Source organism: Bos javanicus, chromosome 4 (genome assembly GCF_032452875.1).
Source record: "Bos javanicus breed banteng chromosome 4, ARS-OSU_banteng_1.0, whole genome shotgun sequence".
NCBI lineage: Eukaryota > Metazoa > Chordata > Mammalia > Artiodactyla > Bovidae > Bos > Bos javanicus.
In genome coordinates, this window is record NC_083871.1 from 41,498,426 (window position 1) to 41,642,604 (window position 144,179).

The window sequence follows — 144,179 nt, forward strand, 5'->3', positions numbered from 1 at the left end:
TTTTCCCTCATGTCACACCTCAGTTTGGATCAGCTACATTTCTGGTCTCCTAGAGTAGTATATTGGTGGTGGCTGCTGTGTTAGCACAGCTCTAGGCTTGTAGAACAGCAGGTTAACAAACATGGGAGCTTCTTTATTGCAGGACTTTTCAAGGCCATTGACAGGCTGTGTACACCAGACACACTTCACATCTGCTTTGTTGTTGTTGATCAGTCACTCAGTCGTGTCAAATTGTTTGTGACCCCATGGGCTGCAGCACAGCAGGCTTCCCTGTCCTTCACTGTCTCCTGGATTTTGCTCATACTCATGTCCATTGAATTGGTGATGCCATCCAGGCATTTCATCCTCTGTCACCCCCTTCTCCTCCTGCCTTCAATCTTTCCCAGCATCAGGGTCTTTTCCAATGAGTTGGCTCTTCGCAACAGGTGCCATGGTACTGGAACTTCAGCTTCAGCATCAGTCCTTCCAATGAATATTCAGGATTGATCTCCTTTAGCATTGACTGGTTTGCTCTCCTTGCTGTCCAAGGGACCCTGAAGAGTCTTCTCCAACACCACAGTTGAAGAGGATCAATTCTTCCGTGCTCAGCCTTCATTATGGTCCAACTCTCACATCCATACGTGACCACTGGAAAAACCATAGCTTTGTCTATACAGACCATTGTTGGCAAAGTGATCTCTCTGCTTTTTAATACACTGCCTAGGTTTGTCATAACTTTTCTTCCAAGCAGCAAGTGTCTTTTAATTTTATGGCTGCAGTCACCATGTGCAGTGATTTTAGAGCCCCAGAAAATAAAGGCTGCCACTGTTTCCATTATTTCTCCGTCTATTTGCCATGAAGTGATGGGATTGGAAGCCATGATCTTAGTTTTCCTTACTCTGGAGTTTTAAGCCAGCTTTTTCACTCTCCTCTTTCACCTTCATAAAGAGGCTCTTTAGTTCTGCCATAAGGATGGTGTCATCTGCATATCTGAGGTTGTTAATATTTCTCCTGGGAATCCTGATTCCAGCTTGTGCTTCATCCAGCCCAGCATTTCACATGATATACTCTGCATGTAAGTTAAATAAGCAGAGTGACAATATACAGCCTTGACATACTTTCCCAATTTGGAACCAGTCCATTGTTTCATGTCCAGTTTTAACTGTTGCTTCTTGACCTGCATACAGGTTTCTCAGGAGGCAGGTAAAGTGGTCTGGTATTCCCATCTCTTTAAGAATTTTCCACAGTTTGTTGTGGAAACTTCCACAACAGTCAAAGGCTTTATCATAGTCAATAAGCAGAAGTAGATGTTTTTCTGGAATCCTCTTGCTTTTGATCTCTGGTCAAAAGATCTTGGCAATTTGATCTCTGGTTCCTCTGTCTTTTCTAATTCCAGTTTGTACTTCTGGAAGTTCTCTGTTCACATACTGTTGAAGCCTAGCTTGGATGATTTTGAGCATTACTTTGCTAGCATGTGGAATGAGTGCAATTGTGTGGTAGTTTGAACATGCTTTGGCTTTGCCCTTTTTTGGGATTGGAATGAAAACTGACTTTTTCCAAGCCTGTGGCCACTGCTGAGTTTTCCAAATTTGCTGGCGTATTGAGTGCAGCACTTTCACAGCATCATCTTTTAGGATTTGAAATAGTTCAGCTGGAATTCCATCACCTCCACTAGCTTTGTTCTTAGTGATGCTTCCTAAGACCCACTTGGCTTCACATTCCAAGTTGTCTGGCTCTAGGTGAGTTATCACACCATTGTGGTTATTTGGGTCATTAAGATCACATCTACTTCAGTACAGTTCAGTTCAGTTCAGTCGCTCAGTCATGTCCAACTCTTTGCAACCCCATGAATTGCAACATGCAAGGCCTCCCTGTCCATCACCAACTCCTGGAGTTCACCCAAACTCATGTGCATTGAGTTGGTGATGCTACCAAGCCATCTCATCCTCTGTTGTCCCCTTCTCCTCCGGCCCCCAATCCCTCCCAGCATCAGGGTCTTTTCCAATGCGTCAACTCTTTGCATGAGGTGGCCAAAGTATTGGAGCTTAAGCCTCAGCATCAGTTCTTTCAATGAACACCAGGACTGGTCTCCTTTAGGATGGACTGGTTGGATCTCCTTGCAGTCCAAGGGACTCTCAAGAGTCTTCTCCAACACCACAGTTCAAAAGTATCAATTCTTGGGCGCTCAGCCTACTTCACAGTCCAACTCTCACATCCATTCGTGACCACAGGAAAAACCATAGCCTTGACTAGACGAACCTTTGTTGGCAAAGTAATGTCTCTGCTTTTGAATATGCTATCTAGGTTGGTCATAACTTTCCTTCCAAGGAGCAAGCGTCTTTTAATTTCATGGCCGCAATCACCATCCACAGTGACTTTGGAGCCAAAAAAAATAGAATCTGACACTGTTTCCCCATTTATTTCCCAGGAAGTGATGGGACCAGATGCCATGATCTTTGTTTTCTGAACGTTGAGCTTTAAGCCAACCTTTTCACTCTCCTCTTTCACTTTCATCAAGAGGCTTTTTACTTCCTCTTCACTTTCTGCCATAAGGGTGGTGTCATCTGCATACCTGAGGTTATTGATATTTCTCCCAGCAATCTTGATTCCAGCTTGTGCTTCTTCAAGCCCAGCCTTTCTCATGATGGACTCTGCATAGAAGTTAAATAAGAAGGGTGACAATGTAAAGCCTTGACGACCTCCTTTTCCTATTTGGAACCAGTCTGTTGTTCCATGTCCAGTTCTAACTGTTGCTTCCTGACCTGCATACAGGTTTCTCAAGAGGCAGGTCAAGTAGTCTGGTATTCCCATCTCTTTCAGAATTTTCTACAGTTTATTGTGATCCACAAAGTCAAAGGCTTTGGCATAGTCAATAAAGCAGAAATAGATGTTTTTCTGGAACTCTCTTGCTTTTTCGATGATCCAGCGGATGTTGGCAATTTGATCTCTGGTTCCTCTGCGTTTTCTAAGACCAGCTTGAACATCTGGAAGTTCACGGTTCACGTATTGCTGAATACGTTCAGCAAATGTTCTTAGGCAACTCCATTTGGGACACACTGCCTGATATCGTGCAGCACTCTTAGGGAATAACCTTTTGATGTGACTGGATTCTGAAGACATGGCTAATAAATGACTCAGCCCTGGGTTGTACTCCCTCCCACTCTGCTGGTGACCAGGGTTCGGCATTATACCAGACACTGAAACTTTCTTAATTGGTCTCCATATCTGAAAAGTGAAACTGATCAGTGGCATTGAAGGGCTGCTTTGATGACTAATTGAGGGAATTAGTAAATCACTGAGAGAATTTCTGGCACATAGTAGACACCAAGGAAATGTAGTATGTATGCATTTTCTATGTATAGTTGTAATATTAGAAGGGACAGATTATCTGAAATATTTGAATATTATGCAGAGCTTATGGTGTTGAATGACTCCTGTTAGTAAAATTTTTCAAAGGACTCAATTTAGAACTCTGTTGATTTTCTTTATATGTAAATACATATACGCATATTTTTGAAGTATAATTGATTTACAATGTTGTGTTACTTTTAAGTGTACCACAAAGTGATTCAGTTATACACACACACATCTATCTACCCAGCTTGCTATATTCTTTTTCAGATTCTTTTCCATTCTAAGGTTATTACAAGATACCGAATATACTTCCCTGTCTGTTATAAATAAAATAGACAAAAGGCTATGTTATTTTAAATCTGCACTTAGAAGCTTTAGGGGCAAGAGATCAGAGGTGGAGTCTCAGGGAGAAGAAAGGGTGCCTTATACTGCTTCCATGCTTTCTTTCCTCTCTACCTTCAGCCAGAAGAACTCTTTAATCATTAGACATTAGGATGAGTTTCTTTCTGAAGAAACAGATACATAGTTAAAACTAGTTGTTAATCTAAGATAGGGTATTTAGGAATGGAGTAAAGTGTGTACCCAAGCCTGCAAGAGATCCTCTTATTCAAAGTTAATTGCCTTGAAGTGAAGTAGGTTGCTATGAGAAATGATCACTTATATTAACTAATTACTTATGTTTAGAAAGAGAAACATTATATTCTATTGGCATGCGGCACAATGTGCAGCACAAATTTGATAGAAGAATTTGCTCCTGGGATGGTCCACATTCCACAAGCTACAGAATTGACAATTCAGTATTTTTTTTCCTTGAGTACATTTTTATTCAAAGACAAATAGAATTTTAAGCTGGAAAGATGTCACATGTCTATTCCTTATTCTGTTTATTTTTATTGAGATATAATTGACATATTTCAGGAGCACAACTTAATGATTTGGCATTTATGTACATTATAAAATGATCACCACAGTAAGCCTAGTTAAGATCCATCACCACACATAGCTACAAATTCTTTTCTTGTGATGCTAACTTTTAAAATTTATTTTCTTAGCACCTTTCAAATACACAATACAGTATTATTGACTATAGTTACTATGCTGTACATTGAATTATCCTCATGACCTGTCTTGTGACTAGCAGTTTGTACCTTCTGACCACCTTCACATGTTTCCCCCACCTTCCCACTCCCCAGCCCCTGGCAAGCACCAATCTGTTGTCTGTACCGATGAGCTGGGTTTTTGTTGTTGTTTTTATGTTCCGTATATAGTGGGATCATATGGTAGTTGTTTTGTCTGACATTTTTCACTATTATAATATCCTTAAGGTCCATCCATGTTGTTGCAAATGGCAGAATTTCTTTTCTTTTATTTGGCTGAATAATTTTCCCACACACACACACACACACACTCCAGTACTCTTGCCTGGAGAATCCCATGGACGGAGGAACCTGGTAGGCTGCAGTCCATGGGGTCACAAACAGTCGGACACGACTGAGTGACTTCCCTTTCACTTTTCACTTTCATGCATTGGAGAAGGAAATGGCAACCCACTCCAGTGCTCTTGCCTGGAGAATCCCAGGGACGGCGGAGCCTGGTGGGCTGCCGTCTATGGGGTTGCACAGAGTCGGACACGACTGAAGTGACTTAGCAGCAGCAGCATATATATGTTAAAATGACATCTCATATTGATATACAAATTGATACATGATATGATACACATGCATATACATATATATATGATGCCACATTTTCCATATCCATTTACCCATCAGCAGACACTTAGGTTGTTTTCATGTCTTGGCTGTTGTAATAATGCTGCTGTGAATATGAAGACACAGATAACTCTTCCACACAGTGCTTTTGTTTCCTCAGGATATATTCCCGGAAGTGGAATTTCTAGGTCATTTGGTGTTTAATTCTTGAAAAACCTCCATACTATTTCCCATGGTGGCTGTGCTTATTTGCATTTCTGTCAATAGTGCACAAGGATTCCCTTTTCTCCATGTCCTTACCAATGCTCGTGATTTCTTGTCTTTTTTATAAAACCCATTCTAACAGGTATGAGATGATAGCTCATTCTGCTCTTTATTTTCATTTCCCTGATAGTGACCTTGATGGACCTGTTTTTCATCTATATGTCTTCTGAAAAATGTCCGTTCAGATCCTCTGTCCATCTTTAACTCAGACTGTATTTTTTGCTAATGTGTTGTAATGAATTCTTTATACATTTGGTCTTTATATATTTAGGTATTAACCCCTCCCCTTATCAGATATATGGCTTGAAAATTTTTTTCTCTGTTTCCATAGGTTGCCTTTTCAGGTTGTTGAAGGTTTCCTTTGCCTTACAGAATCTTTTTTTAGTTTAATGTAGTTCCATTTGTCTATTTTTGTTTTGTGTTTGGTATTGAATCTAAAAATCATCACCAAGACAGGTGTCAAGTAGCTTACTGCACGTTTTCCTCTTCTAAGAGTTTTATGGCTTCAGTACTAAATTCAAGTCTTGAATCAGTTTGTATTTGTCTTTTGTGTGGTGTAAGATAGCAGTCCAGTTTCATTCTTTTGCATGTGGCTGTCCAGTTTTCTCAAGACTGTATGTTCTGGGATCCTCTGCGGTAAATTAATTGACCATGCATATGTGGATTTATTTCTGGACTCTATTATTCCTCAGATATACATGTCTGTTTTTATGCCAATATCATAACTTTTTTGATTACTATGACTTTGTGATAAAGTTTGAAATCAGGGAGCATGCCTTTAGGTTTGTTCTTGCTCAATATAGCTTTAGCTTTCAGAGGTTTTTGTGGTTCCACATAATCCACACAAAATTTAGGATTATTTGTTCTATTTCTATGAAAAGTGTTATTGGAATTTTGATAGGGATTGTATTGAATCTTTAGATTGCTTTGACTTGTATGGATATTTTAACAATATTCTAAACTATGAGCACGGAATATCTTTCCATTTATTTGTGTCTTCTTAAATCTCTTTTATCAGTGTCTTATAGTTTTTAGTGTATACCTTTTTGGGTTAAATTGATTCCTAGGTGGTTTTATTCATTTTGATGCATTTGTAATAGATTGTTAATTTCTGATTGTTATTAGTGATAGAAAGGCACCAAATTTTTGTATATTGACAATTATATCCTGCAACTTTACTGAATTTGCCTATTAGTTCTAGTAGCCAACAGCTTTTAAAGTATAAAAATACATATAGTCCCATGGGATCACAAGCATAAGTCCTACTGGCCTCGGAGCCAGGTGATCTGGAGGCATCTTCTAGGCAGCGGTTGCGAACATTAGGGCATCAGATGAGCACCCGAGCCCTTTCCCAGGAGGTACTAGCAACCTGGAGCGAGGAGTGGGGAGCGCACAGATGGTGTCCGCCTGGCCACACTCCCCAGAAAACAGCTCAGTTGACCTCTAGACCTGTTTCATGTCAGAAGCCCACCCCTTAGGCTGTAGTTCCAGGACAAGCAAATAGGCCTCTTTCCCCATACAGATCAGGGTGTATGTACTTCAGTCTACCGTCTGCACTGTTACCTATGGGTGGTAACCAGCTCAGAACTGTCTCTCCATTTGCTACAGTCCCATGACACACATCAGTGAAAGCCCCATTGGCCACCAGGGACAGGAGATGAAGGGATGTCCTCTGGTTGACAGAGAAAAAATGAGCCACGAGACACAGGTACAAGGCTCCCCTCTGGCGGGTACTGTCACTCAAGAGCGCAGCAGAGGGAGTGTGGGAAGATAGTGTCAGCCTCTGACGTCCCTGGAGAGGATTGGGGTGGCCCTTCGATGTGTGTTTAATAAGCAGCCTGCCCCTCAGGCTGCAGCTGTGAAGATGAGCTGATGCATGGCTTTCACAGAAAGACTGGGCACCACAGTCTCCTGTCTCTCACTGAGCCCAGGGGCTGGAGTTCGTTAAGAACTCTTTCTGTTGGTGACAGTCCTGGGGGAACTGTTTCAGCCCCACTGGCACCAGAGCCAGGCCTTCTAGAGGTGTCCTTGGGCAGCAGCTGCAGAAGTTGGGGCACCAGATGAAAGTCCTTTCCAGGAGATACATATGACCTGGAGCAAGGTGGAGGGGCCTACTGTCCTCTGTCTCTGGAGAGTTTTCAGTGGGCCCTAGATGTGTTATATGAGATGCCCGCCTCTCGGGCCCACGCTATGGGATAAACAGGTAAGCCTCTTTCAGAGTTGGGTGCTTTTCAGTTGGCTGCCTCTTTGCTGGTCCCCGGCATGGCTGGCTTCATTCCTCTGAGAAGTGGTTCTGTTTGCTGTAATCTTGAGAGTCTCCTGGACATGAGCCTGCTAGCTTTCAAAGCCAAATGTTTGGGGTGCTCATCCCTTAGGTGCAGGCCTTAAGAGCTGGGGTGTCCAAGGTGGGGTTCAAACTCTTTCCTCCCCAAGGAGAAGTGGGCGTTTTGAGTTCTCGCGTGATTTTGAGTTGCTGTGCCGGTGGTGGGTTTTATGATGAGATTGTGTTCAGTCTCTTACCTGCTTCGATGTGGCTTTTCTCATTTGCCCAGTGCAGAGGAGTTGCTCAGCTAGTTTTTGGTCTTTCTTCAGAAGCAGTTGTTCCACCTATAGCTGTAAATGCAGTGTGTCTGGGAGGAGGTGAGTTTAGGGTCTTTTTCTATATCACCCTTTTGAACCACAACCCACTATGATTTCATTCGATGAAAATGAAAGACAGAATTGTTTAGAAGTAGCTTTGACTTTACTCATTTTTTTATTTTTAAAAGGAAAGGATCAAAGCTGAAATTATTTTCAAAGAAAATAATGAAAAGTCAAGAAGACATAACAGAAAATTCCAGGTAATATCCAATCTTCACTTGGCTTATTTGTAAGACCAGCTTTACAAAGAAATTGTACAAATATATCAATTAAGTTAAAAATGCAAAATTGTACATCTCTCTTGGAAAAGGAATTTGGGTCCTTAGGTTCTCAAGAGTCCCCATGTGTTTTTGGTGAGGCACTGTGCAATTCAGAAGGATACGGTACCTTCTTTTGCTAAAAGTGGCACTACTTTCTAAAGTAGTATTTAGTAATTAAAATCTGCTTTATCGTCTCTGCATGGTTTGCTAATACCAGTGTCTAGTTTTTAATCATTTGCAATGCATTCTTACTTTGAACAACTATCCTTTGGCAATGGCAATGTTTTCATTCAGTATGGAACCCCAGGAAGATGGCCAGTAAATCAAAGTTAGAGATATTTGAACTTGGATATGGTGCTCGAGAGTTATAATGTGGTAGGAAGGGATAGGATATCCACTCCAGTATTCTTGGGCTTCCCTAGTGACGTAGGTGGTAAAGAATTTGCGTGCAATGTGGGAGACCTGGTTTCGATCCCTGGTTTGGGAAGATTCCCTGGAGGGAGGGCATAGCAACTCACTCCAGTATTCTTGCCTGGAGAATCTCCATGGACAGAAGAGCCAGGCGGGATTCAGTCCGTGGGGTCACAGAGTCAGACACAACTGAACGACTGAGCACACACAGCAGAGGACTGTCCTAGGTCAGGCCTCCTCAGCCCTGGCCTGCATGATTACAACAGATTCCTGCCTGTGCATATTTGTCTGTTTCTGGACTTGATGAAATGTGTTTCATAACTTTTAAAGTAACTGAAAAATACAAGTAAATAATAGAACACATCACAACAGACACCAAAGCAAAGCAGTTACTGGTTGAGGGAAAAATGCCCAGGAAACAGGCCAATGGAGTGGTAAAATATAAAACTCATGATACAAAGACATTTTAATGATTAAGATGTAGGTTTCCAGAAGCAATTACAAGAGAAAATTTCCCAAAGTTTAAAATAACATAAATGTCCATATTTTTGGTTACATTAAATAATGTAATAATAAAGAATAAAAATAACAGAAGTGTCCTGAAAATGAGATGCATTTTCTTCTGACATTTCCCAATATCATCATCAATGTGAGACACTCAGAAGTTTCATCTATAAAGATGAACTATGATACTTGTTTTGTATCAACAACTATTATTTAAGCACTGAGTAGGGTTTTAAAGGCACCCGCAAATTAAAGTATTTATAGTCAAGTAGCAGTACAACTTATCAAGTGCTCACCACAGGCCAGATGCACTTCCAAGTGTGTAACATGCATTGTGAATTTAATGGCCTGATTATTTAATCTCTATTTTTTTTCCAGGTAAAAAGGAGACCGAGTAAAATTAAATAACTTGCCCCAGTTTACCCAATTAATAAGGGACAGTCAGGATCTGAACTCAGATAACATCAGTGCCTAGGCCACCCCCACCACTTTCAACTTTTCTCTAAAATCACACACTGAGCAATGACAATGCTAACATCTATAATACAGATTACATTATTAAATTCCTTTACACAAGGCACCATGGGTGAGTCTGTTAACAATAAATGATGTAAAAATGTCCATAACTGTTTGTGTCCTTAAGAATCTTCACATCTAATGGGTATTATCATAAATAGCTTTGATATATGTATTTTTAAGCTTTTATGCATTTTTGAGATATATTTGACATTTAACATTTTGTGTGTACACTAATGAGTTTATATATATAGTCAAAATAAGTCTAGTTAACATCCATCACCACACAGTTACATTTTTCTTGTAATGAGAACTTTAAAAACTTACGCTTTGTAACTCCCAAATATGCTACACTGTTATTAACTATACTCACCATGGTGTACATTATATCCCCATGACTTATTTCATAGCTGGAATATTTTATTATTGACTCTCTCCACCCATTTCACCCACACCCACACACCACCTCTGGCAACCACCAATCTGCTCTCTGCATCTATGAGCTGAATTTTCTTGATTGTACATATAGGTGATACCCCATATTTGGCAGTCTCAGACTTACTTCATCTAGCATAAAGTCCTCCTCAGGGTCCATCCATGCTGTTAAAAATGGCAAGATCTTATTTGTTTTATGGCTGATGTTCATGCGTGTGTGTCTGTTGCATTTTATCATCTGTGCATAGACACTTAGGGTGTTTCCCTGTCTTGGCTATCGCAAATAGTGCTGCCATGAAAATGAGGGTGCATGTCTTTTTGAGTCAGTGTTTTCACTCTCTTTTGGATAAATACCCTGCAAGTAGAATTTCTGAATCATATGGTCATTCCACTTTTATGTCTTGGGGAACCTTCATCCTTTTTGCCATAGTGACAGCCCCAGTGTACATCCTGACCAACGGGGCACAAGGGTACCTGGTTCAGCACATCCTTACAACGTTTGTTACTTCTTGTCTTTTAATAATAGTCATCCTAACAAGTGAAGTGATAGCTCACTGTGATTTTGATTTGTAATTCCCTGATAACTTAATAATGCTGGGCAACTTACTGTGAACCTATTGGCTATCCATGTCTTTTTTTGGAAAAAAAAAAAAGTATATTCTCAGGCCATTTTAAAATCAGTTTTTTTTTGTTTTGGTTTTTTTTGAGTTGTATATTTTGGATTTTAACTATTGGATTATATTTGGATTATAAGATATGATTTGCAGTTTTTTCTCCCATCCCACAGGGTTGCTGTTTCAGTTTGTTGATGGATTCCTTTGCTGTGCAGAAGCAGCTTCTTAGTTTGATATAGTCCCACTTTTTCTGTCAAATCTAAAAGATTATCACCAAGACCAGTGTAGAGGAGCTTATTACCGCCTCTATCTTCTGGGAGTTTCATGGTTCCAGGTCTTAATCCATTCAGGCCCTCAATCCATTTTGGGTTTATTTTTGTGTGTGGTATAAGATAATGATCCAGGTCCATTCTCTTGCATATTGTCCAGTTCTCCCAATATCATTTATTGAAGACACTCTTCTTTCCCTATTGTATATACTTGGCTCTGTCTCATAAGTTGACCCTATATGTCTGGGTTTATTTTTAGGCTCTCTATTCTTTTTCTCAGATCTATGTACACATTTTTATGCCAAGAGAACACTACTCTACTATAGTTTTCTAGTATGGTTCGTACAAAGCGGGACACATGCTCCATAATTTCTATCTTATGTATTTTTATTCTAAAAATATGATTCTGATAAACTCAGAAGGTGACAATGGGGGTGGTTAAAAGAATACTTAAGACATTTTCTGGAAATAAGGTAGCATTAAACAGATATGAAGTCAGAAGTCACATGTTTGAAATGTTGATCTTGGTTGTTGATTAACCTGAGACTTTTTTGATCTATCTCACAGTTGCTGCTGGCATTTAGTAAGAACTTGTGCATTTTAGTCAGCATTTTTTTTTTTTTTTGGTAGAAGTCTGAACCTGAATGAATGACATGAAGTGTTATTTTTTAAAAGGATACTGAAATAAATGAAAGGGACTTGAGCAGCCAGAAGAGCTTTAGGAAATTGAGAAATGAGAACTGGCACTATGACTGGCTTAGCTGAGCTGCTTCCCAGTGAGGGGGATGAGGGCTGATCAGACCTGAGCCTCTGGCCAGGGAGGTGAGAACTGTGATTGGCAGCCCTATGAGAACCATGCAGTTTCACGTAGGGCAGATGGAAGACAAGATGCCAGCTGATCTAAAAAAGAGACCACCAAAAAAAGCGCTAATAAATAAAAATAACATTAACAGACATAAAGGAACACTTCCCTTGTCCCAGGCATTGTTTTAAGCATTTGCAGGTAGTATAGTGCTTGAAGGAAAGCCCGGGCTATGCACAAAGCGCTGTTAGAATGTGTGGAAGGTGGCAGGGGGAGGGGACGTAGTGAAGTGGGCTCATATGATGAAGAGCATGAATGGAAGGCTAAGTAGATTTCCTTTTACTGACAAGTCAGAGCTAATGCACAGAAAGTAACACAGGCACAGTTCTAGATTAGGGTAAGTAAGCTGCATTGAAGAAAGGAGAAACTGGAAGTGGGGAATTTAATTACTAATCCATTTTAATTGGAAGTTAAACAAAGACCTGAATTCAGTAGATGGTAGTGGGAATGGGAAAGAGAAATAAAACAAAAACCACATGTAAGGCACTGGGAAGGAGACCTGTGTGCAAACAGTGGCTTATCAGAGATGGAGATGAGGGCTAAGAAGAGTTCCCAATGGCTGACAAATTCCCCACTGAGGGATTATGTGAATGGCAGTTCAGTGGCCAAGACAGGGTGAGAAGTGGTTGACGGGGAAGATGATGATGAATTTGGTTTGGGCGTGCGGAGTTGGAGCAGGAAATTCCAAATGTGGCACCACATCTTGTGAGAAAATTTAGGGCAGGGAAAACTCAAGCTTCAGGAATAGATGAAATTGCAAACACAAAAGTAAAGAAGAAATGAACTACAGACTGATAAATGCGAATACAAAAACGTGTATTAGCCAAGAGGTTTGTAAAATTTTAAAAATCCGAATTTATTAGATTTTATTAGTAACACAATTACACAGAGTAAAGTTCAGGAATTCATCAATGGTGGTCACCAATATGTGCTTCTTTGTGGCTTTTTAAGCTGTTATTTCTCATGATTCAAATCGATTCACAGGACAGTTGAATTTCATACATAGCTTCATAAGATGAATACAACAGGTCTTCTATCCATAAAATTAATGAAAACATTTCTTTCATGAAAGGCACATAAAGAATCTAAACACATTTATTTAAAGAATTCTGATAACTTTGAACTTCTTTACATTACAAAAAAGAAAAATCCCCCAAATGAAACAGATGTAAATGTAGTTTCTGGTTACATACACACACACAAACACACACACACTGCAACAAATAGACCTCAACAAAATGATAACACACAACTAAATTTAGAAACTACTTACCCACAAAGTTTATTGAAACACTACATAATGTTTTTAAGATGAGTAAAAAAAGAGAAGTAAGGTATGGAATGCTGTTCACTTTGCTGAAAACAAGGTCATAGAGAGATACTGTGAATAATTAAAACAAAAGTGACTATCAAAATTTTAATATCTAGCAAAAATGTAATACTTACTTGAGAATACATACAATTGCTGACTTAATTAAATACGATTACTCATTTTCCTAAGTGTAATTGCCCATTTCATTCTCAGAGATAATAGCACAGTTTAAAGAAATAATACAAACTCAAGCAAGTGGAGGAAATTTGAATAATCTCAGGGAAAAAAGTAATTTTAATATAGTGTGATAATTAAATTTGAAACTAGTTACTTACATATGTGAATTTAAAGGCTGCATTTTATCGGTAGCAGAATCTTCGAGGTCTTTCCTGTTACCTTCCGAACAAAGAGCTGTCATGTATGGTACGTACAAGGGATTTCCCAAAGGAAATACACAAATGAATGTCTCAAAATTCATTATGCTAACTTATTTTTTACCCACAAAAATGCTCTTGCACCCACCTAAACTTACTTATAAATAAAAATGTAGTTATTTGAAGTGTATAAAAATTAACTTGGCATCACCTTTAAGGCAATGCATGAATACCATCCAAATATTAAAATTCAAAGTGAAAACAAACCAACTGAATAAAAATTAAGTGTTTATAAGTCTATATGTATATCCTCAGAAACCTGCATTTTACAGTTTTTAAACCAAATCTAATGTAGAATCAGATTAGCATGCACCCTGAAAAGAAAAACTGAAATGCATACAGTGTTTAACTGATCCAAAGGCAGGTATAGTCATCTTCTTCAAGAACATTTCAATAAAACACATAAATTTAAAGAACAAATCATGTTATTAAAATAGTCTGTGCAATGTTTGTACAAATAACATTTATGATTACAAGTATACTACATATAATCAAGACAAGAGCTGCAATGTGTCCTAATATTAATCATCGTACTTAAAAATTTACAGGACAGGAACATAAATAAAGCTGTTTAGAACTGGCAAACATGACAATAGTCTGTCATTCAGTACAAAGTACTTAATATTTCTGTTATTTCCAAAGCCACCACGCTAAAATTATAAGTTGCCGCTTATTGAATGTCTAAAAGTAATGTGGAAAACTAAAGTCATAAATACATGTATACATACATTTGCATATTTACATGTATGTAGAAGTCATCCGTACACTAGAGCCCAGCTTTAACACTGCCCTTAGTTTCACACTGTAGGACCACCTCTCACACTTACGAAAGGTCCTTCCATTACTTTCAGTTAAAAAAAAACAAATAGAACAGCTTTGGTCAGGTCCCAGATGCACTCGCCATATACTACATTCTGTGTTGCTGCAAGACTCTAGTCTAGAGAGATCCACATGTAAGTACTCATTTGGTTTGAAAATGCATTTTACCATTTGCCGCCAACACTCAGAAGAGACCACAGTCTTTTAGGTTATTTTTTATGATGACGTCTGTTACGGCATCAAAGACGAACTGCACGTTCTTGGTGTCCGTGGCGCACGTGAAGTGGGTGTATATTTCCTTTGTGTCCTTTCTCTTATTGAGGTCTTCAAACTGACACTGAATGTACGCAGCTGCCTCTTCATATGTGTTTGAGCCTGAGAAGGGAAATAATGGAAAGAAATGTAAGGTGAAGTTAAAAGGGGTATACTGCTAAGCAACATGGACCTTAAAATACAGAAATCAGTTTCATATGTATAAATATGTAGATTCCATCATAATTGTCTTTATGCCATTTGAGAATAAGATAAACTTTAAGTGAAAAATACCCAATGTTAATCACCCTTTAATGACTGTAAGTTACCCTTAAAGAAAAAAAAAAAACATGGTATTCCATGTTCCCCATGATCTTTGTTCCTGCCTCAAACTCCAAGTGTCAGAGCCTCTTTTTGCTTTTACCCCTTACACTCTACATCCTAACATGGAAACAACTTACACAAATAACGGATGTGGCTTGCTATAACACTTCTAGCCTATAGTGGCTGATCGGGAAATGCTGACTGAGTACTGACTGGTATATTTTTATTCAAAGTGTTGTGTTAGTTCCTCAGTCTTGTCTGACTCCTTGCAACTCCATGGACTGTAGCCTGCCAGGCTCCTCTCTGTTCATGGAATTCTCCAGGCAAAAATACTGGAGTGGGTTGCCATTTCCTTCTCCAGGGGATTTTTCCCATCCCAGGGACTGAACCCAGGCCTCCCACATTGCAGGTGGATTCTTTACTGTCTGAGCCAAAAAGGAAGCCATTTTTATTCAACTTCCTATATATATTCAATACATTAACTAGCATTTATCTCTCAGTTTTTTATTCAAAAACTGTACAGTGCTCTACAATGTGGTATATGGCTATGAGGTTACAAAAAGTGAATGACAGAATGACTGCTACTTTCATCAGATGACTGAAGACTATCACCTCCACTGGCTTTGTTCATACTGATGCTTCCTAAGGCCCACGTGACTTCACATTCCAGGCTGTCTGGCTCTAGGTCAGTGATCACACCACTGTGATTATCTGGGTCGTGACGATCTTTTTTGTACAGTTCTTCTGTGTACTTTTGCCACCCCTTCTTAATATCTTCTGCTTCTGTTAGGTCTACACCACTTCTGTCCTTTATAGAAATGAGCGCACTGCGCTACAGAAACGGCTGTGTGGCGCTGGACTGGCGAGAGGCCATGAGGAGATACCCCACGTCCAAGGTCAGAGAAACCCCAGTAAGATGGTAGGCGCTGGAGCGGCTGTGAGGAGATACCCCATATCCAAGGGCAAAGTAGAAGACCCAGCACCAAGTAGGGGGAGCAAATTTGCGTTTAGAATTAAACCCCATTCCCACCAGAGATGCTAAGAGGGCTCAAACTTTGTGGACACCAGGACCCAGGGACCCCACAGACTGAGACAGAACTGTTTGAGCATCTCCTGTGGAGGTACGGGTCAGCAGTGGACTGCCACAGGGACAGGGGCTCTGGGAACAGCAGACTTGGGTATGGCATAAGCCCTCTTGGAGGAGGTCACCATTAACCCCACCATAGAGCTGCCAGAACTTACACAGGACTGGGAAACAGACTCTTGGAGGGCACAAACAGAACCTTGTGCACCAGGACCCAGGAGAAAGGAGCAGTGACTCCACAAGAGAGTGTGGGCAGACCCCGAATTGCCTGTGCGTGTCCAGGAGTCTCCAGAGGAAGCATGGGTTGGTGGTGGCCTGCTGCAGGGCTAGGGGCACTGAGTGCAGCAGTGCATGCACGGGACCTTTTGAAGGGGGTCACCGTTATCTTCATTATCTCCACCAAGTTCGGCCCCAGGTAAATAGCAGGGAGGGAACACAGCACCAGGCATCAATAGAAAATTGGATTAAAGATTTACTGAGCGTGGCCCCGCCCATCAGAACAAGACCCAGTTTCCCCCTCAGTCAGTCTCTCCCATTATGAAGTTTCCATAAGCCTCTTATCCTTCTCCATCAGAGGACAGACAGACTGAAAATCACAATCACAGAAAATTAACCACTCTAATCACATAGACCAGAGCCTTGTCTAACTCAGTGAAACTATGAGCCATGCCCTGTAGGGCCACCCAAGACGGACAAGTCATGGTGGAGAAATCTGACAGAATGTGGTCCACTGGAGAAGGGAATGGCAAACCACTTCAGTTTTCTTGCCTTGAGAACCTCATGAACAGTATGAAAAGGCAAAAAGATAGGACACTGAAAGATGAACTCCCCAGGTCAGTAGGTGCCCAGTATGCTACTGGAGATCAGGGGAGAAATAACTCCAGAAAGAATGAAGACAATGGAGCCAAAGCAAAAACCCAGTTGTGGGTTTGCCTGGTGATGCAAGCAAGATTAATGCTGTAAAGAGCAATACTGCATAGGAACGTGGAATGTCAGGTCCATGAATCAAGGCAAATTGGAAGCGGTCAAATAGGAGAGGGCAAGACTGAACGTCAACATTTTAGGAATAAGTGAACTAAAATGGACTGGAATGGGTGAATTTAACTCAGATGACCATTATATCTACTACTGTGGGCAAGAAACCCTTAGAAGAAATGGAGTAGCCATCATAGTTAACAGAAGAGTCCGAAATGCAGTACTTGGATGCAATCTCTAAAATGACAGAATGATCTCTGTTCGTTTCCAAGGCAAACCATTCAATATCACAGTAATCCAATATGCCCCAACCAATAATGCTGAAGAAGTTGAACAGTTTTATGAAGATCTACAAGACCTTTTAGAGCTAACACCCAAAAAAGATGTCCTTTTCATTACAGGGGACTGGAATGCAAAAGTAGGAAGTCAAGAAACACCTGGAGTAACAGACAATTTGGGCCTTGGAGTACGGAATGAAGCAGGGCAAAGGCTAATAGAGTTCTGCCAAGAGAATGCATTGGTCTAGCAAACACCCTCTTCCAACACAAAAGAAGACTCTACCATAGACATCACCAGATGGGCAACACCGAAATTCGACTGATTATATTCTTTGCAGCCAAAGATGGAGAAGCTCTATACAGTCAGCAAAAACAAGACCAGGAGCTAACTGTGGTTCAGATCATGAACTCCTTATTGCCAAATTCAGACTAAAATTGAAGAAAGTAGGGAAAACCACTAGACCATTCAAGTATGACCTAAATCAAATTCCTTACAATTATACAGTGAAAGTGAGAGATAGATTTAAAGGACTAGATCTGATAGAGTGCCTGATGAACTATGGACGGAGGTTCGTGACATTGTACAGGAGACAGAGATCAAAACCACCCCCAAGAAAAAGAAATGCAAAAGCAAAATGGCTGTCTGAGGAGGCCTTACAAACAGCTGTGAAAAGAAGAGAACTGAAAAGCAAAGGAGAAAAGGAAAAATATACTCATTTGAATGCAGAGTTCCAAAGAACAGCAAGGAGAGATAAGAAAGCCCTCCTCAGTGATCAGTGCAAAGAAATAGAGGAAAACAATAGAATGGGAAAGACTAGAGATCTCTTCAAGAAAATTAGAGATACCAATGGACTATTTCATGCAAAGATGGGCTCAATAAAGGACATTTTGAATGTTAACCCCTAAGCAGATAAATAGTTTGCAAATATTTTCTCCCATTCCTTTGGCTACAGTTTTATTTTGTTGATGATATCCTTGACCATGCAGAAGCTTTTTAGTTTGATGTAGTCCCATTTGTCTATTTTTGCTTTTAGTGTCAAACCTAAAAATTTACAGTCAAGACGGATTTCCAGCTTAGTGCCTATGTTTTCTTCTAGGAGTTCTCTCATTTCTTACACTCAAATCTTTATTTGGGTTTATTTTTGTGTATGGTGGAGACAGCAGTCCAGTTTCATTTTAGCATGTGGCTGTCCAGTTTTCCTAACATTTATTAACGAGACTGCTCTTTCCCCATTGTGTATCCTTGAGTCCTCTGTCATACATTACTTGATCGTGTGCGCATGGTTTACTTCTGGGCTCTCTATTCTGTTCCTCAGTTCTGTTTCTATGCCAACACCACACTCGTTTTGATTACTCTAGCTGTTGGAAACCAGGGAGCACGGTGCTTCCACCTTTGCTGTTCCTTTTAAAGACTGCTTTAGTTTTTGGACTCTCTTATGACTTAAAATTGTTAGGATTATTTATTCTTTCTGTGAAAACTGCAATTAGAATTTTGATATGGATTACACTGAGTCTTTTAGACAACTGTAGGTAGCATGGACCATTCTAACAGTATTCTTCTAATCGGGTATGGAATACCAGACCACCTGACCTGCCTCTTGAGAAATCTGTATGCAGGTCAGGAAGCAACACTTAAAACTGCACATGGAACAACAGACTGGTTCCAAATAGGAAAAGGAGTACGTCAAGGCTGTATATTGTCACTCTGCTTATTTAACTTATACGCAGAGTACATCATGAGAAACGCTGGGCTGGAAGAAGCACAAGCTGGAATCAAGATTGCTGGGAGAAATATCAATAACCTCATATATGCAGATGACACCATCCTTATGGCAGAAAGTGAAGAGGAACTAAAGAGCCTCTTGATGAAAGTGAAAGAGGAGAGTGAAAAACTGGGCTTAAAGCTCAACATTCAGAAAACTAAGATCATGGCATCTGGTCCCGTTACTTCATGGCAAAGAGATGGGAGAAACAGTGGAAACAGTGGCTGACTTTATTTTATTGGGCTCCAAAATCACTGCAGATAGTGACTGCAGCCATGAAATTAAAAGATGCTTACTCCTTGAAGGAAAATTATGACCAACCTAGACAGCATGTTAAAAAGCAGAGACATTACTTTGTCAACAAAGGTCCATCTAGTCAAGGCTATGGTTTTTCCAGTAGTCATGTATGGATGTGAGAGTTGGATTGTAAAGAAAGCTGAGCACTGAAGTACTGATGCTGTTGAACTATGGTGTTGGATAAGACTCTTGAGAGTCCCTTGGATTGCAAGGAGATCCAACCAGTCCATCCTAAAGGAGATCAGTCCTAAGTGTTCACTGGAAAGAACAATGTGAAGAGCTGACTCATTGGAAAAGACCCTGATGCTGGGAGAGATTGAAGGCAGGAGGAGAAGGGGACGACAGAGGATGAGATGGTTGGATGGCATCACTGACTCAATGGAGGTGAGTCTGAGCAGACTCCAGGAGTTGGTGATGGACAGGGAGGCCTTGTGTGCTGTGGTCCATGGGGTCACGAAGAGTCGGACATGACTGAGTGACTGAACTGAATTTTCTTGTGACATATTTGCCTGGTTTAGGTAACAGGTAATGCTGGCCTGGTAAAAAGAGTGATGGAAGAGTTAGAGAAGAATTACTGGCAGTGTTTCTCAGAGTGTTTTGCAGAATTCACCAGTAAGGCCATCTGGTTATGAACTTTTGTTGACTGGAAGGTTTTTGATTGAACTCTTTACTAATCAGTCTATTCAGATTTTCTATTTCTTAATGATTCAAACTTGGTTGATTGTTTCTAGGAAATTTTCTCCAGGTTGTCAAAATAAGTTTTACATTTTATCTCATCAATAGCAGAGAGCCATATACTCTACAAATTAAGTTTTAGTTTATTAAATCATAATAAGGTTGGTACACTGAAATATAAAGGAATAAATAATGTCCTGTTGACTCACAGAAGCTAATGCAACCTCTAAATTAAAAATATGTTTTGAGAAAACAGCTTGCCCTGTGTGCATTCCTCAATCTGCTATATATATATTCCAGGTAACTAGTTACATTACTTAATCCCCAGAACTACAAGATACATGAATGAACTAGTAAGTACTGCATTAAACCTGATTTTAAGTTTTGGCAAAGAATGACTGAGGGCAGGGGTGGTGGAAGATGACATTAGTTTCTAACATAATAGAACTGTCTTGACTAAAGGTTTATTACAGATGATATAGCCTGGCTCAAGACTGGAGAATGGGAGGCTGGTGATATAATTCAAAGGGAGATAAAGGTGATTTGAAAAGAAAAAAAATAGCGTGAGTTCAATTTGAGTCTCAGGTGCTAAAAAACACAGATATGCTCAGCAAGCAGTTGGAAATGCAAGCCTGAGTCTCCACAGAGAAATAAGAGTTGACAACAGAATGTATCATGCTGAGAATAAATATGCCTATGAAAGAATAGAATGCTGGAAGATTATAAGACTGCAGACAATTTGGTGAAATGTCACCATACAGATAAAAAGAAGAGAAGACAGGAGCAGAGAGAGGTAGGAGATAAACCAAGTGAGGAGTTTGCAGGCTACATGTCTTATTCTATAGCAAACAGTATAGAACAGGAATTAAGAATTGAAGGTGCATCAGAGAATCTGAATCAGGTGAATCAAGAATTCTATAATACTCTTTGCTAAAAGAATCTTAGATCAGTGATTATTACTAACTTTAAAAAATGTATACCTGGCCTGGCAAAAAAAAAAAAAAAAGAGAGCTAACAAGTATGCTCTTGGTGGCTCTAAAATCTCTGCAGGTATGTAATATTTGAGGAGTGATTTGGGTTCTCTGGGACTTTCCCTGGTGGCTAAGACAGTAAAGAATCTGCTTGTGATGCAGAAGACCTGGTTCAACCTCTGGGTCAGGAAGATCCCCTGGAGAACGGACTGGCTCTCCACTCCAGTATTCTTGTCTGGAGAATCCCATGGACAGAGAAGCCTGGTGGGCTATAGTCCATGGGATCACAAAAGAGACACAGCTGAGTGACTAACACTTACTTTTTTACTTGGGTCCTCTGACATTAACACAAAAGGGCTACTTTACAATGTTGTTGTTTAGTCCATAGACCTGTCTGACTCTCCCAACCCCACGGACTGTATTCTGCCAGGCTGCTCTGTCCATGGGATTTCCCAGGTGAGAATACTGGAGTGGCTTGCCACTTTCTTCTCCAGGTGATCTTCCCAACCCAGGGATCAAACCCACATCTCCTGGATTTGCAGGCAGATTCTTTACTGCTGAGCCAGCAGGGAAGCCTTTATTTCACTTTAGAAAATGAATAGACCTTAAAGATAAAGTAAAGGCAAAACTGAATTGCCTTGATTCTAGATATCTTCAATCTTGGAATCAGAACTATTAATAATTCTATCCCCAATAAAGCACTAAAAATATCTGAGTAAGGTGACTTAGGATACTAAGACTTTCAAAAATTAAACTAAAAACAAGTTAATTCTGTGAAATTAGTTTGAACTGAAGTATAACTCTGTGGGCTTCCCTTGTGGCTTAGCTGGTAAAGAATCCACCTGCAAGGCGGGAATCCTGGGGTGTGATCCCTGGGTTGGGAAGATTCCCTGGAGAAGGGAAAGGCTACCCTGCCTCTTGAGAAATCCGTATGCAGGTCAGGAAGCAACAGTTAGAACTGGACATGGAACAACAGACTGGTTCCAAATAGGAAAAGGAGTACGTCAAGTCTGTATACTGTCACCCTGCTTATTTAACCTGTATGCAGAGTACATCATGAGAAAGGCTGGGCTGGAAGAAGCACAAGCTGGAATCAAGATTGCCGGAAGAAATATCAATAACTTCAGATATGCAGATGACACCACCCTTATGGCAGAAAGTGAAGAGGAACTAAAGAGCCTCTTGATGAAAGTGAAAGAGGAGAGTGAAAAAGTTGGCTTTAAAGCTCAACATTCAGAAAACTAAGATCATAGCATCTGGTCCCATCACTTCATGGGAAATAGTGGCTGACTTTATTTTTGGGGCTTCAAAATCACTGCAGATAGTGACTGCAGCCATGAAATTAAAAGACGCTTACTCCTTGGAAGAAAAGTTATGACCAATCTAGACAGCATATTAAAAAGCAGGGACATTACTTTGGCAACAAAGGTCCATCTAGTCAAGGCTATGGTTTTTTCAGTGGTCATGTATGGATGTGAAAGTTGGACTCCAAAGAAAGCTGAGTGCTGAAGAATTGATGCTTTTGAACTGTGGTGTTGGAGAAGACTTTTGAGAGTCCCCTAAACTGCAAGAAGATCCAACCAGTCCATCCTAAAGGAAATCAGTCCTGAATATGCATTGGAAGGACTGTTGTTGAAGCTGAAGCTCCCATACTTTGGCCACCTGATGCAAAGAACTGACTCATTTGAAAAGACCCTAATGGTGGTTGGATGCCTTCACCGACTCAATGGACATGAGTTTAAGTAAAATCCGGGAGTTGGTGATGGATAGGGAGACTTGGTATGCTGCAGTCCATGGGTGCAAAGAGTCGGACACGACTGAGCAACTGAACTGAACTGAACTGATAACTCTGTGATTTACAAAAAGGGTTGTAGTAAAGAGCAGTAGGGTCACACTGATTGAAGAAGCCTCTGCTTTGCCTCCAGTGCGAATATAATGAAATGTATTCTGACTGCTGATGTTCTGGATGCAGCGGGTGCAGTGGACTTGGGTCTGGACTGGGACTCTTGCTTCATTCCTCCCAGTGCTCTCACCTGTGTTAGTGGGATATAAAAGCATCCATAGCACACGGTTGTTTTAACACTGCCCATGGAAAGGAAGTAAATATTTGTATAATTTACTCAATACAAAACTAAAATTTTGTTTATAAGAAAAAAATTCTTAAAATAATTAGGATGGAGCGAGGGTTATTTTTACGTCATGTTCGACTCTTTGCGGAGGGGACCTGGGGGGCAAGGGTGGGATATCTGTGTTCCTTGTGCCCACTTCCAGTAGGAGCCAGGGAAGTGTTCCAAAGAACTAAAGCAGTGTTTTTGCCTAACTTTTGATTTCACAGATGGAGTACTGAGACAGGGAAATTAACTGCCTCATTCAAGATCAAAGAGCAAATTATGGGAAAGCCAGGACTGCAACTCAGCTTTCCTTTTCTCAAAGCAGACCATTTCCCACAGCAGTAAAACTGAAGTAGCTTTAAGGTCTCATTACCAAAGCCTGGGTTTCTTGTGAACCCTTCCCCCATTCCCCTGAGCAGTTAGCTACCTAGGACTCCTTTCTAATCTTTCCCCCTTACAACTACTTACTGTTCGTTTTCCTCTGTGGTCACATGCTGCACTGGTGGTGTTTTATCTGCTTCCTTAGGAGTACCTCTGTCTTAGAGATTAGTCAGTGAACAGAGACATCTTATTTATTGTACATCACACAATAGCTAAGATCTGTTCACTGCATGAACAAATCAGGATCTTACGTTTACAAAGACTTGGGGTCACCACAGAAAATTATCTAACAGCTTTCCCATAAAATGAATGTTATTTTTAATCCTCCACACCTCAAGGAGCTAGCCCAAGCAAGCTGGGCTTGAATGCAGTTTGCTAAATAATTTTGCTTTTATAGGTTAAGAACTACTAAGCCAAGAGATTCAAATCAACAACTGAAATCTTGGCTTAGGGGAACTTTCACTTAAAAATGTATGAGTTGACAGAGAAAGTAAAATACCTGCATATTCTGGATAGCATATAGTGAGAGGGCTCTTCTTGATTTTTTCTTCAAAGAGATCCTTCTTGTTCAGAAAAAGTATAATAGATGTATCTGTAAACCATTTGTTGTTACATATGCTGTCGAATAACTTCATGCTTTCATGCATTCGGTTCTGTAATAGAAAACACAGCCAGTGTGTCATAAGGGCAAAGATTCTGAGAAATATTACTTTTAAAAAATAATGAGTGTCTGGGAAAAAAGTGTGGCAGTACAATAGAGCTTAGCCAGCTGAAAAATACATAACCTATCAGAAAAATACACCTGCCATTTAAGAACAAGCACACGTGATGATTTTAGGCGAGATGAATATCTGCATCACTGATCACCCTTCTGCGTCCATCCAGCAGTTGCTGAGTGCCCGTGGTGTGTCACTCTACTGCAGGAGCTTGTGATCTATAAATGCCAAGAGCAGACATCTCAGAGTAGACCTCATCATTACAGAGTGAACTGAAGTTTCCATTAAAAGGTAAGTAGAGGTTTTTAAAGATTAATAAACTGAAAAAGCTGAAATACAATTAGACCAATACCCTATATCATAGTGTATGAGGGAAGGAAACCTCCAATTCCTGTTTCCTGCCCTTCTGGTATTTGTGGTTTCAAAAAGGGCACTGATATATTATAGAGCGCCAGAAGGACAGAAATGAATGTTGTATGTTACACCTACTGAATGGTAACTGTATATACCCTATCCTAAAAAAAAAGAAACTGACATTTATAGCTCTATTTAAAAATATTTCCCCTAGATTAACGGTACAGTGAAACACATGTGACAATTATATGACAGCAGCGAAGTACAATATAGCTCAGGGATTACTAAGCTGGCAGAAGTAGGATATATAAGCCTTGGACTATAATGGAGCTAACTTTATTTTTATTCAGTATGCAGATACCAGATCTCAGAAATGCCTAGTTAAGCATCTACGGTTCAACTCTTTGTCTTCTCCTTTTTATGAGGATCCATCATAAAAAGTATGCTTCTTTGCATACTAAGAGGGAAATGTACTAAATAGAAAAGTTAGAGAAAGTGCCTGAACTTTCACATTATTCAGGCATTAGCAAGAATTTCTCAAGACTTTTTCTTAGAAAAATTCTTGGCAACAACTCCAACTCTTCCTATTCCATGTTCAATCTTTAAAAGAGGCTCTACTTGCCATTTCTTCATCTTCAGCTAGAACCAGGTCATAGTCACTCAGCGCCACACAGAAGATGATGGCGGTCACTCCTTCGAAGCAATGAATCCATTTCTTCCGCTCAGATCTCTGTCCTCCCACATCAAACATTCTGTAAGAGGAGAAATGAGTTTGACATCACCCTGAATGCTCAGACACACCAAGGAGTTCTATAAAAAAAATCAACAAAAAAGCTCCAAATCGCATGGAGAATGTGGGATGGAAGGTAAGGAGAAAAGGACTTTAAGGGAGAAAAAGTCTGCTAGAAGGGACGGTCTCTCACAATAAAACACAAAAAACCCAAAATACCTTAAAAAAAAATACCCAAATTCATTAACATATGAGACCACATTAGAACAAGAACATTAAAACACACAAATGAAGGGGCTGAACTATGTGTAAACCGAGAAGTCACAGGGAACATCTAGAGAATGCAGAGAGAATAGAATATATTCAATTCACCAGTCACAGAACGTTAGAGGCAGAGAACATGGTCCCCTCGTCCAACTACAAAATGTTTCTCTCTGAAGCAATATAGCAGGACTTAAATGTAAAGGAGAAAGCATTAGAGGTAAGAAAAGTGTCATATTTAAACAGGGGCAAACAGCTTGCCTAAGTCAAAAAATAAAACCAAGGTACAGAAAAAAAGAGAGATGAGATAAATGGGTGGCCTACTGAATAGTGTGAATACTAGAAGTGAAAAAACTACGTTTTTCCATGATATGCAATAGGAGACCATTCTAAGTTGCTGCACAAGGTGGTAACACAAACAATAGAAAGATGATGATGCTTTCTGCTTTCTCCTCTAAGAGCATAAGTTAAGCAAAAGTTGAAATTCACATAGATTGTTATGCAATCTAGAAATAGCCGCTTACATAATGGAAACACTATGCAAACTGGTACATTTTAAAAGACTCCATTTATCTAGATACTGCACTAATTAAAATAGTCCCTATTTAATTCTCAGGCAAAACGAATTTTCCCAGTAGAGTAGCACTGGCCTATAAACCAAATCCAAGTGCATCAGATTTGTACTCAATATAAAAGTAACAATAGTAGTTAGTTTTATCATCATTTAAGTGGTATTCTATTAGTCTACCTAGTAAATTGTTCATTAAGTTTAAGTATGCTATATAACAAAATGATTCTACTACACACTAAATTAAAATGGGTAAGATGCAAAAAGGACAGCTGGTAATGAAGATCAAACAAAATAAAAGAAATTAAAATGATTACCCATCTGCTAAACTGCCAACGAACACAATTTGAAGACTACGTTACCAAAAAAATAATATATTTTAGCTGACTTCTCTGATCATAGGTCATATATCACTCCATGTAAAATAACAATTGAACCCTCCTTCTCCCACATTTTCCCTCTGTTGATGGTTGGTTTATCTATCAATTTGGCTAGGCTATCATATGCAGTCACTTAATCAAGCACTAATTTGGGTGCTGCTGTGAAGGTATTTTATTGTTATCGTTAGTATCTATAATCAGTTGATTTTCACTAAAGGAGTTTATCCTTGATAATGTGGGCAGACCTCATCTATTGAGTTGAAAGGCCTTAAGGGCAAAAGCTGAAGTTTCTCAGAAGAAAAAAATTCTGCCTCAATACTGCAAAATGAATATCTACCTGAGCCTGCTGTCCTGCACTGCAAACCAACACCCCTGTCAGGTAAGCCAGGTCCTTGACAGCAAGGAGAGGTAAGAAAGCCTTCCTCAGCCATCAATGTAAAGAAACAGAGGAAAACAACAGAATAGGAAAGACTAGAGATGTCTTCAAGAAAATTAGAGATACCAAGGGAACATTTCATGCAAAGATGGGCTCAATAAAGGACAGAAATGGTAGGGACCTAACAGAAGCAGAAGATACTAAGAAGAGGTGGCAAGAATACACAGAAGAACTGTACAAAAAGATCTTCATGACCCAAATAATCACAATGGTGTGATCACTCACCTAGAGCCAGACATCCTGGAAGGTGAAGTCAAGTGGGCCTTAGGAAGCATCACTACAAACAAAGCTGGTGGAGGTGATGGAATTCCAGTTGAGCTATTTCTACCCTGAAAGATGACGCTGTGAAAGTGATGCACTCAATATGCCAGCAAATATGGAAAAGTCAGCAGTGGCCACAGGACTGGAGAAGGTCAGTTTTCATTCCAATCCCAAAGAAAGGCAATGCCAAAGAATGCTCAAACTACCGCACAATTGCACTCATCTCACATGCTAGTAAAGTAATGCTTAAATTGTCCAAGCCAGGCTTCAGCAATACATGAACCGTGAACTTCCAGATGTTCAAGCTGGTTTTAGAAAAGGCAGAGGAACCAGAGACCAAATTGCCAACGTCTGCGGGATCATTGAAAAAGCAAGAGAGTTCCAGAAAAACATCCTTTCCAGCTTTACTGACTATGCTAAAGCCTTTGACTGTGTGGATCACAATAAACTGAGGAAAATTCTGAAAGAGATAGGCATACCAGACCACCTGACCTGCCTCTTGAGAAACCTGTATGCAGGTCAGGAAACAACAGTTAGAACTGTACATGGAACAACAAACTGGTTCCAAATAGGAAAAGGAGTACATCAAGGCTGTATATTGTCACCCTGCTTATTTAACTTATATGCAGAGTACATCATGAGAAACGCTGGGCTGGAGGCAGCACAAGCTGGAATCAAGATTGCCAGGAGAAATATCAATAACTTCAGATATGCAGATGACACCACCCTTATGGCAGAAAGTGAAGAGGAACTAAAAAGCCTCTTGATGAAAGTGAAAAAGGAGAGTGAAAAAGTTGGCTTAAAGCTCAACATTCAGAAAACTAAGATCATGGCATTCAGTCCCATCACTTCATGGCAGATAGATGGGGAAACACTGGAAACAGTGGCTGACTTTATTTTTCTGGGCTCCAAAGTCACTGCAGATGGTGATTGCAGCCATGAAATTAAAAGACACTTACTCCTTGGAAGGAATGTTATGACTAACCTAGACAACATATTAAAAAGCAGTGACATCACTTTGTCAACAAAGGTCCATCTAGTCAAGGCTATGGTTTTTCCAGTAGTCATGTATGGATGTGAGAGTTGGACTATAAACAAAGCTGAGTGCCGCTAAGAATTGATGCTTTTGAACTGTGGTGTTGGAGAAGACTCTTGAGTCCCTTGGACTGCAAGGAGATCCAAACAGTCCATCCTAAAGGAGACCAGTCCTGGGTGTTCATTGGAAGGACTGATGTTGAAGCTAAAGCTCCAATCCTTTGGCCACCTGATGGGAAGAGCTGACTCACTGGAAGAGACCCTCATGCTGGGAAAGATTGAGGGTGAGAGGAGAAGGGAACGACAGACGATGAGATGGTTGGTTTGCATGATCGACTTGATGGACATGGTTTCAGGTGGACTCTGGGAGTTGGTGATGGACAGGGAGGCCTGGCATGCTGCGGTTCATGGGGTTGCAAATAGTCGAACAGTTGAGCAGAACTGAACTGAACAGGTTGTTTCCTCCAAGAACCCTAAGTGACACATGTTTAGTACCCAGATTTGGGTAATGCAGTAAATCAAATACTCCTGTGGATGTGGCTTTGGATGTGGGTAGTAGAGAAAGGTTGGAAGAATTTTGAATAATTTGATAGAAAAAGTCCAAAATACCTTGAAATACGGTTGGTTAGAAATACAGATATTAAAAATGATTTTGATGAAAATTAGATTTTTTTTTAGCCTTCAGGAAGAGGATAATCCTGCTAACAAACTAATTTCTAACTTCAAGTGCTATCAGAGAATATATTTCTGTTGTTTTATGCCCCAAATTTGTGGTAATTTGTTACAGAAGCTTTAGGGAGCTAGCTAGTATATGCCATCTTGCTTTTCTCATCATAGCAGTTACCACCCCCACAATACTAAATATGTATTTCATTTCCTCTCATACCCCAACCCTACAATGATGTAAACACAAAGACTTTGTTTTGGCCTCCACTGGACAAACAAATATACTGCATAAGTATTTCTTGAATGAAATAATGGACTGTGTCTACAGAGTATTTTAAAACACTTTTAAGCAGTAATAGACTAGTTTTTACCAATGCTATTTTTCACAGAACTAGAGCTAAAAAAACTAAAATTTATATGGAAACACAAAAGACCCCAAATAGCCAAAGTAATCTTGAGAAATAAAAATGAGGCTGGAGGAGTCAGACTCCCTGACTTCAGACGATACTACAAAGCTTCAGTAATCAAAATACCATGATAGCATGATACTGGGACAAGAACAGAAATACAGATCAAGGGACTAGGTCAGAAAGCCCAGCAATAAACACACACCTACAGTCAGTTAATCTAAGACAAGGGAGGCAAGAAAATACAATGGAGAAAGTGGTGCTGGGAAAACTGGACAGCTACATGTAAAAAGAGTGAAATTAGAGCATTCTCTAATATCATATACAAAATTAAACTCAAAATGGATCAATAATAGACTAATTTTACCATGTTAAAGATACAGACCTTCCAGTTATGTTCTGGGAATGTTAAATATAAAAGAGCTTTAAGTTGATAAGTAGTGTGAATACAGAAACAATCTCTTCAATTTAACTTATGAATGAATGAGGGTCATTCATTATTGATCATAAGTGACTCTATGGACTATAGCCTGTCAGGCTTCTCTGTCCATGGGATTCTCCAGGCAAGAATACTGAAGTGGGTAGACATTCCGTTCCTCGGAGGATCTTCCCAACCCAGGGATCAAACCTGGATTCCCTGCATTGCAGGTGGATTCTTTACCATCTGAGCCACCAGTGAAGCCTAGCATAAACAAAGAACCTTTAAGCCAGTGCTTCTCAAACGTTATGTGTGATGTTGATGGTGCTGATTTGCAGACTGGACTTTGAGAATCACTGGCCTAACTCGAGCAAAAATGACTAAGAACCAATACAACGAAGGATCAGACTGTACACAGAGCATTATTCATTGTTTCACATGTATATTAAAATTATCTTCAAATTCTGAATTTCTATTTAACCCCAAACAAAAAATGATTATAGTATGTTCTCCTTCATATGAAGAGACTGTTGACTAGTATTAAACAGGGAGTGAAATTGAGCTTTCTTAGATTTCTTTCTTTAGAGGAGCAGGGGGAGGGAGGGAAGAGGGAAGGGAATGTACTGAAGATCCTGAACTGTGCTGACTTACTCTCAAGACTGTTACCTGCTATCACTGTGACCAAGACTGGGGCAATGCTAATTGACTATACATGAATACTACCCCATAAATGACTTTCCACCCCAAAACCAACTGCACATTTACATTACTAAAGAAAAGGAACAGAAACATTACAATCATAAAGTATCCCTTCTATTGGAAAATTCGATTTTCAACAAAAATATAACAAAATACCAATAAGACTGTTGATTCTTTAAAGCAAAATAATCCTCATAGACACTGTCCATAAATGCCTGGTCACAGAGGTGATAGTATATATTCCTAAATTATAATGCTTTGTTGCCTCATTCTAAATTTGTTAATTCCCATACCACAAAACAAGTGAAACTAAAATTTTATATCAGCAGTTAAAAACCTGGACAATGAATTTATACCACACAACACACAAAATAATAAAACACACTCAGGAGTTTCCAGTAGAATTGTTCTAAGCACATTTTTGTCTTCATTTTTCTGAGACTCTCAAATATATAAAAAGCATACTTGGAACCATATGTTAGCAATGATAGTAATTTGACAATTCAAATCCAAAATAAGACAAAGTTTATTTGAGGTTCCTGACAGACCTATGTTTAAGTCAGCAAGTGAAAACAGTAACTGAAAACATCCTGTGAAACTTTACGTCACCCAAGAAGACTAAACAGAGCAAGGAAAGTGGACTTCCTGGAAGGATCATGATAACAGACAACCTACCTGATGCTGAAATGACAACTTCGGGAAATCTAGGCTGGCAGTGATGAGTATGGTCTGGAAGTAAATGTTTATAGTGCATCGACCCAAGAACGTGACTGAATTTGACACAGATTGCCTGAAGCACCAAACAACTGGCGTAATATTTACCTTTGCCATTTCCCATCATTTACAGAGCTGAGGCCTCTATGTTTTCCTTTCACAGATAATAACCCATTTTATGTATAAACCTCTGACACTGGGCAAGATTGGAACAATCTACTAAGAATCTTAAACACGTTTGCCTTTACCTAGCAAGGGCAAGTCCAGAATCCTTATTTGGTAACCTAAGCCCCATGTACTTTTTCCTCAAATTTCATGGTTAGAATAAAGTGATGATCTGAACATAATTTAAGATTGCTACCAAATATGATCGTAAAGCAAGGTTAAAAAAATTTTTTTTTAAAATCAGAATTTAAGGTGAACTAGGATTTAAAAAAAAAAAACGCAATAAACCTTACAAGTCAAGCACTGAATTTCCTTATATTTAAAATCATTTCATAATTTTTAAATAAATCCAGCAGTAGTAATCAAGTAAGGCAAATCAGATGATTTAAAATAATGCTATTTTAATATTCCTGAGTTTGGTTATGTAATATTCTACAGAATAGTAAGCAAACTAAAAGAAGGCAAATGATTTCAGTACATAAAAGATAATACCAGCAGGGAGAGGAGGAAAAAATTACAAGCAAATACAAAACAGTACCATATTATAGTACCAAAAGTTACATGCTCAGATAAACTCATTATGATCTGTATCTCTGTTTAAGAAAGCAAGGCAGTGTTTGTTTCTGAGAGGGAAGCTGCCATGGAAAACTGAAATTAAATTTTAATTTCTTGGAAAACTAAATTACATGAATCCCTGAATGTGGGATAATGTAGTGATGAATGCTAGTAACAGATGTATTATATTTAAAATACTTATGGAGAGACTCGGGTATAGGTGCATATCTAGCTGTGCTCCCCACAATGTGTAATACTGAGCTTCTTTGAGGTGAGCTGACAAATATTTGTTTTTAATCTCTGACTAGAAACCTCTTTTTAAGATAGTTTCAGAAATTCTGATTTGTTATCATACTGTTTCAGAGCACTGGAATTAACTGGAGCAAAATTCAGCAGTTTTTCTCACATTTTATTTTTCTTTTTCCAATAAGTAACAATTTTCAATGTTTAACTGAAGTTCCCTGAAATTGGTTCATTATAAAATGAGCAAACAAGACAAAATGAACTTCAGGATCCCTTTCATTCTATAGGCTACCAATCAATGCTTCTCTGTTCAGACCTCAATAAGTTATAGTACACTGTAAGTTAAATGAACATTTTTAATCATGAAATAGTAGAAATGTAAGTGTGCGTAAAAATCTTGGTGAAAAATTTTAAAAAGGTAGCTTTTAAAAACATTTCCATAAATCAGCATATATTCTATCAGTAAAACCTAGAAATAGATGGCAACACTTTTCCAAAATATACATTATTAGAGCAGTAGTTTCTATTTAAAAATAAAAACCAAAATCTATTTTTATTTAAGCCACTGTGAAAAATACAGGCAAAAGAAATCTGAATGGTTACTTTTTCTTAAATAAAAATATCCCCCTTTGGATCTGAAAAACATTTTTTGTGATTTCCAACTCTAAAAAATTTTAAACTTTTTTATACCTTTTCCCTTAAACATTTAATTCTGTATTATATATCTGAATTCATATATTATCTGCCTTGAAGCTACTCACTTAAAATGAAGATCTTTGAAAGTAAAATGGGTCTCAACAATTCCTGTGGTTTTCACTCGAGTTCTGAGAACATCTTGTTGAGTTGGAATATAATTTGGTTGTGCAATTCTGTCCAAATCATTCAAATAGCTGAAAAATAAACAATATGCTAATAGTTAACATTATCAATAAAGATCATCTAAATCAAAGAGCAAAACATTTTGATGCATGAAGTACTACAGATTACTGCAAGTTTTTACATTTCTGTGTAATGATGTAATTTGACCAATTTAAATCTGAATCTTACACAACTCTCTGAAATGAAAATGTTTATACTTCTCCAGCCACAAAATTCCATAAGCACCCAAACTCACTGCAAGCCACGAATTTGTCTCTAAAAACTCTTTATTACATTTTTTTGATGTACCACTGTGTTTATTTTCTAGACATTTCTTTTTTGTTGAGGAGTTATTGTAGAAAGCCTTCCTTTTGGCTGGCCAAAGGCTGAATTCAGTATTGTTCCTTTTCAACTCGCCTTAAGTTATACACAGAAAATCACTACACATGCTCCTGTACTCTACATTTTACTGGCTCTATGAATCAACATTCATATTTTATTTCTGGTTTCAGCCACTCATTCAACTCTCTCTGCCAATAATGCAAAATATGTTGTGTTATAAAAATGTAGTGGTATGATACTATGCAATTCTTTTGTGTCCAATTATGCAGTAGAATCAATACTGTTACATATAGTGCAGGTACAGAAGGATTAAGGTGAACCTGAGTGGTTAAGAGGAGGGCTTATTGGAGAGTGAGGTGAGGAGTGTAACAGAAATCTGAAAGGTGCATGGATGAAGCGAATGTTATTCACATCAGAAAAAGCATAGTAAGGAGGTAGGAACAGTCACATCTTGTATCTTAGAACGTAAGTCCACTAGTAGGCTATGCATAAATTCTAAGGTCACCTGAATGTGGGGAGCATGACTGCAGTGTTTTCTAATACTAGAGTGACACAGTTCAAGATAGTTTAGCAAATACATTGGGGTTCATTACAGAAGCACCAACTTTTGCAACTTTAATTGATGTGTCTTCTCAAAGTGTTCTTTAGCCATTTATAATGGGGTCTTACCCACAAAGGGAGCTCAATAAGTATATGATTTGTGGAGATGGAATTGGAAAGCCATTCGCTGAATTAGTAATCAAAATGTTATAGACAAGTATATGTATGTGATGTTGATACTAGAATACACAGAGATGATAGTTTATCTGTATTTTAAAATAATGTATTACTGTATTGTTGATAATCTCCTACTATTTTATGTTTTTAGTTCCACATATATTAAAGCTCAATTTACTATAATAAAATCTGACTTAAAACAGGCCATGATAAGAGTTTACTAACTGTCCCTTTGAAATAATGAGCTGTTCTTATTTAAGATGTGTTCTGATTACTCATATTAACATTTATAGCATAAAACTGCTATAGTTCTATTAGCCTGTAAAAATAATGCACATTTATATTTCGACAAGACAAAAAAGAAAAATGGGCACTGTGAAAAACTCCGGTTGTTTTAAAAGACCACAAATTTTTCATAGATTGATGGTTAGATGGTCTTACTGGGCAGCTTGGCAGCACCCTCTATCTCCAGTCAAGAATTCAGAAATCAAGATGCCTTGTAACTACCAAGGAGAATAATGAGTTTCATGACTTCCTTCATTCTTGAAAAGTGGCTCCATTTTTGCCATCTTAAGATCAGAACTACTAGTAATGAAATAACGGAGAGCCAAAGTGACTCCAAGTACTGTGCACAGGACAAGGGGTCTGGGCAAATATACTTGGTGGGAAGTGGGACGTCCATCCAGGAGGATACGGGGAAATGAACTTTAATCTACTGTCCCTGACAAGCACCCCTTAATTATTCAAATAGCTCCTCTTGCTGGGCTCAGCTCAGAGCAACTTACTCACCATAAGTAATTTCCGCTTTGATCTTTCTGCAGGTTCTGGTGGTGCCAAAGAAAGTATTGTGGACCAAGAGTTCTATTTTGCAATAAGAAAATTTTTTTCTAATTTTTTCCTCTAGCTTCTGGAGTTTGGTTTATTAATATAAGGGCATATTGTGTGATGACCATGTATCAGGTAATGGAGATAGAATACTGGGCAAAAACAGACCTTACTGAGTTTACAGTTTAGTGGCAGAGATTTAAAAAAGAAAATCAAATAGTCCTCAATGTTAAGTATAAATAATATTACCTCAAAATACATGTAAATCTGTAAGTGCTAGGGAAAAAAAAAACAACAAACTCTCAGATCATGAGTACACAACACGGAGACAAAGGCCTACCCACTGAGTCAAAGAATATTTCCTTGTAAAAAGTAAGGACACCAGATGGAAAGATGAAGCTACATGTCAATAAGATGTTATACCCTTGTAATAATACATATGGCTTATACACTTGTAAAACACTAAAAATACATGTTAAAAAATATAGCGTTATAAAAATTATGACAGGTTATACAATATCTTGTATTACTTCTTCATTCACACTAAATCATTAACGTAATGCCGAGTACACTGACATGCAACACATGACAATTCTATAATTAGGTTCTCAGCAGCCACACCCATTTGTTTTTCACTGTGGCAAAGTATACGTGTTTACCTAGACCTTCTAATACTTGGCAGTTTCTATTTAATCCTCACTTGTATCCCTGAGAGCCAAGAGCTCTGTCAAGAAAACTAACTTTGGAAAATAAAATAAGCGTAAGGCACTTGTTTCTACTCAGAGTATCATCTCTGACATTGCTGAGTATGTGTGCCAAATAATGGAAATAAATTCTTGATATTTTTTTCCCTATGCAGATTACCAAACAGAAAACTCCCTGACTAGGTTTTATCAAAACTTACTTTATAGACTTTCTGAGGCCACCACCTAGAAAACTGGGACAAATTATTCTTCTAAAAACTGCAGTTCGATATCTATTAATATAAACAATGTCTAATGCAACACAGCATATATACTTGACAACTGTCAAGTTTACAGATCCTTTATTTTCATCAGTAAGAATATCTTGATGTTATCATCGTACACCCCTTCAAACAGGGTGCCTGTGACTCAAGGTGCCTGTCACTGGACAAGTGACTTCTCAGGCACGTTAGTAAATGAGGAGCACTCACATTAGTTACCCTCCCCTTTGGCTGGTCCAAACTAGAGGTCCACCCAAGTTAACAGTAAGCTTTGGGAAATCCCAAATACTTTCTTGGAAGTATACTGGAAACAGTTCCATGCTGCGTGATTAGAGTTGCATAAGCATGAGTCCCCTGAGACAATTTTGGAACACAAAAGGAATATGAGCCTTGCTACCTGCAAACACACACACACACAGACAGAAAAAGTATTCAAATATTGTCATCCTGAATACCTTGAGTTGTACAAGAATGTGTCAGCCAATTCTGCATTAAAACTGACTTGGAGGTATATTTGACTTGCAAGTAACTATTCATGATCATGAAGTTATGATTACTTACTATGCTGCAGAATCATTAAGCTGGTACTCTCGGGATCTGTTGAAGCAGGCTTGTACACCACTGTCTTTCCACAGTCTCTTTATAACTCCAGCAAGTTCTGCAGTCATAAAACCTTCCTCTGCAGCGCCAGCAAGCACAAAGAGTTGGCGGGCATCATCCTGAACATTCAAAGGCCATTTTTATTTAAAAAGTAAAAAGACACTACAGATAAAATACATTGTTGATTACAAAAGGTACAATCGTGAGTTTCCTTTATGCTGTCTACTGGTGTCATAACTTGGATTTCCCTAAAATACCACTTTAAAAATTGGCTTAATCAAAAAAGCACAATCTTAAGTCATGTGTCCATGTTTGGTGATATTAGTAACAGCTATCAAGGCACCAGAAAGCTGAAACAATGACGAGACAGCTCATGAGGGAATATATTAACCAACTACCCACTGACAGTCAGCTGTGCATGGAAGATGATCACTTGTGACCAAACAGAAGATTGTATTCTTTGCCTCCCATCACCAAAATGTTTTCTAATCTAAAAAAAACACATTGACACCATTAGAAGTTATTTTCAGAATTGAATTGTCAGCTCTGTGATATACTTTGTAGAGGCATAATAAACTCAAATAAGGAAGAAGTCAATGTGGAATAAAGCAAGAATAGTTCCACAGAATAGTCTGAGGTTTCAGAATACCTTAAAGTGTGTATCCATTAACATCCGTGGGTCCAGAAGTGGGAATAGGTGTTTGCTAATCCAAGCATAGGAAACAAACACAACTCTGAAGTAGAAATAACTCAGGATGCATATAGAAGATAGCATGCAAAAGTTTTTAAAACGAGGAAAACGGCACATAAAATTAAACTCTGCTTAAGTGTTGAGCCTACAATGCATGTGTGCTAAGTCACTTCAGTCATGTCCAACTCTGCGACACCATGGACCGTAGCCCACAAGGCTCCTCTGTCCATGAGATTCTCCAGGCAAGAATACTGGAGTGGGTGGCCATGCCCTCCTCCAGGGGATCTGCCCAACCCAAGGATCAAACCCCCATCTCTTATCTGTTCTACATTGACAGGCGGGTTCTCTACCCCTAGTGCCACCTGGGAAGCCCAGCGTCTACAACAGTTACAGTTATTCTGATCTATAGGTAATAAAACCACTAAGTCAGTATTGTCCAAGAGATTTAAGCCACTGACGGAATTCTAAATTTTCTAACAGCACATTTTAAAAAGTGTAACCAAAAAAAAGTAAAATTCATTTCCATAATATTTTCTATCACCTGTATATAAAATATATTTCAACATTTAACCAATATAAACTTAGATATTTACTCATTGAAACTTGGTATTTCTTTTATACAGACAGCACATCCCAATTCGGATCAGGCACATTTCACATACTCAATAGCCACATACAGGTAGTAGCAACAGCGCTCTACCACACAACTCTAGTCTTCGGGTAATAACATGGTTAATACAAAATAAGGGAGATGTGAGGATACCATCGTCACACAGATTCTTGGGCTGGGATTTGCAGCTTATGTTAACTGGGTAGACGGTTCCTAACTTTTCTCTAGGGGCATCTTTCCAGCCTGGTGTAGTAGCTCTTTACAAAGTGATGGCACATCTCAGGATACGGTGTACAGAAGGGAAGCATTTGGTGACACAGGCTAGCAGCGGGTACCAGCTGACAATATAAATTCATTCTACTGCCAATTTGTGAAACATTTTCTTTTCAGATGGAACCCATCATGAGAAATAATTAAGTCACTCAGCATGGGAACATATTATTCAAGCATATGTTTCCCTTTTTAGTAAATCACAAGAGAAATGCATGCAAGCAAGTAACACGTGTACAAGATCCTTAATAAACTCCAACAAAACATGATTTCAAGTCATTCTTAGCACCATTTGCCTTATTCCAGTAAACAGTTACTCAGTTTTCCAAATAATGACTTACATATAAGAAATTCTAAACTTGGTCATTTTTACTTTTAACTAAGTATCATCAAACATACTTTTATTTTTAACTAAGTATCAAACATACTTTTCTCTATCCATTTTAGAAAAGTGCTTTTCACTTACAAGTGAGATTTCATTATGATGTATTTATTCAATTTCCATAAAATTTTTTTATAGAAAAGACTAATGCCCAATGGTATGGGTCATAAGATCACATTCTCTTCAAACTTAGCAGGCAAGAAGCCTGAAGAAAAGACTTGGGAAACTGTGGAAACTCTATTTATAAACTGTATTCTCTCTGTAGCATTCAAAAATGTCTCCTCTTCACAAAAGTGTTAAGTCTCTTTTCCTTAATAAATACATTGGAATACTCCCACGTCATTAGCAGGATATTCAGATGTCTATAAATGAGCTTTAAGGAATAAATATAAGCTGGAAGGTACTTTTAAAATTATTCTACCTAACTTTAGGTTTTATATAAGAAGAATCTGATGCACAGAAAGATTGTGAAATTCATTTGGAGTTCCACAGGTAATTAGTCACCTCACCCAATCACACATATTAGTCAACAGTTACTAAGTAGCCACTGCCTAAGACACATTTGAAAATTGCAGAATGATGACAAGAGTCCTATCTTATCATCAACTGTAGTCTTTTCAAGATTCATGTAAAATGTTATTTAAGAACATTTAGGGCTTCCCTGTAGCTCAGATGGTAAAGAATCTGTCTGCAATGCAGGAGACCAGGTTCGAGCCCCAGGTAGGGAAGATCCCCTGGAGAAAGCCTTGGCAACCCACTCCAGCATTCTTGCCTGGAGAATTCCATGGACAGAGGAGCCTGGAGGGCTACAGTCCACGGTGTTGCAAAGAGTCGGACACGACTAAGGTAGTGACACTACGATGACTAAGAACATTTAAGAAAGAAAAACTCAAGTGCACCAAAACAGTGTGATGCAGTGTAGAAAACTGACAGGTATTACTAAAGGGCTACAGGGAAGTGAAAACAGCTGATAAGGACTCTTGTTTGTGACGTTAAGAAGAAATGTACTTATCAGGCAATTACTTCCAAGTATCAAGAAAAAAATCTGTGAATGTAGCCAAGTTAGTATGTTTTTAAATGACTAAGAACTAAATGAAAATAAGATGGTTTGAAGAATGGAAGTTCTAGTTCATACAAACTGGGTGTTTGGGGAACTCAGAAAAGACATAAGAAATGCTATCTGCTATCATGTCAAGAGACACATAATAGCCTCTTTTCCCACACTGACGATGAGTGAGCACCTATTACTCAGTGACAATATATACAGCTGTCTTCTGATTTCTGATATATCAAGGTTCATTAAAGGGAAGAAGGAGTAGACTTTGTGCTCAGACACAGAGCAGAAAAAGAATTCTTAGGGTAAAAGAGAGCAGATTTCAATTCAATAAAAACACTTCTTAACAACCAAAGCTGCCTAAAAAACAAAAAATGGAGGGAGAGTGAGAGACTTCAATTTTAAGCAAAGGCTACATGATTATTTATCGTGATCTAGCAGACAGAATTTATGAATCAGATGAAGAGTTTAAACAGAAATCATCAGAAAGTCCTTTACATTAATAGAGGCTAAATAATACGCTCAAGGAGTGTTAAAAAATTGTGACACCTTCAAATTTTTGGCTGCAGGGAAAGTATCAATATATTGATGTCATGATGGATATACACATGGAAATCCTTTGTTTCAATGGTTTTGAATAATTATTTTCATTAATAGTATTAGTTGACAATACTGAATACCATATACAATGAGAAATGCTCCTATATTTAATCTACCACATTTCTATAGCATACAATCACTCCTATAAATTTAAACAACTATACAGCTTTTATCAAAGTTAGTGTACTCAACAGGAAATACTGAGAACATTAGTGAAGTCACCTCTCCACGGCTCCTGGTGCTAATCCGAGACATTAAAGAATTGCTTTGATTAAAAAATAAACATAAAACTTCTTTTTTCTCTAAAAACAGAACTATAACTAAAGTAAAAATGACTGAGACAAGGAAATGGGGGTGTGCTAAAAATAAAATAATCTAATTTTAAATTGCAGATGGCAAAACTTGACTAAATTGCAGTAAGCGTGAGCTTCATTATGTCAAAAAAAGAAATTACAATATATTACACAAATATAACATGTGTTTATTAATCTTATAAATGTATGTGTTTTAAAATATCAAATCAATAAAAAAATATTTAAGTGTTCTTTGTATGGACAATAGGACCTATTGTCAAAAGACAGTTAAATATGTAATGAATGATACATGAATTGAGTAAAGCAGAAACATACTGTGCTGGAGGGACATAATATATTTCAAATTAAGGTAAGTATCACTTTCCACATATATAAATCATTATTTCTCAGAATCAAAAACAATGTAACTTCATCTTAGTTCTCAAATATAAACCAGACTACTACTATAAATAATTCAAATACTGATCTGGGAAAATAACAAGTAGAAATAACTAGAAACATTTTGAAAAAGAATACTGGCGACAGAGGGCTGAAATTATCAGATATTAAAAGTCTACAATATGTAGAACATCTGGTATAAAGATCAATGGGGGTGGGGAGCCCCAAATCTGAACTTATATGGTAAAGGTGGAAAGATAAATCAGGAAAGAATGCAATTACTTAAAAAACACTTGTGAATACTTAGATAGCCATCTGAAGAGGAAAAAAAAATAGTGTAGATCCTTATTCCACGCATACAGCAAAGTTTCAGAGGGATTTGAGGATCTAGCATAGAAACAATGCTGAAATTCACTCCCTAAAAAAACTCTTAAAATATCATAAATATTCAGTAAATCTTTGGTTGAGAAGACTATCTAAATTTAAACATAATGGAATAAATAATAGGGGATTTTTTTTAATGAAAACCTAAGATGAAAGGCAGTAAGCCAAATGTGAGAGAAGTATGAATTAGTGCACAAAGAGTTACTATATATGTACATTTGTTGTTGTTTACTGGCTAAGTTGTGTCCATTCTTTTGTGACCCCATGGACTGTAGCCCACCAGGCCCCTCTGTTCATGGGATCTCCCAGGCAAGAATACTGGAGTAAGTTGCCATTTCCTTCTCCATGGAACCTTTCAGATCCAGGGTCTGAACCCACATCTCCTGCTTGGCAAGGGCAGAGTCTTTACCAATGAGCCACCTGGGAAGCCCATATACATACAAACAAGCAAAGAGATTAATTAAAACACCAAGACTCTAATCAATAAATGAATACAGGATAAAATAGGTGACAAATGTAGAGAAAAAGAGTCAATGAAGACATGGAAAAATGCATAGTTGTATTAAAAAATTGAAAATGTAAATTGGAGTAAGACTTAAATTAGCCAATATTTTTAAAATTTAAGACTGCAAGATTTTGGCTACTGAGACTGCTAAGAAACAGCACTACTGCTAGGAAAGTACATTGATACAGCCTTTCTCAGAAGCAATCTGGCAAATTTGGCAGACAGATATAATTTAACTAACTAATGAAATAAATTTAAAAATCAGAGGAAGAGGAAAGTGGCCATAGGGCAGGAGCCCACTCCAGTATTCTTGTTGCAAAACCCCAGGGACAGAGAAGCCTGGCGGGCTGCTGTCTACGGGGTTGCACAGAGTTGGACACGACTGAAGCGACTTAGCAGCAGCACCAGCAGCGCAGGAGCAAACTGAGGTTTGGGGGAGAAAGGGAGCTTAAGTCCATTCAAGGCAAGGTTTTCTGTTCCTTACAGCCCAGCTTACTCTAAGGAAGTACTTCTCAAGCTTTCTTGGATGAAAGATCAGCCCTGTGTTTTACCTTCTTTTGTTTCTAAACTTTTAATACTAATACTATTGGAAATTAATGAAATGACATAATACATTTTTATTAACTATGAGTTAACATATAAATTACTATGTCAATTGCTGCAAGTCTGTCTAATTACTTCCCCTACCTCTGTGCTCACCTGTGTACATGCTTGTGTGCAGTGCCTAAGACATGTTTACAGGCCCTGATTCAAGGCTTCCTTAACTGCACATTATTAAAAACAAAATAATCTAATTTATCAGTATTGTCACCCACAGATTAACTACACTTATTATGAGAGTTCTGAAAGTATATTAGGCACAAAATTTGATTGTTCTATGCCAGCCTTGAAAACAATTTTGCTTCCTCTCATTTTAAATAACTAATATGTAATCTGCTTTGCAAATTCACTAGCTGCCAAATATGAAGCAAACCACAGCAAATGAGTCACCATCTCTTAAAATTTAAAATACATTTTGTCATCAGTTCTCACTCACTCAGTTACCTGACATATTAAAATATAATTCCAGTTAAGATACTGATAGGCTTTTTCGTTTGTTTCGTTTCAATAGGGATGTGGGGAATTACAATGATTCCTGAGTCATATGGAAGAGAAATGGATAGTAGCCTTGATATATTGGTTAAAAAATAGTGGAATGGATGCACTCACCCTAGCAGATACCAATGTCCTATAAATCAAGGGAAACTAAATGTTACTCTGACAAAAATTATAATAGTAGTATAGTCATTATAAATGACAGTAGCAGCAATAAACACGTATTGAAATCTCTTACGAGCAAGGCATGTGGTAAAGTCTTGTCATTATTCCTTACAACCCTAAAAGGTAGATGTTATTATTATTTCCATCTTATGATGAAAATAAGTGACTGAGCTGGGGAAAAAAGAATACATCGGTAAGAAAAAGAACTGGAGTCTAAAAACACTCAGTATAAATGCTAAGGGTAGCATTTTCAAGTCACTCAGGAATGGAGTACTTAAACATGGTTTGTAAGGCAAGAGATGATCAAATTATAAAACATACTTAGATTCCACCTAGCAGGAGACACAAATAACGTTTCCAGGTAAACGGACATGTTATTCTAGAAAAAGATATGTTTTTAAAAATAATTTTAAGATGAAGAACATCTAAAGGTACAAAACTCAGAAGTCAGAATTGACTGAAGAAAACAAGGACTTCTAACGTAAGAAAAATACTGTTTTAAAACAATAAAAGAAATATCCTGGATAAAACTATTTGCAAAGCATAAAGAAGTAACATCCCTAATATTCTAAGAGACTCAATGTGAAAAAGGACAAGGTATTAAACAGAACTGAGTAAAGACTACTAAGATGCGTCCAAATACTAAGTTCAATACTAAGAAGAGATACAAAAAGAAAGATTCTCAACCTCAGTAAAAATCAAGAAAATAAAAGCTAGTAAAGAAAAAAAGAGTAATTTTTCACTAAGATATTAGCAAATTCGGGACAATCCCTGGTGGTCAGTCCAGTGGCTAAGATTCCTTGGCTCCTAAAGCAGGGGGCTTGCGTTTGATCCCTAGTCAGGGAGCTAGATCCCACATGCTACAACTAACAACCCAGTAAAGCCAAATAAACTTACCAAAAGAGGTATTAAATAATTCAATGTTGACGTATCTAAGTTAATGAGACTGAGTTCACACTGATGCACAGTTGCTACAAGAGATTATTCAGTTTTTTTTTCCCCAAAAACAGAAAAAACGATAGTACCTTCACACTTAAGTATCTGGTTATCCTTCAACTTAAGGCTGACTTCCAAGAATTGATACCTTAGAAAAAGAAATATATTCAGCCTTTCACTATACAGTTTCTTCTTTCTAGAATGCTTTTTTCCCTTCTTTAGGTCTAGAAAACTCTTAACACATGCTCCAATTATCAAGCTCAAAGTCCAAGCCGTCTTTAATTCGTCTGTGTATTCCTGAGTACAACTTCCAGAGCCTCATAGTATTTTAAAATTTGCATAGAGGCAAGGCTGCAAAGACACGGAGTAGACCAATCAAAACCAATGGGACAGCCTGAAGACATTTGTGTGCAAGAGTAACAATGGCTAACATTAGCAGAGGTAACAGTCAGAAGGAAGGAAGAAAATAAGTTACTAGGATACAGCTAGAGAGTCTAGAAAGAGTGGGTGAAACTAGCAACGATGAAACAAAACTGACCACTGCAGGCCTCCATGTAGATTCCAAAGCATCAGCTGCTAAGTTGCTAAGTCACCTCAGTCATGTCCGACTCTGTGCGACCCCATAGACGACAGCTCACCAGGCTCCCCTGTCTCTGAGATTCTTCAGGCAAGAACACTGGAGTGGGTTGCCATTTCCTTCTCCAATGCATGAAAGTGAAAAGTGAAAGGGAAGTCGCTCAGTAGTGTCCGACTCCTAGCGACCCCATGAACTACAGCCCACCAGGCTCCTCCGTCCATGGGATTTGCCAGGCAAGAGTACTGGAGTGGGGTGCAATTACCTTCTCCACCAAAGCATCAGAAAACCAGTTAAAAAAAAAAAAAACAAAAAAAAACCTTGTGTGAGGGAGCAGTTATTCCCAGTCAGTCCTGAAACAAAGTCTCTGAAAGTTGCTCAGTTCAGTTCAGTTGCTCAGTTGTGTCGGACTCTTCGAGACCCAATGAATTGCAGCACGCCAGGCCTCCCTGTCCATCACCAACTCCCGGAGTTCACTCAGACTCACGTCCGTCGAGTCAGTGATGCCATCCAGCCATCTCATCCTCTGTCGTCCCCTTCTCCTCCCACCCCCAATCCCTTCCAGGATCAGAGTCTTTTCCAATGAGTCAACTCTTCACATGAGGTGGCCAAAGGACTGGAGTTTCAGCTTTAGCATCATTCCCTCCAAAGAAATCCCAGGGCTGATCTCCTTTAGAATGGACTGGTTGGATGTCCTTGCAGTCCAAGGGACTCTCAAGAGTCTTCTCCAACACCACAGTTCAAAAGCATCAATTCTTCGGCGCTCAGCCTTCTTCACAGTCCAACGCTCACATCCATACATGACCACAGGAAAAACCACAGCCTTGACTAGACGGACCTTTGCCATCCCATGGACTATATATATAGTCCATTGAATCGTCCAGGCCAGAATACTGGAGTGGGTAGCCCTTCCCGGATCTTCCCAACCCAGGGATCGAACCCAGGTCTCCCGCACTACAGGCCGATTTTTTTTATCAGCTGAGTCACCAGGGAAGCCCAATCAGTCCTGAAATTAAGCCCAAATCTGCCCCCAAAGGACAGAAAATGAAAATATTTCTTGAGAAAAATATGAAAATAAAAAGACCTCATAAAAAAGCAGCTTGCATTGACCCTTCATTACCTCACACAATGGAGGCTACAAAACCTTTCTCTTTAATAATCGCATGTAAGATCTGAATGCATAATACTGTACACGTGAATTGGAATTAATGTAAAGTACAATTTATTCAATTCCTTATCTTAGGGTAGCTCTCTTGGTTATGACTAAGAGCTCAAAAACATTTCCTGAATGAATAACGATAAATGAATAAGTTACAGCCTGAATGGATAGGAGATAAGGCAAAAATTGTCTGGATATGATCAGATGCTGTTTCAGAAAAGATAAGTTAGAAGAATGCTATGAATTATTATTAAAAATGATCTTGAAGTCTTTGAAAATATTCTTTAAAAAGAAAAGTTTAGTAAATTAATATGCCTCACAGCTTATAAAGAAATTTTAGTGACTTATTATACAAAATAAACAAATTTTTACAGATTTCCCCAATATATGTTTTCTAATGCAGCTTTCATTCATTTTTTTTCCTATTAAGTACAAATTGAGCCTGTATATAAAATTAAAAACCTGGCAGACCTAAGAAGACTAAAAGTTATGGTCTCTAAACAGAAAAGTCTTTATAGTATTATTAGGGAGATAACACACATATTGAACACATAAAAATAAAAGGAACTATATAAAAGGGGGTAGTAGTAATAACAGTAGTAATAATATACATCTACTTTGTACCAAAATATTAAAAACTAATCTAGAGACTCACTTAAAGGTTTCTGGAAACATCAAGTTTTACCATGTTATTTTAAAAAAAGAATCAGTGAAGAATAAACCATACACACATAAAAAAAAACTTGAAACAGATTAAGCAAGCAACCCAGGACTGGGGAGAAAAGAGGAAAACATAATATATGGGCCAGGCTGGGGCTGTTTCCAATCAAACTGCAAACAAGTTCCATACCGGGTCACATAAGGAAGCACAGGCCCACTGCCTTGTCACCACCGTGTGGCAATCTTCCCTATCACGTGACGTCCTGGGTTCCAGTTCCTTTACTGCTAAAACAAAGGGGTGGAACTAGCCTGTCTCCTAAGGTCCTTGTCCTTCTAGCTCTGAAATTCTGAAAGATGTTTTCTAATAGCAAGTATTTTCTGATTCCAAAGATAAGCAAACTTTATACTTGTTTTCATCATCTGAGACCAGACTGCTTTGTAGTCTGGGCATGAACACAAATATTTAGATCATTTCAGCATTCCAAATCATATAAACAAATTCTGAAGAATGCCAGTGTAGGCAGTTTACTGAACTCGGTAGTAACTACTCAAAACCATGATGGAGATTCAGAGGTAGTCAGTATACTATGTTATATAGAAAACATGGTAATGGTTACTGAGCGGTCCAAACCATCTGATGGATAAGGAAAGCATTCTGGCTCTAATGGGAAGATTATGCAAATCTGTGTATTCTTACCCTACTCACTTCTAAAGCTTCTGACCCACTTCACTCACTACTATTCTTCTGGTGCTGAGACAGTTGATAAATACAGTATGGTGTTATCATGTAAGGTTTTTTTTTTTTAATTTTTTTTTTTTAAACTCTTCTGGTCTGCTCCAAGGACTTCAGTAACTTACCGCCCGGGCTGAGTCACCGAAGTCAATCTTCAATCTCCCCATGGCCCTAATGATAGCGATAATTGACTGGATGGTGTTACTGTAGACCACTGCTTTGTACTGCTTACATTCCTCTTCTGAATAACCAGCTTCATGGATAATTCTAAGGAGACAAAGGAAAAAAAGAATACTTACTTCCTTTGAGGGAATGGTACACTTAAACAACATCAAAAAAAAAAATTATGTTTTAAATCTACTTACTTCATTTGCTTCACAATTGTACTTTTCCCAGATTCACCAGCACCTAAAAAATGTGAAATAAAATAATTAAGGGATTTCTAATTTTATCACATGTATATCCAACTCCCAAACACACACATTCTTTCTCACAGTTGAATTTTTTTTTAACATTTTTTTTAAATTGGAGTATAGTGCAAACTGGGAGAAGGCAATGGCAACCCACTCCAGTACTCTTGCCTGGAAAATCCCATGGATGGAAAGGCCTGGTGGGCTGCAGTCCATGGGGTCACTAGGAGTCCGACACAACTGAGCGACTTCACTTTCACTTTTCACTTTCCTGCATTGGAGAAGGAAATGGCAACCCACTCCAGTGTTCTTGCCTGGAGAATCCCAAGGACGGGGGAGCCTGGTGGGCTGCCGTCTATGGGGTCGCACAGAGTTGGACACGACTGAAGCAACTTAGCAGCAGCAGCAGCATAGTGCAAACTACTGCACAATTGCACTCATCTCACACGCTAGTAAAGTAATGCTCAAAATCTCCAAGCCAGGCTTCAGCAATACGTGAACCATGAACTTCCAGATGTTCAAGCTGGTTTTAGAAAAGGCAGAGGAACCAGAGATCAAATTGCCAACATCCGCTGGATCATCAAAAAGGCAAGAAGTTCCAGAAAAACATCTATTTCTGCTTTATTGACTATGCCAAAGCCTTTGACTGTGTGGATCACAATAAACTGTGGAAAATTCTGAAAGAGATGGGAATACCAAACCACCTGACCTGCCTCTTGAGAAACCTGTATGCAGGTCAGGAAGCAACAGTTAGAACTTAACATGGAACAACAGACTGGTTTCAAATAGGAAAAGGAGTCCGTCAAGGCTGTATATTGTCACCCTGTTTATTTAACTTATATGCAGAGTACATCATGAGAAACGCTGGGCTGGAGGAAGCACAAGCTGGAATCAAGATTGCCGGGAGAAATATCAATAACCTCAAATATGCAGATGACACCACCCTTATGGCAGAAAGTGAAGAGGAACAAAAAAGCCTCTTGATGAAAGTGAAAGAGGAGAGTGAAAAAGTTGGCTTAAAGCTCAACATTCAGAAAACGAAGATCATGGCATCTGGTCCCATCACTTCATGGGAAATAGATGGGGAAACAGTGGAAAGTGTCAGACTTTGTTTTTTTGAGCTCCAAAATCACTGCAGATGGTGATTGCAGCCATGAAATTAAAAGATGCTTACTCCTTGGAAGGAAAGTTATGACCAACCTGCTGCTGCTGCTAAGTCACTTGAGTCGTGTTCGACTCTGTGCAACCCCATAGACGGCAGCCCCCCAGGCTCCCCCATCCCTGGGATTCTCCAGGCAAGAAAACTGGAGTGGGTTGCCATTTCCTTCTCCAATGCAGGAAAGTGAAAAGTGAAAGTGAAGTCACTCGGTCGTACCCAACCCTTAGCGACCCCATGGACTGCAGCTTTCCAGGCTCCTCTGTCCATGGGATTTTCCAGGCAAGAAATTGGGGTGCCATTGCCTTCTCTGATGACCAACCTAGATAGCATATTAAAAAGCAGAGAGATTGCTTTGCCAACAAAAGTCCATCTTCTCAAGGCTATGGTTTTTCCGGTGGTCATGTATGGATGTGAGAGTTTGACTGAAGAAAGCTAAGTGCCGAAGAACTGATGCTTTTGAACTGTGGTGCTGGAGAAGACTCTTTCGAGTCCCTTGGACTGCAAGGAGATCCAACCAATCCATCCTAAAGGAGATCAGTCCTGGGTGTTCTTTGAAAGGAATGATGCTAAACCTGAAACTCCAGTACTCTGGCCACCTCATGTGAAGAGCTGACTCACTGGAAAAGACCCTGATGCTGGGAGGGATTGAGGGCAGGAGGAGAAGGGGACGACAGAGGATGAGATGGCTGGATGGCATCACCGACTCGATGCACATGAGTCTGGGTGAACTCCGGGAGTTGGTGATGGACAGGGAGGCCTGGCGTGCTACGATTCACGGGGTCGCAAAGAGTTGGACACGACTGAACGACTGAAATGAACTGATCTGATAGTTCAATTTACCTTGCTGTATTACTTTCTGCTATACAGCAAAGTAAATCAGTTATACACACACATATATGAAAAATGTACTTTCCCATATAGGATCATTGCACAGTATTGAGTATAGTTTCCTGTGCTATATAGTAGGCCCTTATCAGTTATCAATTATATATATAGTAGTGTGTGTGTGTGTGTGTATATATATATATATATATCAATCCCAGTCTACCCCCTTTTACCCTGGTAACCATTTTTTTTTAACATCTGTGACTAAATTTTATATCAAAATGATCTTTACTGGTTTCCAAAATACCAAAAATTTCTTAAAAATAAGTCCAAATATTTATTACATCATAATACTTAAAACTCAACTGAAAAAAAATGCTTTCATCATTGTTTTTATGTATTCCCTAAAGCACTTAAAAAAACTTCTTCTTCTATGACTTATACTGAAGCAGTATAAATTAATTTTACTCAAGATTTTGCCCCTCATTGGAAGACATTTAACTGTTTGGCCAATTATCATAATTTTAACCTTTGCCTCTTGTGAAACAGATAGCCAGCAGTACCAAGAAACCATGAAAATTATTTTTAAATATTACGTTAAAATAACAATGTCTCATGCATTATATATAGTCGACCACCATTATTAAACAAGCAACATAGGGCCAACACACTTTGCCAGCAGTGAGGATGCAAAGGTATGCAGAAAGAACTATCTCCGCCCATGTTTTTCTATATTCCCTATCACCCGAGTCATAAACCCAGTCTCAAAACTATCCCTTTAAAAAAAAAAAACAACTCTCCCTGACCCTCTATACTCATGCACGATCTCACCATTTGAGTATCTAGAATTATGCCATTACAACATGAAAATATTAATCACAAAATGGCCCTTTACAAAACTAGAGCCCTCTACATACTGAGAACATGTGAGCATAGCACACAGAACAAGGAAGGTGTGAGAGCTTCATGCTGTCTTCAGCCAGAGCTACACGTCATGGAGCTGTCACTCCTGTTAGAGAGACGGGGCTCAGGATTTTCATTATCTGGGCCTCATATTCCCATTTTCCCAGGGCCATTTCTACAGTACTTTATGCTCCAGTATCACTGAACTTACAGTTCCCAGAACGCCTACTGCTGATGACGCCACAAGTCTTCAAACATACTGTTTCTCCTGCCGAGTGTAATTTGCTCTGTTTCTCGTGCCACACCAGTGATGCTGTATCAACCATCAAACCCACCTCCTTCATCAGCCTTTCCCAACCCACTCCCACTGTGATCCCTGCTGCCTGTCCCTTTGCACATTTTCCACTTGAAAGCTCAGCAGCTAACCTGTGCTAGACACACCATCAACCAGAAATGCACGTGAATTGATTTAAGCTATCTGTGATGGATCTGGTAGATGGCAAACTTCTGGGCCTCATTCCCTTGCCCTTCCCCCTCAGCCACATGCACACAACCAGATCATCAGAGCATCTGAGAATAAGTCACAGTTAAATGGCCTATTTGGAAATCTGGGGGAAAAAAACTGCTTACATTTTATTTGTGATTTGATATTCAAGAAATTTCTCCAAGATAGCTGCATATTAAATAGAAAAGCAGGCACTGAATAAACAATGAGGGCACTATTCGTTTACAGACAGCCTTTGAATCTTAGAGGGCATCTGCCAATACAAACAACTCCAAGATAAACAACCCATTATTTATTAATCAGCAACAGCATACTGGGCCTATGAAAAGCACAATTGTAGGCATCATGGCTCACACATTTCTCCAACTCAGGCGAGGTCTGCCCAAGTCACACACCATCAACAGTTTTCAGCAGAGCTATCTCCAAGGGACCTCTGAGCTTCCAGGGCCCTGCACGTTGACTCAGCAGCAGGCATGCTGTGGTGACACCCCCATTCTGTTAGTGAAACAACTCAGAGGCTCAGAGAAAGGCTTATATGACACAAGTCCATGAGGTCTGAGAACCACACAAGGTGAAAAAATCAGAAACAGTCAGAATAAGATGAAACAGTAAAGAACAGAAAAGTTACTAGCTAAACTATGTGTGTAGGGATGAAAATTTTAAAACCTTAATGAGAAAAAAGCAAGTTTTCCTAATGTTAGATATTATTTTTACACTCAAATTCACTTCCCACGTCATCAATTGTTGTATGAGCAATAGAGAATTTAGTCAATGGTTTGCGGTTCAAAAAAATCCTGAAACATGTTTAACATTTAAGAGTGAGCGGTGGCAGTGTTATTGGTTGAATGTTTAACTGATTGTTTTGCTAGATACAAGGTACCCTCTGTGGAATAGATATCCCAGAGGCAGAAACACGTGGGGGCGGGGGATCTTTCAAAATTTAAAGATTTGTGTAATTAGTTTTCAATTCTTAGTTCCACACAGACTCTTAATAGGAAACTTAGAAATGCTGCCTTGTTACGGTTCCAAAATTCTAAACACTGCTATTCTTTCCATACAGCATATAGGAGACTAGCTCTCTATAAATCTCAGCACAGGCTTGTTTGAGAGATGGACAAGAAGCAATTGTTTATATATTAAAAAAACAAACAAAACAAAAACAAACCTCAGAGCTCATGGAGGCAGGATAAAGGAGAAAAGGGTAAATTTTCCTAGCAGGACTCAGCTCGGCAGCTATCACTTTTCAATTCAATCCATAGGTGAGATTAAGAGTGAGAGAAGAAACAAGGAATATGTAGCACCAATCGTCAGGAGAGCGCCTAGTCACAGACCCCTGCAGTCACAAACTGACCCAGCCAAGGTGACTAGGTGGCCTCTGAAGTAACTCTCGACAAGCTGGTCGGTGTGAAATGAGAGACTTCAGGACAGTGGGCAAGAATGTGTGCAACGTGGCCACAGGAACCATAAGGCCACTGAAGGGGATCCCCCAGGCCCCTCTTTAAAGAGGAAGTGGCAGATGGAAAACTGCAAGTCTGCGAGCAAACACTGCGCCCAGCAGTTGCGTGAAGTGGAGCTCGGCATGTGATAACACACCACACAGATGATGGGAGAAAAAGGGCACGCCACCACAGTGACGCGGACAGGGACTCACCTGCGGGCTCGGCCACAAGTGCACGCCTGCTCATTAACAGCACATCAAGTGCTGACAAGGAGAGGCAGGAGGAGGGGAAAGGCTAAAATCATATAAAAGATTCTAAGTCCATGAATAGAATTATGTAAGTTACAGCTATAAAAATGATAAGCAAATAGTGCCTACTCCCGACGTTTGTTGAGGGGCTGTCTAGGGAAACTCGGAATCTTAACTGTAGTGAAGTGTAAAAGAAAAAAGACCTCCAACTTCAGAACACAAACTTGTCTTTTTCCCAATATTCTTTGTCCAGGACATCCCTGGTGCCTGAGTGGTAAAGAACTGCCTGTCCATGAAAAGATGCGGGTTCTGTCCCTGGGTTGGGAAGATCCCCTGGAGAAGGAAATGGCAAGCCACTCCATATTTTTACCCAGGAAATCCCATGGACAGAGGATCCTGACAGGCTACAGTCCCTGGGATCGCAAAAGAAGCGGACACACTTAGCAACTAACCAACAGTTCTTTGTCCGATTCTCTGCTTAGGTGCACATTTATACAAGTTACCAGTTTCAGGTACCCAACATCACAGGCTGTTCAGCATGAAAATAGTGATTTACCAAGGTCATCTTATGCTGAGCTCCTGACAAACTCAGTTCAGTTCAGTAGCTCAGTCATGTCCAACTCTTTGTGACCCCATGGACTGCAGCATGCCAGGCGTCCCTGTCCATCGCCAACTCCTGAAATTTACTCAAACTCATGTCCATTGAGTCGGTGATGCCATCCAACCATCTCATCCTCTGTCGTCACCTTCTCCTCCCGGCTTCAATCCTTCCCAGCACCAGGGTCTTTTCAAATGAGTCAGTTCTTGCATCACGTGGCCAAAGGACTGGAGTTTCAGCTTCAGAATCAGTCCTTCCAATGAATATTCAGGACTGATTTTCTTTAGGATGGACTGGTTGGTTCTCTTTGCAGTCCAAGGGACTCTCAAGAGTGTTCTTCAACACCATAGTTCAAAATCATCAATTCTTCGGCACTCAGCTTTCTTTATAGTCCAACTCTCACATCCATACATGACTATTGAAAAAACCATAGCTTTGACTAGACGGACCTATGTTGACAAAGTAATGTCTCTGCTTTTTAATATGCTATCTAGGTTGGTCATAACTTTTCTTCCAAGGAGCAAACATCTTTTAATTTCATGGCAGCAGTCACCATCTGCAGTGATATGGAGCCCAAAAAATAAAGTCTGTCACTGTTTCCATTGTTTCCCCATTTATTTGCCATGAAGTGATGGGACCAGATGCCATGACCTTAGTTTTCTGAATGTTGAGTTTTAAGCCAGCTTTTTCACTCTCCTTTTTCACTTTCATCAAGAGGCTCTTTAGTTCCTCTTCATTTTCTGCCACAAGGGTGGTGTCATTTGCATATCTTAGGTTATTGGTATTTCTCCCAGCAATCTTGATTCCAGGTTGTGCTTCATCCAGCCCAGTGTTTTTCATGATGTACTCTGCATATAAGTTAAATAAACAGGGTGACAATATACAGCCTTGACGTATTCCTTTTCCTATTTGGAACCAGTCTGTTGTTCCATGTCCAGTTCTAACTGCTGCTTCATGACCTGCGTACATATTTCTCAAGAGGCAGGTCGGGTGGTCTGGTATTCCCATCTCTTTCAGAATTTTCCACAATTTGGGGTCCACACAGTCAAAGGCTTTGGCATAGGCAAGAAAGCAGGAGTAGATGTTTTCCTGGAACTTTCTTGCCTTTTTGATGATCCAACGGATGTTGGCAATTTGATCTCTGGTTCCTCTACCTTTTCTAAATCCAGCTTGAACATCTGGAAGTTCACAGTTCATGTACTGTTGAAGCCTGGCTTGGAGAATTTTGAGCATTACTTTACTAGCGTGTGAGATGAGTGCAATTGGGCAGGTAGTTTGAGCATTCCTCAGCATTGCCTTTCTTTGGGATTGGAATGAAAACTGACCTTTTCCAGTCCTGTGGCCACTGCTGAGTTTTCCAAATTTGCTGGCATATTGAGCGCAACATTCTCACAGCATCATCTTTTATGATTTGAAATAGCTCAACTGGAATTCCATCACCTCCACTAGCTTTGTTCGTGGTGATGATGCTTCCTAAGGCCCACTTGACTTTGCATTCCAGAATGTCTAGCTGTAGGTCAGTGATCATACCATTGTGATTATCTGGGTAATGAAGATTTTTTTGGTATAGTTCTTTTGTGTATTTTTGCCACCTCTTAATATCTTCTGCTTCTGTTAGGTCCATACCATTTCTGTCCTTTATCGAGCCCATCTTTGCATGAAATGGTCCCTTGGTATCTATGATTTTCTTGAAGGGATCTCTAGTCTTTCCCTTTCTATTGTTTTGCTCTATTTCTTTGCACTGATCACTGAGGAAGGCTTTCTTATCTCCCCTTACTATTCTTATCTTTCCTTTTCTCCTTTGCCTTTTGCTTCTCTTCTATTTACAGCTATTTTTAAGGCCTCCTCAGACAACCATTTTGCCTTTCTGCTTTTCTTTTTCTTGGGGATGGTCTTAATTCCTGCCTCCTGTACAATGTTACAAACCTCCGTCCATAGTTCTTCAGGCACTCTGTCTATCAGATCTAATCCCCTGAATCTATTTGTCACTTCCACTGTATAATTGTAAGGCATTTGATTTAGGTCATACCTGAATGGGCTAGTGGTTTTCCCTACTTTCTTCAATTTCAGTCTGAATTTGGCAATAAGGAGTTCATGGCCTGTGCCACAGTCAGCTCCCAGTCTTGATTTGCTGACTGTATAGAGCTTCTCCATCTTTGGCTGCCAGGAATGTAATCAATCTGATTTCAGTATTGACCATCTGGTGACGTCCATGTGTAGTCTTGTCTTGTGTTGTTGGAAGACGGTGTTTGCTATGACCTGTGTGTCTCCTGGTAAAACTGTATTAGCCTCTGCCCTGCTTCATTCTGTATCCCAAGGCCAAATCTGCCTGTTACTCCAGGTATTTCTTGACTTCCTACTTTTGCATTCCACTCCCCTATAATGAAAAGGACATCTTTTTGGGGTATTAGTTGTAGAAGGTCTTGTAGGTTTTCATAAAACCGTTCAACTTCAGCTTCTTCAGTATTACTGGTCAAGGCATAGACTTGGATTACTGTGATACTGGTTTGCCTTGGAAATGAACAGAGATCATTCTGTTGTTTTTGAGATTGCATCCAAGTACTGCATTTTGGACTCTTTTGTTGACTATGATGACAATACTAATCCACTCAAAAAAAATCCCAATTAAACCATTTTATACTGAATAAGATGAAATAATAATTTAACCTGCAATAAAACCAAATTTACAAATGCATTTAAAGTCACTTCTGTTTAATCATAAAGCTACTGTAAGATGAATAAGATCAAGGTCCTTATTTTTAAGATAGAAGCAAATAAAGAGGATGCAAGGGCAAATATGCAAATCTAGACAATATATTAAAAAGCAGACATTACTTTGCCAACAAAGGTCCACACAGTTAAAGCTACGGTTTTTCCAGTAGTCATGTACGGATGTCAGAGGTGGACCATAAAGAAGACTGAGCGCTGAAGAACTGATGCTTTCAAACTGTCGTGTTGGAGAACACTCTTCACAGTCCCTTGGACTGCAAGGAGATCAAACCATTCAAACCTAAAGGAAATCAACCCAGTATATTCACTGGAAAGACTGATGCGGAAGTCAAACCAGTCAAACCTAAAGGAAATCAACCCAGTATATTCACTGGAAGGACTGATGCAGAAGCTAAAGCCCCAATACTTTGGCCACCTGATGCGAAGAACTGACTCACTGGAAAAGATCCTGATGCCTGGAAAGACTGAAGGAGAAGGGAGTGACAACGGATGAGATGGGTGGATGGCATCGTTGACTCAATGGACATGAGTTTGTGCAAACTCTGGGAGATCATGAAGGACAGGGAAGCCTGCCACACTTCAGTCCACAGGGTTGCAAAGAGGTGGACATGACTTAGCAACTGAACAACAGCAAAGGGTAAATATAAATTAAAGAGGCTTTAATTATCCCTGATGGGAGTAAAGAAAAATTTCTCTCCCTTCTTTTTAGGACATTTACTTAGAATAGTTTTACATGTAAGTAAAACTTTCCCCTCTCCTTGAAATGTATGTACAGTTGACCCTTGAACAACCTGGGTTTGAACTGAATGGGTTCACTTATACATGTTTTGTTTTGTTTTTTTCCAGTAAATTCACATAGTACTACACACAGACTGTCAGGTTGGTTGAATCTGTGGCAGGTCTTGGAACCAATCACCTGCAGATACCCAGGAACAACTGTATTCCCTTTGGAAAACTAAATAGACATTTTTGGTCAGCTTTTGAGGGAGAATGTCTTTCTCAAGGACCTGAGAATCATCTCTTTGAAAGGTAAACATCAGGGAGATAGCACCCCTAACTGCCCGTTTCTGCAGGTGGGCAGAAGTCTAACTTGGTTGAATATCTTGCTCCAAGTTGCAAAATTACCTCATCACAAGATAAGCTTGTTTCTCTTCTGGACAAGGCTAATTAGCTAAATGATGATTATTTCAATTACCCAGTAAAGTTATGATGAACTGTGTATTAAAAAAGGTGTTGTAAAGCCTGTCATTTAGGAACTAGTTGCTTATCTTGAAAACATATACGTAATAGGTTGTATCAGCTTGTCTACGTAAGTGGGTGAGATACCTTTCTGTCTCTGCAGTCTCTTAATGGAATGCCTGTGAAGCAATCCATTCAATTAAAAAAAGAAAAGTTTTCTTTCTCCACTACTGTTGTGAAGATGATTTCTGGGTTGAGAGAAGACTTTGTTTTTAATTATAAGTCCCCAACATAGGTAATAATCTAGAAACCTTTCTTATTTAGCTGTAAGCTGGACTTACATTTATATGAATACATACATTTTATGAGATTACCTGACATTCTGGGAAATAAAAATAGTGACTGTAAACATCAGAATCTATAGATTCCCCCCAAATGATCCTCTTCTCTAAATATTAATACCCCATAAAATCACTACCCAAGCCATTCATGACTGAAATAGGGATCACACTGTAACACTGAGCAAGAATGATTACACATGCAAGACTACCCTAGAAAGGGAGGACAAGAGAAAGGAGAATTGTGGGCAACACAGGAAACTTTTTCCTGGCAGCCTAGTCAGAGACACCACAAAGTAGCTAACTGAACTGAGGGATCAATGTTTCGGAGAGTCAAGTCTGCAGAGTCCAAGGTGAGGAAGGATAAAGGCCTGGTGCTGCAAGCAAACTCCTGAGAGTTTACAAGTTTTCTGCAAAAATTAATTCACCGTTTTGTTTTGTTTTTGTGTAACAAGAGTATTTTTAGAAATCCTGAGTCATTTGAATGCCTCTATATGGCTGAATTTCAGGATCTGTATTTGAGCTTGTGTTTATAGGTCCTAAGATACTCAAGCAAGTGCCAAACACTGTACCTTGCTTGAGAAGGTGTCTAAGCATGACTCTATCCGGTTTGGCTGTCAATCACTAGACCCCCTTATGCAAAGAAAGGACCACGTGTTTCCAGCAGGCTAATCACAGCTGTGTCTGAGGGTAAAACTCCCTATTCTTATAGATCTTTTACAAACCATCAAAAAAATCTTAGAAATATATGTAAATATATCCATATATGATATACATCAGATCAGATCAGTCACTCAGTCGTGTCTGACTCTTTGCGACCCCATGAATCGCAGCACGCCAGGCCCCCCTGTCATCACCAACTCCCGGAGTTCACCCAGACTCACATCCATCGAGTCAGTGATGCCATCCATCCATCTCATCCTCTGTCGTCCCCTTCTCCTCCTGCCCCCAATCCCTCCCAGCATCAGAGTCTTTTCCAATGAGTCAACTCTTCGCATGAGGTGGCCAAAGTACTGGAGTTTCAGCTTTAGCATCATTCCTTCCAAAGAAATCCCAGGGCTGATCTCCTTCAGAATGGACTGGTTGGATCTCCTTGCAGTCCAAGGGACTCTCAAGAGTCTTCTCCAACACCACAGTTCAAAACCATCAATTCTTTGGTGCTCAGCCTTCTTCACAGTCCAACTCTCACATCCATACATGACCACTGGAAAAACCATAGCCTTAACTAGACGAACCTTTGTTGGCAAAGTAATGTCTCTGCTTTTCAATATGCTCTCTAGGTTGGTCATAACTTTCCTTCCAAGGAGTAAGTGTCTTTTAATTTCATGGCTGAAATCACCAACTGCAGTGATTTTGGAGCCCAGAAAAATAAAGTCGGACACTGTTTCCACTGTTTCCCCATCTATTTCCCATGAAGTGATGGGACTGGATGCCATGATCTTCGTTTTCTGAATGTTGAGCTTTAAGCCAACTTTTTCACTCTCCTCTTTCACTTTCATCAAGAGGCTTTTTAGTTCCTCTTCACTTGCTGCCATAACGGTGGTGTCATCTGCATATCTGAGGTTATTGATACTTCTCCCAGCAATCTTGATTCCAGCTTGTGCTTCTTCCAGTCCAGGGTTTCTCATCATGTACTCTGCATATAAATTAAATAAGCAGGGTGACAATATACAGCTTTGACGTACTCCTTTTCCTATTTGGAACCAGTCTGTTGTTCCATGTCCAGTTCTAACTGTTGCTTCCTGACCTGACCTGACCACAATATATATTTACGATATACATAATATATACTAAAAGCTTAACAAAGAATCAGTTTGGATGCGGTGATTTTTTTTCCCCCTGCTCCAAGGAAGGAATGAGATCTAGGTGCCAGAGATCTTCCCTGGCCTTTTACGTTAAAGTTAAAGAAAGAAATCACAGGAAAGGAGAATTTGAAATCTGGTCCATAGAAGTCATTTCCGATGATCATATCATGGAAAACACTAGGAAAGAATGGGGTCAGAACAGAGGGAAGCAGCACTAAGAGAGAGCTAGGATGAGAAAAGCCTGAAGCATCCCTGAGCCTTTAGTCACATTTAGGGAATCACATTACAAATGACCATAGGAAGTGGGGCACTGCTGAGAGTTAAAGGGGGCAGAAGCACAAACCAGGATGACCTGGGAGAAGGAGAAAAGACACCACTCTAGTCAGAACTGAAGACAATTTCAACTCAATTTCCAAGCTATGAGTCAGTTATGAGTTTGTGTTCTGTCACAAGGACCTGAAAAGAGTTTTAGACTAACCCTGTGCCAAACAATATTACTTTAATTATCTTTAGCTAATGAGGGGAAAACAAAGGAGGTTAATGATGCATTTGCAGCAAGTAAAGGTCAAATGATAATTACTGGATCCTTTAAAAAAGAAAAGTTACAGAAGTTTAGAGAGAGCAAAGATGTGGGAAAATTAGTCATCATAGAGCCCATGTCGAAGAGGTATGCCTTAATCCAAGAGTCACACTGTAAGTGCAATTTACTGTGACTAATGTATCACTATTTGTCTGACTAAATTCATATTTACCTTTTAAATGTTCATATACACTTCATAAAACTGTTTGACTTTATAGTTCATAGAAGACCTGTAAAGCATGAGAACTTTGTTCCCAATGACAATTACACACATTTGTGAAAATGATTTGGTACCACACAGAAGGGGAAGGCTTCCTTTATTAGGGAGTCAGAGATCGCATTTTCTAAAACTCAAGTCTAAGTGCTCTCAGGTTTTTGCTTAGCTGTTTACTAGTAAGGACCATTGAGTAATATAATACACAAACTTGCAACTCTTCCTATGTTGCCATGCAACTCTCCATGGGTCTCCCTCACATTTCTGAACGCACATGAGCCTCTGTCCTCAAACATTTTTTCAAGGATGTTTATGTAGAGAACAGTCTTTGAAGTCAGAGATAAGGCTGTCCTCTGGAACCAAGAGCACGTCTCTTTGCTGTCCAGTATAATAAAGATAACATATCCTCTGGGATAAATTCCCAGGAACTGCACATTATGAAAAAAAATACTGAGGATCCCTAATTTCAAGGCTCCTCTATTGCAACATAACTCAGACTGTGTAGCCATGGCTCTCTTCCTGTTGCCTTAGGGAATCAGGGCTTGGTAAATTGCCATAATGGCAACTGCAATTGCTGCAATATAGTCATTTTTGTCTCTGAACCAAGACTCTTATGTCTTCTGCCAGTAACCATGAAGCTGAGGTGGGAATTTTCTGGTGGTCCAGTGGTTAGGGCTGCCATGAGCCTGTATTCTATCCTTGGTCAGGGAACTAAGATCCTACAAGCATCAAGGCTGGCCAAAAAACAAAGAAAAACAAAACTGGGGTAAGCTAATTAGTGTGTTAGTAGGGTAAAGTCTCAGGTACTGAATCATTCTGGACATGCTCTTTGCTTAATTTTTAGTTAATTCCCAAATTTCTGACAACTAAGGACACTTCTGACCATTATCTTTACACCTGTACTACTTATCTTTTTTTTCCTTTCCTCAAATGGCAGCTCAATCAGCTTTGTCCAATAAAGAGCTAGAACAGTGGTTCTAAAACTACAATCTAAAGACCAGCAGTATCAGCAACACTTAGGAAATATCCATTCTCTGCTTACAATAGCCGAGACATGGAAGCAACCTAAATGCCCACTGACAGGAACGTCCTGTGGTAGCCTGGGTGGGAGGGGAGTTTAGGAGAGAATGGATACTCCTGTTATGCACAGCTGAGTCCCTCTGCTGTCCACCTGAAACTATCACAACATTTTTAATCAGCTATGCTGCAATGTAAAATAAAAAGTTAAAAAAAAGAAAGAAGTATGCATTCTCAGGTCCCACCCAGAACTCAGTGATTCAAACTCTGGGAGTGGGGCCCAGGAATCTATGTTTTAACAACCTCTCCAAGTGATTCTAATACAAGCTAGGGACTGAGAACCAGTTAGGTAGAAAGGTCACCTCTTTTTTCTTGTGATCAGAGTCATTATAGTGATTAAGTTGCTGATCAGTTATAAAAAGCTTATTATTTTTATGAAATATTTCTATTTCCCTCCTCCTCCTATAAGTGAAACAAGTAATATTCTTTTACTTTTCTGCAAATTCTAGATTGTTATATCTATGTCTGCATTTAATGTGATACAATATATTACTTTGGTTAAGTGAAGAAAATCCATTTTCACATAATAATGAAGTTAGAAAATGAAAGAGCATTTTAATAACATTTGCAGATAACTGGATAGTTTTCATCGATTCTATAGCAAAATTTGAAAAGGGTAGCTTAAAGTTTGATTATAATGTATTTCTCTGGACTTTTTATACTTTGGTAGCTTAAAGTCCATTGGTCTATCTTGTACTTGGAATGGATCTTCTATGTCTGATGTGGAAATTAGTTCACTAACTTACAGAGAACTGAATGCTGACATATTTTCAATATTTTTTAAAAAAGCTTTTATGTTTATATTGCCTTTACTGTAATATTACACATAATTTCACCAGAAAAAGCTTTAGGTGAAATGGTATCAAGCTCCCAGTGGTAGGGACAAGGTTATAAAATTTCAATTTATTTATTTATTTATTTTTGTTTGAAAGCTCACATTTTATTATTGCCAACAAATACTGTTTGCTGTTTTCCTAGAAGTGAAAACTGACTAACTGCCAAATCCCAAGTCGGATTAACCATAATTTTTCTGTCTTTCAAGTGAAAATGGAATGGTATTCCAGGAAAACTGTATCTAGTTCAATTCACAATTCACCACACAACTGCTCTTTCTCAAGACACCACGTGCAACAGCAGTCTGGTCACACAGAATAGTAAAGAGGTATTTACTCAATGGTCAAGATTTAATAAAAATAATGTTTATGACTTCAACATTTTAAAATCACAAGTGCATAGTAGTGAAGAATACAATGACTGTTGGTACAACCCAGTGCTACTGACATGATTCAGCAGTTTGACCGATTATTACTTTGGTACCATCAGAGCAAATGACACAATAGAAAAGGCAAATAATATCTTAGTATTATGAAAATGGTCTCAGGGGCCTCCAGAGTCCACTGATCCCTCCTAAAACCACAGATTTAATGTCTTTCTCACCCGTTAGACTGTGAGCTATGAGGGAAGAGAGCACTTGGTTTTTGTCATCATGACATCCCTAATAACAGGAAAACATTTATTCACTGGCTGGATGACAGAAAGGGAGCGAGTAGAGAGAAGGGAAGAATACACAACATGAAGCAGCATAAGAGAATGTAACTGAATATTTATATGAACCATGGAAAGGGAGAACAGAATTCTGTTGGAAGACAAAATAAATGAATGGGAAGCCTGTGACTGACCATTAAAAACAGGTTCATAAAGGGAAAAAAAGCAGGTTCTCTTCTTCTATTACAATAAGAGTAGTGGCTGAGAGCACGGCAGCTAGAAACTATCTTGCTCATCCTTACTTGCTGCTGGGTGTAGCTATATCCCCACATTTCTCATCAAATCACTATGTATCTAAAAGGAAAATGCAGGCTTTGATTCTATCATTTAGGTTCCTACGTATAAGCCAGAAAATAGGCTTCCCTGTGGTCTTGTTCCAACTGGGTGAATTAAGACAATGTCCAAGGACAGTAGGGCAGTAAGAAGGCAGGAATGTGGGTGATGAATCGTCATGCGAGGCAGAGCACCCCAGCACTACTTAACCTTAAATCCCATTATATGAGAGAACTAAACACCTATCTTCTTTAGGCCATTTTCAGGTTAGGTTTCTCTGATTCTGAAACAGCCTTCTATACTAATTCTTAAAAGCTGTCTGCTGCTGCTGCTGCTGCTAAGTCACTTCAGTCGTGTCCAACTCTGTGCGACCCCATAGACAGCAGCCGACCAGGCTCCTCCATCCCTGGGACTCTCCAGGCAAGGACACAGGAGTGTGTTGCCATTTCCTTCCCCAATGTATGGAAGTGAAAATGAAGTGAAGTCACTCAGTTGTGTCCGACCTTTTGAGACCCCATGGACTGCAGCCTACCAGGCTGCTCCATCCATGGGATTTTCCAGGCAAGAATACTAGAGTGGGTTGCCACTGTCTTCTAAAAGCTGTCTAGGTGTAAATATATGAGCAAATAATGCCCACAAAAGTCCGTCTAGTCAAGGCTATGGTTTTTCCAGTGGTCATGTATGGATGTGAGAGTTGGACTGTGAAAAACTGATGCTTTTGAACTGTGGTGTTGAAGACTCTTGAGAGTCCCTTGGACTGCAAGGAGATCTAACCAGTCCATCCTGAAGGAGATCAGCCCTGGGGTTTCTTTGGAAGGAATGATGCTAAAGCTGAAACTCCAGTACTTTGGCCACCTCATGCGAAGAGTTGACTCACTGGAAAAGACTTGATGCTGGGAGGGATTGGGGGCAGGAGGAGAAGGGGACGACAGAGGATGAGATGGTTGGATGGCATCACTGACTCGATGGAGGTGAGTCTGAGTGAACTCCGGGAGTTGATGGACAGGGAGGCCTGGAGTGCTGCGATTCATGGGGTCACAAAGAACCGGACATGACTGAGCGGCTGAACTGACTGATATATATTAATATATAGATAAATAAAAAAAACTAAAAAGTCCCCAAATCTATAAATGTTTTAAAAAATTACCATCAGTTCAGTCAGTCAGTTGGTCAGTCATGTCTGACTCTTTGCAACTCCATGAATCACAGCATGACAGGCCTCCTGGTCCATCACCAACTCCCAGAGTTCACCCAAACTCATGTCCATCGAGTTGGTGATGCCATCCAGCCATCTCATCCTCTTTCGTCCCCTTCTCCTCCTGCCTCCAACCCCTCCCAGCATCAGAGTCTTTTCCAGTGAGTCAACTCTTCTCATGAGGTGGCCAAAGTACTGGAGTTTCAGCTTCAGCATCAGTCCCTCCAATGAACATCCAGGACTGGTCTCCTTTAGGATGGACTGGTTGGAGCTCCTTGCAGTCCAAGGGACTCTCAAGAGTCTTCTCTAGCACCACAGTTCAAAAGCATCAATTCTTCGGCGCTCAGTTTTCTTCACAGTCCAACTCTCACAGCCATACATGACCACAGGAAAAACCATAGCCTTGACTAGACGGACCTTTGTTGGCAAAGTAATGTCTCTGCTTTTGAATATGCTATCTAGGTTGGTCATAACTTTCCTTCCAAGGAGTAAGCGTCTTTTAATTTCATGGCTGCAGTCACCATCTGCAGTGATTTTGGAGCCCAGAAAAATAAAGTCTGACACTGTTTCCACTGTTGCCCCATCTATTTCCCATGAAGTGATGGGACCAGATGCCATGATCTTCGTTTTCTCAATGTTGAGCTTTAAGCCAACTTTTTCACTCTCCACTTTCACTTTCATCAAGAGGCTTTTTAGTTCCTCTTCACTTTCTGCCATAAGGGTGGTGTCATCTGCATATCTGAGGTTATGATACTTCTCCCAGCAATCTTGATTCCAGCTTGTGCTTCTTCCAGCCCAGCGTTTCTCATGATGGACTCTGTATATAACTTCAATAAGCAGGGTGACAATATACAGACTTGACGTACTCCTTTTCCTATCTGGAACCAGTCTGTTGTTCCATGTCCAGTTCTATCCGTTGCTTCCTGATCTGCATATAGTTTCTCAAGAAGCAGGGCAGGTGGTCTGGTATTTCCATCTCTTTCAGAATTTTCCACAGTTTTTGTGATCCACAAAGTCAAAGGCTTTGGCATAGTCAATAAAGCAGAAATACATGTTTTTCTGGAATTCTCTTGCTTTTTTGATGATCCAGCAGATGCTGGCAATTTGATCTCTTATTCTTCTGCCTTTTCTTAAACCAGCTTGAACATTTGGAAGTTCACAGTTCACATATTGCTGAAGCCTGGCTTGGAGAATTTTGAGCATTACTTTACTAGCGTGTGAGATGAGTGCAATTGTGCATTAGTTTGAGCAGTCTTTGGCATTGCTTTTCTTAAATTACCATAAATTAAGTCAAAAGGCAAACTATAGAATAGGGAAAACTATCAGTAGTTAATGAATATCAAATGTAGATTTATTTCTTTTCCCCCAGACACACAGCAACATGACTCAGTTACACAAACACACACACAAAATTTTTTTAATTGAACTTTTTTTGACCACATCATTTGGCATACTGGATCTTAGTCCCCAGTCAAGGATTGAACCCATATCCCCTGCATTGAGAGCTTAGAGTCTTAATCAATGGAACACAAGGGAAGTCCGAACACATATTCTTTTTCAGAGTCTTTTCCATTATAGGTTATTATGGATATTGAATATAGTTCCCTATGCTATACAATAAGTAGGTCCTTGCTGTTTATCTGTTATCTATACAGTAGTTTATATATGTTAACTCCAACTACTAATTTAGCTCCTTCTCTCCCTCTCCCCACACTATCCCCTCTTTGGTTAGTATTTGGTAACCATAAGTTTGTTTTCTATATCTGAGTCTATTACTACTTTGCTAATAGGTTCATATGTATTCTTTTAGATTTCACATATAAGTGATATCATATGATATCTGTATTCCTCTGACTTACTTTACTTAACATGATAATCTCTGGGCCCATCCATGTTGCTGCAAATGGCATCATTTCATTCTTTTTTATGACTGAGTTATAACACCATGTCTTTTATTCACCTATCAATGGACATTTATGCTGCTTTCATTTTTTGGCTATTACCCGTAGTGTTACTATGAACACTGGGGTACATGTATCCTTTTGAGTTCTGTTTTCCATGGCGGTTATACCAATTTACATTCCTACCAACAGTGTAGGACAGCTCCTTTTTCTCCCCACCTTCTCAAGCCTCTACTGTTTGTAGGCTGATGCCCATTATGACTAGCGTGTAGCTTGTCCAGCACAACTTACTGAGAAGACTCTCTTTCCTCCACTGTGTTGACAAATTCTTGCCTAATTTATCATAGATTAACTGATCATAAATGCATGGGTTTATTTCTGGGCTTTCTATCCTATTCCACTGATGTATATATCTGTTTTTGTGCCAGCACCACACTGCTTTAATTACTGTAACTTTGTAGTACAACCTGATACAGAAAAACAGGACCTGTATACCTGCTGCTTACAAGCAATCCACTTCAGATCTAGAGACACATGCAAACTGAAATCAGGTGTAGAAAAAGGTATTCCACACACATGAAAATCAAAAGTCAGAATAGCAGTATTTAATATCAGACAAAACAGACTTTAAAATAAAAGACTGTCAAAAGAAACAAAGAAAGTTATAGTACATATACACGATGGAATATTACTCAGCTATTAAAAAGAATGCATGTGAATCAGTTCTAATGAGGTGAATGAAACTGGAGCCTATTATACAGAGTGAAGCAAGTCAGAAAGAAAAAACACCAATACAGTATATTAACACATATATATGAAATTTAGAAAGATGGTAATGATGACCCTATATGCCAGACAACAAAAGAGACACAGATATAAAGAACAGACTTTTGGACCTATGGGAGAAGGCGAGGGTGGCATGATTTGAGAGAACAGCATTGAAATATGTATATTACTGTATGTGAAATAGCTTGCCAATCCAAGTTTGATGCATGAAATAGGGCACTCAAAGCTGGTGTGCTGTAAGAACCCAGAGGGATGGGATGGGGAGGGAGGTGGCAGGGTGGTTCAGGATGGGGGACACATGTACACCTGTGGCTGATTCATGTCAATGGATGGCAAAACTACCACAATATTGTAATTAGCCTCCATTAAAATAATTTTAAAAAAGAGACAAAGGACACTACTTAATAATCAAAGGATCAACCAAAAGGCAGATATAACAATTATGTGTTTGTGTGTGTATCTCCAATCCAACAAAGGAGAAACCTCAATATATAAGGTAAATGTTAATAGACATAAAATGAGAAATTAACAGTAATAAAATAATAGTAGGGGTCTTCAACACTCTCCACTTACATTAATGGACAGATACCCAGATAGAAAATCAATAAGGAAAAACACATACCTTAAATGACAAATTACATCAGATGGACTTAATTGATATTTATAGAGTATCTCATCCACATTCCTTTCACGTGCACATGGAACATTCTGCAGGACAGACCATATGCTGGGCCACAAAGCAAACCTTGGCAAATACTGGGTTGGCCAAAGAGTTCATCTGGGAAACATTTTACAAAAAAACCTGAACAAACTTTTTGGCCAACCCAATATAAGAATACTAGAATCATATGAAGTATCTTTTATGAGCCTAATACTATGAGGCTGAAAACCAAATACAAGAAAAAAAAAAACTGCACAAGTACAAACATATGGAGATTAAACAATATGTTACTAAACAAGCAATGAACCACTGAAAAACTCAAAGAGAAAATCAAAAAATACCTACAGACATATGAAAATGAAATCACAATCATCCAAAACCTATAGGATGTAGGAAAAGCAGTTCTAAGAAATTTACACCATACAAGCTTGCCCTCAGACAACAAGAAAAATCTCAAATAAGCAACCTAACCTTACACCTAAAACTGCCAAGGAAAGAACTACAAACAAAAATCCAAAGTTAATAGGAGAGAAATCATAAAGATCAGAACAAAAATAAACGAAACAAAGACCACAAAAACAGTAGAAAAGGTCAATGAAGCTAACAGTTGGTCCTTTAAAAAAATTAACAAAATCAATAAACCTTTAGCTAGAATCATCAAGAAAAAAGAGAGAGGGCCCAAATGAAATAAGAAACGAAAAAGGAAAAGTTACAAATGACACACAGAAGAGACGACTTCCCTTCAGCAAAAACAGTAAAGAATCTGCCTGCAATGAAGGAGACCTGGGTTCAATCCCTGGGTCAGGAACATCTTCTGGAGACGGGAATGGAAACCCACTTCAGTGTTCTTGCCTGGAGAATCCCATGGACAGAGGAGCCTGGTGGGCTACAATCTGTGGGGTCACAGAGAGTTGTACACAACTTAGTGACTAATACCACCATGTGGGCAACTATATGCTAATAAAATGGACAACAGAAGCGGAAAAATTCTTAGAAAGGTTCAATTTCTCTGAAATTGAAAACTGAACCAGGAAGAAACAGAAAATATGAACAAGACAATTACCATAACTGAAATGGAATCAGTAATTTTAAAACTCCCAATAAACAAAAATCCAGGACCTGATGGCTTAACAGGTGAATTCTACCAAATATTTAGTGAAGAGTTAACAGCTATCCTTCTGAAACTATTCCAAAAATTGCAGATGAAGGAGCATTTCCGAACTCATTCTATGAGGCCACTATCACCGTGATAGTAAAACCAGACAAAGACATCAGAGAAAAAGAAACTGTATATTTTTAAAATTCATAATAGATTAACATTAAATGACAAGAAAAATACCAATATTCTAAAAACAAAGGACACAAACACAACTTACAGAGAAAAAACAAACATATATAATAGTTTTAAACTCCAGATATATATACATTCATACCAAACAAAGAAGGAAAAGGCAACCTACTTCAGTATTCTTGCCTGGAAAATTTCACTGATAGAGAAGCCTGGCGGGCTACAGTCCATGGGGTTGCAAAAAGTCAGACACAACTGAGCATGCACATCAAAAAAAAAAGTACCTTGAAAGAAATATACTGAAAAGTGTTTGTATCTGAATAATGCAATTTTATCCCTCAAATATCTGTATAATTCCAAATTTTTTACACTGTAAGAATCAAAATGAATCAATTTATTTAGAAAAATTTGGTCATATCTCTATGATTAAAGCTGAATAACATCATCTTCTTTAATCTCCTTTGCTTCAACCCACGTTCCAATCTCATCACTCATGCACATAAATCTCACATTCTAATCACAGCAAATCACTTTTACTTCCAAAAGTTTCATGATCATGCCTGCTCCATTCCTCCCCCAGACTTTCTCCCAAGTGGAGCCCTTTATTAACATCGGCAATAAAAAGGACCACACCATATTTAGGCAGGGAGCAACTGGGGTTGAACTTTTCCAACCAAAACACAGCTGATTCCCAGGGAGTGTGAAACTGAGCAGAGATATGCTCCATGGCCCAATATGGCAGGCGAGAAAACGACCAAGACCACGGCTCTACAAAGACCCAGGAGAGAGACTCTGAGGGCTGCACGAAGAGGCGTCTAGAGCAGGCAGGGTCTAAGCAGGCCGAGTTATAGCACCAGAGACTTCAATTATGATGCCAGGAGCACCAAGGTGAAAACTATCACCTCCATGACCAGAGGAAGTAAAGCAGAGTATATTAAATCTAAGGGACCAGAACCCTGTCTGCACTTCAGTGAGTCCAAGGAAGTCACTCTTCCCTCCCAGCCCACTCACTGCCCCGCTACCAATTAGGGAGAACAGCAGGAAGGAAGGACGGCAAAGGATGAAACATTTTTATCTGAACACTACATAAATGATTGTTCAAATAACCATATTGGACTAAAGCTTAAGCAACATTGAACATTTTATCATTTTCTCTACTAATCAGCAGGAAGTAAGTTGATTTTAGATTAAAATAAACTACTGTGAATTTTGTTACTCAATTTATAGGCAATAATCTTTAAGCATATTTTTTAAAAGACATGGATATTATACTTTCCCCTATCAAACATCCCAAATTTTATACAGTATCTTCACAACCTTCAGAGGAATCATAAATCTGACTAGGATGACATGTCTCATACCTGATGTGGACTGACTCCATCCTTTCACCACTTCAAACACTTCCCTTCAGTACATAATCCAACGCACACACTACCTTTTCTACTTTTATTGATTCAGATTAAATCAATTCCGTGGGGCACCAAGCATTTGGCATGTACACATGTACCTTAAAGTTTTGATGAGGATTCTGGTTCAGGCAATGGAAGTGGTTTAAACAAGACAGAAAGAATTCCATCACTCTTTCACTCGGCAGTCCATATGTGAGTCATCCTGGCCCTGAACTGAGAGGCCCAAGCACCTTCTGCCTTACTGCTCTGCCACCTTCATGACAAGGCTTCCTACTCAGGTACAGGGATCTGTTCAGGAACTCACTGGTACACGAACTTGCAGTCACTGGCGGTCACAACAAGTAGAGGAAGTGGAGGGAATGTGCTTTCCCTCTAAGGGGACAACCCCAAAGCTGTAGCTTATTTTCCTTCATATCCCCACGAGCAGAATTTATCTTTCTAGTTTAATGCTAGTAAAGCTGGGAAATATAGTCACTATCTGTGTGGCAATGTGTCCTATCAAAGGATAGTGGCTAATGGAGAATAACCAGAAATCTTTGCTTATCCCATAGGCCTACTCTTTTCTTTCCCGTGCTGTTTATTTCATATTTGAATTAAAAAAAAATTTTTAATGAAACATTATGCCAGTCAATATATTAATATACAAAATAAAAGGGTTTGTGTTTTGTTTTTTATCTGCTTTGATTTCCTTTAAAAAATAAGTTGGGTGCCTTGGAAAAACGCAATAAAGCAAGCTGCTAAAAATGGCCGCTGAATTAGATCAATGTGAGAAACTCTTCAACAGAGAGGAGGAAAAAAAAAATATAAGAGGATTCTTCACTCAGATTCCTTTGCAAGTATCTTTAGTTGGAAAAAAAAAGAAACTGGAAATAAGGGGTTGATTTTAACTATGCAAAAAAGACAACTATAAACTATATAATCAGTGAATCATACTCCCCCCAAAAAGGGATCAAAACTGTATACCAAAAGATTGCTAAACAGAACTATACTTATGTTTTCAACTAAAATAGAATATTCCAGTTATATTTACAAAAGTAATATTTTTTTTTACCCTTAAGATCGGTAAATTTTGATCCTGTCAGTACAGAGAACTTCTACAAAGGAAAATTTCCCCTGCGTGTCAACAAATTCAGAACTTAATTACCTTTATCTTCTAATTTTTATAATCCTCCCACAACCATTTTTCTAAAATGTTTAAAAGTGTATCAGTTCTTTAACACAAACTTCTGAGCATGACATTCCAAGGATACTAGAATTTCAACCCACAAGTATTCCAGCCTCACTTCCTTCATATACCTCCAAGCATTCTCTAGCCATGGAAGTCTTCAAAATAATCTATCTAATCTATTCAGCCAGAATTCCAGCATCTGTGTGTCAAGGATCACATTACACAACCAAGTCAAAGTTGAATAAATCAGAGGTCCTGACTCTATAAAAGTTGTATCTAGAATCAGAGGAGACAGTCAAGAAAATGAACAATTTCAGCATACTTTCTTTCATTCAAAAGTATGAAGTACTTGCTGTCTGGCAGGTACAACTCTGGGTATTGAGAACAGAATGGTTGGGAATAACAGTTGTATGTCCTCATCTCATGAGGGGGAGGAACAGGCGGCAGGAAACACTTCAGATCGTGTGGGGAGGAAGGGCTACTTAGAGGCCTGATTAATAAATACATGCAGATGGTTTACTTAAAATATAACTGCTACTAATGGATCTTAACAAGCTAATGTACCTAGTACGTCAGTGGAAGAACTAAATTAATAAGAGGAAGAAAACGATAGTAGAAACTTACAGACAGTTACTATAAAACAAAACATGTACAAGTATATAATTCCTAAGAAGTACAACCCTAATCTACTTTTTACTGGTCCAATAATGTCTAAAATATCCTTTCTAGCCACAGTTCTAGGAAGAACACGGATAAAACACAATTATGTCCAGAGAGGAGGTCTAGAGGACTCTAAACTACTTCATTTGAGGAATGGCTGAGGGATGGAGGAATGTTTAGAAAAAAGACTAGGAGAAAGCAGGGTGTATGGTAAACGGCTTGAGGCCCTACATAGGAAGGAAGTTACACTGTGTGACACTCAGGAAGGCTGAATTAGGATCAATAACTGAAATTACACAGAAGCAAACCTCAGTAAAAGGAATAAGCTATTAACAAACTGATGCCAGAATCTGTCAATAAGATTGTTATTCTCCTCAGTTCTTAAGGCTATGGTTTAGTCACTAAGTTGTGTCTGACTCTTGCGACCCCATGGATTGTAGCCCTCCAGGCTCCTCTCTTCATGGGATTTTCCAGGCAAGAATACTAGAGTGGGTTGCCATTTCCTTCTCCAGGGGATCTTCCTGACCCAGAGATCCAACCTGCGTCTCCTGCATTGCAGGCAGATTCTTTATTGACTGAGCTATGACAGAGTTCATTTTAGCAGGAGTCATAGTTTTGTTAGACATCATTTTACATCATTAAGATACGTTAAAAAGAAATGAGGCAACCTTCTGATTTTCCATGGTTAACAATACTGTACACTTAACATTTTGTTAAGACAGCAGATCTCATTTTAGGTACTCTTACCACAGTAAAAGGGGTGGTGGCAGGAATGGGGCAGTACAGAACTCTAGACAACACTACTCAAAATCATCAAAACTACTTGTACTACCTTGGTTTATACAGTCATGTTAAACTGTAGGTTTCATACAAACAATAATAAAAAAAGACTCTGCTGAATTCATACATTCTGGCCATAGCCAGTTTCTGTACAGGGTCAAAATCCTATAGGGATCAATGAAACACAAGCCTTTGCTTTTTTTCATCAGCTCTCTTCACCAAACCAAAGTGAATCTAAAACTGACCAGTGATGAAACAGCTTTAACTAAATTCCTGTACTCCATGCAAACTGAAACACAGAGACTTAAATTTATAAGTAATAAACAAAAATTCTTCAGTAAATAGCCAATAATTTTATAGGGAAATAAGGGAAACAATCTATTAAAAATGAGGATAAATAATGCATCAAATCCCTCATGACTGGCAGGGACATGATAAAATAGGTTGGCAAGTATCAGTACACTAACCAGAAAAGAACTGTGGAGGCAAAGAGACCTCACATCCTGAGTTACTTAAAAATTTAGTCTGGTGATCTGTAAGAGAAGGAATTATTAGTACTAAGTCCTAATCTGAGAACCCTTTAATTTTTAGATGAATCGGTTGCTCTAGGACTATGGTACCAGAAACAGTAAACTTCTTAAATGCCAACTGGGCTTTCTTTTTCAAGTTGCCTTTACTATAAGCCATATTATATTTACTGTAAGATGTGCATGTGCTGATTTCAGTATGTTAAATGTGAAAAATGTGTGAAGTGAAAGTCGCTCAGTCATGTCCAACTCTTTGTGACCCCATGAACTATACAGTCCATGGAATTCTCCAGGCCAGAATACTGGAGTGGGTAGCCTTTCCCTTCTCCAGGGGATCTCCCCAACCCAGGGATCGAACCCAGGTCTCCCGCATTGCAGGCAGATTCTTTACCAGCTGAGCCACAAGGGAAGCCCAAGGATACTGGAGTGGGTCGCCTCTCCCTTCTCCAGCAATCTTCCAAAATATGTGTATTGGACAATTAATGAAATACATGTCTTGATTCATTCTCTCTAATGGAGTAAATGCCAGATTAGAGTTTCCATTAGGGGTTTAGTATATTTAAATTTTAAAAGTTAAATAGGAGTTAATAAACATGTAAAGATACTCAACGTCAGTTAGTCATCTGGGAAATGCAAATCAAAACCATAAGATGATACTACTTCACATATACCAGGAGGGCTAGAACCAAAAGGTCAGATAGTAACAAGTGTTGCTAAGTGTGTGAATAAATTGGAATCCTCAGAAGTTCAAAAAGTTAAATGGAAGTTACCATTTGATTCAATATTTCCACTCCTAAGTACTTAACCAAGAGAAATGAAACACGTCCATGCAAAAAGTTGTAATCAGTGGCCAAAGCTGCATTATTCATAATAGCCCCCAAATGGAAACAACCCAAGTATCCATCAACTACTGAAGAGATCAACAAAATGTGGCATACGAATACAATGGAATATTATTTGGCCATTTAAGCAATGAAGTACTGATAGATGCTACAAACATCATGTGAAGTGATAGAGGTCAACAAAAAGACCACACAGTGTTTGATTCTACTCATATTAAATGGCCAGAAATGTCAAATCTATAGAGACAGAAGTAGATTAGTGGTTGTTTAAGGCCAGGGATGGGGGCATGGGGTTTAGAGGAAATAGGAGGTAACTGGTCAAGGATACAGGGTTTTTTTGGAGGTTATGAAAATGTTCTAAAATTCATTACAGTAATGGCTGCACTACAATGTGAATATACTAAAAACACTGAATTGTACCCTTTAAGGGCAAATTGTATGGTTGGGGAATTATATCTCAACAAAGGTGTTTTAAAAGTTAGTGAAAATTTGATAGACTATAATTAAAAAGATAGTTTTAAGAATATTTTAGTAGCAACTTATGGCTACTCAGGGGAAAGCAAGGAAGGAGGTAAATTGGAAGACTGATTGACATACACACTACTATAAAATAGATAACTAATAAGGACCTACTGTATAGCACAGGGAACTCTACTCAATACTCTGTTATAGTCTATATGGGAAAGAATCTAAAAAACAGTGAATGTGTGTATATGTATGACTGACTGTGCTAGTTACTGCACAGCAGTAACTAACAATGCTGTAAATAAACTATAGTCCAATAAAGATTTTTTAAATAGATTATTTAAAAAGTAGATTACAAACATTCCATTTACCTCCTTCCTATGAAACTGTCTTGAACCTCGACTAATGCTTGCTTCTTTGCTCCCAGAACACCAAACTTTTTCTAAATGGCACCTCTGTTATACCTCCTCTTCTGTCATGTAGACTTTCCGACTACACAATTTGCTGAAAGACTAATGATTTTACCTAAAGGAGAAGTCCAAAGATTTCATACCTAGCAGACTAGTGGTGTTTGTTATGAGAGAATGACGTATTTCTACGACTTTAGTCTTAATGTAGAACTAGCAAAATATTCCGAGGAAGAAAATTTAACCTTTAGGTCTCCAGATTTGGAAAAGTTAAAAGCTTTTAGGCCACTCAAACAGTCATTTTAGAACTTCGTTAAGGAGAGCTCTTCAGAGAGCTCCTACAGGGGGAAGGGGATGGAAAAAGCCACTCCTAGTGCCAGATGTAGGGCAGGATGTGGAATCGTCCTAAAATTACCATTGTTAAGTCATGATTCTTGCTCCTCCTTTTAAATCCAGGAATACTTAAAAAGAGGAAAATCATAATTTTAAAAATTATGACAGACAACAAAATAGTCAAAACTATAAGAATCAGGAAAAGAACTACAGAAAAAGGGTAATGAGAAAACTACTATTTAAAATACTTAAACTAGATAAGATGAAACCAATAAACTAATACAAAGTAAGCAACAATAAACAAAAAATAAAGCACAAGAACTGGCAACAAAGGAAATATACAAGCCCTATAAACATAAAGAGACAGCCAACCTCACTGATCACTAAAAAGAAAAGTAATGAAATATTTTTAGCTAAATCAATATGGTATAAGAAATGGTGTGCAAGTGAATACACTCTTATACTACTCCTGAAAGTAGAACAGTTACCACCTTTCGGAGGGCAACAGATAACACATTTCAAAAACCTTAATAAATACCCTAGTCCAAACCAGACAATCCTTTTTAGAGATCTGTCTTAAGCATATTTGTACATTTTTAAACAATATGAAGAGTATAGTCAACCTAAGCGTCCAGTAATAGGAAGTTGATTTAACAAATCATGATAGACATACAAAAGTATTTTTATAAAAGCATTAAAATGTGATAGCTTTATGTGAGTCAACATAGAAAAATGTTCAGGATATGTTATGTGGGAAAAAACAGGCTATAAGAGTGTATAAATAGATTAAATATGTGTGTTGGAATATATACATATACAATCAGTATCTAGAAGAATATACATGGAATTGTTATTAACCCTTGAGGCTAAGATTATGAAATGAAATGCTTTTTCATTTTATAATTTATATATTTTTCTAAATTACTTTCTAATAATCAAATATCACTTTATAATAAAAATGGAAAAATAGCATTTAAACCATATAAGTAATGTATTAAGCAGGCAAGTGCAAAAAGAGACTAAGGCATATCAGGAGTAAAAATAATAAAGACTGAAAAGAGGACAAAGCTAAATAATTTCAATAACTGAAGAAACAAAACATGCTCATATTTAAGAATAAAAATAACTGTATAACATAAATTGGAAAATAAAGATTGTTTTAAAAAATGCAAAAAAGTTTTATGTGAAAGAAGATAAAGATTGTATAATGGTAAGACAGCTAAGACTATAAACAACAATTTTGAAAGTAAAAAGTTGAAAATCTAGTAAATTAGAAATCCGCACATAAAAGAATGAAGTTGGACCCTTACCTTGCACCATACCAAAAAAATTAACTCAAAATAGATAAAAGGTCTAAACATAAGTGATAAAACCATAAAGCTCTTAGAAGAAAACATAGGAGAAAACTTTATGATATTGAATTTGACAATGATTTCTTGGATATGACACCAAAAGTTCAAGTAACAAAAGAAGAAACAGCTAAATGGGACTTCATCAAACTTTAAAATTTGTGCATTAAAAGACACTAAAAAGAAAATGAAAAGGCAACTCACAGAATAGGAGAAAAAATATTTTCAAATTAAATATCCGATAAATGATGAACATCCAGAATACATACAGAAAACTCCTATGACTTAACAAGATATTTATCTTGTTATTAACCCAATTAAAAAATGGAAAAAGGAATTGAATAGACTTTTCTCCAAAGAAGATATACAAATGGCCAAAAAGCACATGAAAACACACTCAACCTCACTAATCTTTAGGAAAAGGCAAATCAAAACAGCTATAAGATACCACCCATTAGGAGACTACTTGTCATAAAACAAAAACAAAAACCTATAAATAACAAGTTTTGGGAAGGATGTGGGGAAATCAGAACCCTTGAACACAGTCGATGGTCATGTGAAATGGTGTACCCACTATGGAAAATCGTATGGTAGTTGAAACTTTAAAAACAGAATTTTTATTCTAAAAAATGAAAATTAAAAAAACCATAATTACCATATGATCCAGCAATTCCACTTCTGAGTATACACCCAAAAGAATTATAAGTAGCAACTCAAAGAGATATTTATACAGCCATGTTCACAGCAGTATTATTTATAACAGTTCAAAGGTATCAACAGTTGAAATGTGTATTAATGAATGAATAAACTGTAGTATATACAAACAATGGAATATTATTCAGTCTTAAAAAGGAAGGAAATTTTGTGCGTGCAACGAAGTAGGTGGACCTTGAAGACATTATGCTAAGCCAGAAATAAGCCAGAAAGAGAATACAACTATTCCATGATTCCATTATACAAGGTATACAGAATAGTCAAAACTCATAGAGATGGAAAGCAGAACAATTATTGCTAAGGGCTAAGAATGTGGAGCTATTGTTTAATAAGCACAGAGTGTCAGCTTGGGATGATGTAAAAAAAGAAAAGGCTAAGAGCTGAAGAATTGACGCTTTTGAAATCTGGTGTTGGAGAAGACTCTTGAGAGTCCCTTGGACAGCAAGGAGATCCAACCAGTCCATCCTAAAGGAAATCAGTCCTGAATATTCACTGGAAGGACTAATGTTGAAGCTGAAACTCCAATACTTTGGCCACCTGATGCGAAGAGCTGACTCATTTGAAAAGACCCTGGTGCTGGGAAAGATTGAGGGCAGGAGGAGAGGGGATGACAAAGGATGAGATGGTTGGATGGCATCACTGACTCAATGGACATGAGTTTGGGTGGACTCCGGGAGTTGGTGATGGACAGGGAGGCCTGGCGTGCTGCAGTCCATGCTGTCGCAACGATTTGGACATGACTGAGCAACTGAACTGAACTGATGATGTTCTAGGTATGGCTTTAGTATGCATAGGGTGCGGGGGCTTGTTTATAATAAATTTCACAGTAATTTAAAAATAAAATCTAGCAAGTTAGTGAAAAGGGGTTAAATATATGACTAAAGATTTCTATAAGACATTTCACATGCACAGGTTTATATAACTTTTTGACCTAAGGAAGTTCCCTGGGCTTCAAGGTGCTGGTAAAGTTCTACTGGAATCAGCATAGGGCAGTGATTCTCAAAAGGGATGGTACAGCATCATGGGCAGGGTAAAGGACATTTATGAGATCATTTTTGGTTGTTGGAGTGGTTGGGTGGTTTACTGCAATATACAAAACAATCTTATCAATGAGGCACTGGTCTTGTGTTCTGTAGAATTTTCAAATGATCCTTTGGACATCCCTATCATTCAAAAAAAAAAAATGTTCATGATCTGAGTCTAGAACCTAACCCCATTTCTCATATAAACACAAAGATCTTTTTGCACAGTTTTAGTATATGCTGGATTTTTCCAGGAATGCAACTGCTGCATAAATGGGGAAAATACGTTCTTATCATTTAGAAATTTTAGGAAAGCTGAGCTCCATTTCTGACAATCATATTCTCAGTAGCACACATACTGTAGTCTGCATGTGTAGCAAACTACACAGATTCCATACACAGAACAAGCATCTGAGTTTTATAATGACCTATAGTTATGGCCGGAGAAGGCACTGGCACCCCACTCCAGTACTCTTGCCTGGAAAATCCCGTGGACAGAAGAGCCTGGTAGGCTGTGGTCCATGGGGTTGCAAAGAGTCAGACATGACTGAGCGACTCAGCAGTAGCAGTAGCAGGAAGGAGCCTGGTAGGCTGCAGTCCATTGGGTCGCTAGGAATCGGACACGACTGAGCAACTTCACTTTGACTTTTCACTTTCATGCATTGGAGAAGGAAATGGCAACCCACTCCAGTGTTCTTGCCTGGAGAATCCCAGGGATGGGGGAGCCTGGTGGGCTGCTGTCTATGGGGTCGCACAGAGTCAGACACAACTGAAGCGACTTAGCAGTATAGTTGTGGCTGAGTCATAAATGGAAAAATATAAATTACTTTATTTCTTATAATACATTGTAGTTAAATTGTTATAGTGTGAAAGTCACTCAGTCATGTCTGAGTCTTCAAGGCATCAATGGACTATATAGTCCATGGAATTCTCCAGGCCAGAATACTGGAGTGGGTAGCCTTTCCCTTCTCCAGGGGATCTTCCCAACCAGGGATTGAACCCAGGTCTCCTGCACTGCAGGTGGATTCTTTACCAGCTGAATCACAAGGGAAGCCCAAAGTGTTATACTGATTGCTTTTTAATATGTCTATAATTATAGGTTATTTTTATCTACCAATCTTGTTTTGAAATATTACAGGGCACATTAAAAATTTTTCTTCTACAAAAGGGGGCAGTGGGCCTGATACGGATGAGAAGTGTTGATCTAGAACAAGTAAAATATGGACCACTTTTCCTTTCTTAGACACTTTCACTTCAGTTCAGAACACTAACCTCCACTCTGAAGTACAGAAAAGAAAAGCTAAGTCCACATGAGTCTTGCTGTCCATTATTGACATTGTAAATGTCTGTTTTCCACAGAACACCAAGCACTGCAAGAAAGACCTTCTTCTTTTGTTCCCTCCATCCAGGAGCAGTGCTCAAATGCGGGATGCCCATCAGTCAGGGATGTAGAATGATACAGGTCATTCTTACATTAGCTGAAGGCTGGACAAGAGTTAGCCCCAAGTTTCTTTCTAACTTCCAAAAGTCTATGATACTATCAATAGTTCTAAGGTGAGTTTAAATTACCAAACCCCAGGAAACAGCAAGTCATTAACCCACTCATTCTCATGGTTGTTGTTTATAATGATGTTAACCAACCACCTCATCAAGCTCTCAGGACTAGCAGACATCTGGTCCTGTCTAAAAGGTCCATGAGACATTTTACCCACACCAAAACGTCCTTGATATTTGGCTCTGTCCAAAACTACTTGGCATGGGCCAAATATGCTCATGGATGTTTTAAACAGGACCAAATGTCCTAGAAAGGCTTTCACAGGCAACACAATGCCCCAGGTGATAGACCTCAATGATGACAACTGTACCAAATCACTTTTAAAAACCACAGGTATATACTTTACAGAGCACTATGTGTAGAAGAAGATCCATTTATATCCCCAACCACTGACATTAAAAATAGGGGGAGGAAAAATGAGACTGAAAATAATTATATAAATATATATATATATCATCATTCAAAACTCCCATATAGTTTGAAAAGACTAAAACTAAATTATAATAGGTAAAGCAACAATATTAAAATGGGCACTCAATCAGAGTAATCGTAAAGACAACTCAGAGTACTAAATTAATATCAATATGCAAATATTCACAATAGAATTAACTGTGAGACTTCACTTCCTTCAACAGTGCTCTGCAAGCAATCACTTAGAGTCAAGCAAATGCCAAATGTATTACTACTACTAACTTTATGATTATTTATAAGAGCAATGTATTGATCTTATTTTGCACACAGGAAAATGATCTAAATAGCACCCTTTTAAAAAATATTTTCATTCTTACCTGTTCAGTACCCAGCATAATGCCTAATGAAAAGAAGTAAGCAAACTGCATTTGTTTCTGTTAATGTATGAAAATAGCTACCTTTATAATTGTTACTATGTGATAAGCACTATACTAAGCATTTCACATTAATTTTTCCTCAGTCCTAATAAGCACTGCCATTACTAAGTCATAACTATATTATATTATAAATGCTAAAACTGAAGCTTAACCTGGATTACACTAACTGCCCAAGGTTACACTCCTTGCAAGTAGAGATCCAAAAGTCAAAGGTTCTATGTTTATCTACCTTCTCTGATATGATAAACCAAGACAGAATATTAAAAAGCAGGGACATCACTCTGCCGACAAAGGTCTATATGGTCAAAGCTATGGTTTTTCCAGTAGTCATGTGGAGGTGAGAGTTGGACCATAAAGAAGGCTGAGCACTAAAGAACTGATGCTTTCAAACTGGTTGGAAGACTCTTGAGGGTCCCTTGGACAGCAAGATCAAACCAGTCCATCCTAAAGGAAATCAACTCTGAATATTCACTGGAAGGACTGATGCTGAAGTTGAAGCTGCAATACTTGGGTCACCTGATGCAAAGAACTGACTCATTGGAAAAGACCCTGAGGCTGGAAAAGACTGAAGGTGGGAGGAGAAGGGGACGACAGAGGATGAGATGGTTAGATGGCATCACCGACTCAATGGACACTGAGCCTGAGCAAGCTCCAGGAGATGGTGAAGGACAGGGAAGCCTGGCATGCTGCAGTTCATGGGGTCACAAAGGCTCTGACATGACTGAGTGAACAACAACCTTCTCTGCCTTTAATTCTCAATGAAGGACAAAGTAATGAAGGTCAAATAGGATGACACCTCCTGTAAAAAGGATGCAGTAACTGTTATGGAAATACCTTACAGATTGAACTTTGTTATTTTGATTATATCTATAATTAACTTTATTTCCAAAACAGAGAAAATTAAGAACTGATGTTCCCAAACAGCATTTGTTCTTCTGAGATAGATAACACGACCAGCTTAAGAGTAATCTAGTTTCTAAGAAGTACTACAGTGAAAAACACCCCCAGTTATAAAATAGTTTAGCTAAAAGAACTACCTAGTAATGAAATATCTGAAATATCAAGTAAAAATAAATGCTAGAATATTCAGTTTCACAACAGACAGAAAACATCTTCAGCCAAAACTCTTAGGGTGAACTGAAAAGTAAAGACCATCATTAAAAACAATTAAGCATATCACCTGCCATTTAAATTACCAAAACATTATAGGAAGCATTTATATTTCACATAAACATATTGACTTTTATTTTTATACAGAAGAGCACACTAAACTGCCCAGTCACTTTTCCATTAGCAGCTTCATGAAGGAATGTTCACAGCATTTTAAATGACAGAAAGAGAAAGAACTGGAGTGACTCTAAGGCATCAGATCTGTAGATGTGAGGTGAGATTTGTGAAAAGACAGAATCACTGGACCAGAAAGGATTTGTAAAGGTCACCTAGTATCTCTGTTAGCCTTGGGGAGCACTACAAGGCTACACCATTACTGAGAGTCGAAAATCTGTTATTTTTAGACATTAGAAGGGAGGGAAAATATCCTACTTCTTTAAAAAGTCACCCAGAGATGAACAATATTTAGAGTCAAACCTCTATTTATACTCAACATAAATCCTTGAATAATCCTGCTTAAGTCCATTTCCTTTCGTATGGTCTTCGTGGAATGTGCAAAACAGCTGGCCATCACACTACATGTAAAGTCTTTAGCTTTCTCTTTTGGGGCGGGGCCGGGGTGGGGACACAAATATGCCATCTTTAGCTTTTTCTCATTAGACTTTATTTTCTAATCTATTATAAATCCTTCTCTCTGATCTCTCTCCGTTCCTCTTAAAAGGCCAAGGGAGGAAGTAGGTGGTTTCTCATGCTCTAAAACGTCAACCCACTGTTATTAAGCCATCATTCTTGCTTCTCCAATTGCTAGTGTCTTTGTAAAGTCATCAAATGAAAGTTGAGACATCGTGAAGGCTAGAGAAGAGAAACAGACAAAGAGGAGTGGAGAAATTAGGTAAGCCTAGAACAAACTGCGGACAACTTTGAAGACAACTTACAAAAAGTAAATTCTAAGCATTTAGAACAGAAATCCCTGGCATGAGGAAGTAGCTACAGGTTCACTAAAAAAGGTCAGTACTATTTTGATGAGATTATTAGAGAAAAAGGCATGACTACACAAGCCCAAAAGTAGCTTAGTTTCAGAAAGGCTTTAACAGATATCCCAGAATATCCTTGTGCTCAATACAAGAAAACAATGCTAAGCTCTAGTTTAGGTGGGTGTGCATCTGGTACCTATTTAAATAATGGGATTAATGAATTACTATTTGTGAATAATTAGTTATAAAACTTATTCTTTAATCATGAAGTAGGAGGAAAAAAGTAGAAGGAATACCAGCATCTCTTAGTATCTCAAAATTCAGTAATAAAGGGCAAGGACAAATTGTCTTCACATATGTTAAAATGGATGTAGGAAACAGAACGCAGACTCAAAATTTCAATTTTTCAAATATATGTTACTGGTTTGAGCTAAGCAGTTACGTAATGAATTTCAGTGGGATATAATTAACATGCCAAGAGTAAAGAGCGGTTTGCTAAACACCGAACAGAGTGACGGAGAATCTACTCTCAACAGAGCATACTACTAGAGGACGTGCAGACATCAAGCAGTGTCTAAGTCCTTGCTATTGTATAAACATATGTGGAGTCTGCAAACAGGTGTGGGCCCACCTACAGCAGGGCTACTGATGCTAAGGTGTCTGAGAATAATGCTTACAGAATAATTACAGAACTTATACAAAAGAGTGGGAGGTTTCAGGGAAGGGGCCATTCTCTCCTTTAATCATCTAAAACCCTTTCAGATGCTACATAAAAGAGAAGTGACACATATACTGCCAGAGGGAAGTATATACAGGGACCTCAGACAAGCATGGAACTTAGATGTGTCAGCCTCCCTTGGGTCATCTCAGCAAGTCAGCTCTGAGTCTCCCCACGAAACTGCAGTTAGTACTTGGACTAAAAAACAAACCCAGGTCAACACATTATTTTTAACCCCTTTCAATAAAGATTCTGTGGGGAGACTAGGGATAAAATTTTTATCACACAATGCATTCCAGAACCTAACAATATTGCCCCCACACACCCATTCTTCCTTCCCCTGTTTCTCCTCACTGGAAGTCACCCCGACCTCTTCCATTCTCCTCTCACATGCTTTCTCAAAACCCAGCCATCATGCACAGCCACATGTAATGTCTGTGGCTGAACGAGGACCATTTATTATTTCTCCCAGGCATCTTAAACATCTCCCCCCTAAACTCAAGGAACTGTTCAAAGCACCCCTTCAACCCAAGAAGGGTTTCTTTTCAAGAGGAGAGATTTGCTGTTGCTACTGACATGGGAGATCCAAGAGCAAATCCTCCTGGAAAACATGAAACTAATGAGAATTCTGCTGATTCTGCTTGGGTATCAAAAAAGCCAATTTCAGAAGAGGTAGCAGAGTTCTTTTCCTGTCTTTGGTATTAACCTTGGTATTCAGGTGTGTAGTCTCAATTTGAGATGCATGAGAAGAGTATCTGTCTCATCTATAAAATGTATATAATAATACAAACTTTCACAGTCAGCTGCTGTAGGATTTAATAAAATAACTCAAAAAACCAAGCAAACTACCTGGGATATTATCAGACACTCGGTAACAATTAATGAAATAAGCTGATATTTACAGATCCCTTGGGACACTGTCTGGAAAATGCTAAGCAATATATAAGCATCTGCTAATAAATAAAACAACTAAGCATCTTTCCAGCGATTATCAATCGTGCTATACAATTCCATGATCCAGTAGGAATGTTGCAGGGATAATTTTAGCTTTTAGAAGAGAAGAATGGATTAAGGGACACAGAAAATCTTTCAACACAACTTCCTATCAGTCTATGATCCAATGGTTTCGATTGTGGGGTTCCCACTTTAGAAACAAACACAGGCTGCCTTAGCGAACAATAACATTACAGATGAACATGTACTTTAAATTTTAAGTTAATAAGAATCCAAGGAGTTTATATTACAGAGCCACTGCTGTTCTGTTGCTCAGTCATGTCTGATGCTTTGCGATCACATGGTCTGCAGCACACCAGGCTTTCCTGACCTTCGCCATCTCCCAGAATTTGCCCAAGTTCACACCCATTGAATTGGTTATGCCATCCAACCATCTCATCCTCTGCCATCCCCTTCTCTTCTTGCCTTTAATCTTTTCCAGCATCAGGGATAATGTACTTTTAAAAACATACAACACTCAAAGAAATTCTTTCTTATTGACACAAACATAATTAAGGAGTGGAAAATTTCACTCGCACGCCCAGTGGTAAATAGTTGACATTCCCAAACTCTCATTCCCTAAATCAATGTCTTCTAGTATATTTCCCTTTAATCACCAAAGCTGTACTGAATTAACTTCTCAAATACTTCTTAAAACAACACACCATTGCTGAGTTAAGATCAAATTTCCTTCTCAATATAAAATCTCCAGCTAAGTAAACATGTGCCTTTGTAACATAGCCATAGTTTCTTCAATACTCATACATCTGACTAGTAAAACAATACCTAACAGAGTCATGAAAATCAAAGGAGATAATAATGTAACAGTACTTCATAAACTGCTAAGAATTATATATGACTGAATTTCTCACAAACTATCCTTGGAACACTAATATGAAGATATGCCAATAGGTGTTCTGTGAATACCAAGCTGTACAGTATAATAAGGTGCTTACCATCCCTACTTTAAGGATATACACAGTGAACATAAGCATATTAAAGACTAAGAAGTGTCCTACTTTTAACTTTAACTCAGTACTTCTTAGAGGTAATGAGAACTAAGAAACCATTCTACTTGATTTATGGAAATTCAGAAAACTGTTACAAAATAAACCATACAATATCAACTATGATGTTAGCTATCAAAATTTTTTTCCTGAAAAACAGTATTACTAAACGGAAGGAGATATGAACTTGAGCGAACTCCAGGAGATGGTGAGGGGCAGGGAAGCCTGGTGTGCTACAGTCCATGGGTGGCAAAGAGCTGGACATGACTTGGCGACTAAACAACAACAAAACGGAAGGAATATAAACAATATTAATTACTGCCTTCTTTAGAAAACACTCAAGTTGTTTTATCAAAATATCCTCTTTAACAGATTTTCACTGTTAAAATTATATTTTTGCTCTCAAGAATATAATATGCTATAACAATTCAAGGTAATATTCTTCTTTAACTGGTAAAATCACTCCAAATAATATATTGGCAAATAACTTGAAATTAAGTCTCTGATTTGCAAATGGATATCATAAGCACTATTTTTAAAACTTAATGAAAATCATCAAAGGCCACAACCAAAAGGGCTGGAAGCTATTGGATCTATTTCCAAACTCTGACTTGTATTAGGTTTATCCTGGATATCTACTTATTCCAGGATAGGAACATCAGAATACATCTTACTTATGTGGAAACCTCTAGCCTAAAATACAAAGTTGAGCATAACAGATCTTGTCTTAGAGAGTAACAGATTTTTTTAACATGGAGAAGCTCTTCAAAGGTCACCTGGTTGCTTCCTCCCATCTGTAAAAATAACCAGACTGTGGTCCAGGGAACTGCAGAAATACCAGGCTCTGAGAGCTGTTGCGTTTTAATCTAGACTCTGCTGACTGTCACATGCTTACATCATGTGCAAACAATTCCAATATTTCCCCTCACATTTTAAAGGAAAACTGTCTGCAGTGAGCTACCAATAAACAACATATAAGTCACTTCTGGGGTGACTGGTGGGATCATTTTAAAAAGAAGCAGTCATTTTCCAGAGAAGCTGTACAGAACTGATTTGCAGTAGAGCTGCCTGTTAAGCACAGATCTATGAAGCAAAGTAACAGGAAAGATTCATTTATTTACTGATGGTTAATGAGTGATCCAACGAAGCCAGGAAGGTCAACATTACCTACCACATAATAAGCATTCAGCATGTGCACAGCCCCTGATATATATCTAAACTTCACAACAAACCCTGTAAGACAGATATTTTCTTATAAATTCACAGATGATGAGATGAAGGTTCCCAGAAATGTAGAAATGCATCATGGTCACCCCCACCAGTTAAAGTGTTGATGTTAAGATGGAAACTGAATTCTGCCTGCTTGAAAACTAGGATCTTTCAGCATAGAAAAGTGAAGTGGAAAAAATCGACCTGGAGACAACTATGGCTAAAGATTCTCTGCCACCCAAACGGGAAGCAAAGCGTAATTCAAAACGTGAAAACAGTTTGCTGAAAAAGAAGACAGTAAATAGAAACGTCTCAAGTGTCTGCTAAGAACCACCCACCTTGTGTATTTCTTGAACTTGAGCTGCGGTCACTTAGGATTTAAGGCTTTTCTAGACACTAGAAGACACTATATCGAAAGAAATTGGGGGCTGGGAGTGGTGAGGAGTCAGTCCACACACACTAGCTCAAGAACAAAGAGGGATGGAGCCTCAGAGCTATGGTTCTTAGCATGATGTCAGACGGCTATGCCTGGACAAGGGCACTGCAATCAACAAGCAAGTCCAACCTAAACAGAACTGTTTCACAAAACTCTCCATGGGACTGTGAGAACACAAGGCTCCGGAACCTGTGCCAGCAGCTGGGGCCAAGGACAGTGCTCAAAACCTGGCATGGGAACCACCACAAGAGACCTGGAGAGACCACGAGACAGACACAGCAAGCTCAAGCTGGGGCACCAAGAGTCCCAGTGTGTCTGCATGGGCAATGAGACACGGCGAAAGCTAGGATACCTCTGATCTCAACAGCCTTAGAAGACATCACCACTGTGAGCTGTAGCCAGAGCACTGGAAAACAAGAGAGTTCATGAGGAAGCCAAAAAAAAAGACACGAGGGATTTGAGTCTCCTTCACAAATCTCACAGAGAAAGCAGTGGCACCCCACTCCAGTACTCTTGCCTGGAAAATCCCATGGACGGAGGAGCCTGGTGGGCTGCAGTCCATGGGGTCACGAAGAGTTGGACATGACTGAGCGACTTCACTTTCACTTTTCACTTTCATGCATCGGAGCAGGAAATGCCAACCCACTCCAGTGTTCTTGCCTGGAGAATCCCAGGGATGGGGGAGCTGGTGGGCTGCCATCTATGGGGTCACACAGAGTCGGACACGACTGAAGCGACTTAGCAGCAGCAGCAGCAGCACAAATCTCAGGGTGGACTTGGAGAAATTTGAAAAGGATGGATATCCTGAGGCTGGCAAGAGTAGCTTGGAACCTCCTGAGAATACAGTGCTTTGCCCTTTGCACTGTGACTTTTTATCTGAAGGTCGCTTTTTAGGAAAGAAAAGTTCAATGAAATGTCTAGAAACACTGTTAAGTATTAGTATGCTTATTCAGCATGTGAACCTCATTAAAAGCTTTGCCATTTGAAAGAAATGATTTCATTTCTGTACTCAAAAGCCCTCCTTTTTAAAAAGTATACTTATACTTGGGGGCTTGTTTCACCTAAAAGGGTATCTTAAATCTCTCACCTCTAGATCCAGTCTTAAATCTCTTACCACTAAATCCAGGGAACAAGAGCCTTCTCTTGCCTTATTTTCTTTTACTTCTTCTAACATGCATCCAACAGGATGCATGGTAAGCCCAAAGTGCTTAGTAATTACAGCATATTTAAGACAGGGGGAAAGTGTTCGGAAGAATTATGCAAAGAAGCATGGTGCCCTCCACAACTCAGGCCTGCTCCAACAGCGCTGATCTTAACGTCATCTGGAAGACAGGCAAACTTGCCTGCTCATCTGTACATTCACTTTCTAATAGTCTGCTCAGTGACACACTGGATTTCATTCTCTTAAACATCTAGCTGAATAGCTCTGTTATCATTCTTTCTGGAATGCCATTGCTACTTAAAATTTCAAAACCTCAATTATAATCACTGATCTTTAATAATAAAGACACCAGCCTACTCACTGACTTTGACACCTTAATGACTAAGAGTGCAAAGTCTTGAACACTAGACTACATAAAATATATTTAAGGAAGGTAAGCACATATGAGTTTTTGTTTAACCTTGACAAAATCATTTTGTTTCAGAACAAAAAAAACACTCCAAAAAATACATTCTGAAATCAATGAAGTCTAACTATTATAGATCTGGTATATACCAAAAGAACATCATTCTTATGCTGTATACATGTATTATCTGTTAGAAATATAGACTTAGAAATTATCTGAAATTCATAATACTAGCAAAGAAAATTTTATTTCCTTTTTTATGCAGGAGAAAGCAATTCAATTATGATTTTAATATTAAAAACACAAAACAATCCATGTATTTGTTTAATATCAACTCTCAGAATCATTTGTCCTTATTCAAGTTAATGAGATTCTACTAAAAACATTAAACTTTTCCTTGTACTAAGAAAAGCTCAATAAAACCAAAGTTGTATAATCCCACTGACTGAGTCAGTAATTTTAAAAAATCTCTACACTTAGTTAGAAATACAATATTTATAGACAATGCACTTAAAAATGAATTGAAATGCAGGCTAAGACAAAATAAAGAATAACCAGCATATTATTTAATTTTCCCCATAATATATAAGAGGTATTTCTTCTGTAGCAGTATATCTAATTAAAGATGAAACAATACTTTATCAAAATAATCTATTTTAAAAATATTATATCTATAACCTAATAAACAAGTCCAAGTTGTTCACATTTAGACTCCATGTATAATTTTGGAACACGGCCTAGAAAGCTATTCCAAAAGCCAAAGTTCTAGTTACAATAACTGAAATCTTTCTAAGTTCTTCCAACTTGCAGAAAACACCATTTTCAAGAGATATTTTACAGTTTTATCTTAAATATAAAATGTACCAACGATTTGCTTTACTATAACAAAGAAAATAACCTTAAAAATTATATAACTGAAATGTGTTGTCAACCATGAAAGTGCTGCACTCAATATGCCAGCAAATTGGAAAACTCAGCAGTGGCCACAGGACTGGAAAAGGTCCGTTTTCATTCCAATCCCAAAGAAAGGCAATGCCAAAGAATGCTCAAACTACCACACAATTGCATTCATCTCACACACTAGTAAAGTAATGCTTAAAATTCTCCAAGCCAGGCTTCAGCAATACATGAACTGTGAATTTCCAGATGTTCAAGCTGGTTTTAGAAAAGGCAGAAGAACCAGAGATCAAATTGCCAACATCCACTGGATCATCGAAAAAGCAAGTGAGTTCCAGAAAAACATCTACTTCTGCTTTATTGACTATGCCAAAGCCTTTGACTAAGTGGATCACAATAAACTGTGGAGAATTCTGAAAGAGATGGGAATACCAGACCACCTGACCTGCCTCTTGAGAAACCTGTATGCAGGTCAGGAAGCAACAGTAAAAACTGGACATGGAACAACAGACTGGTTCCAAACAGGAAAAGGAGTACGTCAAGGCTATATATTGTCACCCTGCTTATTTAACTTATATGCAGAGTACATCATGAGAAATGCTGGGCTGCAAGAAGCACAAGCTGGAATCAAGATTGCTGGGAAAAACATCAATAACCTCAGATATGCAGGTAACACCACCCTTATGGCAGAAAGTGAAGAGGAACTAAAAAGTCCCTTGATGAAAGTGAAAGAGGAGAGTGAAAAAGTTGGCTTAAAGCTCAACATTCAGAAAATGAAGATGGCATCTGGTCCCATCACTTCTTGGGAAATAGATGGGGAAACAGTGGAAACAGTGTCAGACTTTATTTTGGGGGGCTCCAAACCACTGCAGATGGTGATTGCAGCCATGAAATTAAAAGACGCTTACTCCTTGGAAGGAAAGTTATATCCAATCTAGATAGCATATTAAAAAGCAGAAACATTACTTTGCCAACAAAGGCCCATCTAGTCAAGGCTATGGTTCTTCCTGTGGTCATGTACGGATGTGAGAATTGGACTATAAAGAAAGCTGAGTGCCAAAGAATTGATGCTTTTGAACTGTGGTGTTGGATAAGACTCTTGAGAGTCCCTTGGACTGCAAGGAGATCCAACCAGTCCATCCTAAAGGAGATCAGTCCTGGGTGTTCATTGGATAGACTGATTCTGAAGCTAAAACTCCAATCCTTTGGCCACCTGATGTGAAGAGCTGACTCATTGGAAAAGACCCTGATGCTGGGAAAGACTGAGGGCAGGAGAAGGGGATAACAGGGGATGAGATGGTTGGATGGCATCATCGACTCAATGGACATGAGTTTGGGTAAACTCCGGGAGTTGGTGATGAACAGGGAGGCCTGGTGTGCTGCGGTTCATGGGGTCATAAAGAGTCAGACACAACTGAGCGACTGAACTGAACTGAACTGAGTAAAGTATCTATAGCCATATTTCAGACAATTAAAATGACCCCTCAAAGCAGCTCATCAGAAACACTTCTTTATATATTTATAGTATTTTAGCATTCCTGAAGGAATAAGCACCCTATCTTATTAATAGGATGACTTTCTAATCTCTGACTTATTAATCTCACATTTTTCCTATGGCGAATCAGAGCAAAAACACCCCCAATATATTCCTTATTAACCTGTAGAAATGGAAATGTTTTAATTCCAATTTGATAATTAGACATACCAGTGTTCAAATATATTTACAAAGTTAGAAAAATATAAGCATTAATTATGTTTACCAATTTTAAGACATACATTTTATAACCAAACCCTTAAACCAAAAATGTAAAACTCTGTTATTATGCCTATGCCAAAGAAAAAAATAATTCAAAGTTAAAGAAAATATTTTGATTTTTCTTGAAGTGTATATTAGACCTGACAAGCTTGATTAATTTAATCTGTCCTCAGTTTCCATCATTATCAGTTTGTCATTGAGAGGGTTATTTTTACACTGTGGCATTATCTTTAAAATTTAGTATTTTAGTTACCTTGGCTAATGGGAAAGTCACTGATATAGAAAGCAGCTGTTCTAAAATCACATAGTCCATAATTTTTTCCTATGGTAAATATAGCGTAAAGTGAAGTCGCTCAATTGTGTCCGACTCTTTGTGACCCCATGGACTGTAGCCTACCAGGCTCCTCCATCCATGGGATTTTCCAGGCAAGAATACTGAAGGGGTTGCCATTTCCTTCTCCAGGGGATCTTCCCAACCCAGGAATCGAACCCAGGTGTCCCTCATTGTGGGTAGACGCTTTACCATCTGAGCCACACTGAGGGCCAAATATAGTGTAGTAAGTATAATTAACTCTTTCTTCAAAGATTCAGGATATTCAATTTTACTATTTTTTTAAACAATAAATTTCATGTCTCATTTGAAATACTTCAGCCCTAGATCTGGAGATGGAAGAGATGGTATTCAATTTATACTAACCTCAGATTTGATTCTGAGGTTGATTTCTCAAACCTAACATTGAACTATTTTAATGTACATGTATCATTCAGTATTCCCTTTAAAAAACATCTAGCTAAAACATCTCATTATGTATATCAGTTAATATTGGTATTTTAAATTATTGCTCTTTCAACAGAAGACACAACTGTTAATTTATTCAATCAATATTTAGGAAATGTCTATTCTTTACCAAACCCTTTCACCCTAATACACCCTTTAATTTCACAAATGCAAAAAAAAACCTACATGAAACAACAGAAAAGTAGATTACTTCAGATTTAAGCTTAAGAAAGTACTGATCAGGCAGTATACCAAGAGAGTTAAGAACCTGGAATTTAATCAAGAGATGCATATAAAAGACCCAGCCTGGCCACTCAGCAGTTGTATATCCTTGGGCAAATTACATACAAGTCTAAGCCTCCATTTCCTACTTTGTAACATGACATTATCATCATCTTCCTTAGTTCTAGAAAACTGAAGGGAATAAGTCTGTGAAAAAGAAGAGAGGCAATGGAAGTACCTTTCATGTAAAAAAAAAAAAAAAAAAGTTCCTGTGAAAGATTTAATATTTAAATTTTAGATACTCTTAAACCTTCCAATGGGAGAAGGAAATGGCAACCCACTCCAGTATTCTTGCCAGGAAAAACCTGTGGACAGAGGAGCCTGGAGGACTGCTGTCCATAGGGTCGCACAGAGTTGGACATGACTGAAGCAACTTAGCATGCATGCATGCACTGAAGAAGGAAATGGCAACCCACTCCAGTATTCTTGCTTGGAAAATCCCAGGGACAGAGGAGCCTGGTAGGCTGCCGTCTATGGGGTCGCACAGAGTCAGACACGACTGAAGCAACTTAGCAGCAGCAGCAATGGAAATAGAATGAAGAAAATAAATATGAAACTAGAGAAATCAATTCAAAATGAATCACATTGACCGAATTTTTTTGCTTGTATCCTTTAATAGCTTAAGGACTGAATAGTGAACAGCTCCGAATTTGAAATTCTGGTGCCTTCCTGTATATGTTCAAATACCACCTCCAGCATTTACTCCTCCTATAATGTTTCCTTTTGCTTTATGTTACCACTAAACTCCTTGAATTTTGATGCTTTTGAACTGTGGTGTTGGAGAAGACTATTGAGAGTCCCTTGGACTGCAAGGAGACCCAACCAGTCAATCCTAAAGCAAATCAGTCCTGAATATTCATTGGAAGGAATGATGCTCAAGCTCCAATACTTTAGCCATCTGATGTGAAGAACTGAGTCACTGGAAAAGACCCTGATGCTGGGAAAGATTGAAGGCAGGAAGAGAAGTGGACAACAGAGGATGAGATGGCCAGATGGCATCATCGACTCAACGGACATGAGTCTGGACAAGATCTGGGAGTTGGTGATGGACAGGGAAGTCTGGCATGCTGCAGTCCATGGGGCTGCAAAGAGTCAGACATGACTGAGCAACTGAATTGAAACTCCTTGAGAGTAACACCCATGTTTGATATGTGTTGGCATCTGCTATGGAAGTCAATTTAATATTTATTAGTGAATCTGCATTTACCTCCAAATATACCTTGTTTCCCCCATATACAAAATCAGGTTACTTGGTGGGTATAGTACTGAGCCTTATGATTCATGTTATCACAGATGATGCCTCAATGGGCATTTATTCCAATGATAGTGAGACCATAGGAGTGAGGGGTTTGAATAACTCAATTAGAGAAAGGGGGGAGAGAATTGGGGCATTTTGCCTAATAGTATAGGCAATGTATACCTGACTCATACCACAACCAGCACAGAATAAATGTTAGTGGGAATTGTATATGTAGTTTTGTTTGTAATTTTTTTGGCTTTGTAGCTGATTAGGAGTAAGAAATGTATGACTTTTTTAAACCTAATTACATGTTTGCACAACTGTATATAATTGTGATACTGCAATACATTTAAAACAGTATTAGAAATCTGTAAGAATTGTTTTCTCTTTATTAAGGATCCAGATATTATTCAATTTGGACGAAGGCTGTTTCAAACTCTCTGTACTCATGAACATATATGGGCAGGACTGGAAATCGGGAAGGATGGAAGGGTGTTCCTAGAAAGAGGAACAGCATGAGGAAGGGTATCCATGGGGGAAGCATGTGCAGTGTGCAGAGAGAGACAAGGGATCATCACGGGAAACACAGAAAGGCAGGGCAGACGCCAAACCACAGAGGTTGTTGATTACAAAAGTAATAAACATGGTAATTTTCTGTAAGTAATCACAACTACTACATACTTCTGAGTAGTTACTGCTAAGATCAAGGCTGTCACTCAGAAGCATTAAGTTAGAATGAAGGGCAGAAAGTGTGTAGGTAGGAAGTCCTGGTAGGAAGAAATTACTACAGTTCGACCTAAGATGAAAACAAAAAAAAAAGGATGATGAACAAGACAATGGAAATTATTAGCAAACAAGTCTTGGGAAGTAACAGATGTGAAACACACACACAAAAAGAGGGTGCCAAAACTGACAAGAATTAGCGAAGAGTAACAATACTTCAGTGTTCTTATGTAATATTTCAGTCAAACAGAAATATCTGGAAAATAAGAGAATCACACCTGTGTGGTGTATCCAGCACACTGCTTGAGACATAAAGCACTAGCACCCTGGATAGCCCTCCCTCATTCATCCCCTCTCTCTCCCCTCAGGAATCACCTGCACTTTGAATTTGATGTTTATCCTCTCCATGCATTTCTTTATACTTTTGCTATATACATTTGTACCTATAAACATATGGTATAGTTCTTAAGATTTTTTTTTAACTTTACTTGATTGTGCCATAGACTAGAAAGTTGCTCAGTCGTGTCCGACTCTTTGCGACTCCATGGACTATACAGTCCACAGAACCCTCCAGGCCAGGATACTAGAGTGGGTAGCCGTTCCATTCTCCAGGGGATCTTCCCAACCCAGGGATCGAACCCAGGTCTCCCGCATTGCAGGTGGATTCTTTACCAGTTGAGCCACCAGGGAAGCCCTGATGTGCCATAGAGCATTTACATTTACAAAATGCATATGTAACTTAATACTGTCAGTGAAATTTATCATATATGCACTTTCTCTTTGAGTATTTCATTCATAGAGTTGTTTATAGTACTCCATTTTTAATATAAACTCTTATTTATTCCTGCTCATTTACTCCTGAATATGAATAATTCTAGTATTTCCAAATTTTGCTTTTACTACTAACAATATTGCAGGAAATATTTTTCTTGGTATAAGTGTTAACACTTTCTCTGGAGTCCATACCTAGGAGTAGGATTCCTTGGTCTGAGGGATATACATCTTTACTAGATATGGACAAAACATTACCCCAAATGGTTCTGCCCTGATGCTCCCACCAACAGTGTACGAAAGTTGTCCAGATCAGTATTTGGTGTTGTCTGATTCTAATAAGTGTGAAATGGCGTCTCGTTTTAATTTGCACTTCCACGAAACATATGCTACGTTTCCCCCCCACTTTGTTTAGAGTGCATATGTCATCAATGTTAATACGAATGAATTAATCAATCTTGCCTACTACAATTTGCAATGTTTTTTCTTCTTGTATAAGAAAGTCTTCTCTACTTCTGTTAAAAGTTCTTAAGTTGTGCATCCTAAAGGCACATATAACTAAGTGAATACAAAAATATCAAGTCATAGTTACATGGTCTAACAATTTAAACGATTCTAAACCATAACGAAGGCTGAAAGCGAAAGTGGCTCAGTCGTGTCCAACTCTTTGAGAAACCATGGACTATACAGTCCATGGAATTCTCTAGGCGACAATACTGGAGTGGGTAGCCCTTCCCTTCCCCAGGGGATCTTCTCAACCCAGGGATCAAAGCCAGGTCTCCCAGACTGCAGGAGGATTCTTTACTAGCTGAGCCACAAGGTAAGAGCAAGTTCTGAGAGATGGTGCAGGAAAGGGAGGCCTGGCGTGCTGCAGTTCATGGGGGTCGCAAACAGTCGGACACGACTGAGCGACTGAACTGAACTGTATCAACCTCAAGACTGAACAGCTCAGAACATAGGAGACAATGAATAGGACTGATAGAAAAGCTTAACAGAAAGCAATTTTGTTGTCTGAAACACAACAAATAAATTATTTTCTTATACTGGATATATATAAAGGATTCAGAAGCAATGCCATATATTTTTTAAACAGTCTGACAGCCCTTCTCTTGGCTTTACTGAGAAGCAGGCTCAGTGACCCTGCACTCCTCTCACACCACAGCTGCCTGGACCAGAAAAGAGTGAGCACTGGATCAACAGGAGGCCCATTCTTCACCTTCCAAAGACCTGTGACTTCAGAGCTTGGGGTAAAAGCTGTGATAGGCAGATCAGATCTGTCTCATTTTAGAAAACTAATTAAGAGTTTGACAGAATGTGGTCCACTGGAGAAGGGAATGGCAAACCACTTCAGTATTCTTGCCCTGAGAACCACATGAACAGTATGAAAAGGCAAATGACAGGATACTGAAAGAGAAATTCCCCAGGTCGGTAGGTGCCCAGTATGCTACTGGAGATCAGTAGAGAAATAACTCCAGAAAGAATGAAGGGATGGAGCTAAAGCAAAAACAATACCCAGTTGTGGATGTGACTGGTAATAGAAGCAAGGTCCGATGCTGTAAAGAGCAATATTGCATAGGAACTTGGAATGTCAGGTCCATGAATCAAGGCAAATTGGAAGTGGTCAAACAGATGGCAAGAGTGAATGTTGACATTCTAGGAATCAGCGAACTAAAATGGACTGGAATGGGTTAATTTAAATCAGATGACCATTATATCTACTACTGTGGGCAAGAATCCCTTAGAAGAAATGGAGTAGCCATCATGGTTAACAAAAGTCTGAAATTCAGTACTTGGATGCAATCTCAAAAACAACAGAATGATCTCAGTTCGTTTCCAACACAAACCATTCAATATCATAGTAATCCAAGCCTATGCCCCAACCAGGAATGCTGAAGAACCTGATATGAACGGTTCTATGAAGACCTACAAGACCTTTTAGAACTAACACCCAAAAAAGATGTCCTTTTCATTATAGGGGACTGGAATGCAAAAGTAGGAAGTCAAGAAACACCTGGAGTAACAGGCAATTTGGGCCTTGGGGCACATAATGAAGCGGGGCAAAGGCTAATATAGAGTTTTGCCAAGAGAACACACTGGTCATAGCAAACACCCTCTTCTAACAACACAAGAGAGGACTCTACACATGGACATCACCAGATGGTCAACACCGAAATCAGATTGATTATATTCTTTGCAGCCAAAGATGAAGAAGCTCTATACAGTCAGCAAAAACATGACCGGGAGATGACTGTGGCTCAGATCATGAATTCCTTATTGCCAACTTCAGACTTAAATTGAAGAAAGTAGGGAAAACCACTAGATCATTCAGGTATGACCTAAATCAAATCCCTTATGATTATACAGTGGAAGTGAGAAATAGATTTAAGGGGCTAGATCTGACAGAGTGCCTGATGAGCTATGGACTGAGTTTCGAGATACTGTACAGGAGACAGGGATCAAGACCATCCCCATGGAAAAGAAATGCAAAAAAGCAAAATGGCTGTCTGGGGAGGCCTTACAAATAGCTGTGAAAAGAAGAGAAGCAAAAAGCAAAGGAGAAAGGAAAATATATAAGCATCTGAATGCAGAGTTCCAAAGAATAGCAAGGAGAGATAAGAAGGCCTTCCTCAGCGATCAATGCAAAGAAATAGAGGAAAAAACAGAAAGGAAGACTAGAAATCTCTTCAAGAAAATCAGAGATACCAAGGGAACATTTCATGCAAAGATGAGCTCGATAAAGGACAGAAATGGTATGGACCTAACAGAAGTAGAAGATACTAAGAAGAGGTGGCAAGAATACAAAGAAGAACTGTACAAAAAAGATCTTCATGACCCAGATAATCACAATGGTGTGATCACTCACCTAGAGCCAGACATCCTGGAAGGTGAAGTCAAGTGGGCCTTAGAAAGCATCACTATGAACAAAGTTAGTGGAGGTGATGGAATTCCAGGTGAGCTATTTCAAATCCTGAAAGATGATGTTGTGAAAGTGCTGCTGCACTCAATATGCCAGCAAATTTGGAAAACTCAGCAGTGGCCACAGGACTGGAAAAGGTCCATTTTCATTCCAATCCCAAAGAAAGGCAATGCTGAGGAATGCTCAAACTACCCCACAATTGCACTCATCTCACACGCTAGTAAAGTAATGCTCAAAATTCTCCAAGCCAGGCTTCAGCAATATGTGAACTGTGAACTTCCAGATGTTCAAGCTGGTTTTAGAAAAGGCAGAGGAACCAGAGATCAAATTGCCAACATCCGCTAGATCATCAAAAAAACAAGAGAATTCCAGAAAAACATCTATTTCTGCTTTATTGACTATGCCAAAGCCTTTGACTGTGTGGATCACAATAAACTGTGGAGAATTCTGAAAGAGATGGGAATACCAGACCACCTGATCTGCCTCTTGAGAAACCTGTATGCAGGTCATGAAGCAAAAGTTAGACCTGGACATGGAACAACAGACTGGTTCCAAATAGAAAAAGGAGTACATCAAAGCTATATATTGTCACCCTGCTTATTTAACTTATATGCAGAGTACATGATGAGAAACGCTGGACTGGAAGAAGCACAAGCTGGAATCAAGATTGCTGGAAAAAATATCAATAACCTCAGATATGCAGATGACACCACCCTTATGGCAGAAAGTGAAGAGGAACTAAAAAGCCTCTTGATGAAAGTGAAAGAGGAGAGTGAAAAAGTTGGCTTAAAGCTCAACATTCAGAAAACTAAGGTCATGGCATCTGGTCCCATCACTTCATGGCAAATAGATGAGGAAACAGTGGAAACAGTGGCAGACTTTATTTTTGGGGGCTCCAAAATCACTGCAGATGGTGACTGCAGCCATGAAATTAAAAGACGCTTACTCCTTGGAAGGAAAGTTATGACCAACCTAGATAGCATATTCAAAAGCAGAGACATTACTTTGCCAACAAAGGTTTGTCTAGTCAAGGCTATGGTTTTTCCAGTGGTCATGTATGGATGTGACAGCTGGACTGTGACGAACGCTAAGCCTGGAAAAATTGATGCTTTTGAACTGTGGTGTTGGAGAAGACTCTTGAGAGTCCCTTGGACTGCAAGGAGATCCAAACAGTCCATTCTAAAGATCAGGCCTGGGTGTTCTTTGGAAGGACTGATTCTGAAGCTGAAACTCCAATACTTTGGCCACCTCAAGCGAAGAGTTGACTCATTGGAAAAGATCCTGATGCTGGGAGGGATTGGGGGCGGGAGGAGATGGGGACGACAAAGGATGAGATGGCTGGATGGCATCACCGACTCGATGGACATGAGTCTGAGTGAACTCCGGGAGTTGGTGATGGACAGGGAGGCCTGGTTTGCTGCGATTCATGGGGTTGCAAAGAGTCAGACACGACTGAGCAACTGAACTGAACTGAAGTGAATTAAGGGTTTGAGGCTGTGAGTGGTGCAAGGTGAACTTTAAGTTCATGGAATGTGGAAACCAGCGGCTGGATGGAAATCATGGAGGCAGTGCTGTACACAAGCCAGAACCAAAGGTCCCAGCCCTGATTCCTCACCTGCCAATTTAAAGAGTTTCAGCCTTGGGCTTCCTCTGAGCCTCTTGTAATGACGCCCTCTGTGTCAGAGCCAGCTTGAGGAGCATCTCTTCCTAGCCAATAAAGAGCCCCACCTAACAACAGAAATGTTCTTCACACACTTACCCTGTCAGATATTTACTGTATCTATCAGCACAGATGCCAGTTTACATTTAAGAGAATGAGATCTATCATTAAATATAAAATTAAGAGAAGTAGAGAGCTAGAAAGGAAGAAAAAACTTTGTGAATATGTTATGTCCAAGAAAGTTGAACAATGTGTCTTTTATAAAGTCTCTTTACTGATGCTGTAACAGCAGACTGCATTAAAGTATGAAACTACCATGGATCTATATCATATAATCCATTATTAATAGAAGAAATGCATTCAAAAGACTAATAACACAAAGGCTCTGGCTAAATGCTTCCTTAAGGCCACACATCAAGTTTTAGAAAGTTAATTATAGTAAACTAAAGCTTGAAATGACAACAAATGTAAATGATACTTATACATAATTAAAAACCAACTTCTCTTCAATCATACTATCTATATGGGAAACACGTGACAAACAATTACTCCCCTATATATGCACTTGAAATGTTCTAGCAAATAAGCTGATTATATTGATTGCAACCTTACCCACATAATATTTAATAGTTAGAAATATCAAAAAATCTAAACACCTAATCTTAACTTAGATTTTCTTAATTTAAGATGTCTTCCGGGGTGGCTCAGCCGGTAAAGAGTCTGCCTGCAATGCGGGAGACCTGTGTTCAAATCCTGGGTCGGGAAGATTCCCCTAGAGAAGAAAATGGCAATCCACTCCAGTATTCTTGCCTGGAGAATTCCACAGACAGAGGAGCCTGGTGGGCTACAGTCAATGGGGTCACAAAGAGTTGGACACAACTGAGTCATCACACACACACACAATCTTAACTTTCAGAATCCAGACAAAATCATTATGACAAATTATGTTTTAAGAATATAATTCTTAAATTAATAAAGTTCAACTCTCAACTTATTCCCCCATGTATAGGAACTCATTCTAGAAATTCTTCATGGCTATGTTTATTCAGAAAAAATAAGTTGCGTACCTGACAGACTCATTCTGATGTTTGAATTTTCTAACATTTTTGTTTTTTAAAATAACATTTGCCCACTAATGAACAAAAACATCCACACACACCCAAACGTAATTCAAACTCTACACAAGTCTATAAATCACACAAAGCTTAAGTCCTGCTGACTGACTGTCAAAAGCTAGCCACTATGAAGAGTCTGTTGGAGAAGGCAATGGCACCCCACTCCAGTACTCTTGCCTGGAAAATCCCATGGGCGGAGGAGCCTTGAAGGCTGCAGTCCATGGGGTCGCTAAGAGTCAGACATGACTGAATGACCTCACTTTCACTTTTCACTTTCATGCATTGGAGAAGGAAATGGCAACCCACTCCAGTGTTCTTGCCAGGAGAATCCCAGGGACGGCGGAGCCTGATGGGCTGCCATCTATGGGGTCGCACAGAGTCGGACATGACTGAAGCAAGTTAGCAGCAGCAGCAGCAGCATGAAGAATCTGTTAAGAGTTTCATATTTTTCAGAATCATTCTTTATATACTGCTTACTTCTTAGATTAGAGCTTCAGTTACTTTGGATGTGACTGCAAGAACTACAATGGGCCATGTTTGTAGACTGACAACCTTCCTGGAAATTAGTTCTGAAATACCATGTGCACAGTATAAGTCACTGTGGAGCTCATTACATATTTTCTGCTCTGAAAGTTTTTGAACAGCTTTTGGCAAAAAGCAGTAAAATTCAACTTGACGTATAAAGTGCAATCATCCAGAGCAAAGTTAAAATGATCTCTACTACAAAGGGTAAGACAAATGTCAGAGTGGAAGAAACCCAGAATCCAGTTTTTAATACTTAAACTTATAACATGCCAAAAATAACCATATTGTTCTTATCTAATGGTAAAATGCTTCAAGAATGCTTTCTCTACTTTAATTAATACCAGCTTCCCAGAGATTTTTCCATTCCCAGATACCTAAATGCAGGCCATAGGGTTGGCATTCTATAAATATTCGTTGAATGAATTTACATATGTTTCATAAGAACCAGATGTCATAGCTAACTTAAAGTAAGCCCGGCCAGCTAATGATACTATAATGAAAACAGAAGTCATTGAACATTTATGCTATATTTAATCACATTTTGTAAGTGCAAGTCAGTAAACATTAATGTGACAGATAAGTTTTCTAAGACCAGAACTCCCTTTAAGGGCAGGGGAAATGTGTTATATGTGCACATAGATTAGGAAAGCTGAGGTTATAAAAGTGGCAATGGCTATAAACTTCCTCAGACTTTATAACCATCTTTTCTTTACTTCTAACAAAGGAATTTCATCATGAACTTTACCAGATGAAAATGTTCATAAAAAATTATAAGGTCACATGCAACCTGACCTGAACAATTATATCATCAAAAGAAGAAATCCACTTAAAAATTCTTGCTAAACACACAGAAGATTCATTATCACTAATTATAGTTTTTGATCACTTTCCAGGAAGTGCATGCTTCCATGCAAGATAGTATCAAGTAGTTTCTTTCAAAATGCACTACTAAAACAAGACTCCAGATTAACATTAAAAGTTGAGAACAAAATGGTAAGTGGTAAGAATTATACAGAACTCCCTTAGTGGCTCATAGATAAAGAATTCACCTGCCAATGAAGGAGACACAAGAGACATGGGTTCAATCCCTGGGTCGGAAAGATTCCCTGAAGAAGGAAATGGCAACCCAGTCCAGTGTTCGTGCCTGGGAAATCCCATGGATAGAGAAGCCTAGTGGGCTACAGTCCATGGGGCTGCAAAAGAGTCAGACATGACTTAGCAATAAAACAACAACAAGCATTATACATGCATGCACATATATGTGAATGCATAAAACATAATGAGTGCTTACTCTGAACAAAGTACTCTTTTAAATACTTTATTGAGAAGGTTATGGGAGGCTTCAAGAATGTGGCAAAGACAGGATAAGTCTTGCAAAATGTGTACAAATGGATAAATGGGAACAATCCAGGAGGATCACCTACTCAAGGAATTTGCTTCTCCAAGTATGGCCTGGGCTGTGGATCAGCAGCCAAGGGATCCCCTCTGAGCTTGTGAGAAATGCAGAAACTCAGATCCCATCCCAGACCTACTGAATGAGAACCTGCATTTTAAAAGATTACGACTTACCTTTTTGTGTTTAAGAAGAACTGCTTTAGGAAAATAAAGGTGAGCACACATGGAGCAGCAAGAACTCACAATTAGGACAGTAGCGGAAAAAAACCAGCTTCAGAGCAGGAAGGTAAAGGACAATAGAGAATGTAATGTGAGAAATCTTTTAAAATTTTTTTGGTTTTTTTTCTCTTTCACATTTACATGAATAATGGGAAAGAGGCAGAAAAGGGTTCATCAGTGTCATCAAGACAGAAATGGGTGAAGACACATGGCGTACTTTCCAGGTATCACACGGCAGAGACTGCAACCCTGGCAGCCACAGGGCACTCAGTGGTCTGAGAGCAACCTCAAAAGGCACACGGGGACAAGGGAGGTACGGAGTCATCTCTAGACTCATCTTTTTGAGCCCACGTTTCAGGCATGAATGGGATGTCAGAGAAGAGCCTGCTAAAGAAAGAAGGGCCTATTTGGGATCCTGGGGGAAGAAAGTCGCCTAAGGCAGCAACACCTTCAGGCAGCCTGGTGGTGTGACTCTGCAGAGAGAACATGCAAGTTTGTCTCCCTCCAGCACCTTGGCATCACCACAGCATCGATGCCACACAGAACCTTCCACAGGCTTGAGGTGACTAGAGAAGGCAGAGCTCTCAGGGGGCTCACAGCTTGGCTACCACATTCTGGCTCTGCAAGAAAGGGCTGTCTGGAAGGGGGAGACCAGGAGGCCCACAGCACCACTAGAGACAGAGGACAGCCACGGCAGTGAGGCAGATGGTCCTGGCTGTGATTAAAACGAGACACAATGGACCAGCACCGATATCCCCACTTCAGCAGTGGGTGCCAGTAGATGGGGAACCAGCTGTCTGCCAGGCTCACGGGCACAGTGGAAGTGAATGAGGATCCCCAGAAGACCCTCCCCACGGGGCTCACACACACAGGCGCACGTGAACACACACACACACGCACACACCCCACACACACCCACACCTCTCAACCTAAGCAGAGATCTCGTAAGTGAAGGGTAGAGGGAAGCAAAAGAAAAAAAAGAGCACAGGAATGAAAGGAACCATAAACATTCAAATTCAAGGTTGCTGGATGGTAAAAAAAAAAAAAAAGTAAGGCAGGAAAATACTTAGAAAATAAAGTCAATGGTGATTTTGACTAATTAGGTGAGAGAACAAATAAAAAGTGAAGGATTGGTGATGACAGGAAGTAAGAAGAAGGAAACAGGAAGAAGAAGAAAGTGGTTTAGTGAGTGGAGGAGCGATGATGCTTCCAGTTTTAGAACACCATGTTAGGTAAACCTGTCCTCTGCCCTCAGTTCGCAAGACTGAGAGGAAAACTGCAGCAATACAGGGTGCCCAGGATTCACACAGGCCATGTATTGGTTAATATACACTCACACAAAAAAAATTGCAAGAGAGTACAATCTACTTACCATGAGATACAGTCAAGACACTACAAGTAGCTGCAAAGAGACTATGAAGTTAGTATTAATAAAAGTGATTTTTTAAGACAAAAAATACAGTAATAAACTATTTTTTAAAAGATTAAAAAGTTTCTAGAAATAAAATTGTCACCATTAGAAGTAAAAAAATAACACTTATGTTACAAGGCACGTTAATTTATTACTGAATTGAGAAAGTAAACTAGAAGATTATCTAAGTAGCACACAACAAAGGATGAAAAAAAAAAAAAACCCCCAAAACAGGAGAGAGATTAAGAGATGTGGAAGTTAGAATGAGACGCCCAAACTAATTATAAAAGAAACTTCAGTGAACAAAGCAAAGTCACACGACATTATCTCTTTAAAAAAGATATTGGTGTGCATTCCATGAGCATTTGTATAGTTTTCAATAATTTGATATCACTAGAAAAGTCCACAATTTTAAAACATAAAGCAGCTTAAATACTGAATTAAAAGTGGAAATGATGGGAGTATAGCCTAGTATTTTGAAAAGTTTAATGATAAAATATGGAATGAAACATTATAAAGGAGTATATGATTTTATTACTTTTAATTTTTATCTGGATTTTATTACTTTTAATGCCAGGCATGACTAGAGAATATTTATGGAACAAGACACAGGAGACTTTAAGGAAGTGTGAAGATGACAGAATCAGAGAGGATGGGACCGTCCTGTATGCCAAGAGAGGATGAAGGAGTTGAAGCCCGTGCAGAGCACTGGCCTTGAGTTGGGGAGCACCATCTCATCATTTCCAGCAACTCCACTGACCAGCATCAGCACTTTGTACTGTCACAACACATCTCTGGCAGGTATGCCTTGATCTGGTTGTTAGGGACACTGATGTGCTCAGTTTGTAAAAACTCAGGGGATCAAATTTTTCATAGAAATCTGTTATTCTTCAAAAGATTAACTTCAACACTACTAATCAGAAGGCAGTTTTCTTCTCCCACTACATTATATTGATCTTGTATGGTTTACTTACAGGTTCTGCTTTAAATAAATAAAAGGCATGTGCCCAAACAAGAAAAAATATATTGTAGATTAGATAAGTACAGGATTTAAAAAAAAAATCTGGTAGAAACCTTAAATAGGTTAAATAGGCATGGTAAACAGAACAATTCCAGGTAATTCAAGGTTAAGTCTTAAGGGACTTCTTTGAAAAATTATTAAAATGCGTAAGTACTGTAACAAATTCAATGCTTCATTGTTTTTATGTCAAGGTTATGACCACTTTTCAAGAGATACTGCTTCTCTCTTAAAAGTAAATTCATTTTAATTCTGGAGTTTTATTAGGAATCTATTTGAGTTAGCAATACAGGAAGTTTCAGAAGTTCTAAAATTTGTGGGAAATAATCATAAACTTCTGTAATAAATGGGATATTCATTTGAATCAACTCAAATTATGTTTCATAATTTATATTAACAGCTATGTTTTATTTTTAAGAAAGATAAAAGGAAAGTTTGCAGGAAACTGCTGCATTTATTCTATGAATGGGTAATAAAATGGTGAGAAAATTACCTCTAAATCATTTGTAAAATTTTCTATTTACTCAAAACTCACTCTCTACAGAATTCTTACCCTAGCACAGGTATTTAGCTGGTCTATTCCCAGTGGGGAGTCTGTTAACAGAAATCCAAGTCCCAGAAGAAAGCTGAGGTGGCACTGGAAACTAGTAATTACAACTGATTTTATACTTCTTCAGCTATGTACACACCCTTTGCTAAGAAGAGTCAACAAAAAGATTTAATATTTGTGACCATAAATGGATCAAACTGCAAGGAGGCAGGGAGGGACGGCTGATTCCACGGAGTCTCTGAAGTATTTATAATAACAGTTTATATCAATACTTATTAAGATGTGTGTGCCATGAACAACTGGTCTAAGTACTGCACATACATTACCTGACTTTCTCTCCCAGCCCTATAGGATAGCAATACTTATCGTCTGGAATTTATAGAAAACTGAGACTTACAGAACTGGTTAACTTGCCCAAGGTCTTAAAGAAAACATTTTACTGCCCAAGTTCTGGGTCAACCACCTTTCCCAAGTGGAGAGTCTCCCTACAGAACAAGAACAACAACAACAAAGCCTTGGAGGAACAGAAGTCCTTGTACATGGAAAAAGGACTGTAAACCACAGATGGCAAAGTCTCTTCTAGATTGTAGGTTTAGGTTCAATACAAAGCTTACAGCTGACAGAATCCACAAGTCCCTCAGAAGTACATGAAGGCAATGGGCAGACTTGTAACCACTTGATTTCTGAGATGCATGCCGCATCCACCCTCATCTCACAAGATCAACAAGCAGTCCCCGCCCCCAGTGTCTCTTCTGCCACTTCTCCCCCATTTTCCATTGTGAGGCGTTACCTTTATATATACATCTTCTTTCCCTAAGTAGACTGTAAATTCTCCCAAGGATTTAGCAAACCTAAGGAAAAATACCAAAAATATGAACCACACTTAACAAATGCCACCAATAACAATTCTCACCAGACGAAGGTCAGCAAGGCATAAAGAACACACTGATGAGCTTCTGAGCACCCCTGCTGGCTCCTGCAAGCCAGAGTTACCCAGAGTCGCATCATCCTGTAGGACAGATATGGTTGTGAGAGTATATTTAATGTCTTGTTGCATGACTGTATGCATTTTGAGAAAGCATTCAAAACAAAGCATTCAAATAGTATGTGAAGAATCCTGTTAAAAACAATGTGTTTACAACAAGGACCTACTGTGTAGCACAGGGAGCTCTGCTCATTGTTATGTGACAGCCTGGACCTGAGGGGACCTTGGGGAGAATGGATACATGTATATGTATGGCTGAGTCCCTGTGCTGCCCACCTAAAACTATCACAACACTGTAAATTGGTTATACTTCAATATAAAATACACAGTTAAAAAAATGTATTCAGAATATACAAATAAAAAATCACATTTCACTCCAACCACTTACCAAGAGTCAAAATATTCTTCTGATCATGTAACAAGAATTTGGTCCTCTGTTATTTTTTAGAACTCTGTTAGATATAACATAGTAGGTTCTATCTAGTTACTCTTAACTAGCAATGTATTCGGAGAAAGCAATGGCACCCCACTCCAGTACTCTTGCCTGGAAAATTCCATGGGCAGAGGAGCCTGGTGGGCTGCAGTCCATGGGGTCGCTAAGAGTTGGACACAACTGAACAAATTCACTTTCACTTTTCACTTTCATGCATTGGAGAAGGAAATGGCAACCCACTCCAGTGTTCTTGCCTGGAGAATCCCAGGAACGGGGGAGCCTGGTGGGCTGTCGTTTATGGGGTCGCACAGAGTCGGACACGACTGAAGTGACTTAGCAGCAGCAGCAGCAGCAAGGTATTGGAGAAGGCAATGGCAACCCACTCCAGTACTCTTGCCTGGAAAATCCCATGGACGGAGGAGCCTGCTAGGCTGCAGTCCATGGGGTCGCAGACAGTCAGGCACAACTGAGCAAATTCACTTTCACTTTTCACTTTCATGCATGGGAGAAGGAAACGGCAACCCACTCCAGTGTTCTTGCCTGGAGAATCCCAGGGACAGAGGAGCCCAGAGGGCTGCCATCTATGGGGTCGCACAGAGTCAGACACAACTGAAGCAACGCAGCAGCAGCAGCAAGGTATTAAACATAAATAGGCACACAATGGGCCAAAATTCACTAATTTACCCAAAGTACAAGGATAATATATTGACTTTTTCCCTTTAAAAGACTATTACTCAAAATGAATCATTTAACTAGTTACTCATTTAATTAATGCTTATGAAAAGACTAGTATGTGTCACCTCAGTAGGTGATAAGTTGTACAGGGTTCGGCTCTGATGAAACCGCTCCGCATGTAGAGACGCAGCAAACACAAAAGCAAAAGGACAAGATGATTTCCAAATGGTGTAACCTTGGAAGGGAGAGGAAAGAAGACTAATTTAGACTGAATGGTCCGGAAAAACTTCACTGAAGAGGCGGCAAACAAAGGAAAAGTCTTATTCATTCACACTACGTCTCAAGTGAAATACCGCAAGTTCAATATGAAGCACCAGAAATTGGTGGTTTCGCTGTTATCCTAACAGTTAAGTAACTTACAAGGGACCAAAGGATATAGTCCCAGGGACGGGGGAGCCTGGTGGCTGCCGTCTATGGGTCGCACAGAGTCGGACACGACTGAAGTGACTTAGCAGCAGCAAAGGATATAAAATTACCAACATTATGCATTCCCCAAGTTAAACACGAGATATCAGTGAGGGTATCTGGAAGTAGAGCGTTGCTACAACAAATACTAAAAATGTGGAAATGGCTTTAGAATTAAGCAATGGGTAGAAGCTGAAAGAATTCTGAGAAGCAGGGAAAAAAAGCCAAGATTTGCCTGGACATGCTTTTTAAAATACAGATATTAATGGCTCCCCTGGTGAGACTCAGAAGAAAGTGAGGAAGATGGTAGAGAAAACTAAATACCATCACGAACAGACTGTCAATAAACAGGTGAACTTAACATGTGCTGCTGCTGAGGATTTGGATGGAAAGGAGGAACGTATTATTAGAAACTAGAGGAAAGGGAACCCTTGTTATTTCATGGCAAAGCATAAGTGAATTATGTCCTGCAGTTATGTGGAAAGCAGAACTTGTGAACTATAAACTTGGATATTTAGACAAGGAGATTGGCAAGCAAACTGTTGAAGGTGCAACCTGTTTTTCTCTTACTGGTTATAGGAAAATGGGAGAGGAAAAAAGTACCAAATGAAAGAATGCTGTCAGATCACCATCATACAGACAAGAAACAGGCTGATAAAAAGGTGCTGCCTTTCCTTGAAAAGAAAGGATGAAAATTGAAGGGCGGAGTCCAGAGGCCACAAAGTGCAGCATAGTCACCAAGAGTGTTCGTAGGCCTTGAAACCTAACGTAGTTTGCAAAGTGTATGGGACCGAATACGCAGGCCTTTTTCTTTCCACTTTATCCCTTTTTGAATGAGAATGACTATTACTGATATCCTGATATTTCTGAACTGTGGTGTTGGAGAAGACTCTTAAGAGGCCCTTGGACTGCAGAGAGATCAAACCAGTCAATCCTAAAGCAAATCAGTCCTGAATACTCACTGAAAGGACTGATGTTGAAGCTGAAGCTCCAATACTTTGGCCACCTGATAAGAAGAACTGACTTACTGGAAAAGACCCTGATGCTGGGAAAGACTGAGGGCAGGAGGAGAAGGGGACGACAGAGGATGAGATAGTTGGATGGCATCACCTACGCGATGCACATGAGTTTGAGAAAGCTCTGGGAGTTGGTGATGGACAGGGGAGCCTGCCGTGCTGAGGTCGATGGGATTGCAAATAGTCAGACACAACTGAGTGACTGAACTGAACTGATGCCTGTTTTATAAGCTGTGCATTCTTACTATATTCTGGGAGCAGATAATGTGTTTTATAGTTTCACAGATAAAAAGAAATTTGGTTCCAGTATAAATTATATGAAGATTCTCACCCATACCAGAAGTAGATTCTGAGATCTGGATGAGATTTCAGGTGTTCAGTTGATGCCATTAGGCGCTGAGACTTTAAGGAGATCAAACCAGTCTGATTTGATTTCCTAAGGAAACCAAACCTGAATATTCACTGGAAGGACTGATGCTGAAGCTGAAGCTCCAATACTTTGGTCACCTGATGCGAAGAGCCGACTCATTGGAAAAGACCTTCCTTCATGCTGGGAAAGATTGAGGGCAAGAGAAGAAGAGGGCGACAGAGGATAAGATGGTTGGATGGCATCACCACCTCAATGGACATGAGTTTGAGCAAACTCCGGGAGACACTGGAGGACACCAAAGCCTGGCGTGTTGCGGTTCACGAGGGTGTAGAGTTGGACACGACTTGGTAACTGAAGAGCAACAACTGTTTTTGCACGTGGGATGGACATGAATCTTTGGGAGCCAGAGGGCAGATTACAGTAGACAGAATAACAGTCCCCAAAGATGCCCATGCCCCCAGTCCCTGGAATCTATTAGCATGTTATCCTGCAAAACAAGGAACTTTGCAGATGTGATTCAAGACTCAGCTTCAGATAAGTCTGTTATCCTGGATTATTGGGGTGGGCCCAAAGTGATCACAAAGGTCCTTACAGGTGAAGGAGGGAGACAAGAGAGTCACGCTACATGAGAAAGCCTCAACTAGCCACTGCTGGCTTTGAAGATGAAGACGAGGCCATGAGCCAAAGAAAGCAGGTAGTCTCTCTAGACAGAGGTTGGATTCTCTCCCACAACCTCCAAAAAAAAAGCAGCCCTAACAACATCTTGACTTGAGTTTGGTATAAGGCTCTGACCTACAGAAATGTAAAGGTAACAAACTGTGCATTGTTTTAAGCCACTAATTTTGTGGTAATCAACGTTCATTTTAAAATTATTTTTGTCTCATTTCTGTTAGGATTTTTAGCCCCACTTCTGTTAAAGTTTTAAAGTAGCATTTAACAAATTATAACAGAATGCAGCCTAAGCATTACAAAATCAGGTGTTGACTTTAGCTTATTCAACTCAAATGCCATCTGGGATCCAGTTTCACCAGTGTCACACTCTAGGATGTCAGACACTGGGTCACTACAAGCCAGAACATGTGACCAAAAAATACATGACTTAGAAATATGACAAATACATCAGGTCCTCCCATGTAAATTTGTGGTATACTGAATTTTCCAAGGCAGAGACAAGTGCATAACAAAATACAAATTAAGATTGTGGTTGGACACTCAATTGTTGTCTTAAAAATCATAGCACTCTTTTCAAGGTTTAAATAACATCTTCCACCACATCCTATAATTTGGGTATCATATTTGAATACAGAGTTCCAAAGAATAGCAAGGAGAGATAAGAAGGCCTTCTTCAGTGATCAGTGCAAAGAAATAGAGAAAAATAATAGAATGGGAAATACTACAGAGATCTCTTCAAGAAAATGAGAGATACTAAGGGAACATTTCATGCAAACATGGGCTCAATAAAGGACAGAAATGGTATGGACCTAACAGAAGCAGAAGATATTAAGAAGAGGTGGCAAAAATACACAGAACTATACAAAAAAGATCTTCATGACCCAGATAACCATGATGGTGTGATCATTCACCTAGAGCCAGACATTCTGGAATGTGAAGACAAGTGGGCCTTAGGAAGCATCATTATGAACAAAGCTACTGGAGGTGATGGAATTCCAGTTGAGCTATTTCAAATCCTGAAAGATGATGCTGTGAAAGTGCTGCACTCAATATGCCAGCAAATTTGGAAAACTCAGCAGTGGCCACAGGACTGGAAAAAGTCAGTTTTCATTCCAATTCCAAAGAAAGGCAATGCCAAAGAATGCTCAAACTACTACACAATTGCACTCATCTCACACTAGCAAACTAATCCTCACAATTCTTCTAGATAGGCTTCAACAGTATGTGAACTGTGAATGTCCAGATGTTCAAGCTGGATTTAGAAAAGGTAGAGGAACAAGAGATCAAATTGCCAACATCTGCTGGATCATGGAAAAAGCAAGAGAGGTCCAGAAAAACATCTATTTCTGCTTTATTGACTACGCCAAAGCCTTTGACTGTGTGGATCACAACAAACTGTGAAAAATTCTTCTAGAGATGGGAATACCAGACCTGCCTCCTGAGAAATCTGTATGCAGGTCAGGAAGCAACAGTTGGAACTGGACATAGAACAGACTGGTTCCAAATAGGGAGAGGAGTGTGTCAAGGCTGTATATTGTCACCCTGCTTATTCAACTTATATGCAGAGTACATCATGTGAAATGCCAGGGTAGATGAAGCACAAGCTGGAATCAAGATTGCTGGGAGAAATACCAATAACCTCAGATATGCAGATGATGCCACCCTTATGACAGAAAGCAAAGAGGAACTAAATGGCCTCATGATGAAAAGTGAAAGAGGAGAATGAAATAGTTGGCTTAAAACTGAACATTCAGAAAATTAAGATCATGGCATCTGTTCCCATCACTTCATGGTAAATAATTGGGGAAACAATGGAAACAGTGACAGACTTTATTTTGGGGGGCTCCAAAATCACTGCAGATGGTGACTGCAGCCATGAAATTAAAAGCAGCTTGCTCCTTGGAAGCAAAGCTATGACCAACCTGGACAGCATATTAAAAAGCAGAGACTTTACTTTGCCAACAAAGGTCTGTCTAGTCAAAGCTATGGTTTTTCCAGTAGTTATGTATGGATGTGAGAGTTGGACTGTGAAGAAAGCTGAGTGCCCAAGAATTGATGCTTTTGAACTGTGGTGTTGGAGAAGACCCTTGAGAGTTCCTTGGAGATCCAACCAGTCAATGCTAAAGGAAATCAGTCCTGAATATTCACTGGAAGGACTGATGCTGAAGCTCCAATACTTTGGCCACCTGATGCAAAGAACTGACTCTCTGAAAAGACCCTGATGCTGAGAAAGATTGAGGGCGGGAGGAGAAGGGGATGACAGAGGACCAGACGGTTGGATGGTTTTGCCAACTCAATGGACATGAGTTTGAGGAGGCTCCGGGAGTTGGTTATGGACAGGGAGGCCTGGCATGCTGCAGTCCATGGGGTCGCAGAGTCAGACACGACTGAGTGACTGAACTGAACTAATTTTCTATCACTGATAAATTAATTTCATGTTCTTTATAGCTAAGAGTCCAAAAATAAAGAGTAAAAAAATGAGATCTAGGTTTAATAAAAGAAAATTCTTTAAGGAATAATACTACACTATAACAACATAAAAGACCCTCCTCAGGTATCCATTGTCATTTTCTTGAATTTACCTAACATGTCAAATAAACATAATGACTGTGAAAAGTTCTTATTAAAAAAAAAATTATTAAACCAATCAACTTGCTTTTAGATACCATGCACTTATTTGGTTGTCATTTACTTTTACTGTTTCCTTTCTGTTTACATTCCCATCAATACTAAAAATGGCAAAGTATAAGGTTTATATTCCAGGTGAATTCTAGTCCTACACAAGATATTAACATAATTAAGAACTAAATATGGACTTGACAAAATAAAAGGGTTGTCAGGACGACTTACAAAGATCCTGTTCCTGAAGTCTCACAATAGTTTGGGAAGCGGACAGGGCATAAAGCGAAATCATGCTGGAAGCCAGAGTGCAAATATGCTTCACCATATGCCAAGCATTCCTCTTTGGAGAAGAATGGTGCCCTGAGGAAAAGAGCGCAAGGACAGGGGGAAGCTAGGTCTACAAGAAAGCTTCTATTTTACAGGCAAAGGAGACGTCAAGAATGGTTTTCTGGAGTTAGCATGATACCTACTGTAGGCTAGAGGTGAATGAAGAGCAAAGGCAGGAAAGTCTACTGCAACTGGGCTGCCAGAGGCAGAGCAGAACCTGAACTATAAAAAATGAGAATGAAAAAGAGAAGATACAGAAACATCAGCACTTTCAAAACACACATCACCACCACCTGTGGCTTCTATTACAGTAACTGCTAATATAAAGCAGGTGAGGAAGAGAGAAACAACCTCTGTTGAAATACCAGATCCACTCACTCACTCAAGGAACTTTCTGACATCTGAGATCCTGAGCCAACTCTAAGGAAATAGCTAAAGCAATGCAAAATCAGAAGTCCTGCAATGCCATAATTTCTCAACTAGAGGAGTCACGGGAAAGTTTAAAGAAAGCAAAGCGATGAACAGTATAGTTTCTCAAATAGCTCGTGGGTGGCAGGAATGGAAAAATATTCACCAAGTAGAAGAAATGCAGTTCCTCACCTCATTTTAAGAAGCTAAAGGAGATAAAAGGTGTGGATTTGTATTTGTTTGTTTGTGGGGATGACTCTGGTGGAGGGAAGGATAATGGGTGGAGTGAGAATAACAGCTCAAAGTTTCAGAATCAAATCATTTTAAAACAATTTGTACAAATTTTATTGGCATATTTTCTACCCTCATATATCATTGAAAATTATCATAAAATATATAATAAGTACCCATATGTACAATATAGTCTCACTGAAACAGGTTTAATGATGATGGTAAGTCATAACATCCTCAAAGATGTAACAATAAGATTTTCCCTTGAGACAGTCACATATAATGGAAAGAAAACTTTCATTATTAAAATAAGTTTCTTTAGGATTACCACTCTAATACTAAAGCCTGAAAGCTAAATCTAAAAGGTCGAACCACTTAAACCCTGACCTAATTTTCTTTAGGTCAATTAGACTAGGTCCTCTGTTTTGTAAGGCCTAATTCACTGCTCCTAGTAAGGACAGTGAAATACCTCTGAGTTTAAAATACATACATTTGTTCCCAATAACATAGACATCCAGTACCAAAAACTTTTTACTGATGTGTCTTATACCTGAATCTCTCAACCACATGTCTAAAATATAATTCTTGCCTTAACAAAAAATGAAATATAATGGACTATTTACTACACCATCTTAAAGGTACCTTAGGTGTTTTATGCCTTAAAAAAAAAAATCATTTGATGAGAAAAAGAAATAAACAGAAAGAAAGCCTGATGTAAATGGAATTGACATTGGTTATAGGTTACCTAGACACCATCTTACATTTCTAGATGATTCAGTTGCTGCGTTTTACATGGAATGATTTAATTGAGCTCTTTACACACTAAGAACTAAAAAAAAAAAAAATCCCCAAAAGAACCAAAGGTCAACACTTTACTGCTAAAGTCAAACTAGGAAAAAGAAATATTTTTTCAAACATTCCAAGAATAAGCCAACATTCTGTTTAAAGGAACTAGAATGTTGGAATTCTGGGCAAAAGGGTAGAGGGTAGGATGGGAGTAAGACAGACAAGGAGGAATGTTGGGCCAATAATATGATGCTGTGATGGGATTTCTACAGAGAAAGGGTGTGGGAACAGCACAAGACTAAAGCTAGAAAAGAGAGCTGAAAAAATTTAGCTACCTAAAGATTTTAAGTCATTTTGAAAGCTTTCTAATGTTATTGGTATGGAGAAACAAAACTCCTTAATTTCTTCTGAAAATCATAACTCTGCTACACCTCCCTCAGAGCTCTCACTACAGTTCATGGTAGAGATCCAAATTCAGGTTCTACCCTACAAATTCAGTATATATTTTTCAGTCTAGAAGAGCCACTCTCAGCTGAGATTAAACTTGCCCCTAGGGCATGTTTGGGAGATACCTGAGACATTAGTTGGAGGCCAAAGATTCTGCTAAGCTTCCTGTAAGGCACAACACAGCTTGCACAACAAAGAGATACTCCATCCAAAATGCCAATAGTGCTAAGTTTGAGAAATACTGGTCTCTTCTGAATATAAGCAAACACCAACTCCTTGGGCCCTTATCCTTGTCCATTTCTAATAGACATCTATTTAAAGCATATTACCATACCAGAGGACTCATTTTTCAAGCCTTTAAACAAACATGGTGGATGGCTGACTCAAACTGAGCGTCACACAATACACTGAAATAATACATCAGAGCAGGAGTGCACAAACTGCTGGAAGAGAACTTTTCAATCCTTTTTCCATTTTTGTCTCAAGCACATTCCATTTGAAAGAGGAGCACCTATATGTTTCCATACCAAGGTATGTTCCTTCTGTGTTCAAGATACTAAAAATATATTGCCTTCCTCAAAAGACTATTTCTTTTTAATGTAAAAACTTAGGTAAACAGTATGAACTGAGAAAGATTTACTTTGGGTAGGGGGAGGTGTGGAAAAACCACCAGGTCTCTAAAATGCAAAGTTATTTCACAGTTTACTTGCAGAATGACTCGGATCATTATTACTTTTAGTCATGCCAAGTTTGCAGCTTCTAAGCCTACTAGTAATGGAGAAAAAACCCCACCATTTTTCCTGCAGTCATTAAACCAATGAAACAGAAGCTTACTGAAAATAGGCTTGTGCAATAGTATTTATTTTATTATAACTGTTACAAAAATAAAAGCAGTCGCTGCAGTGCAAATAAAGATTCTAAGAAATCTTTCACCTACTTCGCTACCTATAGGTAGGGTGGTGTGGTGTGTTTGCGGGGCGGGGCAAACAAAAGAAAATCCTAACTCACACATCAAAAATCTTAAACTGTGAATATTTTCCAAATGTATCCCTCAATCAAAATCCTGGATTACTGTTTTCACGTTCCCTTCCTTCAAACAACTGGAAAAGACCTCCGCAGAGCGTTTCACCACCAGAACAATACTAAGAACAAATAAAAGCCTTGCGTCGACCTGGCAAATCTCATTCATCAGAAGCCTTGGCAGCAGAGGAGAATCCTGTTGTCCCGTGTGACCCATTCACACCTTTCACATCGGTTTTACTGAAGCCAATGTTACCCAACTTTGGTGGTTCCCATGTCCCCACAGTATTAAAAAAAATCCAGCATCCAGCATAGCCTACTTCCCCTGTAATCAGTGCTTCTTTAACCCTTACTGAGTCGCCATAAGAAGTTCACCAAAAAGACATAATTCAACCCTAAGGAGGCCCCACAAAAGGTGCACTGATTTCACAAAACGTGGCACTCTTGACATCCTCGAGGAAACCACAACCGCGATACGATGCCTTGTACGCAGGGTTTTAGCGCGGGGGGGTGCTTTTCTTTATTTTTCGTGAATGCCCTTTCATTTTCATAAAGCTGAGCTAACTTAAAAGAAGGGGGCTTCCCTGCGAACCGCTCCTGGGCTCCTGGTGAAATTTCACACCAGGCACGCGAGTGAAGTCTTGCCGCGCCACCGGCGAGTTCTCCGCGGCCAAGGGAGCAAAGAGAAAGGGAGGAGAGGGGCCCCCGCCTCAGCTCTGCGCCGCACAAGCTCGCGCTCCGAAACCATCCTCGGACCCTACACGATGCGCCCTCCGCCGCTTTGGCACTTCCCCTCCGGGTTTCCCAACCCCAAAGAGCCCAGCACAGCCGCGCACGGCTCTGCCGCCCGACCCCCGGGTTCCAGGCCCACCAGGCTCCCAACCGGGCCCGGCCGCTCTTACCGAGCAGCAGCAGCTTGACCTCGCGCGCCGCCTTCTCGCCATCCTCGCGGAGGTTCCGGTCGATCATCTTACTCCGCTCCACCGCCGCCTTGTCCTCGGCGCTCAGCGTACAGCCCATTGTGCCAGGAGCGAAAGCTGGCTGCCGCTCCCTCGAAGTCCGGCGCGCTGCCTCGAAACACAGGTGAATTCTTTCTTTCTGGATGCAGGCGTTCGAATTCCTCCTGACGCCGGCCACGCCACCCCTACCTCCTTCCGAAACTGAGCGAGGGCAGCGCTCTCCGCCGAAGGGCGAGCAGCAGCGCGCAGCTCTTTTCTACAGTCAGGCTCTACTCCTCGCCTCCCTAGGCGCCCCCTAAGACCAGGTTCCTAGGCTCTGGGAACAGCTACCAGCGGCCTCCTACTGGTGGCCGCGCTGCAGCCTCTAAGAAGCCCAGCTCGGCGAGGCGTCCGCGCGCCGCCGCGTCCCCGCCCCTGCCCGCCCCGCCCGCCGCCCCGCGACCACTCCCAGAGCGCGCGCCCGCGCACGAGCCCTCGGACCTCGCCCCCTCGGATGAGCGCGCGCGCCCGCGCTGCCGCGGACCCCGGCGCCGCACAGCCCGCGAGGGCCGGCCACCCGCGCGCGCGCCCCTGGGAAGCGCCCCCGGAGCCCCAAACCTCTCGGGGAATTTCCCTACCTGGCTTCCTACTCGAGAGTGTGATAATTTCTTCCCGTTTACTCACACCCAGGGATGTGTGCGGACCTGCCCCTTGGGGTGCGGGTGGGAGAGCTGCCAAAGTTGGAAACCGAAAAAAAACCAGTCCTGGGCGTTTGAGCATGCCCAGCTCGGGCGGGCGCGCGAGGGTTTTCAAAATGCAAACCCGTGTCAGCTGGCCTTCATGGCGGTGGGAGATAGAGCGAGCTGGTTCGGGAATGGAGCCATGGAGAAAGCAGAACAGGTCAAGTGCGGAACATAAAAGTCCGGGGAGGACAAGAGGTCAACTTTCTTCCTTTTTTTTTTTTCTTCTCTCCTCCCTCCTACCATCCATTTTCACGTTCCTTTCCACAAGCAGAAAACATTTTGAAGGATTTCCTCAAACCTGAGAAAATGTGAGACAAAGAATCAAAGAGTATATTTTTAAAATAAGAACCAACACACCCACACAAACCTGCTCCTCACCGTAACTGACCTCCTCTGGGACTACATAGAAGCTTCCAAGCCAAGTTCTGCACCAATATTCATGACCATGTTAGTAAATCAGAAGCCAGTGGGCATGTCATTCCTTATTGCAGGCTTTGGCTTCCTCACCCATAAAATGAGATGGAATTGATCCACACTATCCTCCATCCTTCCAGCTTTACCTGGTCTGGGGGAATCTGTGGCCATTGGAGGCATCTCACCCATTGATGAATTCCATGTCATCAATGAGCATAGGTTTAAGATCTGGTCTCTGTCACTTGCACTACTACACTTTTCCTTACAGATATCACAGGAAATGTTGGTTGATTATAAGATTGGGTTGGTAGCAAAGAAAAACGTCTTCTTTGATGTGTTATATTAGGAAATTGCTCTAACAGAAACCAAAGAGCAACCATCTATAAGTCTTGTTTTCTAAAAATAAAAAGTTTGTTAAAAAAACTGGGCTTGAATTTTCCAAGAAGGTAAGGCTGAGCTGATGCTACAGGAAGGATAGCCTTAGAGTGGGTCTCCTAAGGAAGGCCTGGGGCCTGGGGCCTGGGAGAGATTGCCAGTTTCCTCCTAATTGGACATGCCCTTTCCTGTTCTGCAGTAGTCAAACATGCCAGGCTCAAGAACTGCCATTTCAAGAACTGCCTCAACTTTTCCTATGGTCTTTTGTAAGATATCAGCAAAAAGGAGCAAGCTTTGAATTATAATGAATCATCTTTACCCTCTTTGTATTTCTTGGCAGTCTAAATGTTGATGTTCATCAGAAACTCTGGAATTAAAGTTGACAGAGTGAGTTTTCAACATAGTGTTTGCATATTTCCATTTTGTATTATCTGTGAGTCTTTCGATTGAAGCATCTTAGCACACATCAGTGTGTGCTAACAATAGGAATTTATTTCTCACAGCTCTGGAGGCTGGGAAGTCCAGGATCAAAGTACCAGCCAATTTAGTTTCCTGTTGAGGACTCTGCTTCTAGATTTCAGATGGCTACCTTCTTGCTGTGCTCTCACCTGTAGAGAGAAAGAGCTCTAATCTCTCTAACTCTTCTTATAAGGACATTAATCCCATCATGGGACCCCCTCACCCATAACCTGCCAAAGGCCCCGCCTCCAAATTCTGTCATACTGGAGTGAGGGCTTCAACATGTGAGTGGCAGGGGCAGGGACACAAACTTTCACTTCATAACAGGGTATGTTTTGTTTAAGAGGAATAACCAGTTAAAAGAGTTAAGTGCAAAGTATATGATGGAAATAAAGGATTTTACTTAACAAAACAAATGGGCTTCCCTGGTAGCTCAGAGGGTAAAGTGTCTGACTGCAATGCGGGAGACCCGGGTTCAATCCCTGGGGTGGGAATATCCCCTGGAGGAAGAAATGGCAGCCCACTCCAGTACTCTTGCCTGGAGAATTCTATGGACAGAGGAGCTTGGTGGGCTACAGTCCATGGGGTGGCAAAGAGCTGGACACGACTGAGCTACTTCACTTCATTTCACCTAACAAATCGTGTTACCAGCAAGAGGATTTTGTTAGTAGTCCAGATATAAGGTGATAAAAATCATTCAAATTAATAATTTACATAAGTATGACATTGAAAAACATGATTCAACAACCTCATCAAGCAGGTGGGACAGATAGTATCAACTCATTTATTTTATAGAGAGTGAAACTGAAATACAGAGGTTAAAGCAATCTACTTCAGAGTACTGTTTTACCTTCTGGCCATCATGTTTTAAACAACTATACTAAGATATAATTCACACTGCATTTATTTTATCCGCTAAAAGTATATAATTCAATGGCTCTAGTATTCTTGCAGAGTTGTGTGCCATCACAACAATCAATTCTAATAGAACATTTTCATAACCCCCAAAAGAAACCCCATGCCCTAAAGCCATTATCCCCCAATCTTTCCACTGTCCCTCCTACCCCCAGTCCTAGGCAATCAATAATCTACTTTCTGTCCCTATAGATTACCCATTCAGGACATTTTATATAAAAGGAATCATATACATGGTCTTTTGTCACTGCCTTCTTTCACTTAGTATAAAATTTTCAAGGATCATCCATGTTGTAGCATGTTTCATACTTCATACTTTTTTTTACTGCTGAATAACAACTTATGATCACATGTTAAGAGAATTAGAGACAATGTTAAAAGATGAAATGGGATACATTCAGCTGAGAGCATCTAGGTCTTAAAGTAACTCCAAACTGTGTCATAAGGAATAATCAAAGAAACTGGGGATATTTAATGCAGCAATGAGAAGATACAAAATGGCATGATAGTTCTTTATGAATGACTGAAGAAATGTCATAAACCAGAGGCAACAGACATTTTCTGTCTGGATTCAAGGTGGTAGATTTAAGAACTATTGGAAGAAAGCCAATAAATTGTACCTTGAAGTGAAAAAAAAAAAAAAAGTGGATAATTTCCCCAAAAGGAAATAAGGAACCTCAGAAATTCATTTATATTCAACTAAGATGTAAAAGCGACTTCACTTTCACTTTTCACTTTCCTGCATTGGAGAAGGAAATGGCAACCCACTCCAGTGTTCTTGCCTGGAGAATCCCAGGGACGGGGGAGCCAGGTGGGCTGCCATCTATGGGGTCGCACAGAGTCAGACACGACTGAAGCGACTTAGCAGCAGCAGCAGCAAAATGTAAAAATCTAGACTGGGTGATCTAGAAGATCTAGAGAGTGATGCCTTTGAAATCCCTTACAGCCTTGTGATTCCATATCATTCAGAAGTTGAATTAGTGTGAGAACTGATATTAAAATTCAGAAACTCCTTCTGGCCTCCAACTTCCTTTCTTACTCATCCTGCCATCAATACACAAGCAAAAGTGGGAAAGGAGAGTTTGTGTGAGACATGTTGGCTTAGTGTGTGGATGGATTAGTGTGAGGATATGGAGGAACCAAAGAAGGAGAGAGTCAGGACAATCTGATGTGTATACACACACACACACACACACACACACGGCACCAGGGTAAGAGGAGACAAAAAGAGACAATAGAAAAGGCAGTGTGTATCTTTGTCTAACTAAGTTGGAAGCAGATGTGACATGTGGACACATTTCCATTGTTTACATTGAGAGTTCTGCTAAGAAGAGTCTGGTTTGGGGACAGGTTATACACACAGAATAGAGGGGTTAGCATGGCATCCATACCTGTCTATAGTTAGAAAAACCCCAAAACAAAACCATTTTTATTAGAGATGTGAGAATCTGGGCAAATATTGAAATATGAAGAGCTCATGGAATAATTACTGAAAGACTCTAAAAGACAAGCAGCACCCTTTGGTTTGCAACTTACAGCACCGTGGGGCAGAGAAAATGATAAGGCCGTCGTCTGTGTAGAACATACCGCTGCTCAGGCACCAGCGCGCTGATGAACTGAAAGCTTATAGAGACAGCACTTGGGTATGGATGTTCACATGCTGCCAATGGGCACTGTGCTACTGGCAACACTCAGGCTCCCCCGCTTAGCTTCACAGACAGTGGCCATGACAGAAAGGAACGGGAAAAGAAGAGGGAAAACATGAGAGAAAAGAGGCAGTGACTTCAACCAACAGACTCATTTGTGAGCACATGTGAACATGATGCCAATTAGGACACTTAATTTCTTACTGAAGAGGGTACATCTTGAGTCATTGTCCATGAGGCCAAGGGCATTGAGGAATATAACAGTACATAAGTAAAGGTGGAAGATGTTTAAGAAAAAAAAGACAGAGGTAATAGAGTATTTCAAATGCATCGAAAATACTCCCAGGGACAAGAATAAAGAAAAGAGAATTGGAAATAGTATTATGCTAGAAGACGCTCTAAGCAGGTAATCAAATAACCTTGGAGCAATTCAAAGCTCTATTATCAACTGGGTATCTGTCTTTGAAAGTCCCTTAACTAATATGCTTTAAAATATCCCTACCTATAAAAGTGAGTATGTTGAATCTGATCATCAGCAAGATCCCAATAATCCTGGGTTCCTATGAGCCTATCATTTCAACAGGAGATGGTTGGCAAATGAACTAAAGCACTTTGATGTACTGCAGTGAGTAAGCCATACCATGTAAAATCAACAAGGAGGAAAATACTGAGAATGCAGAGATTAATGAGGACATTTTCCAGAATGTTTAACCACGAAGAATGGTAGACACATGGGATAGTAGACGGAGAGGTAGGTTTGGGATATGCTATTGTTTCCTTTAAGCCATGACTCTTCTTCCCAAATACTAGGCAGGGGTAGAAAAGGAAATTGTTACCACCGCAAGGAAGGAACGTGGCTGTCCCACTTTCTGATCTCTACCTCTGATTTTTCCATCTTATGCTCTCTGAAATGTCATCACCATCAATTCTTCAATCCACCCACCTTCCATCCATTGCCCATATGCCTTATCCCTGTCCCTTATGTCTTGTCGTGTGATCATTTCTCTCCTTAAGCAACTTATGCAACTTGTACCAGGATAATCATTGCTTTGCAGATACCTCCCAGAAAACCACACCATTGAATTCAACAGAAAAACCTCAAATTTGGTTAAATCAACTCCTAGCTTATCTGTGTCTGTACCTGCACAGCAGCTTGACTGGAGGAAAACAGAGTGATCAGCAGTTCTGCCCTTCCATTTACTCAGGCCACAAAGCTGGCACCATCTTTGATTCCTCCCTTCCTCTCAGCCCCCTGAGGAAATCCTGTATAGTCTGCCTTCATATACATTCAGAATTTGGCCAAATATCACCATCCACTGATATATCCCAGTTTGAGAGATCGATGCAATTTCACAATAGCCTGCTTTCTTGTCCCTCTGTCTCTGCCCCTTATCCCCGCCTATTTTCTACCCAGCAAACAGTCATCCTTTCAGAATGATCATTCTTTACATGGAACTAGCCATCCATTCACTTTCCACCTTACTTAGAGAAAACTCCCACCTCAAGTTCTTATGACGACAAAGATTTGCTGGTTTATCAGGCTCACTTTTTTACACTCAATATTACTTCCTACCATTCTCCTTGCCTTCAGTGATTCAGCCTCACTAACATGCAGGCTACTCTTTGAACTTGCCAAACACACTTGTCATGGGACTTTTGTACTTCTGTTCACCCTGCCTGGAACACTCTTCCTCTAGATATCTGCTTGGCTCATACATCAGTCCAGTCTCAGTTAAGTGGCATCTTAAAAGGGAGATATATTGCTTACCCACCCACCTGTCACTCTTCATTCCTTGACTATGCACTGCCATTTCTTTATAACTTATCACATCACACGCATATTTTTGTGACTTGTTTACTCCCTGCCTTCTCTCACTAGCACATAAATTCAAAAGAGCAGAGAATTTATCTCTTTAGTTTACTGTTTTATCTCCAATCACTAGCACATAAATGCCCATAGTAAACAAATAAAGAGGAAGAGCTGGATTTAGAGTATAAATCTAACCTTCTGAACCACTGATTCTTTCACTCAACTATTAAAGACCTGTCATGAACCAGATAATGCTCTTAGCACTGGGAGTGAAGTGGTAAACAAGATTTACTATGTTGGGTTAGGGGCAGTGGTAGAAGAGAGATGTTAAATAAGTAGGTAAGCGGAGCAATTAAACATGATACAATTAAAAATAGTTGTAAGTGCTCTGAAGATAAAGAAACAAAGTGTTTTACAAGAGAATACACCAGTTCAGGTCTTCTGAGAAGCAAACTCCAAAACAGGGTTAGGCACAAGAGATTTATTGGGGGAAATGCCTGTGAAGGATAAAGGTGAGATGGGAACAGGAAGAGATGGGGTGAACTTTCAAAGGGGATGCAACTCTGACACCCGGGGAAGGAGAGAGAATTGTGTAGGAAGAGTCTCAGACTATGGTGTGACTCTGAGAAAGTCTTAACCAGGCCTACGGGGCTCCCTTTCCCTACTCCCCAGTAAATACTGCTCATTAGACAAATCCTGCCTTGGGCAGAAACAGCCAGGTCTAGGACCCCCACCTTGCTCTGTCATGGACTTTGGGCAGCCTCAGATGGGAATACTGCAGTGGACCTAAAGATGGGGCAGTTGGAGGTGGCCAGCCAACTACACTCCCCTAAAGTGGGATCCGAGTGTAATGCTCTCACGGCCATAATAGGGAGTTACTCTGACTATTGTAACTAGCAACCAGAAAGTAATTGTTCCTCCAACCAAGGGTTCAGGGGGAATTACTTTCAACTGAGGGTTCAGGGATATCAATCTGAGGAGGTGACCCTTTTGAACAGAGAACTGGAGGCGAAGAGGGAACCCGATTTGGGGGAAGAGGATTCCAGTCTCATTGTAAAGTGCCAGTACTAACTCCCCAGGATAGAACTGAGGTTGGCCTAATCAAGGAACCCAAAGACTGGTTTGATTGAACCATAAGAGTGAAGGCGGGGGGCGGGGGTGAGAGAGATGGGGGCTGAGAGGGAGATGGGGTCAGATCCTGCAGAGTGGGGCAGACCATGCTTAGGTGGTCAGAATTTACTCTAACTTTATTCTAAATTGGAATTTGTGAGCCTCTGCTAAACTGGATATATCAGCAGATGTGTCTTGATGATTAAATAACATCAAGGATAACACAGTTCCTGGCACATCATATGTTCCTAATTATTGTACTTTTTCTTTCTGCTTTGTCAGACCCAAGAGTTTAAGTATTTCACTCTTATATGAAACAAAAGATTAGGTGGAGAGAACAATTGAGGATGCTGAGGGCCAAGATGAGGGTTTGAGTAAGATCTAGAGAGAAGAAATTACAGAATAGTAAAATTCATGATATAGTGTCTATTTGTATTTTGGTGGACAATGCTAAATGATTTGGTTTTTGTGCTTCCTATTTGCCTTGTCTTCTCCTGCTTCTTAAATTGCATGCTTCTGTTCGTGAGAATAAGCCTAAGAATGAGGTCATGTCTTTTTTTGTTTTTTCCCCTCACATTTATTTGTTTGACCTGACCAAAATTTCAACATGCTATTCTAAAAAAGGATCGAGCAAACCTTGGGCCAAGCTTGAAGCATAAGCGAGCTTCTTCTTAAAGAAAGCTACCTGGCTTTATTAAAGTCTACGTGTTTATTTACTACATTACATTAAAAAAACAGTTGTATTGATACCTCCCCTGCAGCATTTGCTTCCTGCTTGCTCAGCTGTTTTTCTTCCCGGTAGCTCTCTCTTTAAACTGTGAAACCCGCATGTGTGTGTCTTATTCAGCTCAGCAGGAACTGCAACAGAAGGGTTGATCAGGACTGGAATTAGGAGCCAGGCCAAGGGGATTCAGGGAAGCACTGAGTGCTTTTCTGTCCCAATTACTGGTAACAGCAATATTATTTCAAATCATGGTAATAAAGAGGTTAGCAAACATTTGTTGAATATACCAACATGTTATTAGGCTATGTATGGATTAGGGGCTAAAAAGGACAAAATATGATTTATATTAACATATTAAGAAATGAGTTCTTTGTAAGAGTTCAGGGTCACTGAATGGGGGAGGGGGCGGGAAAAAAAACATGTATGAAGAACTTTAAGGCATGAAATTTTCAAGGTTTTCCATACATACAACCACAGTAAAACAGAGTCAATTAGTTAGTGCTAAAGATCAGACTTTGTCTCCTGTCTGAATAGTGACTGGTATAAAATATATGTATTGGCAGAAAATCTCTGGTCACTGTTTCCTGCGCCTGGCCTATCCTTACCCCCTTTATTCCCAGCTCACTGTTGCTATAACCCTAACATCCAGGAAGAAAAATTCAATCACTCAGGAACACAGCATGAGGGCTGGTACACTGGTTTCCTCCTAGGGACTCATGCTCCCCTTGCATGACCTGTTTCTAATCCTCGTGGGGTGGGCAGATGCAGTCCTGGCCTCAGCAAAGCTTTTCTCTGTCCTTTGATGCACTCTGGGTGGGTACGTGGGCTCAAGGTCTGCCTGGGGTACACCGTTTTGCCCAAGCAAGCTAAGTGTGTTGGCCCGCAAATATTTAATATCTGTTGACGGAGAAGTGCTGCTTAGTTCTCAGGGTTCCACCACAAGTTCACCCTCATCCTTTAACCAAAGCTCTCCTTGGGTCACCCAGGGCTACACAGCTGCTTGCAGAGTGGCGCTTTGATTCACAAAATGCTTGTGTTCTTTTCCTAAGCAGCTCCTTCTGGACACCTGGCTGAGCAAGAGTGTTTATGTTGGTGGAACACCTTCAAAGCATTTCTTAGTCCTTGAAAGTAAAATTCAAAACTTCTTTTTCAGGGCTTTCCTGGTGGTCCAGTGGTTAAGATTCTGCCTTGCAATAAATGCAGGGGACACCGCTTGGATCCCTGGTCTGGGAGGATCTCACATGCTGCAGAGCAGCTAAGTCCGTGCACCACAACTATGAAGCCTGTGCTCTAGAGCCCATGAGCTGCAACTGCAGCCAGAGAAGCCACCACAATGAGAAGCCTGCACATAGCAACAGAGTAGCTCCCACCCACTGCAACTAGAAAAAGCCTGCATGAAGCAACAAAGACCACTACAACCAAAAGCTTCTGCACAACAGAGGAAACTATAAGCAAGGTGAAATGACAGCCTTCAGAATGGGAGAAAATAATAGCAAACGAAGCAATGGACAAAGAATTAATCTCAAAAATATACAAGCAACTCCTGCAGCTCAATTCCAGAAAAATAAAAGACCCAATCAAAAAATGGGCCAAAGAACTAAATAGACAATTCTCCAAAGAAGACATACAGATGGCTAACAAACACATGAAAAGATGCTCAACATCACTCATTATCAGAGAAATGCAAATCAAAACCACAATGAGGTACCATCTCACGCCAGTCAGAATGGCTGCAATCCAAAAGTCTACAAGCAATAAATGCTGGAGAGGGTGTGGAGAAAAGGGAGCCCTCTTACACTGTTGGTGGGAATGCAAACTAATACAGCCACTATGGAGAACAGTGTGGAGATTCCTTAAAAAACTGAAAATAGAACTGCCATATGACCCGGCAATCCCACTGCTGGGCATACACACTGAGGAAACCAGAATTGAAAGAGACACATGTACCCCAATGTTCATTGCAGCACTGTTTATAATAGCCAGGACATGGAAGCAACCTAGATGTCCATCAGCAGACGAATGGATAAGAAAGCTGTGGTACATATACACAATGGAGTATTACTCAGCCATTAAAAAGAATACATTTGAATCAGTTCTAATGAGGTGGATGAAACTGGAGCCTGTTATACAGAGTGAAGTAAGCCAGAAAGAAAAACACCAGTACAGTATACTAACGCATATATATGGAATTTAGAAAGAAGGTAACGGTAACCCTGTATGCGAGACAGCAAAAGAGACACAGATGTATTGAACATCTTTTGGACTCTGTGGGAGAGGGCAAGGGCACGATGATATGTGAGAATGGCACTGAAACATGTATAATATCACATGTGAAATGAATCGCCAGTCCAGGTTTGATGCATGACACGGTGCTCGGGGCTGGTGCATTGGGATGACCCAGAGGGATGGGATGGGGAGGGAAGTGGAAGGGGGTTCAGGATGGGGAACACATGTACACTCATGGTGGATTCAAGTCAATGTATAGCAAAACCAATACAATATTGTAAAGTAAAATAAATTAATTAAATTAATTTAAAAAAGTAAAAAAATATAATAAATCTTAAAAAAATTTTTTTTTCAGAAGTTCATCAGATTATTAAGAATCCTTTTACTTAACATAAAGTAGCTGACAGGAAATTTTGGAGAGCATAGGAAAACACCGAGAAGGACAATGTAGCAATGGAAGCAGTGACTGCAGCAGTTAGTGTTCATTTTGAGAGTGATTTTATTATCACATTATTTATTATACACAACTAGAAATGTGATGTGGTTGGGATATAATCTACATATAAAAATCAGCATTTTAAAGTGTACCATTCAATAGTTTTTAATTTATAAAATTGTACACCCATTACCACTAATTTCAATACACTTTTATGATGCCAAAAAAAAGAGTCCTCACACCCGTTAGTAGTCATTCCCAATTCCCTACCCACCCCAGCCCTTGTTATTGTTATTTAGTTGTTAAGTTGTGTCTGACTCTTTTGCCACTCCATGGACTCTAGTCCACCAGGCTCCTCTGTCCATGGGATTTTCCAGGTAAGAATACTGGAGGGTGTTGCCAGGGATCAAACCCTTATCTCCTGTGTCTCCTCCATTGGAAAGTGGATTCTTTACCACTGAGCCACCAGGGAAACCCCAGCTCTTGGCAACTACTAATCTAATTTCTGACTCTGTATTTGCCTATTTTAGACATTTCATAAAAATGGAATCATAAACATATGATCCTTTGTGGCTGGTTTTTTTATTTAGTATAATGTTTTTAAGTTTCACCCATGGTATAGCCTGTATTAATCTTCATTTCCTTTTTTGTTGATAATATTATTCCATTGTATGGGTATGTCATGTTTCCATTCATCAGTTTTCATCATTTATCATGTTTCCATTCATCAGTTGGTAGACATTTGGGTTGTTTTCACTTTGGGGTTATTGTGAATATTGTTGCTATGAATATTTGTTCATAAGTATTTGTTTGAATACATGTTTTCATCTATCTTCAGCATTCCACTTCACCTAGGAGTGGAATTGCTGGGTCATATGATAACTCTGGACTTCCCTGGTAGCTCAGACAGTAAAGAATCTGTCTGCAATGCAGGAGACCAGGGTCTGATCCCTGGGTCAGGAAGATCCCTGGAGAAGGGAATGGCTACCCACTCCAGTATTCTTGCCTAGAGAATTCCATGGATAGAGGAGCCTGATGGGCTACAGTCCATGCGGTTGCAAAGAGTCAGATATGACTGAGCAGCTAACACTTCATATGATAATTCTATGTTTAACTTGTTGAGCACCTGCCAAGCTGTTTTCCAGAGGGCTTGTACCATTATATTCCTGCCAGCAGTGTGTGACGGTTGATGTGGTTAGTTTTGAAATTTTAACTATCCAGTTCTGCTGCTGACACCAAATCAGGCTTTGTGTGACACTGCAATTTCAAAGAGAACTTAAAAAAAAGGGGGGGGGGTAGAAATTGAGAACATTGTGAACTGCATGGTCTTCCATTACTATTTAGTCTTTTCCTTTCATAATTTTAAGATTCACTTTGTCAAACTATTCTTACTTATAGGCAAAGGGCCATCCTATCACCTATTGTAGTGCTGGTCACAGATTAGGAATTCAACCAGTATATATAAACGAGTAGACAAATGAATAAGAGGTAATCTTGGTGATTTCATTAAAAGCATTAAAAAACATGAAAAGCAGTGTCTTCTTGATTCTTGCCACTAAGGTATACTCACCCCTGTTCTGTTGGTGTCATAACAGTTAAGTTCAATGCAGTAATATGAGCCTAGGAGTGAAGAAACATACAGGCTTCAATCCTGTCTTGAGACTAATTTGCTATAAGACACTGGATAAATGATTTTTAGCTTCCTCATCAGTTACAGTAATGATATGTTTTAATTACTCAACAAGTTGTTTGGCAGGTCACGGGAAATAACACACTTATAACCCTGACTCAGCTGCTGCCTCCCTGCTCTGGAGATCCGAGGCAGTGTGTGCTCTGCCTCTGCTTCTGCATACATTTCTTCTGTTTCTTACTGATTCCATCCAGACATATTTAATTTACACCACCCCCCTGACACACACACACATACACACACTCTTACATCATTTACATAATGTCTACAGAACAGACATAGAAACCAAATTACACAGAGTCAATTAAAAACCACATTAGGTTATTTTTTTTTTCTTAAAGGACTTTTTTGGGTTAGATGGAGGCTGAGGCTCATCCTACCACCCAGGAGATTTTTACAAGTTCTTTACTCCATGCAGCTTTGATGCACAGCATGTCTTGGTCTCTTGGCCTCCCTGTGCTCAGACACTTCAGTAGTTTCCAACTCTTTGCGACCCTGTAGCCCGCTAGGCTGCTCTGTCCATGGGATTCTCCCGGCAAGAATACTGGAGTGGGATGCCATGCTCTCCTCCAGGGCATCTTCCCGACTCAGGGATCGAACCCACGTCTCCTGTGTCTTCTTGTCTCCTGCATTGCAGGCGGATTCTTTACCCACTGAGCCACCTGGAAAGCCCTTAACAATGCCTAGATACCACTTATTATCTATTTAAGTCAAATGAGATTGCAATAAAATTCCAATGTGGGACACAGGACACAAAACCCTTCCTGAAATAAGATAATTGAAAAAATGTAACTGTACTGCTCTTAACTAATAGTCTTATGTTTTTATTTATGGAGTAAGTAGCATAACGGATTCAAATTTTAAAAGACTTTTTCTAGCAATGCTAAATATGGTATTATAATTTATTCCCATATAATACCATAAAAGTCTATAATTTTCTCTATATTAGGTTTTAATCTTTTGTTGTCTAGGAACCTGTCAGTGGCCTAAGAACTCTGGAATTTGTAATTCATACAATACTGAATCACTGAACATATATATGGGTTGAGTGGACTCAAAGCTCTTGGAAAACAAGACAGTCCTACTCCATTTATCTTCTCTAATGTGAAGTGTATTAGAAGTTCTCTGGAGACAATGTTGTTACTGATTCTGGACACCTGGAGCAGATCTAACAAGTTGGAACACAAAGGATAAAGACCTCCTTGAACTGGTCTGAGAACCATTCCATTCCACATCCTTCCCTGGGCAAACCCCTGAGGCTGCCCTAGGTGGGTAAATTCTGATGTGTTATCAGAAAAGAGATAACACACACTTTCTCCAGAGGGCTGGTTCAGTATACCTGTCCATGCAGGCTCTTTGTCTTCTTACGTGCTCATAGCATCTTCTAGAGTGAGGCAAAAATAACATATGTAGGCCACAGCTTTTAGCCTCTTAAATCCGTGAACTTGTATTCTATTTTTAAAAATAGAAGGGGCTTTCCTGGGGGTTCTCCAGTTAAAGACTCCAAACTTCCAATGCAGGGGGCCCAGGTTCAATCCTTGGTCAGGGAACTGGATCCCACATGCCACAACTAAAGATTTGGCATGCAACTAAAAAGACCCCACATGCTACAACTAAGACCCAGTGTAGCCAAAATAAATTTTTAAAAAAACTAGAAAAATAATTATCATTACTCAAAAAAATAAATAAAAAGACAGTGCTTCATTTATCTAAAATTATTTTTAAAGTGTTCTCAGAGACATGAAATCATCATATAACATATTTTCCAAGAAAATTAGAACCATCTTAAATAGAATTTTAAAACATAATTTATTATTGATATCAATCTTCACAATATGTTATTTACTTTCTGCCTTAATAAACAGAAGGTATGAAACTTAAACTCTCTTTTATTATTCTTAGGAGCATCTTCTATTAGAACAATATGTGGAGGAGTTGGGTAAGGTCATTTGGACCAAATGTCTTCAGACAGCCCTGATGCCCCAGCTTCTAGTCGCTTCTGTCTTGTCTTTGTTCCTGTTCTCATTGTCATGAAAACACTTCTTGTCACTACTTGTGTTCCTCCTGGAACCTTGTGACTGATTCTCAATCCATTCTTTCACCCTTAGGTATAATAATCCACTATTACTTTTGCTTTCTGTTATTTTCATTACTTCAATGGTTTTTCTAAAAATTTCTCCTTGCCTTCTTTAATTGCTTTAGAATTTAGCATTGAAGGTATTTGGTCTTTATAACCATGTCTCATATATAAACATTGCTTAAATTATGCCCCTAGCATTGGAGAAGGAAATGGCAGCCCACTCTAGTGTTCTTGCCTGGAAAATCCCAGGGATGGGGGAGCCTGGTGGGCTGCCGTCTCTGGAGTCGCACACAGTCGGACACGACTGAAGTGACTTAGCAGCAGCAGCATTGTATATAAGAGTGAAAATTTAGAAATCATCTAAATGTTTAGTAATAAAAAAATATATCTAATATTCCACATAGTGAAATACTAAGCACTCAGTCAAATAAACAAAATATAGATCTATATTCACTGACTTCAGAGGATGTTTGTACAATCACTAATTCAAGGAAGTAGTTTTTAGAAGGATATGTTTTATAAAACCCTACATATGTCTATGTATATATATATATATAAATATAGATGTATGTGTATAAAGTAATATTAAATAGAAGTATAATATAAGCCATGAATGTAATTTAAATTTTCGCCAATTTAAAAAATAAAAATATCCAAAAAATAAAAATAGATTATATTAAAAAAATTCTACTTAATCCATTAGATCCTAAATATTAATATTTTTTTCCTCCATCTTTATTTATTTATTTTTTTAATTTTATTTTATTTTTAAACTTTACAATATTGTATTAGTTTTGCCAAATATTGAAATGAATCCGTCACAGGTATACCTGTGTTCCCAATCCTGAAATCATCCCAGTGCACCAGCCCCAAGCATCCAGCATCGTGCATTGAACCTGGACTGGCGACTCGTTTCATACATGATATTAACATATAATCCATGAGTTATTACTAAATTTTTTTGAATGTTTTTATGTTGGCTTTAAAAATACAGCATATATTTTACATTTACAGCACATCTCAATTCAGACACTGTATTTTCAATTAAGCAAAACACAGTCACACCAAACAATAAAGTGGTTTTTGAGAAAAATATTTTATACTGTCTCAGTTTTAAGCTGAAGCTCTAATACTTTGGCTACCTGATGTGAAGAACCAACCCACTGGAAAAGACCCTGATGCCAGGAAAGATTGAGGGCAGGAGGAGAAGGGGCGACAGAGGATGAAATGGTTGGATGACATCACCGATTCAATGGACTTGAGTCTGAGAAAATTCCAGGAGATACTGAAGGGCAGGGAAGCCTGGCATGCTGCAGTTCATGGGGTTGCAAAGATTCAGACATTACTGAGCAACTAAACAACAACACAAATAAATAAGTAAACTAAAAATTCAGTTCCTCGTTTGCACTAACCATGTTTCAAGTGCTCAATGACCACATGTAGATATCCTGGGAAAATATGGAAGTTATGTAATAAAATATTAGTTGAGGTTTTGACATGTTGATGGGATAGCAGGTATACTTAGATTATTTTTCCTTATATATTTTTCTAAGATTTCTGCAATTATATATACATTTCTTTGTAAGTTTTCAAAAGAGAAAAAATGTGTCTCTCTAAACTTAGTATATTTGTTTTTATTCTCTCAGCTGTGCTGTTGCTCCAGATATTCTTGGATTATTTATATTTTTTGAATTTTCTAGACAATTGAGCATATTGACCATTGAGTTTGGGTTAGATTGTCATGTCATCCAATTTCATGCTCTGACCTTTTTAATATAACAAACATACTTTATAAATAATCTATTCATTTAATTCTACATTTATTCAACAGTTAGCTATCAATTGTTATACAGGGCAAACACTGACCTAGGCTTAAAAAAAAAAAAATGAAATTCATTCAGAGTGTTAGTGTCCCTGTTCTCCAGGAGCATCCATTCAAATGAATATTCAAATGGATAAAGAGTGAAGAAGAAACCAAATCAGGACACTTGTCTGGTGGTCCAGAGGTTAAGGAAGACTTCACGTTCCTAACGCAAGGTATATGGGTTTGATCTTTGGTTGGGAGAACTAAGATCCCACATGCCAAAAAAAGAGGAAGGAAACCAAATTGGATGTTTTCAGGTGGTGATAGACAGGTGTAGGGCTAAATAAGCAGAGTGAGAAAATAAAGAGTGGTAGGCAGAGGCTACCATAAATGGTTTGGGGGAGGAGAGGACTCTGCAAAACAGACGATATTTGAGTTGAAATATGAAGGATGAGAATAAGCCAATGGAAGGCTAGGAGTGGAAGGAAGGTCTTTTCCTTCCATAGAAAGGCAATGTGGATACTGGAAGAGCAGCTGACTGAAGAATAGGCTGTTAACTGAGAAGTAATACAGGGGATCTGTATTTGCAGAGGTAAATAGGAGCTTGATCGTATTTGGAAAGATGCTATGGGGAACAACTGGAGGAGAATAAACCAGGCAAGAATAATGGAGTGGTTTGCCATTTCCTTTTCCAGGGATCAAACCCACATCTCCTGTGTCTCCTGAATTGACAGGCAGGTTATTCACCACTAGTACCACCTGGGAAGCAAACAGAGCTCAGAGGTAAAGAATCTGCCTGTCAATGCAGGAGACGCAGGTTCAATCCTGGGTCAGGAAGATCCCCTGGAGAAGGAAATGGCAACCCACTCCAGTATTCGTGCCTGGAAAACCCCATGGACAGGGGAGCGTGGTGGGCTATAGTCTCTAAGAGTTGGACACAACTTACAGACTGAACAACAAAACAGAGAAGAGCAGGGATTGTAAGAAGTTTTTGTGATATAATGAAGATGATTTAGGACTGGTGAAGTTCAGAAAGACAACTGACATCTTTTAGATAAATTCAAGACATATTTTACAATTAATTAGACCAACAGGACTTGGTGATCAATTGGATTTATGGAAGATGGTATGGAACAGAAAGGAATCAAGTATGATTTTTAAAGTTTTTTTTTTTTTCTTGACTTGAATAACTGGCAGAGTCATTGCATAAAGTAGGGGTATAAAATGATATACTCCTCTGTGGAAAACAAAGTGGCAGTTACTAAAAAAAATTAAAAAATGGAACTACTATGAGTAGAGGAAGATATAGGTTAGGGGAGAGAATCATCAGCTACCTTTTGAACATTTCCTACTACTTAGGTATCTAGGAGATGTCAGATAGGCAGGTGAATACATGAGTCTAGACTTCATGAGCCAGGATTCAGACCTAGAGGACATATTTGACATGGAGAAATAGACCTGCAATGTGGGAAAGCAGGAATACTATCTAAAGCTATGAGGAAAAAAAAAAAAAGACAACCTGAGAGGAAGATGTAGATAATAAAGAGTAAGAGGCACACCAGGACGGAATTTAGTAAGATCTACATCAGAAACAGACCTTGAGGAGATAGTGACGTATGAGGAAAAACTGAAACTCTTAGGTCAAGGAGTCCAGGAGGGAAGGCTTCCATAATAACAGTGTTCCTGTCATGTTGAACATACTGTCAGGGGGCCACGTAGGTTAAATATAGAGAAATTTCTGTTGGAATTGGCAACTCTGAGGTAGCTGGTGACCTTCAAAAGAAGAGTCAGTAGAAGGGAGAATAAAGTCATATATGTGTTGTTTGATGGATGAATTGGAGAAATGAAGTTGGAGAGAGTACATAAAGCCACTAACTAAATATCATTTTCTGGAAAGAGGAGTAGAAAAATAGGACAGTAACTGGAGGAAATGATGAGGTTAGGGAAGGGATTTAAAAATGGAAATAACAGGGAATTCCCTGGCATTCCAGTGGTTAGGGCTCCATGCTTTCACTGCTGAGGGCATGGATCCAATCCCTGGTCAGGGAACTAAGATCTTGCAAACCTCATGATACAGCCTTTTTATCTTTAAGGAACTAGTAGAGAATATCTGTATGCTAATGGAATTACACCAGTACAGAGGAAGAGACTAATGACAGATGAACAGATTGAGGAGGTGGTAGGGAGGAGGCATGGCTGAGGAACTGAAGTCCTTGATAAGCCAAGAGGGGAAGGAGGCCGGTGCCTGCAAGAACAGACTTGATTGGACACTCCGTTCCTACTCCAAGTAGGAGTGCAGAGAAAATGAATAGATTATCTGCTGGGAATATGAGGGAGCCCCCCTGCAGTAACTTTTTTCAGTGAGCAATAAGGTGGAGTGTACCTCAGCTGAGAGTTAAAGACTGTGGGAGAGAAAAGGCAAGTATCACGTGAATGGATGATATGAGCAACAGTGAACTAACTGGGGGCGAACAGGGAACTAATTGGGGAGTGACATTCTCACTAGGAGAAGGAGGGGATGTTTCACAACAGATGCACAACATCTGTTGTACTTTGATGTCACATATTTTTAAAGGTTTAGGAAAATAAAGTCCTATGATCAGTCCTGGGTGTTCACTGGAAGGACTGATGTTGAAGCTGAAATTCCAATACTTTGGCCACCTGATGTGAAGAGATGACTCATTTGAAAGACCCTGATGCTGGGAAAGATTGAGGGTGGGAGGAGAACGGGACGACAGCGGATGAGATGGCTGGATGGCATCACCGACACAATGGACATGGGTTTGGGTGGACTCTGGGAGTTGGTGATGGACAGGGAGGCCTGGCGTGCTGAGGTTCATGGGGTCACAAAGAGTCAGACACAACTAAGTGACTGAACTGAACTGAATGTAAACTTTAGAATTAGCTTTCTAATTATTTGTTAGAATCTAATTGATTCTGTTTTCATTTCATTTGCCTAGTTTCTGTTTCATTTTTAGTGATCTGGGAAGCACTTGATTATCTACATTTGCTGACACCCGGCCAGACTAAATGTCTTCAATAGAGTGATGTTTAAATAGAGTTCCTGAGATGGAATGTCTTAAAACTACCATTTACTGTAGTATTAATGGAAGATTCTACATCATATTTTATAATGTTGAAGGGTTCTACATCATATTTTCCACAGGATTTTCTAAAATATATACATTTGCATGAGCATGGAAATTTTTTTAAAATATTCAAATAAGTGAATAAGATAAACTATAAAATAATCTGAGATCCTGAAGGACAGAAACCACAAAAACATAGACTTTGATAACCATAACAAGATTACAAAAATAAAAAATCTAATGCATACTAAAGCAACAGCTGGTGTCTTAATAAATCAGATGAAGAAAATTAACCAGATTAAAATTTAAAATAGTCTTTTTCACCCTCTAAAATGCCAAACTGTTCCATATTTTTATGTTTATATTTATCTTTTTAAATGTTGTACCTGTACATTATCAACTAGTACAGTAAAAGGGCTGTGATTTCAGTATATGATTGTGTGTCCACTTGTATATAACAAAACTATTTTTTTCAAGAGTAATCAAATAAATCAATAGAGAATGCAAATATATTAATTTTTAATTTCTTTAGTACACTGAATTTCAATAGATTTATTTTTAGTTGAATTATGCATTATGTTTACTGGGTAAATGAAAATATGTAATCACTTTCCCTATATTACTGCACTCTTAATTGATTTGACTAGGTCTCACACAAAATTAATATATAACAGTATTATTTTTCTTGTGTTAGTAGTCTGTCATACCAACATAAACACAGAAAATGTATTATTTATTCTAATACTGTTTCAAAACACATAAAATACGTTCAAAGGCTTCAAATGAACAAAACTCAGTACATTTGTTAGGACACATGACTTTGACATGGTCACTTATCAATAATTGTCCCTTCAATGTATCAAAACCTCATCTCTGAGGCGTCAGCCAACCATCAAGACCCACTATCTCTTGATCCTCCTCCTTGGAAACAGTTTCCTATCAAACTGTATCTGTCTTTTCTAATACCATGAAGGCCAGCACCAACTATTAACAGGTGACTTCCACTAACCAACTAACTATACTAACCAGATCCACTAATCAAAATATAAAATCTAGATATGTCCATTTCACTTCTAATTAATTTTAATTAAATATAATTAAACTCTATCCACATTTCTGACAACTAGCATCTGCTCAGTTCAGACTATCATGTCAGGCCTATACTACTAAAATGTAGGTTTGACCATTTATTTTAAATTTCAGTTTTGGATAATTTAAACTCAATTTGGAGAATGAAAGAATCAAATTAAATCACACAGTTTTAAAATGAAAGGGCAACTCACTGAATGGAGGAAAATATTTGCAAATGAAGCAAGTAACAAAGGACTGATCTCCAAGATATATAAACAGCTCATACAGCTCTATGTCAAAAAACCAAATAATCCAACCAAAAAATGGGCAGAAGATAAGACATTTCTTCAAAGAAGACATGCAGATGGGCAAAAAGCACATGAAAAGATGCTTAACATCCCTAATTATCAGATAAATGCAAATCAAAACTATAATGAGGTGCTCACACTGGACAGAATGGCCATCGTCAAAAAGCGTACAAACAATAAGTGCTGGAGAGGCTGTGAAGAAAAGAGAACCCTCCTACACTGTTGGGGGAAATGTAAATTGGTAAAATCACTATGGAAAACAGTATGGATGTCCCCTAAAACACTAAGAATATAGCTACCGTATAATCCAACAATCTCACCTCTAGGCATTTACCCAGAGAAAACCATAATCCAAAATATACATGCACTCCAATGTTTATAGCAGCACTATTTACAACAGCCAGGATATGGAAGCAACCTAAATGTCCATTGACAGAGGAATGGACAAAGGAGACGTGGTACATATATACAATGGAATATTACTCAGCCATTAAAAAGAATGAAATAATGCCTTGGCAGCAACATGGATGGACCTAGAGATGATCATACTAAGTGAAGTAAGTCAGAGAAAGACAAATATCATGTGATATCACTCATGTGTGGAATCTAATTTTTAAAAATGATACAAATGAACTTATTTACAAAACAGAAGCAGACTCACAGATATAAAAAACAAATTTATGGTTACCAAATGGGAAACGTGGCAGGGAGGAATAAATCAGGAGTTTGGGATTAACATACAATGTACTACTATATATAAAAAATATATATAGTATATATTTAGTACAGTATATGTATAATATAGTATGTAGTATATAGCCAACAAGGACATACTGTAGAGTACAGGACTCTCTACTTAGTACACTATATGGGAAAAAATTTGAAAGAGAATTAATATATAAGTGTGTGTGTGTGTGTGTGTGTGTGTGTGCATGTGTATTTATAAAATTGAATCACTTTGCTTTACACCTAAAACTAATGCAGCATTGTAAATCAATTATACTTCAATAAAATTTTTTTAAAAGGAATTTAATTAAGGATATAAAAATTACATAGTTTTTTAAAATGTTTATCTCTTTATTCCCACAATTATTTGTTATAATGCTGAAACTACACAAAGATTTCTAAAGTAAATATAATGTAATTGTTAGTTAAAGCAAAAATTTCAATAATTATGTACATTGATTATATAAACATTAAAAATTATAAGCATAAAAATTAATCTTGCCACATATTCATGTTCTTTAATCAGTTTGTTATATAATGTCACTAGTATTTTTAAGAATATATTTTTTTTCAGCAGATTTTCTTTAAAAATGTCTTAACTATTTTGTTTTTATACAGTTACCTACAATATTCTTCAAGTTTGTATTCTATGTTTACTAAACTTGAGATTGTTGATAATTTATAGTAATATTTCTTTGTGGACCATTGTGTTTTTAATTAAACATGTAATCTCTTACAGACATTAAGATGCCTGGTAAGATCTGAACGAATTTTGCTAACTGGAGGATATTGTCAGTTCTTCTTTTTTACTTTTGCCATTCAGATATGCAAGTATTTGACCTAAATATTTTGACAGGTTTTCTTTTTGTTTCCATTCAGAAAATCTTTATTTAATGTACATTTTATAAAAAAAAAAAACTTGTCAGTTACTTCTGTTATTGTTTTGATGTTTCAACATAGCATAGGTCTTTTTTTCAATTTTTCTAAAAATTTATAAATTTATTAAGAATAAGGCCTCTGTCAAAAGGTTCATCTCAAATTGAGATATTCCAAAGTGCAATTTTACTCTTCAAAAATTGTGTTCTCTGTTTGAGTTCTCAACCTTAATTTATTCAGTTTCTCCTTTGCTTTTAAACAAATATATTTTAATGTCTTCTGGATTTTAGCTTTGTTTTAAATACTTTTTCTTTCCTAAATGGAAGTTTTTTATTGTTTTGTTTGCAGAACATTTTGGTTAAATATTTCAACTTTAATTTTGAATAAAATGCAACCCAAACTCAGACACTTTTAGTTTTTTTAAAGAAGTTTAATTCCACTGTAGGCCTTCTAGGTTGTTTTACAAATTATGTCTCCCAAGTCTCAGATGTTTTTAAAAATCAAATTGATGATGAGCAGCAAAGAGAAAAACCACATACGTCAATGCTGAAGTGCCTTTATGTTTATTTAACATTAGCTTTATTCGCCCAAATTTTGTAGTTTAATTACTCTGTGAACATACTAAAAAGCATAAATTTTGACATCTACATCCTCTGTTTTGACTATGGAGCACTGTACTTTATGTGATGCAGTCAATTATGCATGACCACAGCCAATTCCAAATTTATTTGTTTAAGTGTTTATTGCTTTCAAAAGGGTTTGGAGGGACTTCCCTGGTGGTCTGGTGGTTAAGACTCCATGCTCCCAAAGTAGGGAACATGGGTTCAATCCTTGAGGGGAACTAAGATTCTGCATGCCACAAGGCATGGTTTAAAAACAAACAAAAAAAGGGATTGTAGATTGAAAGATGGGCCCAAAGCTTTTCATCCATACGCTTGTCATCCTGAGCAGAATCTACTTCCCCAGCCCTTGGCTTATTTTGGCCAGTGGCGTATGGATAGATTTGATAGTGTGCTAGTTCTGACCTTAGGCTTTAAGAAGTCTGCAGCATTTCTGCTTGCTCTCCAGAGCCTTTCCCATAACCTGTTCTGAGAAGAACAGGTCCTTGTTTATTCCACTGGGACCACAGGAAGGATGAGAGAGATATATAATAAAGTAGCAACCTAACATAGCCCAAGTCATTGACGCAAAGCTGACCATGTATAACATTTAAATTCAGTCACTTCTTACCTCTCCCTGAGTCCTCACTCCTATCATCCTAGCTTGAGCCACCATCATCTCACTCTTGTTTATTGCATTCATCTATTACCTGGCCTTCTTACTGCCAACTAATCATATATTCACACAAATAAGTAATTTTTTAAGCCACTGAATTTGGGGATGATTTATTAAGCAGCATTAATGTGACAATAACTAATTGATAAAATAGGTTTCTTAAATTAGCCACAACATTGTTTCTACCATAAAGCTTGCCCAATCAAAATTTGCATTCATCTTATCGGTGTAAAAATAACTGTATCTTACATGGTGAACCTTTCAATTGAATTTACAACTTTTGTGTAATGTTGTAAATGTCAGATGTATCACCTCCAAAATTTTACTTTGCTTCCTTGAGCTGGTAGAAAAAAACCTGAAGCATTATTGGAATTAATTCAAATGAAATCTTATTTAAAGCATCTAAAGACACATATAAACCTGACATCAGAGATAGTGGTTCACTTTCCATATGTGCCCAAGAAAAATTGGGATTGAAAATAAATACAGCTATTTAGAAAGACGTTCATTTGATCTAAATGAAAACTCAGGCTTCTCTGAACAAAGTGTATCAACTGCATGTACTACTTGTTGTCTTAGACAATGTTTCTTCAGAGAATGTGTTTTCTCACTTAGTATTAGCTTTACTCTGGCTCCTGTGGTGAATGGTATCCATTGATAAGCTTTCTGTGCAAGTTCACATTATATCCACTTGTTTAAAAAGTAGATGTTTAATACTAAAGTTTTCATTAAATGGGCTTTTCATTATTTTGAGTTCACTGAGGCCCAGAACATGAAAATGTTAGTCACTCAGTCGAGTCTGACTCTGCAAATGAATGGACTGTAGCCCACCAGGCTTCTATGTCCATGGAATTCTCCAGACAAGAATATTGGAGTTGGTAACCATTTCCTTTTCCAGGGATCTTCCCAACCCAGGGATCGAACCCAGGTCTCCTGCATTGCAGGCAGATGCTTTACCATCTTAGCCACCAGGGAAGCCCCAGGAAAAGGTTGGTGGTTATCAAAGGTTATTTTAAAAGATGCAACCGTGTTCCTGACAGATGATGACAGACCTGGGAATACAAAGAGTAGATCTAACAACTCAGCACGCTAAGTCGCTTCAGTTGTGTCCGACTCTTTGTGACCCTATGGACTGTAGCCAACCAGGTTCCTCTGTTCATGGGATTCTCCAGGCAAGAATACTGGAGTGGGTTGCCATGCCCTCCTCCAGTGGATCTTCCCGACCCAGGGATCAAACCCACATTTCTTATGTCTCCTGCGCTGGCAGGCAGGTTCTTTACCACTACTGCCACCTGTGAAGCCCATATAAATACTAATTCTTTAATAAAAATAAAAAATCATGGACAAATGTTCAGTTTCAGTTCCGTTCAATCACTTAGTTGTGTACAACTCTTTGTGACCCCATGGACGGCAGCACGCCAGGCCTCCCTGTCTTATCACCAACTCCAGGAGTTTACTCAAACTCATGTCTATCAAGTCGGTGACGCCATCCAACCATCTCATCCTCTGTTGTCCCCTTCTCCTCCTGCCCTCAATTTTTCCCAGCATCAGGATCTTTTCCAATGAGTCAGTTCTTCACATCAGGTGGACAAAACATTGGAGTTTCAGCTTCAGAATCAGTCCTTCCAAAGAATATTCAGGACTGATTTCCTTTAGCATTGACTGGTTGGATCTCCCTGCAGTCCCAGGGATTCTCAAGAGTCTTCTTCAACACCACAGTTCAAAAGCATCAATTCTTCGGCGCTCAGCTTTCTTTATAGTCCGACTCTAATAGCCATGCATGACTACTGGAAAAACCATAGCTTTGACTAGATGGACCTTTGTTGGCAAAGTAATGTCTCTGCTTTTTAATATGCTGTCTAGGTTGGTCATAGCTTTGCTTCCAAGGAGCAAGTGTCTTTTGATTTCATGGCTGCAGTCACCATCTGCAGTGATTTTGGAGCCCCCCAAAATACAGTCTGCCACTGTTTCCATTGTTTCCCCATCTATTTGCCATGAAGTGATGGGACCAGATGCCATGATCTTAGTTTTCTGAATGTTGAGTTTTAAGCCAACTTTTTCACTCTCCTCTTTCACTTTCATCAAGACGCTCTTTAGTTCTTCTTCACTTTCTGCTATAAGGGTGGTGTCATCTGCATATCTGAGGTTATTGATATTTTTCCCGGCAATCTTGATTCCAGCTTGTGCTTCATCCAGCCTGGCATTTCGCATGATATACTCTGCATATAAGTTAAATAAGTAGGGTGACAAGATGTTAAACAGGTGTAAATGAGACCTGTTCCTGCTAAACTGGGACACAGATAAACATAAGCACACACACAGTAGAACAATAGGCTCCTAACTGGATTGGCTTCCCTCAATCCATTCTTTCTGCCATCTAAGCATTTTTCCAAAAGAAAGAAAAAGAAAAGGAAGAATATGTAGAGCAAACAGTAATAAAATGTCTCTTGTACTAATCAGATGAAGATTGACCCTGAACCCAGTAAATCACATATCCATTCTGTGGCTTTAATATGGTGGAGGAGTCTGGTGTGCTGCAGTCCATGGGATTGCAAAGTTAGACAGGACTTAGTGACTGAACAACAATGGTAAAAACCTATGTATCAGTTCTTCAGGCTTGATGGCAATAGCATTTATAATCACCCATCAAATGTCTCTGACTCACAGTAACTGTCTGATTATAATATTGCTTCCCACACATAGTTGTACCAGAAAGAGAAAGTGCTGATCAGCAAACATGAGTATCCTTTCCTCTTGATAATGTAATTCATATCTTTAAATAATAAATTGCCTTTCTGGTTTTATAAATAATCAAACAAAAACATTAAATGTATCTTCCTTTTGGATACTGCCCTATATCTTTTCCTGGTACAACAGATTTTTGAAAGAACAGTCTTTGTCTCCAATTCAACAATGATTCATTTACTCAATAAATGTTTGTAGAGGACTCCATGTGAAGGGAGAAAACCTTCCCGCATACACATTCAATGAATTGCCAAAATAAGACCAACTCATGTGCACTTTCCCTATTGTAGCTTCTTTAGATTTGGAAATCTTTTCAAGTCATGCAAAGAAAG

At 39.1% G+C, this 144,179-nt stretch overlaps 1 protein-coding gene across 2 annotated transcripts; it reads right to left on the bottom strand.

Annotated features, from left to right (window-relative positions):
• Window positions 1–12,651: 12,651 nt before the first annotated feature.
• GNAI1 (G protein subunit alpha i1) lies at window positions 12,652–118,223 on the bottom strand. Of its 2 annotated transcripts, none has more exons than XM_061413831.1 (9): window positions 117,964–118,223; window positions 117,290–117,454; window positions 47,286–47,328; window positions 47,046–47,187; window positions 36,372–36,529; window positions 32,866–32,994; window positions 25,189–25,318; window positions 23,996–24,149; window positions 12,652–14,760 (listed from the first exon to the last, which is right to left on the bottom strand). In XM_061413831.1, exons 1-9 carry the CDS (start codon window positions 118,103–118,105, stop codon window positions 14,570–14,572), a joined length of 1,254 nt encoding a protein of 417 aa, XP_061269815.1. In that variant the 5' UTR covers window positions 118,106–118,223; the 3' UTR covers window positions 12,652–14,569. The 2 variants fall into 2 exon arrangements, with proteins under 2 accessions (XP_061269815.1, XP_061269816.1); XM_061413832.1 differs by having other exon boundaries at window positions 117,290–117,458; window positions 117,964–118,041.
• Between the last annotated feature and the right edge of the window lie 25,956 nt (window positions 118,224–144,179).

What these genes read in the sequence shown, in the direction of transcription:
- GNAI1 (XM_061413831.1), bottom strand. Translation starts at nt 118,105, where the DNA reads ATGCTCAAACGCCCAGGACTGGTTTTTTTTCGGTTTCCAACTTTGGCA. An exon ending in ACTCTCGAGTAGGAAGCCAG is followed by an intron (nt 117,455 to 117,963) that starts GTAGGGAAATTC and finishes GTTTCGAGGCAG; the next exon opens with CGCGCCGGACTTCGAGGGAG. An exon ending in TCGGTGACTCAGCCCGGGCG is followed by an intron (nt 36,530 to 47,045) that starts GTAAGTTACTGA and finishes TTGAATGTTCAG; the next exon opens with GATGATGCCCGCCAACTCTT.